The sequence below is a fragment of the Bidens hawaiensis genome, unplaced genomic scaffold, assembly GCF_021521415.1.
Source record: "Bidens hawaiensis isolate Kalapana, Puna unplaced genomic scaffold, B.hawaiensis_p1.1 tig00030361_1, whole genome shotgun sequence".
NCBI lineage: Eukaryota > Viridiplantae > Streptophyta > Magnoliopsida > Asterales > Asteraceae > Bidens > Bidens hawaiensis.
Genome location: NW_027495062.1, coordinates 126,126 through 244,104, shown reverse-complemented (window position 1 = coordinate 244,104; position 117,979 = coordinate 126,126). Strand labels below are relative to the sequence as shown.

General features: G+C 39.5%; 4 protein-coding genes and 5 pseudogenes across 6 annotated transcripts; 3 read left to right on the top strand and 6 right to left on the bottom strand.

Annotated features, from left to right (window-relative positions):
• Positions 1-3,071: 3,071 nt before the first annotated feature.
• LOC143580358 (adenylate isopentenyltransferase 3, chloroplastic pseudogene) lies at positions 3,072-4,313 on the top strand (annotated as a pseudogene).
• Positions 4,314-13,061: 8,748 nt separating this feature from the next.
• LOC143580357 (putative glutathione peroxidase 4) lies at positions 13,062-25,058 on the bottom strand. Its single transcript, XM_077063405.1, has 7 exons — positions 25,002-25,058; positions 24,829-24,905; positions 24,479-24,540; positions 23,684-23,764; positions 14,115-14,155; positions 13,860-14,027; positions 13,062-13,112 (listed from the first exon to the last, which is right to left on the bottom strand). The coding sequence occupies exons 1-7, from the start codon at positions 25,056-25,058 to the stop codon at positions 13,062-13,064; spliced, it is 537 nt and encodes a 178-aa protein (XP_076919520.1).
• Positions 25,059-26,201: 1,143 nt separating this feature from the next.
• LOC143580348 (protein HUA2-LIKE 3-like) lies at positions 26,202-39,583 on the top strand (annotated as a pseudogene). Its single transcript, XR_013143629.1, has 11 exons — positions 26,202-26,631; positions 28,624-28,701; positions 31,768-33,426; positions 33,791-34,631; positions 34,733-34,841; positions 35,210-35,322; positions 35,406-35,593; positions 35,687-36,224; positions 37,026-37,365; positions 37,483-37,659; positions 39,276-39,583. The product of XR_013143629.1 is annotated as a protein HUA2-LIKE 3-like (transcript).
• Positions 39,584-40,647: 1,064 nt separating this feature from the next.
• Positions 40,648-42,043, bottom strand: LOC143580356 (putative sarcosine oxidase pseudogene; annotated as a pseudogene).
• A 2,934-nt stretch (positions 42,044-44,977) lies between these two features.
• LOC143580350 (EID1-like F-box protein 3 pseudogene) lies at positions 44,978-46,172 on the bottom strand (annotated as a pseudogene). The gene is made up of 2 exons (XR_013143631.1): positions 46,072-46,172; positions 44,978-46,029 (listed from the first exon to the last, which is right to left on the bottom strand). The product of XR_013143631.1 is annotated as an EID1-like F-box protein 3 pseudogene (transcript).
• Positions 46,173-61,047: 14,875 nt separating this feature from the next.
• LOC143580346 (mediator of RNA polymerase II transcription subunit 33A-like) lies at positions 61,048-69,053 on the bottom strand. The gene is made up of 12 exons (XM_077063401.1): positions 68,704-69,053; positions 67,208-67,318; positions 66,777-67,124; positions 66,359-66,675; positions 66,186-66,277; positions 65,212-65,572; positions 64,526-64,736; positions 64,165-64,279; positions 63,848-64,009; positions 62,752-63,391; positions 62,471-62,677; positions 61,048-62,392 (listed from the first exon to the last, which is right to left on the bottom strand). The coding sequence occupies exons 1-12, from the start codon at positions 68,982-68,984 to the stop codon at positions 61,272-61,274; spliced, it is 3,966 nt and encodes a 1,321-aa protein (XP_076919516.1). The 5' UTR covers positions 68,985-69,053; the 3' UTR covers positions 61,048-61,271.
• Positions 69,054-71,491: 2,438 nt separating this feature from the next.
• On the top strand, positions 71,492-76,857 carry LOC143580355 (E3 ubiquitin-protein ligase SP1-like). Its single transcript, XM_077063404.1, has 9 exons — positions 71,492-71,612; positions 71,710-71,762; positions 72,777-72,883; positions 72,961-73,056; positions 73,714-73,830; positions 74,532-74,597; positions 75,674-75,786; positions 75,937-76,029; positions 76,729-76,857. The coding sequence occupies exons 1-9, from the start codon at positions 71,536-71,538 to the stop codon at positions 76,778-76,780; spliced, it is 774 nt and encodes a 257-aa protein (XP_076919519.1). The 5' UTR covers positions 71,492-71,535; the 3' UTR covers positions 76,781-76,857.
• A 17,704-nt stretch (positions 76,858-94,561) lies between these two features.
• Positions 94,562-100,536, bottom strand: LOC143580349 (sugar transporter ERD6-like 7). Its single transcript, XM_077063402.1, has 13 exons — positions 100,411-100,536; positions 100,262-100,324; positions 100,096-100,185; positions 99,314-99,373; positions 99,097-99,228; positions 97,795-97,929; positions 96,799-96,879; positions 96,654-96,717; positions 95,819-95,925; positions 95,665-95,724; positions 95,494-95,547; positions 94,778-94,837; positions 94,562-94,696 (listed from the first exon to the last, which is right to left on the bottom strand). The coding sequence occupies exons 1-13, from the start codon at positions 100,534-100,536 to the stop codon at positions 94,562-94,564; spliced, it is 1,167 nt and encodes a 388-aa protein (XP_076919517.1).
• Positions 100,537-103,636: 3,100 nt separating this feature from the next.
• Positions 103,637-105,870, bottom strand: LOC143580345 (putative LRR receptor-like serine/threonine-protein kinase RKF3 pseudogene; annotated as a pseudogene).
• Positions 105,871-117,979: the final 12,109 nt, after the last annotated feature.

Below are 117,979 nucleotides of genomic sequence, written 5' to 3'. Positions count from 1 at the left end.
GATTAATCGGTGCTTAGTCGGATTTATGCAACACTGGGTGTGAGCATAATGTACGGCCAATTTTTTTTTAATAGGGCCTCCAACTTTTTTTAATAGTGTTTTTTAACGGTGCGGCCAAGTTTTAAACAGGGTGTCTACGTACACGCGTATACTAGCTGCCATATTTTTAGGTTTTAAATGCGCGATATCTTAATGCAATATTTCATGAACCCGTTGATCAGCAAGATAGAATAAATATATCCGTGGTTGGCCTTATAATTAAAGTTGCAAACAAAATAATAGTCTCGAACGTTATACACAGGGATGGCTTTAGGTAGAGTAAACTAAAGCAAGGGCTTTAGACCCTTACTTGGATGAGGTCTCCAGTTTAAACCAAAGTTAGGCAAAAAATATACTAAATAATGAAAATAACCGTTAAGTTATTTGACAAGACAAACATATTCGTGGACTGTGGTTCTTGTTTAGATTTGTAACAATAAAGTTCGAAAAATAACAAATTCTTGTTTCGTTTTAGGCCACCGACCATGATTATACGTACACCAAGATACAAAAATGAATGCACCACGAGTCTCTATATATATGACCACCTTCTTATATGGAAATAATTTAATTTCAAGCTAAGCACTAAGGTATCAAAAGTTGTATAAAGATATATAATAATGGGTTACAAATGAAACTAGGATCTAATATATATTATTAGAGTGCAATTAAGATAACTTTTTCAAAGAATACATGGAGAAACCTCCATTACATAAAGTTGTGAAGCACAAGCACACTCTCAAAACTAAAAGAAACTAAGCTTTATGATGTTCCTAATAGGACCATTCATCCACTTGGGAGTTGACTATACCATCGTGCAAATGCCATCTCTACTTTACAATGTAATTATGTTTGTATGATTGTATATATATGACATGAGTAATCATGACTACACAAAGGTAATCATTGCTACATGAGAAAACTTAACAAGTCTTTTCCTAAATTAAAAACGTCTACAATACACAAACGCCAAAACTTCCAAAAACTTAGCGTGGTCATATGAACTATCACACAAACTTTTCTCAAACAATTTCTTCATCTCAAAAACCTTCTAACATTTTCATATCATCGTTTACTTTTGTATTTAAATTAACCCATTTTCGATGGTTTGTTATAATTAATAGGAATTTGGTTTTTATTGGTCCTAACTATTGTCTTTTGGTCATTGTCGGTCCCAACTAACGAATTGGTCACTGATGGTCCCAAATTTTAATGTATTTGTTCCTAACGGTCCGCGGCTAACAGAATCCTAACGCCGTTAGTTTCAGGTCGCCGGAAAAACGTTTTTGACCGGGAAAGTCAATTTCTTTGCCGGAAAAACGCTTTTAGTAGAGAAAGGTAAAGATACGATACAAAGTTACCATGATGTTTAGGACAAAATTGTTGAGTTTTCGGGGGGAAATGTGTGTTTTCCGACCAAAAGCGTTTTTTCGGCGACCCGAAACTAACGACGTTAGAATTCTGTTAGTCACGGACCGTTAGAAACAAATACGTTAAAAGTTGGAACCGTTAGCAGTTAATTCGTTAGTTGGGCTGGGCAGTGACCAAAAGACGATAGTTGAGACTAATAAAACCAATTTTCCTAATTAAAAAGAAACCAGATTTGTTTCAGTTTGATTATGCTCAAACTATGGGGTTCTTTAGAAGATTTATTTATTTAAATCTAATAATGACTTAATTACACGTTGAGTGACCATTTACTTATTTATTAGGCCTAGATAAAGGTTAAAAAAGTCTAAATTTAGAAAGACAATAAGCTAAACACTACATAATTATAAGCTTTACAATGAATTAAGTATTAAATCCAATTATTACTTAATTAATACAAAAAAATAATCTTGGCCACAAAGAATTATAACGCGTAGGTTGGGGTTCGATTCTTGCAGGGTGCAAGTTGTGGTTTATTTTTATTCAACACAAACTAGGAATTCTTGTTCAAAGAAAAAAAAACTTTCTAATTGCCGGTGGATTGATTCGTTCATCCCAAACACACACACACATATTTGACGTGTGTGTGTGTATATATATATATGTGTGTGTATGTCAAAGATAACACTTGTAAACCACACATAATTTAAACCATGCAACATCAGCACGACAAATTTAACAAAAAAAAAATATTTGGGGTATCATTCTTTCTCATGCATCAAAAGGGGGCAAACACTTGTAAATGTAACATAGAGTGGGTTGTCGCCAATAAGAACAATGATTTGAGATCACACTGAGTAGTCACCAATTGAAATGACAACCTCTCCATCTTTTAACATAGATACATGTGACACTGATTGAGCGAGAATGAAAATTGTTAATGTCACCTTACTATCAGCTAGGCAACGAACCAGCCCACATACGTGCCCTTATACTCTTTTATCAGCTAAATTCAAGGAGGTTTTCAACAATCAATGCACTAATTTCATGAAGGTTACCAAAATTTGATGATGGTCAAATTTTGGCCTTCGACGCTTGGCCTACAATTATTATAGAAATGCTTGGCCTTCAACATGAATTCGGTTATGTTCGTTACGATATCGGAACTAAAACAATACAAAATCATAAAAGTTGATGCGACCAACTGTGTGGTACCACTTGGACCAATAGATGGTCAAGCGGCACCAAACTTTACAATTATTATAGTAATAATAATTATGTTAGAAGCGTCTTAGTTTCTTATACATATTCTACTAACCAAAGGACCCTGAATTCTGCTATGGAAAACTAAATAAATACCCTAACTTAAATTCTCGATAATGTTCTAATGAAAGTCTTGTCAATCTGATTTTACACTTCATTAGAGCTTAAAGTATTTTAAAATTCTTTAGCATTTTAAATTCTTTAATAACGATGAATGGTCAATTCAAGTTCAACTTTCCAATCACTATAAATACCATACATAAGTTCGTGTGTTCCATATTGCACACTTGACACTTGTAGAGTCTCATATTGTCAACTCTCTCAACTCAACTAACAAGTTGCCGCATAAAATTTATTCATTGAGCAATATTATTATTATTATTATTATTCACTTGTGAAACAAAATTTTATTCACTTGTGAACCGGTAAGTTTCACTATGATGAAGATGACTATGATGTTATGCCCACATGTTCAACCCTCTTTACTTCACATGCCCACCCGCGGTACGAACTTACCGATGCTCGATTGCCGGCCAGAGAAGGATAAGGTAGTCGTGGTACTTGGCGCAACAGGAGCTGGGAAATCGAGACTCTCCGTGGACCTCGGGAGGCTATACTCGGCCGAGATTATTAATTCGGATAAGATACAAATGTATGAAGGATTAAAAATTACTACAAATAAAATAAAAGAGTGCAGGGGTGTCCCACACCACCTCCTCGGGATAGTGGACCCCGACGCAGATTTCACTGCAAGAAACTTTGTTTCCACTGCCTCGATAACGATGGAGTCGATTGTCGGAAGAGGTAAGCTTCCGATAATCGCTGGGGGGTCGAATTCGTTTATTGAGGCATTGATTGATGATCAAAAGTGCGAGTTCCGATCGCGCTACGACGTTTGTTTTTTGTGGGTTGACGTAGCAATGCATGAATTGCATGGGTTTTGTTCGGATCGCGTTGACAGGATGGTGGCCGCCGGTATGGTAGACGAAGTTAGGACTATGTTTAACCCTAATGTGGATTACTCGAGAGGTATTCGACGAGCAATTGGCGTCCCGGAGTTTGATGCGTATTTTCGTGCTGAATTATCATCCTCCGTTGATAATAAAACGCGCGCTAAATTATTAGAGGACGCGATTAAGGAAACGAAGGTAAACACGGCCAAACTCGCTTGCCGGCAGCTCGAGAAAATTAAACGGTTACGGAACACGAAAGGATGGAAACTTCACCAACTCGACGCCACCTCGGTTTTCCAAAAGACGGGCCGGGAGGCCGAGGAGTCATGGGCGGAAACAGTGGTGAAACCGGGGTCAATGATTGTAAACCAGTTCTTGTTTAATATTAGTCAGTCGCAGAGCTTTGTGTCTGCGACTGACGATAGTAGGAGAGTGACTAAAAGAGCAGCGGAGCTGGTCGCCGCCGCAATCTAGTACATAAGAAACAATATTTTGTGACCAAAATTGACGGAACATGAAAAGATGACAGAGTTTTTTCGTGAATAACGAAAAAGGTTACGAAAGTAACAATTGTGCGCGGGGTATGTTGTGGTGTTCTATTGGAACAAATCCACACATATAGTCATGAACTATAATGCGAAAAAATAGGGTCATGTATAGAGGACATTTGAGATTTATTGTTATATTTACCATACAATAAATAATAAGTGTTCACATGATTTTTGGGTAAAATCTAGTGAATACCTTTGGTATTTTTGTATTTTCTACTAGATTGAAAATAATAATATTGCTTATTGTTTTTTATGGTTGAATCGAACTCAACTTGTCTCATCCATTTAAAATTGTCTTTTTAACAGCAAAAATATGACTAAATATATAGAACGCTGGTTAGAAAAAGCTAACCAATAACCATACCTAAAAAAACAAAATTATATGAATAGCAATGGGTTTTGAAATGATTCTGTCCGAGCTACTTTAACTTTATTATTTCCTATAACAATTTAAATAAATAAGAAATGCAGTATGTAATAAAAAATTAACTCCGCTTCAAATTGTTGGCTTTAGATATAACTTTGTTTATAGCATATAACGAGCAAAACCTCGTCTTGTGTTGCTAATGCGCCTAAAACCATCCAAATGACCCATCAAGTAATAAACATAATTCCTTTGGTAACTTTTTCTTCTAAATTAATTCACAAACCACCCTTGAGGTGTTTTTTTTATATAAAATAATAAAATAAAATGTTTTTTTTTTTTGTTTTTTGTTATTAAAATATAATAAATATATACATCTTTTTTTTATTGGATGGCTAGAATTTGCTTACACTGTATTATTTTAAAGAAGGGTGCTACTAATCATTGGAAATCATTGACCTAGGTAGTCAAAACTTATTCTTTAGGCTTTTTTTTTCTTTTTTCTTCTTTTATTGAACATCACTTGTTTAATAGGTTTTTAAAGGGGAAAATCATTTGTACATTTTAGAAAACTAATATCCACATTCTTTATAGAATCATAATTAACACCCTCTAATTTACCCATATATCTACATATTTGTTCATAAAAAAACTATAAAACAATTTACCATTTAAGAAAGACTATCATTATGTACACACCTTAACACATGTTATGTTCTTCTATAGCTTGAAATATCTCCAAAAACCATCATTTATATCTTGAAAAAAATAACATATATTTATATTGTCATATCAAAGCTAGTATGATAGTTTTTTGTTAATAATAAGAATCCGTACTAAAACTCCCGAGACTCACAAATACGTTGCTAATCAATGAGAAGCGTAACCCACGGTTGCGATGTACATGTGACCTTAAATGTATTAAAACAGAAAACTAGTACATGCTGGATTTAACCACAAGATATTACTAGAGAGACTTTAATTCTTACCTTAAAGGTTACTGCAATTTTTTGTTTATATAAAAAAGCAAAAAAAAAAAAATGATACTTCTTAACATTAAACTAAAAGGAGTGTTATAAATCAGTTTTAGAAGTGTATAAATTATTTTAGAAATAAAGTTAAGAGCCACTATAAAAGTTGTGTAATCTTTATATACTTTATTATTACTAATAAGATATTTTAAAGGACATTTGGAATTTATTTGGCATTTAAAACTCTATAGATATGTGACTAGTGTTTAAATTCATTAGACTATAAGGTGTGGGAACCATTATACCGATAGAAATGTTGATGTGGCAGGTGGTGCTGGCGGTGAACACCACCCCGCTCAATTAAGCACCGCCGGTGGTGAAGTTTTGGAAGTAAATTTGCCGTTGAAAATGCCGTTGAGATGTGAAAATTACAAAAGAAAATAATAGTTATTTATTCCAATCACAGTTTAAAGTGCAATAAAAAGAGGTAGAAGATGAAGCTTGAGGGAAGATGCAGAAAAATGATATTTGCATATGAAGCTTGATGAGGAAGATGGGTAAAAGGAAGATGGGGTCATGGGTGATAATAATATTATTTTATATGTATTAATATTATGTTTTATTCTTTTATCATTTTAATTATATTAATAATATTATGTTTTGTATTTAATATTTTACATAATTTGAATTGTTTATTTATTAAATGTAATGTAATCTTTAGAATCAATTCTATGTATATATTTTTGTTATATTATTAACGTAGAAAAATAAAAATTTGGTTGAATTATATTAAATTAATTTTAGTTATATAATAACTATTATTTTATTTAAAATAGAAGGAAGTGGTGAATTAGTAATCATTTCATTAATATTGTAAAAGAGAGTAGAGTAAAGTGGGGTGTGATGTGACGCTAACATGACAATGTAAAGTGGTATCCACACCTTATAGTCAAATAAATAGCCAATGGACCAACTTGTATCACACTACTAAAAAGGAACATGACATTATTTTACAAATGTATAAACAAGTCACTTTACATGAGAATATTAATTTAATAAAGCTTTGTTGTTAACAAAACATATATTCAATTAGCTTGCAGATGATAAGACTTTTGAAAACGTTGAGAGGATGATGATGAGAAAATAAAAAATACGAAAAATAAAATAAAATTTAAACATGATTTTTATATGATACTCTTTATATTTTAATAAGCTTTGTAGAAAAATATATTTAGTTAGTGAGTTATACATATATGTAACTCGTAGGCTGCGTATATTTTTTTATTCATTAATTTTACTTTTGTGACATTTTCGTAATTAAATTAGCATGTGATATATATGCTAACGAGTATAAGTATATGCTGATCAACACATTATTTGTTTACACATGGTGTAGTCATTGATGAATTCACCGTATATCGTGAATGCACTTGGGTTTCTTGCATTCATGACTCACGAGTATATACATTGGTGTTTACTTGTATTCATCACTGAATGTTGCGCGTTAAATATTAATAATGTCAAACCTTTTCTAATCTAACGACTAAAATTTAGTTTTTTTTTTCTTTATATAATTTTTAAACCTGTAGTGATTCTCATTTTAACCTAGAAATATATATGCCAAGAATTAATTTATAATACCAGGCATAGAAATTTGTTGCATAAATATTTAACAGGAGTCATTCATTCATTTTGATGCTCATACATAATACATAGTATCATATTCATTCCATGTTTCATTTGTTACTTTATTTCATTGGTCACATCTAAGAATAACATAAATGAATTATGCCGTGTCATTACACTAAACAAATCATGTCAAAAATGCCTCGACAAGTGATCGAAAACAAGCAAACAAAAGGTACGCTTGCGAAATTCATATGGTACGATTGTTTGATTGCATAAATTCCAACACCACCTATGTTTGAGTGAACGAGAGCATTTATCCTTCGATCTCTGACCCTGACATCCACTCTTTAGGTCTCGCATAATAATCCCCCCCCCCCCCCACAAAGAATCATCGTTCACAACTTCACATTGTTATCATGTTTGATCAGACTGACCTCATATTGATACGTTATAAATAGAATAATACAAGGGTGTTAGTGTAACATTCACCAATGAGTCGATGACTTAACTAAATCATGTTTAGTTGTTTGACTTGTTATAGATAAAACACGCCCCAAATCAACAATGAAATCACATTCTTATAATATTACAAAGTAACAAAAAAATTGTCTCGTTAAAGATAAAACACGCCCCAAATCAACATTGACTTGAGACTGACACATCTAAAGACTCTAAAATAACTTTTGTTTATACATAGATTACAAAGTAACACAAAAGGAATCCAACCTTTTTTGTGGAATGATAAGTAGGCACACCAAAGATTATTTTTTTATCAGTTTCCAGCATATTTAACGAGTATCGTCCCAACTTATATACCGAGAAGCGATTCTAGCAACAATGTAGACAGATATATCAAAAGGACACTAGCTGTAAGCATAAATATAGAAATTAGATTCCAAAAAACCTTTTCCTCTATAGAAAGGGTGAAAGACAAACATGGTTGGTATTTAATGTAAAACTTGATACTAAATTATATTGTTAACAACCCTACAATACAAGTAAGACAAATGTAGAAAAGACCGAACAAGCGAACAATCTGACTTGAATAAAACTATAAAAAGCTAACATGTTCACTCTCGGTTGGCCCGTATCACATATTAAAAACTAAAAAGAAAAACGTGAAGATAAGCATAGAATAATCGTCTTGATCAATCAATCTGTATCTCAGGCATCCACTTTTGTCATTGTTGTATAGAACAAGTCTAAGATACAAAAAGCTACACACTTTGAATCTATTCTATTCTAGTCATTCATGTGTTAAATCTACTTATAATGCAATGCTACATACAATAGCATGATAAACCATAAAGAACAAAAACCATAGGTTAAAATGTCACATAATTAAATGAAAAATATTGATGCAAATATAATTTTAATGAGATGTAAGCATAATAATTGTAACTTTTATATAGAAATTAATTAGTTCCTTATTCGACTTCCACACGAATATGTTATGTTGCAAGCTTTACCGACTATAACCGAGTATTTATGAACAGGTCTAGCAAGAAAAGGGGGCATACGAACTAGAAGCTCGCAAACACATTGATCGTCAACTTGAGACAACCATTTACAACATTGTTCTTCCACGGGCGTGTGTCTATGCCTATGATGATGATGGTGATGATGTTTTTGTTGTTTATGCCCATGACCACCACGCTTATGGTCATGACCATGGTCACGCTCACGCTCATGGTCACGGTCATGATCATGATCATTGTCGTCGCCATTCTCATTATCATCGCCATTGTCATTGTCATTTTCATCATCTTCGTTGTGTAAGTGTCTCTGAGCATGTTTGTGTCTGTGTTCAGGGTCAGGTGTGTCCTCATCGTCAGAAGGTGGTGCCGGTGGGCCAAATGGGGCCCGGGGTGCTGGTGGAGGGACTTGTACGAATGGAAGATACGCACACGCTTGATTAGCAAGGGCCATTTGGTAATTACAAAGTGGGCGAGGGGCAAAAGGGGTTATTGGTACTATCGGGACTACCTGGCCCTCAGTGTAGGGATGAAGAAAGAGAACGAACATGAAGAGAAGGATTTTAAGAATAGTGAAACTAACCATAGTGTCTAACTTTGTGTATAAGTATTATGAAGGTTTTATTTCTTATGATATGTGTCCACGATATATATGCGAATGCATACGTTTATATACATGTAAAGGCATAAACTTTGTGTGTTCTTGATAGTTTTCTTGTGGGTATAGGGGATTAAACATGGTTAAGAGTGAGGTTAAATTTGTTATTGTGTTTTGTTTATGTAACTTCATTTTCTTTGCATGATGTTCGGTTAGATATTGTTTGTTGAAGCATTGTTAACTTCCTACATGCCCAACTTATTCCTACCATATTTAAAAGCTGCAGAATTTGCACCCATAAGTTAGGTAGTAGGAAAAAAGAGGCCTCAAAACTGTAATTTGAATCCATTTGCATATAGTTATTTTTTTTTAATTTAAATAATAATAATAAAAAGAAGGTTTATTGGATTTTAATAATCCCTATTGAATGATATTGACCGATAATAATCCTTACTCATTTTATCGCCACTGCTGGTCCCAAATTTAATAAAGTTGGCCGCCAATGCCCCCCGTTAAATAGGACTTAATGGCGTTATATTTTTTTTTCGAATTTCAAACTAATGTCTTAGGGCTTCTGATCGGAAGAAGGATACATGCCGATTGATATAAAACTTTGTTCAAAACGGTGCTCCAAAACGACAAAATAATGCTTCAATTCGAGTGTTCAAACTTACGATTAACAAAAATCAAGTTGTTTGGATCACCACTTCAAGCTATGTTTTACGTCAATCGATTTGTATCCTCCTTCCGATCAAAACCCTAAAACATTGGTTTGAAATTCGGAAAAAAGTATAATGCCGTTAAGTCCTTTTTAACGGAAGACCATTGGGGCCAACTTTTTTAAATTTGGGACCGCCAGTGATGATAAAACGAACAAGGATTATTATCGGTCAACATTGTTCAATAGGGATTATTAAAATCCAATAAACCTAATAATAATAATAATAATAATAATAATAATAATAACAACAACTACTACTACTGTAAACAAAGAAAAAGACTCTTTACACTCATCTGCCAAATTACTTATCTTGATACAACTACATTTTGTTTCATCAAAAACCACATGTGCATAACGCGTTTAGTATATTATAACTGATGATGTATATATGCCCGGACCGGGGATTTATATTTGGGCTTACGTTAGGCCCGGCCCACATGTTCTCTTATAATCTATATTAGGTTAACCCATGTACTACACGTGGTTGGGTACAAAAATGTTGAACTTAAAAACATTAATTATGTTTAGCGTACATTGATAAAAGCACATAATCAAATGACAAGATCGAATAATACATAACTAAAAGTTATGATAGATATATGAATAAAAACCGTTTTATAACGTGGACCAAAAAATTCTCATGGTCCAATTCATCATATGCTACTTATTCCCTCTATAACATCCAAACACCTATTTAATTTACAATTGCATATTTACATATTAATATCACTTGAGTAGAGTCCAAACCATCTTTCCTCGAGTTGTCGAAATAAGCACGTTGAGTAAGAGTTCAAAACAGTTAAACATAAGTCGGAAACTGAAGTTAAGTCTAACATGTGTTACTTGATATGAACTTAAGTCTTAAAATGCTGGATACACACAGCCCCTTGTAATCTATCATATTCGTAAAGAAAAGGCATAATTGCACCGATAAGCACAAAGATTTCTCCGCTCGTGTTCTTTATAAGAAACTGACGACACCAACCCAAAGACAAAATTAGGCCAACAGTTAGTTTAACCATAATAAGGGATGCAAAAATGGAATGAGGAGGATTCGAACATTCATTCACAATCCGATGCAGCGTACGAATAGTAAACGAAGGCAAATCACGTTGATTCTTTGAATACCCGTGATGATCCTTCCCTTAACCCCCAAATTCGACCCAAAAGGCTAGAATTCGAAAAGACAATTCGTTTTTATTATAATCTGATCAATGATCAGTCACAAGTAACTTAACATATTAATAAAACATCCAAAATGGGCTTGGGCCAACAAAAAAAACCATAGGGCCAACAATAACCCAAAAGAAAACCCAAAAACTAGACAAAAAACATAAAAGTTGCCCAAAAGTGTATCTAAAAGGCTTATTTTGGAAAAATAAACGGGATAACCGCCTACGGCCGGTTACCAAAACGTGGCCCACGTTCCAACGGTCGGTTTGATTGGTAGCACGCTTGAAACGAATGCACGTAGCCCAAGTTATGCCCATTTTAGTGCAGCACCTCTGGAAGCGCGATCCTGGGCCTCTAGTAACATTATGGCCCGATCTTCTACACTTGGGCCCACATGACAATCCAAATAAAAAATAAAGCCACTAACCACAACAATTTACAGTAAACATGACAAAATGTATTAATTTGAATATTTGATGGAACATTGATCTGAATTATGTTTATGTTTATGTTGTCAATAGTATACATAAAACTGGGGATGTTAAATGATGATATATAAGTCACCTTTAGCAACAAATGGCATGTTTCATATAACCACACTCAACAACATACAGTAAATGATGGTGTGCTGCTTCTAGCATAAATATATGTGTGTGTTTATGACCTCATCTAATGGTTTTTCTTTATGTTGCGGATCCATTTTAAACTCGAAGAGACATTTGTTACGGACTGAAACCATTGCAAGGTATAAGACATGTCCCATATCAGACTAGTCTTTTGGGTTAAGTCCTTATGTTTGGCTTGTAACAACATTCGAGCTTCTTCACTAATTTCGATAACAAATGTCAATCTAACAAACTTAGGACGAACCGCGTGTTCAGTGAACTGTTCGTGAATCGTTTGAAGGGAAGTTCGCTTATGTTCGTTTATGTTTGTTCATATGTTCATTTATGTTTCCTTGTGTTCATTTAAGTAGGTTCGTTTATGTTCGTGAACTGTTCGCTTGGATTAAATAAACGAGCACGGACATGTTCATTTGTTAAATAAACGAACATGAACACCAAATATTTTTTATGACTCGGACTCTCAACTATACATAGTTACAAGCACTATATGGAATTGCCTAAAAATAATAATGATGATGCTTCATGTTTAAAATGATTGTGTATTAATAAAACCAAATATCAATGCTGCAGTAGCTGCATACCTGAATTCTACATGAACACAACCACGACTGATTCAAATTAGACGAATTAGATGCCGAAAATTGGTGGGTCGGGTTAATGATTTTCTAAAAACCGACAATAGTGAGTTGGTTATCGTCGAAAAAAATTTCATACTCGTCAAAAGCGAACCGATTATGTATATTACTATATATATAAAAATGTGTAATAACAATTTATCCCATTGACAACTCAAAGGCAACCATGGACTCCACAACAAATGGGTCAAGATATTTTGCTGATGATGTTGAAGATAATAATAATTTTATTTAATACAGTAAATCTATATCACATAATAAATATTAGTTATTTATATATAAGATAAAGTACCTAAATGGCTAAATGTTATATTTATTTTTTTTAGAATTGTAAAAATGTTTAATAAATAATAAACGGGCCCAGTTCGAACTTAGACAAGCTCACTAGCTCAGGCTCAGCTCGGTTACACTGTCATTTCCAAACTCTTGAATATTATATCTACTTATATTTTAGTAAATAAATAAATCAGTTTGTTTTACTACTTGATAAACAAATAGGAAAGACTGTAGTTCATATTACCATACTACTAGTTCATATTATCGGGTTTGGTAGAAAAGAATGGTTTCTGAACTATTTGTTGTATTTTAAACAAGTACATGGACTTTAATATACAGTCAAATGAACTTTTCGAGTAAAATAAGAATACATATTGAACTTTTGTGCCTTGTGTTCTCATATAACAATTTCAGTCTTATCATTCCTCTTGGTTTTCATAAGGCTCTTCTAACGCCTTCTCTATATCAGCCTGCATTACAAAACCACAACAAATTAACCCCTCTTGAACAGGGCCGTCTCCGAGGGTCGCTAAAAATTTTTGGGTCAAAGACAAGTATAAATTTAGGCCTTAAGTAGATTATAGGCTTTAAATGGGCCAGTTATGATTTGGGCAATTAGGCTGTAGATTATAGACTTTGGTTATGAAAACAGCTTCTACATGTGTTTATATCTAAAAACTCTAAAAAGATTATTTAAAAATGTGTTTTTGAAATGTAAAAATGAATTATTTATTATTTTTTACAAGTAAAATACACGGTTCCTAGTTTCCCACTATTTTGTGGTTCCCTTTTGAACCATATATATATATATATATAGAGGAATGCTAATGTACAAATGAAATTAACGTGCTAAACGTGAGAATCAAGTAGAGTAATTATATATACAAGTAGAGTAATTATGTAATTACATCTTAGAGTAATTACATAATTACTCTACTTGTATATATAATTACTCTAATTGATTCTCACGTTTAGCATGTTAATTTCATTTGTATTTGATCTAACCCCTATATATATATATACAATTTTTGTTTAAAGATTTCCGGGCCCACCGATAGTTGGGCCTGTGGCCGTCGACCACTCTGCCCTGGCTCATAGCCGGGCCTGCTCTTGAATCATAATCGAAGATTGAAACTATTACTGTAATAATAATTAACGCATTATTCACTTATAAATAACTTAAATGTTAAGCAAACTAATTGAAGTCGAAATACTACCTCAATAGCAGACGGTTCAGTCCTTGCTCCGAACCGACGTATTACTAATCCTTTCTTGCTAATTAAAAACTTTGTGAAGTTCCATTTGATTGCAGTGCCCATAAGTCCACCTCCATTTGCTTTCAAGTACTTGTATAACGGTGCGCTTTGACTACCGTTGACTTTGACCTGATTCCATTAAAAAACATACATATTACATATAGGGGTGTGTAAAAATAGGCCGAACCGGTTTATATCAGTTTAGTGATATTTTACTTTTGCGAATATTGGATATTCGGCCTTGAACCTCTCACACACTGAAGAGGTAGGTCCCATCAGAGCCCAGTTGGACCCGCAAGACTCACCTTGAACAGGGACGTCTGCGCAGAAACCAACTGGATCCGCAGGACCAACCATGCTCAGAGACGTGACGTCCTTACGCGCAGTACGCAAGCTGTTCCCGCAGGAAATGCCTCCCAATGGTGAAGGACTCCGCCTGTCCCCGCAGCCTCGGATACAAGCCATTAGGGAAGGCCACCCGCGCAGCAAGGCTACACGCACAAGGCACTTAGCTCTCGATCATTCAGTGTCACCTGAAGGAATGAGCAAAGCCGGGAACAATCCCGCACAGTGGCGGGAGGGGGAATACTCCCGCCCAAATAAGCCAGTCCGTACAACCCAGGAAGATCTTCTGTACTGTACCTGACGAGGTATGGGCAAAAGATCTGACTAAAGATACGACAGCTTATTGACAACAGTATGGCGAGCAGCATGCTCCTGCACTGTATGTCACTATTAGCCGCTGCCTACTCACCAACTCTTGTCATACCACGTGCATAGCCGGCAGTTGGTGGAAAAGGAATAGTCTACAACAGGCCTGGTCGCTATCAGCCGCTACCTACCCACCAACTACCAGCAGGGCATGTGCGTAGGCTACTGTTGGTGGAACAGGAATACTGTTGCAGCCGGCCACACCTCCTTGGAAACCTACCTTCGGCTATAAATACCACAGATGGTATGACCATCTCATCTTATCTTATATCTTAATAATATACCTGATATCTGCTCTAGCAATCTCTTAATATACATTTATATTTAAAGAGCAATCTAGTCTGATTCTCACGCCGGAGGGTGGTCACAAGGAGGAACCCCCCCTTCTCAGTGACAAGCTCACGGTGTCTGTTTTGCAGGTTATCAGAAGAACCATCTTCTCTGGGTCCAACCCCTCGTGGGAAACAGCTATCTAACCCCCAGGTTACTCGTAATCTGTCCGGGGTCCGGTTAGTGTTTCTTCATTGGCGCCATCCGTGCATAAAGCTAGAACTACATTTTTCTCCAGTTTTTTCAAACTTCTACAAAGATGGTTAGAGAAATTCCGGTAACCACAACCCCAGCTACTGGGGGGAATACCGGCAACACAGTTTTTACAAACACTACCCCGGTTACCCAAGCCGGGGCAAGTGAAGTAAATTTTACGAACACTACCCCAGTTACTCAAGCTGGGGCAAGTGCAGTAAATGATCGCCTACTGGGATCCACCGATACCCAGTTTGAGAAACGAAGACTCCCCCGCCAAACTCTCGATGAAGTTAAGGCATGGGCGGAGGCACGACAAAAGGAATTCCAGGCTGAGTTGGACGAACGCTTGCGTTCCGAACAACAGGCCGACGAATTCGAATACTTGGAGGATGACTCGGAGGAATCCGACTCCGACGCGAACCCTCGCCATAGGGCAAAAGGGAAGCGTAAGGAAACGGAATCCCAACCGAAAAGGCATTTTGGACAAGCCTTCAAACCAAAAAGCACAGGTGGAAGTCCACGAGACTTCTCCAAAACGTTCAGACCAAACGTTGCAAATGCGGGAACGTCCAAATTTGCAAGGGACATTGCGGAAGCAATCGCCCCAAAAAGTGCCAAACAAATGTCAAGCATAGGCACATATGATGGTATATCTGACCCCGATGATCATTTGAACAGATTCATAGCGGGGGCAACCGTCAGTAGTTGGACGGAACCTACGTGGTGTTACATGTTCCAAATGACACTGGTTGGGGCTGCTAGAGCGTGGTTCGATCGTTTACCGGTCAACCACATCTACGACTGGGCAGACTTCCAACAGAAGTTTAGCCAGCACTTCAGCCAGCAAAGAAAGTATACAGAGGAGCAATGGACAATCCTCAAATGCGTTCGAGAGACAGATGAATCTTTGCTGGACTTCATCACTCGCTTCAACTCGAAGAAGCTAAGTCTGGGTAACATTAGCGAAGATCTTGTTCGCGCTGCTTTCATACAGGGCGCGAACGACCCAGAGCTCATCCGCACCTTAACAGGTAAAGATGGCATGCCATCCACATGGGATGCCATCATGACAGCAGCTAAACGCTTTGCGGAAACGGAGAAGCAACTGGGTAGAGATCTCCCACAGAGCACAAACCTCTACACCCAGAAAACAAGAGAGGACAACGTTCTCACCGCCCGATTAAACAAAAAGCGGAAGCTAGGCATTTGGCAGTCAAGGGTAAACTTTGACACCTCATCCGGCTTGCAGCATCGGTTAGGCGGAAGGGATAACGTACAGTCCAACAAGAACTCCAGATGGACGCTGCTCACCAAAAGCGTCACCGAGATATTCGCCACCGAGGAGCTCCCATGGCCAAAGCCTCAAATAATCCGACATCGTCACAATGTTGATCGGAGCAAGTACTGTGACTTTCACAGGACAAAAGGCCACACCACCGAAGAATGCATAGACGTGAAGGACATGGTCCAAGCATTCGTCAGAGATGGGACGCTCGCGCACCTCGTGGCGCAATGAACGCTGAGCAGGCTGATGCGTGTAGAACCCCAGCTGGGGGAAACACGAATAAAATTCCAGCTTCAAGGTGGAGACTACATGCTGCGTAAAGAACGAGATCCCGAACCAGGTGCGTATCGGCTCGATGGCACTCCCATCCCAACAACATGGAAGGGAGCTCATTTACACAGTTTGCATGTAAATCAATTCCAAATTTGTAAAGAAAAGGCCAAGAGCCACTTCTAATGGAAATGATTCTCCTTAAAACATTGACGCTGATGATTTTACATTTACATTTTTATGAACTATCAACACTAATATGCCGGTTTTCACCGCATAATTACGTGAAAAGTCGTTGCATGGGGAAGGCGGCAAAACCCGCATAAACCCAAAAAAAAAAAACGACAAACCTTCACGCAGGTCAGTTGAAGGGGAAAAGTTCAGACATCCCATTAAATGAAAGTGCTGGTCTATCCGCATGAATCATGAAAGGAAACTGAACACTAACCTATCAACAACCGCGCGTCGAACGGATTAATTTATTCAACACTAATATGCCGGTTTTCACCGCATAATTACGTGAAAAGACGTTGGCTGGGGAAGGCGGCAAAACCCGCATAAACCCAAAAAACGGCAAACCTTCACGCAGGTCAGTTGAAGGGGAAAAGTTCAGTTATCCCATTAAATGAAAGTGCTGGTCTATCCGCATGAATCATGAAAGGAAACTGAACACTAACCTATTGACAACCGCGCGTGGAACGGTTCAAAACAAAATTCCTAAAGGATGAGGAAAACCTACACGCAGGTCAGATATGGGTAAAGTTTAGCCATCCTACTAAGTGCAAGTGACGGTTCTACCCGCACAATCATGAAAGAGGAAGCAAAACTTCACACCTATTATCTACCACGTTCAAAGGTTAACTTATCCTCAAAAGATGAGGAAAACCTACACGCAGGTCAGATATGGGTAAAGTTTAGCCATCCTACTAAGTGCAAGTGACGGTCCTACCCGCACAATCACGAAAGAGGAAGCAAAACTTCACACCTATTATCTACCACGTTCAAAGGTTAACTTATCCTCAAAAGATGAGGAAAACCTACACGCAGGTTAGATATGGGTAAAGTTTAGCCATCCTACTAAGTGCAAGTGACGGCCCTACCCGCACAATCACGAAAGAGGAAGCAAAACTTCACACCTATTATCTACCACGTTCAAAGGTTAACTTATCCTCAAAAGATGAGGAAACCCTACACGCAGGTCAGATATGGGTAAAGTTTAGCCATCCTACTAAGTGCAAGTGACGGTCCTGCCCGCACAATCACGAAAGAGGAAGCAAAACTTCACACCTATTATCTACCACGTTCAAAGGTTAACTTATTCTAAACACTTAGAAAATTGCTAATTTAAACTAAAGTATGCAAGTCATATAACGTTTATAGAGCAAGGAATCCAATAAAAGAAACGGTCTTACCCGCACAAAAGATTTATATTTCATAAATATTCATTACAAGAATGGCCGGGTAACTACCCGCCTACAAGAAAATAAATCTATACAAGCTAAATCTATCCTAGCAGTGGGAAGGGATCTTCAGGATCAGGCTTCAGGGCCACTTCCACTTGGACCAGCCCCATCAGTAGAGCGTGGCAGTTCAAGGAAAGCTTTGAGGATAGCTAGCCCATCATCAGCAGCAGCAACTTCATTCACCTTCTCCACCACCGGATGCGGGAAGGCGGCGTATTGATTTACTGCTTGGTCGTATACAGCTTCGGTATCTACATCGAATAAAGGGAAGTTGGAAGGCGGGATGCATTTCTCAACGAACCCTAGACCAAGCAGGAAGCCAGCCTTTTCCCCATCCTCGTGAGAAGCGTTGAGGGCTGCGCTCATAGCATCGTCGTAAGATGTCTCTGAGAAGACCCGATGCACAACCTACAAAAGAAAATATACAAGTGTCAAACCTTTTCTATTTACAAAGAAGAGCGTGAAGACATGAAAACATACCTGAGACAACGCTTCTCGAAGAAGCCATTCCTTGGCAACCAGAGCTTCTTGGAGGGCAGCTTGAGCTTCGTTACGGGCGCGTTCGGCTTCACTCTTGTTGAGGTTGGCAAGCAACACCTCTTTAGCCGCAGCCTCTTCGACGCCCTTTAGCTTACGCTCGGTATGGTCAAGCACCCCCCTCTGGTCCAGGATTTCTTGAAGCTTCTTAGCGTCCTCCATCGCCAAGGCATCATGAGCCTGCTGGAGAGCCTCTAATTTGGCTTTAAGCTCTTCATTCTCCACGCGTAGAGGCTCAGCAACAGCTTCAGCCTTTGTGGCCCTCTCGGTTGCGTTCCTCGCAGTTTCCTTAGCCAGCCGAAGCTGTTCATTAACAGCTTGGGCAGCCTTGGAACGGGCCTCGAGTCGAGCCTGAACTTCAACCTCAAGGGCCTTGAAGGCCTTCTCCTTCTCCGCAGCCGCTGCGGAAAGTTTTTGGTTCTCCTCCCGGATAGCCCGCGCCTGAGCTACTTCTTTAGCGCGAGCTGCTTTTAACTTGTCGTTTTCACGACAAAGCAGCTCGACGCGCGGCTGCATCCGGGCCAGGAGAACCCGAAGCTCATTGCTTAGCCTACCCTCCTGGTAGCTAGCCATGGCTTCCCCCAACGCACCACTGGGAGCAGCGTGACGAGCCCATTCCACGCACTCCACAGGGGTGCGAAGGGTTGTTCCTCGGCGTATGTTCCATCGTGGAACATACACTTCATTGGAATCCGACACTGCAGAAAACAAAAAGGCAGTTAGGAAAAGATGATAAAAAATATATATAAATAAAAAAGGGCCAAAGGAACCCTACGCACCTGTAGGGTCAATAACAGGCCGATAGCCGCCGAACCCATCACCTGAACCCAAAGGAAATCCATCCAAGAGGTCAGGCAGATGGGAAGGTGGCAAAGATTGGCGAGAAGCCCCATGCGTACATGATGGACCGGCCGTCGTTGCCGGTGGCGGGGGCTTGGTAGCAGCCGCCGCGGTCGCTGCCGCAGAATCCGCAGCAATAGTAACCGCCGGCTCGGTGAAGGATGCTGTAAAAATCGCACTCACGGCCGGCGGGTGACGTCATCTCGGCTGGAACAGTCGGCTCAAAGGAGTGAGCAACTGAACCAGCGGGCGCAGGCGCAGCCGCCTGGGTCGTCGCCTCAGGTAGGCTGACCGGGCCTACCGTCATTGGCGGAGAGGTACTCCTCTGCGCTCCACCCTGGAATGCGTCAACATCCACACATGCGTAAAGAAGATAAGTGTTAAAAGGATATTAAGCTATGAAGATAAAAGCTAAAGGAAGTTGTACTTACGGGTTTTCTTGAGCCTGAAAGTACGGACGGGCGGGGATGAACCCGATGGAGCCGGCCTCTTCACGCCGGTCACCGTCGTCATCCTGGGCTCTTCGGTGACAGTTGTCACAGCCTCCAGAATGGTGATCTTATCGACACCGGGATTCCCCGCCACCTCTTCGCTCTCAGTCTCCGAGTCAGACAGAGGCACCGGATCGGCAGTGGAGGCCACCTTCTCCTTTCCCTTCCCGCCGGCAGCCTTCTTCTTCCGCACCAACGGAGGACCATCTGCGGATTCCTCATCAGAACGACGATTAGAGGAATTCCAGCAGAGGTTTCAACATTGAGGGGTCGAGGGTTGAAGAGCGCCTTACCTGGCCGCCTGGCGCTAAGGATCTCATGGCCTAGCGGATAGACCTCCACGAACCGATCCGCAGTTTGTTCGAGGATGGGCAACTCGTTCTCGTCCAGAGCGCGAGTACCCATCCGTGCGGGACCGTCAGCCTCCCGCGGGTTAAGGAGCGACTGCAGGTCGTTCCCCTCTGAAATAAACAGAAAAAGTTAGAAGAAATTCAAAATCAACAAAAGGAAAGAAAGCATACCGTAAGGAACAGAGTTCGAACCGTATTCGAGGACGATCGGAACCTTTTGCGCGTCCGCCGCCTTCCACACCCGGCTCATCCCCAACATGACCATCCCGGATTCCGCAAACCGGTAAACCGGAGATTGGACCCGAGATATCTTAGAGAACCATTCCGCCTCCTGGTAGTTGGAGGCGTGAAGGCTTGGGAGAGCTTGCCCATTCTTAAACTTCATGGCAAGGGGAATGGCGCGAGCGGAGATAAAGAAGAACTCCCGCTTCCACGCGCGAAGACTGCGCTTGGTCGCGCAAATCTTCAAACCCTTGATACGGGTTGTCAGGGTATACCACCCCTGGATGCACCTCCAAGTGTAGAAGGTCATCAGGCGGTCAACATGGGGCTCGATGCCCAAAATCCGGCACACCCACTCGAAGTGGCGAATCTTGGCGATCGCCATGGGGTGCAACTCGGTCAAATGAACACCGTGCCTCTCAAGGACACGGTAAACAAACTTTGTCAATGGGAACCTAAGATTCCCATAGACAAAGAATGCTGCATAAACCCCGATCTTGCCTCTGGGGGCATCGTACACGGTCTGATGGGGTTCAGGAAACTCAGGCTCGAGAGGATCGAGCATGAACTTCCTGACAACATACCGGTACAGATCGCCGGGAAGAGCACACTGGCACTCGCCAGCAGTACTCTTGTCATCGGCTGTAGACTCGAGATCACGTGAAGACATCTTGCAGAAAGAAGAAAACGATTTCGGGAAAATGCTTGCCTGAAAAGGTGAGTATTCGCCGGAAATCGCTAAGAAGATGAAGAGAAGGGTGAAAGTGTGGATTACAAAGAGCCCTCTCCCCCTTTATATACTAATCGCAATTAATGCGATGAATTTAATGCGGAGGAGAGAGAAATCGAAGGTGCAATGAAACTATGGCACGTGGCAAAAAGCAAGCTGGCAACAACTGTTGACAGGACGCGTACCATTAACTTCGCGGCCACGCGCCCGAAAAATCGCGCCCACGCGCCTGAAAAAGCGTCTGGAATGACCATGTACTGTCACGTCACCATAACTTCCTGCACGTCCTGACACAGTCAGAAGAAACCGTCGCACGACGTTTCAGAGGTTTGGACTGTTCTTATCTTTCCACCAACCTTTCGAATTTCAAAATTCAAAATTTAAAAATATTAAAAAGTAAGCGGGAAAATACCCCTTACCTTGGCAAACAAGTAACCGTAAGACGGATGCGGGTACAGTGTAAAGGCAAAACCCTTCACATACCTAGCACTCGCAGGGAATTGAAGCCAAGTAAACCTTGGCAAACAAGTAACCGTAAGACGGATGCGGGTACAGTGTTAAGGCAAAACCCTTCACATACCTAGCACCCGCAGGAAATTGAGGCCAAGTATACCTTGGCGAACAAGTAACCGTAAGACGGATGCGGGTACAGTGTAAAGGCAAAACCCTTCACATACCTAGCACCCGCAGGGAATTGAAGCCAAATAAACCTTGGCGAACAAGTAACCGTAAGACGGATGCGGTTACAGTGTTAAGGCAAAACCCTTCACATACCTAGCACCCGCAGGGAATTGAAGCCATATATTCCTCGGCAACCAAGTAACTATAAGACGGGTGCGGGTACAGTGTAAAGGCAAAACCCTTCACATACCTAGCACCCGCAGGGAATTGACGCCAGGAATACCTTGGAAGTAAAGTAACCGTAAGACGAGCGCTGGTACAGTGTTAAGGCAAAACCCTTCACATACCTAGCGCTCCGCTGGGAATTGAAACCAAGAAGGATCTTCTGGGCAATGCTTGCGGAAACGGAAATAACATCCCCGCATAGCGGGAACGTCGAGAACTACGTTGTTTGAAGCTCCAGGATGGAATTGGTGGTTTTAACATAATTGATCACTATGTTCAAAACTACCAAAACCTCATGGAGAATCCACACAAGTGGGACTCAACGCTCCTGACTTGCGAGGAGGTTACAGACCTACCCGCATCATACCCAAAGACCAAGCAGGAAACTCGGGAATTTCTGCAAGTGACAAGGACTTCCGCGGGAAGAATCCCCATGGAAAACCTTAATAAACCCTTTTCAAAAACCCTTTGCTCAAGTCCAAAAGTTCACCTCACTTTATTAAACACGCATGAGAAGAACATTGGACTGGGGGAACTTGAAGAGGTAGGTCCCAGCAGAGCCCAGTTGGACCCGCAAGACTCACCTTGAACAGAGACGTCTGCGCAGAAACCAACTGGATCCGCAGGACCAACCATGCTCAGAGACGTGACGTCCTTACGCGCAGTACGCAAGCTGTTCCCGCAGGAAATGCCTCCCAATGGTGAAGGACTCCGCCTGTCCCCGCAGCCTCGGATACAAGCCATTAGGGAAGGCCACCCGCGCAGCAAGGCTACACGCACAAGGCACTTAGCTCTCGATCATTCAGTGTCACCTGAAGGAATGAGCAAAGCCGGGAACAATCCCGCACAGTGGCGGGGGGGGGGGGGGGGGAATACTCCCGCCCAAATAAGCCAGTCCGTACAACCCAGGAAGATCTTCTGTACTGTACCTGACGAGGTATGGGCAAAAGATCTGACTAAAGATACGACAGCTTATTGACAACAGTATGGCGAGCAGCATGCTCCTGCACTGTATGTCACTATTAGCCGCTGCCTACTCACCAACTCTTGTCATACCACGTGCGTAGCCGGCAGTTGGTGGAAAAGGAATAGTGTACAACAGGCCTGGTCGCTATCAGCCGCTACCTACCCACCAACTACCAGCAGGGCATGTGCGTAGGCTACTGTTGGTGGAACAGGAATACTGTTGCAGCCGGCCACACCTCCTTGGAAACCTACCTTCGGCTATAAATACCACAAATGGTATGACCATCTCATCTTATCTTATATCTTAATAATATACCTGATATCTGCTCTAGCAATCTCTTAATATACATTTATATTTAAAGAGCGATTCTCACGCCGGAGGGTGGTCACAAGGAGGAACCCCCCTTATCTGTGACAAGCTCACGGTGTCTGTTTTGCAGGTTATCAGAAGAACCATCTTCTCTGGGTCCAACCCCTCGTGGGAAACAGCTATCTAACCCCCAGGTTACTCGTAATCTGTCCGGGGTCCGGTTAGTGTTTCTTCACACACGAACTGAACAGTCTCTTCTATCGGCCCGGGTTCTTGTTGCAAGAATTGGTTGCATGGGAATGCTAGTATCACAAAACCTGGATCAAGAATCAAAATCAGATGATACGCGTATCGTTTTTTAGATTAATGTAAAAAATGGTTGGATCACAAGTTGATACAATGATGAATATAGTATATGTATATATGGGTAGTAAGCATATAAATATTTTGAAAATGGCTTATTCAAGATTCACTGTTGTAATTTTAGAATGCAAGTTATGTTTATCATAAAGTAAAATACATAAAAATAATCATAGGGTATAATACAAAAAAATATGATAAGGAAATTAAAAAAATACCAGAAAAGGTGATATTATTTAAGATTTTAGTATAACATAAAACATAACAAATTATAAAATAAAACATAGCAAATACAGTATATGTATCTTGACACAAGTTTTAGATTTTAGCATAACATAAAACATAATAAATTATAAAATTAACAAGTCAGCTCGCAAGCTTGCCGGATTCACCTAACACTGGCATGTTTAGTTAAACGTCAAAACTCCCGAATCCGTTTAGGCTAGACCTAATTTGTGTCAGGTTTGTGTCGTGTCAGAAACAGATATTTGCTCGAAATGTATGTTTTCACATTTAGGTCCAATTTACTACCTCAAGAACATTACCATGAATCCATAATATGAGAAAATTTATATAAAAATATGTTCAAAAATTATCACCTTTGTGAATATTTCACAAAAGAAATATGTTGGAAAATTATGCTAAGAATTGATACTTTGATAGTTTCATACCTTTATCCTTGTATTTCCTGTAAATCTCTGTAAGTTGCGTGTAATTAGAATTCGTTAATCCACTGTTGCATCATAACAAGCAACTATTAATCCCGATCGAATCCAATTTCAACAACCAAACAAAAATAATGTAACCACACACGAACACGTTATTAAAACTTTTCTTTAGTTTATTTTTTACGTTTTTTTACCATTACGGCACCATTATTATTTTCTACGATAATGTTTCACGTTTTGGTCTAAAGTTTGTGATCTCACATTTTAACGTTCCACCATTAACATGGTTCATCGTTTTGACGTATGTTTTTTTTACAATTTACAAGATCAAAGATAACAATAAAAAGATGAACCATTTGGAAGCAACATTAACAATGAGCAAAACTTTCCCTTTATAAATGCTAAGATTCACATCCTTTCCCATGCTATCCTGCGCCTCGCAAATAAAAGCTTTCGGAATGAATTGAAGATCAAAACATTGGATGAATAATAATAATAATAATAATAATAATAATAATAATAATACCTGGACTGTGAAATCATGAACTGATGATTGTTCTGGGACAGATGCAGAAGCACCCATGCTTGCATTGGATAATTTAGAATGATTGTTGAACAAGAAGAAAAACATATAGAAATGGATGATAATTGATCATTTTAGAAAATAGATTACAACCAATTCCATATTTGGAATGAAGATCAATAACAATTTCATATTCACTTAATAATTTTTTTTTGAAAACTACCAAAATGTTCATTTGACACGTTAAAATTAAGAAAATACCCATTTATACCAAAATTTTCCAAATATGTCAACGCAAGATCCTGTCGGATCATCGACATTTTAGTTATTAGATGACCCTATTTTAAGCCAACCAGATGTTGCCACATGTCATTATAGTATTAGGTTGACGGTTTTTTAATCTCGTCGAATGCTAAATAAATTATTTGTCGAACGACATATCGTCGGACGCTAAAATAATCTTGTCGGATGTCAAAATAAACTTGTCAAACGGAAAAATAATCGAATTTTATTGGCTAAATTCTTATCGACTAATGATTAAAAAGGTTAGTCATTCGGACATTTTCTTAATTTTGACCAGTCAAATAGGCAATTTTTTATTTGTCATTTTTCCTTATTAACCCTTGTCACCTTGTCATGCCACTTTATCTAACACATTAGTACTACTACTACAAGTTAAAAGTGATTTGATTTCACTTAAGCACTTATGTATTTAAAGTAAAGAAAAAATGACAAAACTCGTCCTTTATGTTTTACGTTTTTTCAGTGGTTGTCATTTAGCAAATTTAATGATAGAAAACATCCTTTGTGTTAAAAAAAACCTTGCACGGTTCGCCCTTTTTACTAACGAGGGTTAGTTTTTCTCGTTAAATCCAACCATGTGCACCTCATGTGAGGGCAATTTAGTCTTTTTACCCCCCTCGGGGGTTATTTGTGTAATTGACTTAAAATTTTGCTAAATTGAATCAGTTTGAGTCAAACTGGTTTTGATCATGCAAAACCCAACCCGATTCGATTTGAAAAAAAAAACGATTTTGAGCATGCAAAACCCATACCACTCTACAAAAGCCTATCACAACCAGCCCAATAATAATACCCTCAGGCCCCCTTACTTTATCATCTTCATAATCAGCAGCCCATAATCATTTCTAATGACGACTGACGGCCACGTGCTCCTTACACCCATATCCATACACACTCCTGTACACCACCTAAACCTACGCACCCCGCGCACACTAGAGCCAGTCAACCCCTTAAACTCCACACCAAATTCATATCTATTATTATTCTCTCCACTGAAACCCATACACAAACCCCCAATTCATAATATTATTATTAGGGTTTCACTTCAAATTAGCCTTTAATTCATTCAATTAAACACTTACACGTCATCAATATCTTATTAATTTAGCTAATTGAATACATATTAAGTGTTAATTTGTTATTATTCAATGCGTTTATACTGTTTAGTTATCTGGTTGTTAGTAAACCCTAGGTAGTGGTTTGGTATATGGCGCCCAGCCGGAGAAGAGGCGCCGGTAAAGCGGCGGCGACGGCGGCGGCGTGCCGGAAGTGGAAGGTCGGCGATCTGGTTCTGGCCAAGGTCAAAGGCTTTCCGGCATGGCCTGCTACGGTATGTAGAGTTGATTTCATTTGTGTTTAGTTAGGGTTTTGACTGACTGATTGATTGATCTATAAGGTGTTGAATGGATTTAGTAGTAAAGTTTGAGGCTTTTTAATGGTTTTAATTTATTTGTTGCTGCTAATTTGATTTTTTTTTATTTTATTTAGTATTTTCTTGTAATTCTTGAAATCATTTTAATTTTATTTTTTTCAATTTATTTATTTAGTATTATCTTAAAATTCTTGAAAACATTTTAACTTTGGATCTAGCAATAATTGCAGTAGTGTTAGCTTGACATTGATATCACACATCAGCAATGAATCCCTTATGTTGTTGTAGTGTACTAGTGGTTGGGGTTTTGACTGACTGACACATAAGTTGTTGAATAGATTCTTTAGTACTAAAGGTTAAGGCTTTTTGTTGCTTTTGTTGATTTGTGTTTAGTTAGGGTTTTGACTGATTGTTTGATTGATCTGTAAGGTGAATAGATTTAGTGCTAAAGGTTAAGGTTTTTTAATGGTTTTGGTTTATTTGTTGCTGTTAGTTAATCCAATGAGTTGTTGATAATAATATATCTGTAAAATCATATGCTTGGTGTCTTGTAATTTAGCTTTTTTTTTTTTTTTTTGGGGGGGGGGGGGCTTTAAGCATATGAAAAAGTATTAAACTTGCACTTATTTTGTGAATTTGGTAGAGCTGAAGTGTATTGATTTGTGGTTACTACTTTACTTTGGGTTTTGACTGACTGATCTATAAGTTATTGAAGAGATTTAGCAACAAATTTTAAGGCTTTTTAATGTCTTTGGTTTTTGTGTTGCTGTTAATTGATTGAGTTGTTGATAATGTCTTTGATCAGAGCTTTGGAGTTGGTACATTCTTGTACTTCTTTCTTGAATTCATTATAATTTTGGATGTCAAGGAACTGTTTTTAGATTCAACAAAAATTGTTATGGTTGTATTGGTATGAAAGGAAGTATTATGTTAAGCATGGTTTGTATATTTATCATGTATCTGTAAATAGATATGCTTGTGTCTTGTAATATCCTGTTTTTAATTTACTTGGACTTAAGCGTATGAAATTTGTGCTTATTTTGGGAATTTTGTTGAGTCGAAGTCTATTGGTTTGTGTTTACTTAGGGTTTTGACTGACTGATGTTTTTGAATAGATAGATTTGGCACTATATCAAGTCTTTTTTAATGTCTTTGAATTTTGTGTTACTGCTAGTCTAATGAGTTGTTGATAATGCTTTTTTATTGGTCCTTTGGAATTGGTTTTTTTTTGTTCTTCTTTCTTGAAATCATTTTAATTTTTGATGTCAAAGAATTGTTTTGATTCAACAGAAAATTGCTATTGTTGTATTGATATATAAGGGATTATTATATAGCATGGTTTTTAGATTTTATCTGTAGATCGATATGCTTGGTGTCTTGCAAATTGCAATATCTTGTTTTTAGTTTTTTGGACTTTTAAAAGTATGAAACTTGTGGTTATTGCTATATCTTGTTTTATTTTTCCGACTAAGAATATGAAACGTGTGGTTATTATAATTGTTCACTATAAACGTTTTCCGGTTTCTTTGTTTGGGAATCTTGTAGTGTTAGTGTTTGTTGATTTGCATTTACTTAGGGTTTTTACTGACTGATTCATAAGTCGTTGACTAGATTCAGCACTAAAGTTTATGACTTTTTATTGCTTTTGATTTTTTTTGTTACTGTTATTCAAATTAGTTGTTGATAATGCATTTAATTGTTATTTTGGGCGCAAAGAACTGTTTTAGGTTCAACAAAAAAATTGCAGTAGTGTTAGCTGACATAAGCAATCAACCCTTTCTGTTGTTGTATTGGCATAAAAGGCGGTCTTTATATCATGGTTTGTAGATTTATCTGTAATTCGATATGTTTGGTGTTTTGTATTTTCTTTTCTTCTTTAAAAAAAATTCTTTTCGGACTTTTAAGAATATGAAACACGTGGTTATTGTAATTCTGCATGTTTGGTTGCAGGTAAGTGAGCCAGAAAAGTGGGGGGTACTCTAATGACTGGAAGAAAGTTCTAGTCTTCTTCTTTGGAACACAACAAATGTGAGTATACCTTTGCAACGTTTCTTACAAGTTTTTATTGTTCACTAAAAGTCATCAGTCAGATATACTGCTTCTTTGGGTTTATAACTTGAGGAAGCAGTGTCAGACAGTTTGCTTTTATAAATAAAGTGAAATTAATATTTTTATGATGCTTTGCTGCGACAATAGTAGACCATAAAGTTAATAGGCTGGGTGGGGACTGGAGAGATATAATATTATTATACTCACTAAAAGTTATTGAATGATATCCTTGCTAACCTCATTTTTAGGGGATTTGAGTGGACCAGTTAGCTTATCATTGATATGTTGTTAACTTATCATTTATTTTTTTGCTGTTATTTGACAAAGATGCTATCATTATAAAGAAATTTACGAAATGAGATTGAGTTACTATATTACATGATACTTATGTTCAATTTTATATATACATCTCGTTTTTTATTACTAGCATGCCATTGAGATAGTTGCACAAAACATGTGATACGACTTAGGTCATTCGGAGACAAGTATTAACAGTTAATGATGTTTTATCTGGCTTGTCTTAAATATCCTTTCATTTGTTATCAGGTAGCTTTCTTTATAAGAAATATGTTCTATTTTAGATAAAGATTAGGGATTAGAGTTGCATTAGGACAGATATACTCTTCAACCTATGCATAGTTTGATCAGCGATTTTGATATCATTAGAGAGTGCTACCTCGTGAAAGTAAACTGTGGCAGAGTTGTTCAACCTCTCAAGCTTTGATTAATATTTTCTTTTTATTTGTTCATTTTATTTTGCTTTATTTACAATCTATTAATTTGGTTCTTATGAACATCAGAACATGATGTTGATAATTTCGTTGTATTTTTCATTTTTGATAATCAATTTAATGTTTAGTATTCAATTACCACTGTTATGATAACTGTAGTTAACTGTAGTAAATAAGAAGCAACCACTTAGGCCTACGGTTCTTGTTAGAAATTCAGAGGCACGCACACGCAACCACAAACTGCAGAAACGTAAAGAACACAAGAATTAGCATGGTTCGGTGTAACCGACCTACATCCATGGGTGGAAACCAGGGTTATTCTTTATTGAGTGAAAATTTTGATTACAGGTACATAGCTTATATATATAGACTAATCTAGGGTTAATAACTTCATGAAGAAATCACTTTATTGGCTGGGCTTAGGGCCGGCTGCCTCTGCGCCCCGCTTCTCTTCTGCGCACCACATGTGGTGGCCCGAAAGTAGGCTAGGCCTTAACAGTTCTAACTCACATTAGTGAGCCTAAATTTGGTTATTACTCATAATTTTATTGAAGTTTCTGGGAATAACACGTGGACAAAACTGGTACTCTGGTAGGACACTAACCTATAGATGTAGTTTGCAACATAGTTTGTTAGTTTTGTGGGCTTCGCTTCCCACAAGATCAGTTTTCAAACGTGTAGAATTAAATAGTTAATATGGCATACAACTACACACGACGTTCTGTTAGATTTTTTTGATCTTCACATTTTAGCTGTGAATGATATTAGGTTTTTGTTTATATTTAGAGACTAGTATTATTTTTTTTAACCAACACATACATTTTTACTTTCTATTATTATTACGCCTTTCTATATCATGCCATTTGTGCCTTGTGATAAAAGGATGGATGAAATGACAATATAAGTTGTAATAAAATGACCAAAAAAGACGTTCTTGTGCTGAAAATTAGAAGTCTTTTAGTTATGTTAAAGGGATGGGTAATTTGGTGGTATTAGGTAATCTCATTCTTGGTTTGAAAAGGGTGGCTCGTAAGGCATGATGCGATATTGTGAGAACATCAAACTGGTTATCCAAAGTTGCTATATTGACCACTAAGTCATCATACACTCAGTAGCAGAATCTGTTCATCCAAACACTAAAGACTGGTATTGTTGCCACATGTCATAGTTAGCAGAAGCTGTACATATGGCTAGGCTTTGTACCATATAGTCATCTACCACACTTGTTAACATGTGCAGTTTTTTGGCCTATTGTGTATTATGAATGTGAAGCTGTTCTATGAGTCTGGTGTAGGGTTTTTATAGCTTCATGTAAGCACTGTTGATTTGTCATTTTCATCTTGTTGAGAGGTGGCAGTTTGTCCTGTTTTCTTTTGAATTGGTCTCCCAAATGTATTTATAATGCTTAAAATTTCCAACATCACTTTATTCAAGAAGTCAAATTATTATTAAATAGTATTTTTTTTCGCTATCATACTTTTCACCAACTATTTATCAAATATTTTATAGTTTTGGACAAAGTGTGTTTCTGGGAACCTTTTTTATTTTATTTTACTTTTATTGGAAATGGGTAAGGTTGAAAGATAGTGCTTACATGGGGGTGCCTTCTTGAAACATTTAATCAGACGGGGTTGTTGGTGACATCTCCCTCACCTCTCTAGTTTTTATTTTTTCTTTTCATTTATATTCATTTCGCATTAAACCTAGTTGTTTCTCTGTTAGTATGCAACAAAATTTTGAAAAATCTAAACATACAGATTTGATTATTTTATTTTGTATGTCAACGTTTGGATATAAGTTTACTGAAAACCGTGTTGCATTCGAAATAAACATATTATTTGATACTGCGAGACTAAAAGTCACATTTTTTGGATACAACTCGGTTTTCAATAAAATTACTATCGAAACAGACAAAAAAGACAAAACTGAATGTCTAGATTTTTAAAAAGTATTAAATATTACATGTTATTAGAGAAAACTAAATTAAGTATTTGTGTGGTGGAGCGGAAAAAAGAAATAGAAAAATGGAATTTAAAAGGTGGGGCAGAAGTCCCAAAGGCGAGAACCCCATCTGTGTAGATTTTAAGGTGGTACCCCTGAGTAATCACTTTCTTTTACTCTTGTTGGTTAAAAAAATCGTGTTTTGGGTCTGCCAGATTTGTATGCTTTCGACCTGATTTCATTGTGAACCGTGTCTCAACCCGCTCGATATGCCACATTTATCTTGTTTGCCCCTGGATTGGTATTGTTTGCATTTTGTGGGTCCCTCTGGTATGTTGATGTGTCAGTATATAACTACTATCTCTCTTCGCAGAGCTTTTTGCAATCCAGCTGATGTGGAGGCTTTTACTGAAGAGAAAAAGGAATCTATCTTGAATAAACGTCACGGTAAAGGTGCTGATTTTCTTCGTGCTGTAAGGGAAATTGTTGATAGTTATGAGGAATTAAAAAAACAAGAGCAAGCTAATAACATTAATAATATAATTGATCAAACTGCTTCAACAAACGAGGAATGTGTCGCCAGCTCAGCATCAAAGGGTGAGGCTGTCACTCCTGCTGTTGTCCCGTGCTCAAAACCTTCAGATTTTTTAGGTCCTAATGGTGAAAATGCTGCTTTGCTGGCGCAAGATGACAAAATGGCATCTGAGTGGCAAAATGGTAATTTGGCGGTCAAGAAAGCACCTTTACCGACAACATACTCCAGAAAGAAACATTCTGGTTCTCGCGTAGTTTCTACTCGAAGGTCAAGAAGTTCGGTAAGAGAAGATGTGTTGCGAGACGGGCCACAAAAGAGGACGAAACGGGTTAGGACATCGTCGACTTCATCTGATGGATCAGGTTCGAATGCGAGTCCGGAAGAAAATGGGTCTGAAATTGTGACCGTTGACTCCGATACCAAAAAGTTAAACGAGGGAAACTGTGTACAATCTGGTTATCAGAAGGTTATTGAAGTTGAGTATGATATGCAGCTGAATCAGACCCTTGAATTTCAAAACAAACCCGTGATTAATAAGAAGAAAAGAAAGCCAAGCAGAAAACGTGAATTCCATGATAATACCGAACCCGCTCAGAACTCTGATATTGAAAAAACTATTGAAAAGTATTCTAAAGAAGACGGTGATGAGCACCTGCCTTTAGTGAAACGGGCCAGGGTTCGAATGGGTCAAACCGCGGAGCCCGTGAGTGGAGCAGAAGATACGGGTCGGGAAGGATTAAACCACGGTCTTACATTGCACAAATGTAGTGTTAATAAACCTCCCGTCTGGGAAGCTAATAATAATAGTAATAAACATTTTGTTGATGATGAAGCTGCTTTACCACCGTCCAAACGACTGCATCGGGCTCTTGAAGCCATGTCTGCTTACGTGGCGGAAGATAAGCAAGATTCTCATAGCGGGCCATCTGCCATGAAGACAATTATTAATGGCAGTTTGGAGAATAATAGCAATGTATCTTCGCCCGTTGAGCAGGATGAAATGGTAGAAAAGATTGACGCATCCAATCAAATTTCTATAACTATTAGCCCGGAGCAAAAGCCGGTTGAAATGTCTCATAGCGGGCAATCTGCGATGAAGACGATTATAAATGGTACTTTGGAGAATAACAGTAATGTATCTTCACCAGTTGAGAAGAATGAAATGGCTGATGAGATGCACACGTGCAATCAACCTTCTAGAACTAGTAGCCCGGAGCAAAATCCAGTTGAAATCGCTGACTGTAAAGATGATGCTATGCTGGATTCTTTACCTGAAGCGGTTGAAACAGTAACGGTCCCAGAAAGTCCGAAACCTACAACAGAAGTTGTTGAGATGAAGGAGTCTACTCCTGAAAAAAAAGATCCATCTGATGTTTCTTTATTATATGATAATGGAGTTGTCTTGCATGGTGATGTCACTTTGGTGCAGTCTTCTCCCCAAAAAAGCTGCAATATTGTAGACCATTCGATTCAAGACGATACCAATGATAATGCAATGTAAGTTAATAGTTAATACACATCAAAGTCATATGTTTGTTGAGGTGTCAAAATAGTTCAACGGGTCAAAACAGGTCTAATAAGCTAACATATTTCTTAGTTTTGTAAAAAAAAATTATTAAATATGATTTTAAAATCATATATTAAGAGACCTGTTCATTGACTTCAACACATTTATATGAAAACATGTCATAACGGGTTTGGGTCTTGAACTGAAAACTAAAAAACTGAAAATATCATAGTTTTGTTTGAACAGAAATGATTTTAGGAAACCTATTTGATCAATATGACCTTCTATTTTTAGTATATATATTTTAATTATCCCTGTTTGACTCTTTGTTACTGGAACCATTTTTTGTTTTAGAGTTGAAGATGTTGAAGAAACCAAGAAGTCAATAACGGAAGTAGATGAACCTCCATCTCTTACTGTTATGAAAGAGGTGACCGTTGACCTGGGTCCCGAACCTCTTCTTTCAACTCATATCTCTGAAGGTGACACGGGCCACAAAAGCGCGTCACGCACCGGGACACCCTCTTTTCCGACGGACCCATTAGACTCAGCTGATGTGTCACAGTCCTCGCCACTCAATAATACCTCAATTTGCCACCCTGTATCTACATCATATAATGGCAGTTTACCTGAAAACATTGACCCGGGTCCCGAACCTTCTCTTTCAACTCATATCTCTGAAGTTGAAACGGACCATAAAAGCGTGTCAGGTATAGTGGCACCCTCTCTTTCGACTGACCCGTTAAACTCAACAGACATGTCACGAGCCTTGCTGCCTAATAAATCCACATCACTTGAAAACAGTGACCCGGGTCCTGAACCGCCTCTTTCAATTCGTATTTCTGAAGATGACACGAGCCACAATAGTGTGTCAGGTACCGGGACACCCTCTCTTGTAACCAGCCCGTTAGACTCAACAGATGTGTCACGGGCCTCGCCTCTCAGTAATATTTCAATTTCCCATCCTGTATCCACGTCATATAATGGTAATCTACTTGAAAACAGTGGCTTGACTAGTCCCAATGTGCATGAAAAAATGAAACAAACTGGCAACACACGGAACACTATCTCAGAAGCAAATGCAGCTTTGACTTCATTTGAGGCGAGTCTTGGGACTCTAACACGGACCAAAAAAAGCATTGACCGGGCTACCCGTATTGCCATTGACTGTGCTAAATTCGGCATTGCTGTCAAGGTAATTTACTTCAGTATTTTTGTTTATTTTTACCAAAATTTGTTTTTTTGTTAAGATTTTGATTGTTATTGGTAATTTACAAGCAATTGTTTTGAATGTAGGTTGTGGAGACTATTGCTCGCAGTTTGGAATCTGAATCAAGTTTGCATAAACGGGTGGACTTGTTCTTTCTGGTGGATTCTATTGCGCAATGTTCTCGAGGGCTTAAAGGTAATTTAGTTACCCTTGTTGGTTTGTTAGTGTGACAGATTTAACATTCATTGACTTCATTATTGGTAAATTTGCACAAATAAAAAAATCACTTTTTCGTGATCTTAGCAACCAACTTACAGTTTATTACTGATTTTACCAACCGCCTTCAAACCTATTTGCAATTTATTACTGATTTTAGCAACCACCCTCATTTTAACTGATTTTACCTGATGCTGCACTGGTTATGTTAAAATCGATAATAAATGTAAGTTGGTTAAATTTAGAAAAAATGTGAAGATGTTTTTATTTCATGCATTTCCCTCTTTCTTTTTGTTATGTTTTCTTGCACTTTCTTATATAAGTGATGCTATAATTTGTTGTTTCAGGTGATGCGGGCGGTTTGTATCCTTCAGCTATCCAAGCGGTGCTACCACGGTTATTGTTAGCTGCTGCTCCTCCAGGAAGTAGTGGTCTTGAAAACCGCAGGCAATGCTTAAAGGCAAGTTTTCCTTCTAAGATATTGTACTCCCAAAATGGCCAGTACTACAGAACTTACTAATTTATATCTGTATTGTTGGATAGGTTTTGAAGCTGTGGCAAGAAAGAAAGATTCTTCCGGAACCAATGATCCGTCACCATATTCGTGAGCTTGATTCCCTTAACAACTTGTCTTCTAGGATCAGTAATTCCCGTCGGCCCTTCAGGAATGAACGGGCCTTTGATGACCCCGTTAGGGAAGTTGAGGGTATGCTAGTTGATGAGTACGGAAGGTATTAAATTAAATTATTTTATTATAACTATTTTTCTAAGTAGTTACTTAAATCGAATACATAATGATTTTGTTTTGTTTAAATGGAATTTAGCAACTCGAGCATACAGTTATCTGATTTTTGTATGCCAACAATGTTAAAAGATGAAAAAGAAGAAAGCGATTCCGATGAGGAGGGTTTTGAGGCGGTAACTCCTGAACGGGATCCCGAGATTTGTGACGAAGGTGACAAGATTCTTACGCTTACGCCTTCAGCTGAGAAGCATACACATGTATTGGAGGATGTTGATGGCGAGCTTGAAATGGAAGATGTAGCCCCTACTTGTGAAGGTGGATTTACAGTTACTGCTGATGTGGCAAAAGTTGCTCATTTGCCGCCATTACCAAGTGATTTGCCGCCTTCGTCACCGCGTTTGCCGAATTCTCCTCCACCTCATGCCGCCCTTCCACCACCACTACCACCTCCCGCCACCCTTCCTCCACCACCGCCGCCCCTGGTTACCCTTCCTTCGCCACCACCGCCGCCAGTTTCATTTACTCTACCACCTCCAGCCACCCTTCCTCTGCCTCCTTCAGCCGCACTTCCTCCACCTCTTCTATTACCTGATGCCAGTGTTTATGTAGGTAGCCAGGTAAGTTTGATATATATATTTTTAATATTGCTTGAAACTATGGATATGGGTGAACAATCGGGTATAACTTGAACCAACCCGGAACCACTAAATCAATTAGTTCCATGCCTGAGACCACACCAAGATTTGATTATTGGATCTTGCTCTTATCGGGTTCGGGCTTTCCGGCTTAGATTTGAGACAAAACTGACTCGATATCAGTTTGAGTTCTATATATTGAGTGATAAAAGTTGATCCGTTAGTAGAATGGAAATATGAAATTTAAATTGATAATGGATGGTTTTTTTTGAATCTAAATTTTGAGCCCGAACCTGACAAGACAGACCCAATACTCATATTTTGGTCTGGTTTTGGGTATGTAATATAAAGGTTTGCTGGTTCAGGGTCGGTCTGGGTTGTACTCAGTTGCTGACCCCAACTTGTGGATTAGCTGCTTAGCGATATGTATATTAGCTAGGAGTCAACAAAATGTGTTTAAAATGAAACTAGACAAAAAGTGGGTTTAACTTGACTTTATCTGTTATAACCGGTACCCAAAGTTAACTGTCTTGACCTGTTTCTCAACCGTCAAGTCTACCGTTTTGTCAGAATTGATACGTGGATGGGTTAAGGCAGGTGATTTTTGGGTTAATTCTAAAGTGTTTATAAGGCATAGAACCTTCTAAATCATTTCATTCTAAAATATAATACTTCGATTATATATTTGTTATCATATTTAACACACAAGTATATCGAAAAGCTGGAGATTGTTGACTAGGTGGTTGTGTTTTTAACATCTATATGTGGCACCTGGCATTGCAGAACGGTAATGATGATTCACATCAATCAACAGCTGCCATGTCAGTTCATTACCATCCTTCTGAAGTACCGGAATCATCAAAATCATGCTCGTTCAGCGCCCCTCGTCCACCTGTTCAAGCCACCAGTAACGTTCACCTAAGGCCGCCACACCCCGCCCCTTCATCTCAGTTCTCATATTTTCAATCTGACCAATCGTGTCGGGATGTTCCACCACCTTCATATCCTGGTAGATTCCATTTTGTCAATAATACAGATAGTGGTAATTTTCACAGTGATCATGACAGAATGCATGCGCATCCACAGGATGACAGCTGGCGATACCCGCCCCCTCCATTCTCGGGTAAATTTATCTTGATTTTACATACTTCAAATTTTCAATTACTGTTTTTAGAATTATTATTATTATTATTATTATTATTATTATTTGTTGAGAAAATTTTCTTGTGTGTGATAACAGGTCCTTGTCATCCTGACGGGCCGAGAGGAATGTATCTTCCGAATATGTACGCGGGCCCACATTGTGAGCCTCCAATGCCCAATAACACTTGGCATTATCCAGTAAGACCTCCAAATCATAGAGATATGGCACCCCATAGACCATACCCCGAAGCATCTGTTCATATGGCTAATAGAGGTTTGCTCGTTTTCTTTACTTTTAAATTGTTATAATGTTTAAAGTGCGTTTGAAAACTGACTAAGTGTAAACATTGATAAATCTGTGGTGAATAAGCTGTTATCATAAAACGTTTACAAAATTAACAACTAATTATAAAATTTAGCACAAGCTGTTTATAAATGCTTACAAACTCTTTTAGCTGCTTTATAATATAATTTTCACAACTATATTGTCAAAATGCACACAAATGAAACAGACTTTAAAAAGTTTTTTATTTTACGTAATCAAGTTTTTTGTTCTGTTTTTTTCGTTTTCCCATTTTTTTAACATTTATTCTTCCTTATATCTTTTAAACACTAAATTACAATTTTTGTGTCTTGAGGTGTATTGAAAGTTGCACCTTTTGTTTCCAACTTTTTTACCATTCTTTTTTATACTTTATTTTCTTTACTTTTTTTTGTGAAGAGAAGAAAAAGAAATAAAAAAAAGGTAAACTGTAAGGGGGTGTTTGGTACAGAGAAAAAGAATGGGAAGAAATGGAAATAGAAATGGGAGAGAAATGGAATTGGAGAGAAATAGAAATGGGTGGAGAATTGACAATCATTTCCTTTGTTTGGTACAATAGAGAAATGGGTGGAGAAACGGGAGCAGAGACGTGATTAGGGTTCCGCCTCGGCATCATCATGGTGGAGAAATGGTGGCTCAGAGACGCGTCGCAACACCGCGAACGGAGTAGAGCGTCATCATCATCGCCGCGCAACATCAACACCGCGATTTAGGGTTCCGCCTCGCAACACCGCCTCGCGATTTAGGGTTTCGTTTTGGCTCAGAGACGCGAACGGACGTGGCTGCGGCGTCGGCCGCCGTGCCGGACGTCGGCATCATCATCACCATCGCCGGTCGGAGCATCATCATCATCATACGCGAACGGAGTAGAGCAGAGGCGCGATTTAGAAGCAGAGAGAATTCCATTTCTCTTCCAAATGGAGAGAATTGGATTTCTCTACTTTTTGCCTACACCCAATTCTCCGCCCAATTCTCCCAAACAAGAGAAACCTAATTCTCCACCCTCAAATCTCTCTACCAAACACCCCCTAAAATCTGCACATTCCCTTGCTAATCACAAGGGTAAAATAGTCATTTTTACAAAAAGTCAACGTAAATATTAACGGCAGTTAGTTGAAAGGACAAAGTATGTAACTAACCATAAAGGTAAAGGCAAACGATTATTAAGCAATGAAAGATAATATAACCCAAGGTTGCAAAAGTCGCTAGGCGGCCGACTGGGGAATTGGGTGTGATAAATATAAAGAAAATTAACTTTTGGATATTATATATATATACATGTCAAACATCATAAGTTTACTAATATTTATAACAAAATATGTGAATATCAATATAAATAAGATAAATACATTTTTAAATACTAAATTAGTCTAAAATTTACTAATCATTGGTTAAAAAAGCGATTCTTTTTTTTAATATTATAAAAATATGAATTATGTTTTATTTTGTAAGTCAAAATCTGCTCAAATTGGCCAACTGGATGTGATTCTGGCTGAGGTTGATCACCTTTATAATAACCCGTGCATATGTAATCATATGTTTTTTTAACTTTATTTTTTTTATTGCAGGTCCTAACTATTGGAGACCAAGGTGACACATAAGGGACAAGCCATATAATACTATTTGGAAAAAACAAACACCTTCCAATATTATAAACAACCCAAATATTCACTTGAAATCAACAACAGGCTTATTACAACAAAATACCCCTTGTACAATCTTCTAGAAGAACACAACCTATTGCATGCATCAAACAACAGTCTTAACAGTTTTCATGAAATCAAGATGCATAAATTCCTTTGTAAATGCATAATACAGTTCAGGGTGCAGTCAAAGATACTGTAACATCATGTGGTTCTTTTGTCATTTTTTGTAAGGTTTATTATCATATGCTGTCTGTCTGTCTGTCTGTCTGTCATTTATGTGTTAGCCAAATTGTTGGATGTTTTTTTATTAGTCAATTGTTGGGAATTGTGGTTACTTGAAACTTTGATATTGCCTGTACATGTTGGTTATGTTTGTTGGTTGTTAAGTGAAGTGTATTTATTATATCTTTTTTCATAGTTATTTTGATGCTACATGTTGAAAACTACTAGTTGTGCACAAATTGAGATTTTTTAATACCCGGTTCTTGGTATGGAACGGGTATGACCGATATTGAAAATCAGGTATTGGCAAAGTATGGGTCGGGTTTGGGTATAGAACCGTGTATTCTAAAACCGGGTATTTGAATACCTTATTTACGGGTAGAAAAAACCCTCTTCTAGTTTTTATTTGAATACTCTATTCTTGGGTATTGAAAAAATCGAATTGAGAAACCTAATCTATACCGAAAAAAAAGCCCTAAAAAATCGATTTTTTCAATACCCAAGAATAGAGTATTGAAAAAATCAATTTTTTAGGGCTTTTTTTTTGTATAGATTGGGTTTCTCAATTAATTGCACTTTTTTTTAGGTATTTTTTGGGTATTTTTCGGGTATAGATTGAGTATTTCGGGTATTGGGAAAACCGGTTTTGGGTATAAATAAAACTAGTTTCGTGATATTATGGTATGGTTCAGGGTTTGGGTTTTTTGTGCACTTCTAACCACCAGTACCGGTATGGGTCTGAGTTTTGACCCTTTTATCAAATTGTTCGGGTTAGGACTCATCGGGCTAGTTGTGAATGATGGCTTTTTGACCTATTGACCAACGGCCGAAGCATACACTCAACAAGATTGGTTAGTGTAGTACTACGAGTGAGCGGGGTGGAGTTCTTATGGCACCGCGAGGTTGTATTAAACGCGTTACATGCTTTAACTACAATAAAGCTAATTTTTTTTACAAAGAAACAAAATTTTATACAAAACAAATACAGAAATAAAAAATTATTACAATACAATAAAGATAAATCCATCAAATCAAAGAACATTGTAAATAAATATTTTCTTTAATTTTTTAAATTAATTAATTCCAATGCAAATATAGAAAAACTAGATAGGTACCTCCTTAGGGTGGACAGCATCGATTAATGAGGTATCGACACTGTTCACCCTAACCTACCGTAGGCGAACTTGGTCTTCAAAACCTTTAACATTCCCTCTAGGATTCCCTTCAAACCTCCCAATCTTAAAATACTTAAACCCTTCATCGCCATAAACCGCACTCGCCTTCCCTTCGATAGCCAAATCCACCAACGCCCCGCCCCACCACCGGAGCCATCTTGAACCCGTGACCCGAAAACCCACCCGCAACCACCACATCCTCCCCAAACTCACCACCCAAAAAATCAATAATATAATCCTCATCCGGTGTCATCGAATACAAACACGACAGACTCATCACCGGCCCGCCTTCCCAATCAACCCGGTCCCCAAACGTGAACCCGATCCATTTCTTCAAACGCTCAATAACCGTCGTAACCGTCATACCCGAACCCCCCCCCCCCCCCCATGTCCTATTATCCGGATCACATTCTCGCCACCATGAACCGCTATTTTAATCAAACCCGGGTACTCCAACACCGGCGTCCCATATATATACGGCTCACCATAACTCGCAAACGATGGAAAACCGGACTCAATATTAAAACCTTCATTAACCCTCCAATAAAAAACATTTGTCTCAACTGCCTTTATAGGCAAAATCACACCCGCATTCGTAACCGCTTTAACTAACTTACTAACCCACGCACCCGCGGTAACAATACACTTTTTACCCCAAAACTTTACCCCTAATTTACTACTAACCAAAACCCCCCCTCTAATATTATCATTATCAATACCTATCACTTCCATATTATCCTTAAGCAAAGCCCCATACTTAACCGCAAGCGTTTGAAACATCGCAACCGCCTTTGTAGGCTTCAAAACGCCTCCTAGCTCGGTCACAACCGCAACCCACTCTTCCGGGATATTAACCCCAAAATTATTTTTCGCCTCGTGACAATTTAAAACCTTGTAAAAAATATTATTATTAACTTTACAAGTGTTTATGACCGACACGAGGGACGAGTCATCAGCTGGACTTAAGTCAAGTTGTTGTGACTTGAAATACACGTTATACCCGATTTCTGACTCCGCTAGTTTCCATAACCGTTCGGTCGCTATGACCATTGGCGGGTAGTAGGATTCGGGGTAAGTGGCACGAATTGTTCTGGATTCACCGTGGGATGACCCGCGGTGGTGTAGGAAGTCGAATTGTTCGAGGAGTAAAGTTTTGTGGCCGCGTTTGGCGGATTGGTAGGCGGTGGAGCTACCCATTACGCCGGCTCCGATTATTATTACATCGAATTGGGTTGGATTATTTTCCATGTTGTGTACAAGATTTATTAAGGTCTAAGGAGTGAAATGGAACACTTGTGATAAGTTGTGACTTGTTGGTTTAGTTGAAGTTGAATATAGAATATAGAATATAGTGAGGGGTAGATTTGGCATTTTTGAAGGGGACAATAGATTTTTATCGTTACTGATGTTGTGATGACTAGGATCTGATGAAGTGTAACTAGTGGTGCTAATGTGCACGTTGTTCATGTACTATATTTTATCCCATATATTAATTTACAACTTCTCAACAACAGCTTTAAAGTTGTGCATCCTGTTCTTATTATTGTACAAATGGGGTTTTGTGAAACATTTGATGGATGACTTTTTTTTTTTTTTCTTGAAGTTTTAATATATGATCTTCCTTCAGTATTAGCCTCATTAGATGCCCTATATGCTTACTGAGATGTTCACCATCATATTACTATTGAGATTATCATAAGCCAAAACTATGATTAGATATATGACTTTTGTTGGTATGGCTGTTTACAGTGTTGCTCTGTTATGACTTTTTACCAATTCATCTTCAATTTCTCTTGCTCTGTTGTGACTTTGAATGTATTTCATTATCATTCAACTATAATATAATTTCTTGAACAGTTTGAAGGAGTTGACTTTGGCCCGACAATGATGTTTATCTGAGCCTGTGTTGTCTTGGATTGGCAACTGAGATGGCTTGGTTGTCGATAGAAGGGAAGTCCGCCTCAAATCTAATGGCTTTCATTTATAGTTGTGATGATAATTCGGTCATAGGCATGGCAACTTATGTTGCAGCCATGGTGCAGAGCTGAACCTATTGTGATTCTGCTTCTCAAACCGGTATCGGTTTTTGGCGTCGCAATCTATGTTGCAGCCGTGATGAGCCTCGAGTTGACTTCACGTTTATTTTTAATTACGTCATCATATTTGTTTATGGTTGTCACTTGAATCATTAGAAGGATTGACTTGATTTTGATTGGACTTTCATAAGTATAATGGTTTATGTATTTGATTTTGTCTCTTTAGATCAATTTATGGCAATGATGATGTTCGGTTTTTGGTATAGTAATGTATGTTGCAGCTGTGATAACAACCTCAGCCTAATCCTAGATTCTTTTACTTAGTCACATACCCGGAAACGTTTACGTAATCTTTAATCCATGTTTTCACCCATCTTGCATTCTTATTATTTCTAACCAAGTTTATTTTAGTTCATTATGGAAAGTTAATTTTGTGTTTTCTTTTTCAGGTGTCACCACAACCCAGCACATCTCAGTTCGTAGCAAACCAAGTATTTTAGGTTTAGATGGGTTCAAGTCACTCTTTCATTGAATCATTTTCTAGAAGTGGCCCACATATGTTATCCACTTTTCAAAACATGACTTCGTTGGTCAACACTATATAAGAGAAAAAGGGCTGCATCTTCGTCTGTAAAGTTTCTTATGTGGTACGCGTTTGAGTAGAGAAACACTATATTCTTATTCTTTACCTTAAACGGGCCAAACTTTGTTATACAAATTGATACCCTTCCGGCTCATTTCTTTTATTTAGATTGGTTTTCCTTTTCCTGCTATGGTTGTAATATTTTTTTTTGTTTTATGTGTGCTAAATTAGATTTTTAGATTGTATATTGGTGAAGTTGAAGGCGTAGGAATAAGGGTTTTAGATATTGTTTTCTTGGTGCACACCATCTGGAATGGATTAAAATTAGAGATTAGGTTTCTTATATTTCTAGATGTTTAATTCAATTGTTTGCTTTATATATGGCACTAATTTTCATTTGCTCTGAATACCTATTATGAGTTTTTAAAGGTTTGTACAGTATGCTTTGTTTGTGATTATTTGCATTTCCTTAAAAGTTGATTATGAGTTTTTAACAGAATTATAGAATGTTGCTTTAGGTAAGTGGTTTACTGTTGCTTGCAGCCTGATCGTTCTAGAAGATTATGGATGTAATACAAGTGTTTGGCATACTAGGGTGATAGTTGCACTTTTATACTTAGTACGGTGTGCTAATGTATGTGGATCTAATGGGCCAACATTTTGGGCTAAGGGGGCCGAATCTATTCACTATAAAATAGTCATGCAAATAAATACGTTTAAAAAATAAATGGTTAAGGCTGTCTATAAATAATATTTTAAATTAGAATTAATCATGGATAATATATAAATAAATGCGTTCAAAGTTAAGATTGTCTATAAACAAATTTATAAATAATTTTTATACTAGAATTAATCCCGGCTAATATATGATAGTTTGAATTACTAAATTCAATTATCTTATTACTTTTACCATATGTCATATTGGAAGCCACAACATAAGCAAAAAAGAAATTAAAAAACAAGAGACAACAACACATAATAAAAGTCAACAACACATAATAAAAGTCAAATGATACAAATGGAATAAGTGTTTGATGCATTACAATCCCCGGTCTCAACCTCAATACCTCATAGTAACACAACCAACACTCAAAATGAAATCAACTACAACTGAATCTGACTAAATTTATCTTGTACGGTACAACAAAATAACACAACCTAGGCAAACCAACAGGGATGAGATTTGTACCGAATAGTTACCGGAACCAAAAGTACAAATAGTAATTTATGAAAAAATAGATACCGAATACCGTATCAAATCTATCGGTAAATACCGGTACCCATTACAAAATTTTCATCTTTATATGGTATCAGTATTTCTGGTACCTCTCTATATGGTATCCATATTTAGATACCATATCTGTATTATATGGTCAATTCAATATCGTACTGATACTAAAAATATTAATACCATCTTTATATTAAATATTTTAATGGCTACTTTTGGATAGAATAGATATTTGGTATCCACTTTTTTCAGACGATACTGGTACCCGAAAATACCATTACCGAAATTAACAAAAGTTCATACCGAATAAAGTATGATATGGGTACCAGTAACTCATCCCTGCTCACGGATCAAGTGTTATGCCCATTCGATCCATTATTTCAAAAACCATTTTCACCCGTCGGACCATCAAAAAACTCATCCGAGCTATTCCCCGTCCCATCATCACCACCACCGTTCCCTCCCACCTCACCCCTCCCAGTCCCTTCATCCGACGACAACTGCGCAAGCCAACAAGTGCCATGTAAGTGCCCATTCACACAAACAAAATACTCCAACGCGCCGTCATCAGACCCAAGCCTCTTCGCCGCGTTCCTCGGGACCAACCCCGCCGACGTCATACTCCAAACACGCGCCCCACAATACGGACACCTCTCACTCTCTTCCAACGCCACTTGTCTCGCTATCAAACACGCACGTGTCATCGACTCACGAAATCCCCGAAATACCCCTCGAAAAACCCCCAAATCATCCTCTAAATCACTTAACCGATGCTCACACGGATCACTAACAAACAATAAGTCACTACGACACCGTTTCATTAAAAAACTTCGACCAGATGTTTTCGAGAACCGGGACTCGGTCACAAAGTGACCCGGTTTAGACCGGCTCATGACAAAATTCCGGGTCGAGTCACACCCGCCACAGTAAAATAATAATTTGGCTAAAGCCGGCCAGCCGCCGGACATGCGGCTGCTGTGCACGCCGTTGGATAACGCCTCGGTTATCCGCGGCGCGCGGAATAAGCAAAGTTCGCGCCATAATAAGCGTTTTGCCATGGCGCGAAGTCTGCGGCAGACGGAGGCGGTACGGCAAAGGACTTTTACGTCCCATTTTATTGATTCCATAACCAATAGTAACACTCGTTCGTTGAAGAAGTCCGGTTCGTGTGAACCGGAGCCACCGCCGGTTGATGAGTTTAAGCGTACTCGTTGATTCTGATTCGCACTCATTTGTACCGGTTCTGTTGTTGTTTCGGATCTCCGGTGAAATTGACGATCAATTTGTACGGATTTTGTAGTTAAACCTGATCTCCGGCGAAATTGAGCTTCAATTTGAACGGATTTTGTTGATTTTTCAAATCTCCGGCGAAATTGACGATCAAATTGAACGGATTCTGTTATTTTCCGGTGAAATTGAAGATCAATTTGAGCTGAATCTGTTGTTTCCGGTGAAATTGAAGATCAATTTGAACTGATTTTGTTATTTTCCGGCGAAATTGAGAATCAATTTGAGCTGAATCTATTGATTTCACAGATTTCCGGCGAAATTGAGGTTCAATTTGATCAGATTCTGTTGTTTTTTCCGGTCAACGGCAAGGTCAACAGCGAAATTGAGGATGTATTTGAACCAACTGTTGTTTTTTCGGTGAAATTGAGTATCAAATTGAACTGATTCTATTGAATTCTCCGGTCAACGGCGAAATTGAGGCTCAATTTGAATTGACTGTTATTTCTCCGGCGAAATTGAGAACCAAATTGAACTGATTCTATTAACTTCTCAAATCTCCGGCGAAGTTGAGTATCAATTTGAGCTGAAACTGTGTGTTTTCAGCGGTCAACGGCGAAAATTGAGGCTCAATTTGAACTGACTGTTGTATTGCCGGCGAAATTGAGAATCAATTTGAACTGATTCTATTAACTTCTCAAATCTCCGACGACTCTCCGGCGAAATTGAGTATCAATTTGAACGGATTCTGTTATTTTTCCGGCGAAATTAGGGTTATAAATATCTATATTGCATACGTGTCAGGTGGATGAATAATATTGAACTGATTCAGTTAATTTTCCGGCGAGTAAGGGTACCAATCCTATATATATAGGTACACGAACCTTATAGTGGGGTTATGTACGTGTCAGGTGATAATTAGACAACCGATTAGTTAACCCGATTCCGTTACAGATACATAACAACGTGGAGTGATACATATACATTATACACATACACGTGGAGTTTAAATAAGTGGATGAGCCACGTGTCCCATAATATGTGTAGAAAAGTTGGTTGCTCGAAAAGATTTGTAGGGGTTAACGTGGAGGGTTTTGAGGGTTTATGAGATTAGATATTTTGTGGTGTGGGACACGTGGTGGTGTGAGGTGGTGGACACGTGGTGGGAGTGACTTGGGATGGAAAAGGTGAGTGAGAGAATATTATTTTATTATTGTTTTGATTGGGATATTGTGATTGTTAGATATTTGTGAGAATGAAATTAGGTTGGTGGTGTGGTGGTTTGTGTTTGGATGTTTGAGATATTTGTTGAATTGTTGTTGTACCTTGGTCTGACATGTTTCATTGTTTGTAGGTTGGTGTGTTGTTATTATTTACTTGATATAAATGATGGTGGTGATAATGTAGCATTGAATATTAGACTGGGTGTAGTTGGGCGTTTTGTCCATTCAAAAAGTCTCAAACGTCTGAGAACACCATCCTCTGTGGGTGTTCTAGAAGGAGAGTGTTTCCCACAAATCGTTGGAAGGGGGGAAGAGGTAGAAGGTGATTGGTGGTTTATTTATTTATTTATTTTTATAAAAATAATAATAAAATAATAATGTGATAATGATTTGAAGAGACTTCATCTACTTCACCAATTTGTTGTAAAACGCCCCTATAGTAACATGACGCAAAACACCACCATAGAGGCTCAATACACAACATATGGTCTTATAGGAATTTTTTTAGGTGAAAGTTCAAAACATGGTTGGTACAGTTACAGCAAATGTATGATTTGCCTAGGGTGGTACAACTATAGAGTTAAAGTTGGTATAATGGGTGATTCTTTGCTCACCCAACTTTTTCGCTTAGTGGTGTAATTTTTCCGGAAAAAATCAAAAAAAAAGTTTATATATATTGAGTCTGGCTCATCCAAATTATTGTTCAAAATCATGCAGTTCACCCATATTATGTCTTCAAGGTCCACCGTTGATTGGTATAAAACCTAGTGTTTACGGATCTGATTTTAAAGAGACTGGTATTTTAAATGGTTTTATCTATAACTAAGCTTTGGTTCCAACTTATAAGACAATACAATGGGAACTATAGAAATTGTTGATATGTCTACTTGAGTTACCTTTAATTACTATCCAATACTGAATATTGAGATTATTGACAATAGGAGAATTATATTTATTTGATTGTAGTTTTTAGAAGAATATATTTTTTATTAATATATTATGAACATTATTTCTCTCTCACTAAAAAAAAGAGTCCAAAACCATCATAATGATGATAACTTCATTTGCCATTTTAAAATATTGATTATATTAATGTATTATGAATGACATGTAATCACTATTTAAAAATCCCAAAACTAGGATGCTTTTAATGGTGGTTTTTAGAGTCGACCATAGAAAATAGAATAGTTAGATACACCTAACTTTTCACAACCAAAATCTTAGCCTTGGGTACCAACATAATGATAATCGATTGAAAAGGTACGTCTGCGCAAAGACCAACTGGTTCCGCTAGACCCACCATGCTCCGAGAGATGAAGACCTTACACGCAGTAAGCCAGCTGTTCCAGCAGGAAAGCCTCCCTTGGTACAGTACCCTACCTGTTCCTGCAGCTGTGGGTACATACCAAGAAGGAAGGCTACCCGCACTAACGGTAAGGCTACACGCATAAGGCACTAACTCTTACACTTCAGCAATGTCACCTGAGGAAGGAATGAGCAAGGCGGGAATACTCCCACCCAAATGAGCCAGTCCGTACGCTTCTGGAAGATCTTTTGTACTATACCTGCCAAGGTATGGACAAAATAGACAAGATCTGACCAAAGCAGCCCATGAACCAATCACAGGGTGACAGCTCACCGACAATAGTACGAGGAGGAGCATGCTCCAGTACAAAATGTCACTATCAGCCGCTGCCTACCCACCAACCACCAGCATGGCACGTACATAGCCCACAGTTGGTGGAAAAGGAATATTATACAGCTGGTTGTACCTGCTTGGAAACCTACCTTCGGCTATAAATACTCCAACACCTTGGAACGGTATCATCATCATATATCATCTGATATTATCTTATCGTCTCTAGTTATTTCTCTTAATATACACTTATATTCAGAGCAATCTAGTCTGATTCTCACGCCGGAGGGTGGTCACAAGGAGGAACCCCCCCCCCCCTTCTCAGTGACGAGCTCACGGTGTCTGTTTTGCAGGTTGAGAAGAATAACCATCTTTGCCGGACCTAACCCTCGTGGGGAACATCTACTTAACCCTAAGATTATCCTTAATCTGCCGGGGTCACTTAGTGTTTCTTCATTGGCGCCATCCGTGGGACAAAAGCTAGAACTAATTCTTTTTCAGTTTTTTCAAATCCTCTGGAAAGATGGTTAAGGTTACTCCGATGCCAAGGCCAACGAGTGACCAAGAAACTCCGGTAACCACAACCCCAGCTACTGGGGGAACACCGGCGAGTACACAATTTTTACGAACACTACCCCGGTTACCCAAGCCGGGGCAAGTGCAGTAAACAATCCTTCACTGGGATTCACCGATACCCAGTTGGAGAGACAACAGACGAGGCTACCCCGCCAAACACTTGATCAAGTTAAAGCGTGGGCGGAAGCACGTCAGAAGGAATTCCAAGCTGAGTTGGATGAACGCTTACGTTCACTCCAACAAGCTGACGAATTCGGAAGCACTCGACAACAGCTCAACATGAGCAATGAGTGCGAGTACTTGGACGATGATTGGGAGGAGTCCGACAGTGACGCAAACCCTCGTCATAGGGCGAAAGGGAAGCGCAAGGAAACAGACTTCCAACCAAGAAGGAATTTTGGAGAAACCTTCAAACCAAGGAACGCGGGGGGAAACCCACGTGACTTCTCCAAAACCTTTAGACCAACTGTTGCAAATGCGGGAACGTCCAAGTTTGCAAGGGACATTGCGGAAGCAATCACCCCGAAGAGTGCCAAACAGATGTCCAACATCGGCACTTATGATGGTATATCCGACCCAGACGATCACTTGAACAGATTCATAGCGGGGGCAACCGTCAGCAACTGGACGGAACCCACGTGGTGTTATATGTTTCAGATGACGCTGGTTGGAGAGGCCAGGGCGTGGTTTGATCGTTTACCGGTCCACCACATCTATGATTGGGCGGATTTCCAACACAAGTTCAGCCAGCACTTCAGTCAACAGAGGAAATATACTGAAGAGCAGTGGACGATCCTCAACTGCGTTAGAGAGGAGGATGAATCTTTAAGAGACTTCATCACCCGCTTCAACTCGAAGAAGCTGAGTCTGGGCACCATAAGCGAAGATCTTGTTCGCGCCGCTTTCATCCAGGGCGCCGAATACCCAGAGCTTATCCGCACATTGACGGGTAAAGAAGGCATGCCATCCACGTGGGATGCCATCATGACGGCGGCCAAGCGCTTTGCCGAAACGGATAAGCAACTGGGTAGGAATCTTCCCCAGAATACAAACCTCTACACGCAGAGGACTAGAGAAAACAACGTCCGGACCGCCCGGCAAAACAAAAAGAGGAAGCTAGGTATTTGGCAGTCAAGGGTAAACTTTGACACCTCATCCAGCTCTCGCCCTCTAGTAGGCGGAAGGGATAACACGCACCCATCAAGCCGAAAACCCCGGTGGACGCCACTCACCAAAAGCGTCACGGAGATATTTGCCACCGAAAAACTCCCATGGCCAAAAGCTCCAATGATCCGGCAGCGACATAACGCGGATCAGAGAAAATCCTATGACTTCCACGGGACAAAGGGTCACACCACTGAGGAGTGTACATCCTTGAAGGATATTGTTGAAACATTCGTCAAGGATGGAAAACTTACACACCTTGTGGCATCAATCAAGAATGGAGGGAGGAATGATAACCGATACAAAGGCAACGGACGAAAGCCCGTTGACATCAGTATCCACATGGTTCATAGTAACGTCAGAGGAAGAAAAAGACGAACGACAGAACCATGCGCGTGGAAGGAAGCTGAGGTGCGTTTCCCGCGAGTGCCAGGAGGACCCAGCAAAGAAGGCCCTATCGTCATCAAAAGCCAGCTGGGGCACTACATCACTTCCCGCACTCTTACTGACAACGGCGCCTCGTCAACGGTTATGTACAGGCAGTTCTTCGACAAGCTAGGCGACGAAGACAAGGAACGCCTGGAAACGGTCTACGCCTCAATGGAAGGGTTCGATGGCAGCACAAACACCCCCCTGGGTATCCTATCTTTCCCCGTCATTCTCACGGACGGGAAACACTCCCGCACAGAAGACGTGGACTTTGTCGTAATGAGGAAGCCACACCACACATACGACATTCTCTTCGGGAGAGACGGGATGGCAAGATTCAATGCCGTGGTATCTTCAGTCCACGGCATGATGGGATGGCCAACAGCTGAGGGTGTAGCGATGATCACCGGTATTCCCCAGGTATGCATCGCATCTGTCTCATCTGAACCCAAACCAAAGATGGCTAAACCAACCATCACCGAAACAGAAGAATGGGCCTTCAATGGCAAATACCCTGACCAGGCTGTTACCATTGGCCCAACAGTCACTGATCCTACGCGCACCTTACTCAAACGCTTACTACAGAAAAACGCTGACATCTTCGCGTGGACACCAGCTGACATGACTGGTGTACCTCGAAGTAAGGCAGAGCATAAGCTCAAGTGTGACCCGGCTTTTACGCCAGTCATACAAATGCGCAGAGTAATGGGGGCGGAACAAGCTAACGCGTGTAGAACCCAAGTCAAGGAACTCCTTGACGCGGGCATCGTACGTGTTAGCAGATATCAAACATGGGTTGCAAATCCCGTCATGGTACCGAAATCTAACAAACAATGGCGCATGTGCATAGATTTCAAAGACTTAAACAAAGCATGCCCCAAAGATTGTTACCCGTTACCCGAAATTGACCTTAAGGTAGATTCGTTAGCACCGTTTCGCCTTAAATGCTTCCTTGATGCGTATAAGGGGTACCATCAAATCCACATGGCCGTTGACGATCAGGACAAAACCGCATTTCGGACGCCCGATGGCACATTTTGTTATCAAATGATGCCATTCGGACTTAAGAATGCCGGGTCCACATACCAACGCCTGATGGACAAAGAGTTTCATGCCCAAATTGGGAGGAACTTGGAAGTCTACATGGTTGACTTGGTCATCAAAAGCCCTGAGCCAGAAGCGATGTTGAAAGACATCGAAGAAACTTTCAACACGCTCAGAAAGATAAACATGAAGCTCAATCCGAGCAAGTGTTCCTTTGGGATGGAAGAAGGGAAGTTCTTAGGAGTCATTGTTACTAAAGATGGCTTCAGAGCGAACCCTGAAAAGGTCGAAGCCATTATCAAAATGGAATCACCTACTGCCATCAAGCAAGCTCAGACACTGAATGGACGACTAGTCGCACTTAACCGCTTTTTGGCAAACCATGCGGATAGGTCGTTCCCATTCGTGTCAACATTGAGAAACTGTTTAAAGAAAACGCACTTCCGCTGGACACCAGAAGCGGAAGCAGCTTTTCAGGAAATTCGGTCACGCTTGATCGAACTCCCAACGCTCACAGCACCAGAAACGGGGGAGGAATTAATCCTATACCTTTCCGCCACAGATAGAGCAACCGGGACAGTCCTGCTAGTAGAGCGAAAAGGCATCCAGATGCCAATCTACTATGTTAGTCGTGTCTTAACAGACGTAAAAACCCGGTACTCTACCCTGGAAAAATTAGTCTTAGCACTTGTACAGGCTTCACGCAGGCTAAGACGATATTTCCAAGGTCACCCAATCACCATTCTCACCAACTTCAAACTTGCAAACGTTCTAGGCAAACCCGAATTGCCAGGACGCCTAGCCAAATGGGCAATAGAATTGGGAGAATACGCGATAAAGTACAAGCCATGACCAGCCATAAAAGGCCAGGTCTTGGCCGACTTTATTGCAGAAGTCCCCGCTTCGCGGGAGAAAGAGTGCCAGGAGGAGGCCCAACCCTCTCCAGTACGGGACATCGATGATGTCTGGCGACTCTACACTGATGGAGCAGCCAACAACGAGGGTTCAGGCGCAGGGTTGAAACTAACAAACCCAGCAGGCCAAGAATACACTTACGCTATTCGACTGGATTTTCCAAGTACGAATAACGAAGCGGAGTATGAAGCATTCTTGGCCGGGCTGAGAATTGCGCGTAAGATGGGAGTGAAAAACTTGGAAGCCCACGTGGATTCCATGTTAGTAGCCAACCAAATAAACGGGACGTACACGGCCATGAACGACACAATGGCCCTGTACCTCGCACAAGCAAAAACCCTTATGCGCGATTTTAACGATTGTAAAGTCATACACGTCAAGCGTAGCGAAAACAAATCTGCGGATGCGTTAAGCAAGCTTGCATCATTAGCCTTCACCCATTTGGGAAAGGACTTCCGCATTGAACTCCTTGGAGCACCATCAGTCCCGCACAAGGAAATCTGTGTCATCCAAACCGGCACAGAAACTTGGATGACACCAATAATAAATTACCTTGCGGCGGGTATACTACCAGAGTCAAAAACACAGGCAAGAAAAATACGCTGTAAAGCACTGAACTATCAACTCATCGATGACATCCTTTACAGACGTAATTTTCTTGGCCCACTCATAAGATGCGTGGACAACCAAGATGCTGGCTACCTCCTAAGGGAAGTGCACGAGGGCATCTGTGGAGTACACGCAGGTCCACGCGCTGTTGTAGCTAAGCTAAACAACGGGGGATACTTTTGGCCGGGGATGCATACGGATGCGCTGGCATACATCAGAAAGTGTAGGTCTTGCCAACTCTACGCACCCAACACGCATCGCCCGAAGAATGAACTTGTTCCAGTCACCTCTTCATGGCCATTTCAGAAGTGGGCCATCGATGTGACAGGCCCATTTCCCACAGCAGCAGGGAACGTTCAGTTTCTAGTGGTAGCCATCGACTACTTCACCAAGTGGATAGAAGCAAAACCCTTAGCCCAAACAACCGCAAAACATATCAAAAAATTTATTTGGGAATTTATTATTTGTCGTTTTGGACTTCCACAGAATTTGGTGAGCGATAACGGCACCAACTTTGCTGACAAGAAGCTACAAAAGTGGCTGGAAGAACTTCAAATCACCCACACCTTTACCTCAGTGGCGCACCCGCAGGGTAATGGTGAGGTGGAAAGAGCAAATAAGAGCATCGTCGACGGCATAAAGAAAAGACTCTTGGAACACAGATCCGGCTGGGTGGACGAAGTTCCACACGTCCTTTGGGCAAACAGAACGCTGAAAAAGGCAAGTACGGGAGAAACCCCGTTCAGCCTCACTTATGGCACTGAAGCCATGGTCCCGGTCGAAATTGGTCTACCCTCACCAAGGGTCTTGACTCAGCCAGAAGACAATGATGCAGAAAGACGGTTAGACCTTATGCTAACCGAAGAACGCAGAGACTTAGCCGCAGCGCGTGAAGAGAATTACAAGCGACAAATGCAAAAATACTACAACACGCGGGTAAAACTCTGCAACTTCAATGTAGGAGACTACATATTGCGTAACAACGAGGCTTCGAACCAAGAGCGCCCAGGAAAGCTGGCCCCGGTCTGGGAAGGACCATACATAATCAAAGAAGTTTTGGGAAAGGGCGCATACCGGCTCGAAAGGCTCGATGGCACCCCCATCCCAAGAACATGGAATGGAGCTCAATTACGCAAATTTAACATGTAGATCAATTCCAAACTTGTAAAGAAAAGGCCTAGAGCCACTTCTAATGGAAATGATTCTCCTTTATCACATTGTGTTGATAGCCTTACCTTTATACTTATGAACTTTCCACACTGATATGCCGGTATTCACCGCATAAATAAGTGTGAAAAGAAGTAAGTCGTTGCGTGTGAAAGGCGGCAAAACCCACAAGCATAAAAACGGTAAAAATTTCTAAGGAAAAGATGAGGAAAACCTTCACGCAGGTCAGATATAAGTAAAGTTTAGCCATCCTACTAAGTGAAAGTGACGGTCTTACCCGCACAATCACGAAAGAGGAAGCAAAACTTTAACCTATTATCTGCCACGTTGAAAGGTTAACTTATCCAAAGTACTCAAGAAATTGCTAAGTTAAACCAAAATATGCGTGAAACAAAACATATAAGGTTTACAAGGCAAGGCATTAACAAATAATTTATATTCCATCAAAATTCAAATATTACAAGAATTGCTGGGCATATACCCGCATACAAAAATATAAATCTATTCTAACAGTGGGAAGGGATCTAAAGGGTCAAGCTTCAGGACCACTCCCGCTTGAACCCGCACCATCAGTTGAGTGTGGCGGTTCAAGGAAAGCCTTGAGAATAGTTAGCCCATCATCAGCAGCAGCAATTTCGTTCACCTTCTCCACCACCGGATGCGGGAAGGCAGCATACTGGTTCACTGCTTGGTCGTAAGCAGCTTCAGTGTCTACGTCATAAAGAGGGAAGTTGGAAGGCGGGATGCCCTTCTCAACAAACCCCAGACCAAGCAGGAAACCAGCCTTTTCCCATCCTCATGGGAAGCGTTGAGGGCTGCGCTCATGGCATCGTCATAAGATGTGTTCGTGAAGATCCGATGCACAACCTACAAAAAAAAATATATGTATCAAAAACTTTTCTAAGTATAAAGAAAAGCGTAAAGATATTATGAAGCTAAGCAAACCTGCGACAACGCTTCTCGTAGAAGCCATTCCTTGGTGATCAGAGCTTATTGGAGGGCAGCTTGAGCTTGGTCACGGGCGCGTTCGGCTTCATTTTTGTTAAGGTTGGCAAGCAACACTTCCTTAGCAGCAGCCTCTTCAACGCCCTTCAGCTTACGCTCAGTGCGGTCAAGCATACCCTTCTGGTCCAGGAGCTCTTGGAGTTTCTTGGCATCTTCTAAAGCCAAAGCATCATGAGCCTGCTGAAGCCTCTCTAGTTTGGCTTTAAGCTCCTCATTCTCGGCGTGCAGAGGCTCAGCAATGGCTTCAGCTTTGGTGGCCCTCTCGGTCGCGTTCCGCGCAGTTTCCTTAGCCAACCTAAGCTGTTCGTTAACAGCTTGGGTAGCTTTGGAACGGGCCTCGAGCCGGGCTTGAACTTCAACCTCGAGGGCCTTGAAGGCCTTTTCCTTCTCCGCAGAAATGGCGGCAAGTCTCCTGTTCTCCTCCCGAATAGCCCGCGCCTGAGCCACTTCCTGGCTACGCGCCGTCTTTAACTTGTCGTTTTCACGACAAAGCAACTCGACGCGCGGCTGCATCCGGACAAGGAGAATCCGAAGCTCATTCGTCAGCCTACCCTCCTGGTAGCTAGACATGGCTTCCCCCAACGCACCACTTGGGGCGGCGTGGCGTGCCCATTCGACACAATCCGCAGCAGTCCGGAGGGTCGTTCCCTGGCGGATACTCCACCGAGGAGCGTACACCTCGTTGGAATCACGAACTGCAATAAAAAAAAAAAAGATGATAAAAGGGATAAGGCCAAAATATCCCCACGCACCTGTAGGGTCGAAAACAGGTCGATAGGCACCAAACCCATCACCTGAACCCAAAGGATATCCATCCAAAAGGTCAAGGAGATGGGAATGAGGCAAAGATGGGTTAGAAGCCCCAACCCTGAACGTACCTGAGGGACCGGCCGTAGTCGCCGGCGCCGGAGGAGGCATTGTAGAGGCCCATGCGGTAGAAACCAACGGAGGTGAACTCACTAGAGGTGAACTCACAACCGTGGCCGTCGCTGCGGAAGAACCCGCAGGAAAAACCACCGCCGGCTCAGTGAAGGATTCCGTGAAGATGGCACTGACAGCCGGCGGAGATGATGTTACAGTTGGAACAGTTGCCTCAACGGGGTGAGCAACTGAACCAATGCTGCAAACAGGCGCAGCTGCCTGGGTCATTGCCTCGGGTAGGTTGACCAAACCTACCGTCATGGGTCCAGAGATGCTCCTTCCCGCTCCACTCTGGAATGCGGTTGCATCCACGCCTGCACGAAGACAAGATATATAAGTATGATGACGGAAAGATATGCAGTTAAGCTGAATATAATTTATACTTACGAGTTTTCTTGAGCTTGAAGGTTCTGACAGGCGGGGACGAACCCGATGGAACTGGCCTCTTCACGCCAGTCACCGTCGTAGAACTTGGTTGCTCGGAGGTGACAGCTGTCTCAACCTCCGAGACAATTGTCTCACCACCACCAGGGTTCCCCGCCGTCTCCTCGCTTTCAGTCTCGGAGTCAGACTGATTTCCTAGGTCGACGGCGGAGGTAACCTTCGCCTTGCCCTTCACGGCGGCAGCTTTCTTCTTCCTCACGAAGAAAGGCCCATCTGCGGATTCCTCATCAGAAGATGACAAAATTAGAGGAATTCCAGCAGAGGTTTGAGCATGGAGAGGGCGGGGGTTAAAGAAACCCTTACCTGACCGCGTAGACCTCCACAAACCGATCCCTCGTTTGCTCCAGGATGGGCAACTCGTTCTCATCAAGAGCACGAGTACCCAGCCGAGCGGGACCACCGCTCTCACGCGGTTGCAGAAGCGACTGCAAGTTGTTTCCCTCTGAGAATAAAAAAGAAAGAAATTGTTAGAGCAAAAACCCTAAATTAGCAAATAATATGAAGCATACCGTAAGGGATAGAGTTCAAACCGTATTCGAGGATGATGGGTACTTGCGGAGTCTCAGAACCGGCATCCTTCCATACCCGGCTCATCCCAAGCATCACCATCCCAGACTCCGCAAAGCGGTAAACCGGAGTCTGGATCTGGGAGATCTTGGCGAACCATTCCGCCTCTTGGTAATTGGAGGCGTGAAGGCTAGAGAGCGCCCTCCCGTTCTTGAACGTCATCGCAATGGGGACGACGCGAGCGGAGATGTAGAAAAACTCCCGCTTCCAAGACCGAAGACTGCGCTCGGTAGCGCAGATCTTCAAACCCTTGATCCGAGTGACCAAGGTATACCAGCCCTGGATGCACCTCCAGGAGTAGAAGGTCATCAGGCGGTCGACGCGGGGCTCAACGCCCAGAATGTGGCACACCCATTCAAAGTGGCGAACCTTAGCGATCGCCATCGGGTGCACCTCCGTCAAATGTACACCGTGTTTCTCTAGAACACGGTATACGAACTTCGTTAATGGGAATCTGAGATTCCCATATATGAAGAATGAGGCATAAACCCCTATTTTGCCCTTAGGGGCATCATACACCGTCTGGTGAGGCTCTGGAAACTCAGGCTCGTAGGGCTCGAGCATGAACTTCTTGACGATGTAGTGATACAAGTCAACAGAAAGAGTACACTGGCACTCGCCAGCAGTACTCTTATCGTCCTTATCAGACGTGGACGACGGATTCTCGAGGTATACATCGGACTCCTCGGCAATAACCTCGGGATCATGAGTAGAAGACATTTTTGAGGTATGAAAGAGAACGATTTCAGGAGAATGCTCGACGGAAAAGTTAGAGTATTCGCCGGAAATCGTTTAAAAGAAGAAGAGTGAAGTGAAGGTGTGAATTAAGATGCACCCTCTCCCCCTTTATATACTCATCGCAATGAATGCGATGAATTTAATGCGGAGGAGAGAGAAAGCGCAGGTGCAATGAAACTATGACACGTGGAAAACAGCTGTTGAAAGGACGCGTGCCGTAAAATTCGCGCCCACGCGCCCGAAAACTCGCGCCCACGCGCCTGGAAAAGCGTCTGGAATGACCATATACTGTCACGTCGCCATAACTTCCTGCACGTCCTGAAACCGTCAGGAGACGCCAACGTCACTTCACTCGTTTGGACTGTTCTTATCCTTTCACCAACTCTTCGAATTTCAAAAAGATTCAAAAAGATTCAAAGATTCAAAAATATGAGTGAATATACCCCCTTACCTTGGAAAGCGAGAAACCATAAGATGAGTGCGGGTACAGTGTCAAGGCGAAACCCTTCACATACTTAACACTTGCAGGGAATCGAAGCTAACAAGATACCTTGGGAAACAAGAAACCGTAAGACAAGTGCGGGTACAGTGTCAAGACGAAACCTTTCACATACTTAGCACTTGCAGGGAATTGAAGCCAAGAAGGATCTTATGGACCATGCTTGCGGAAAGAGAAATAACACCTCCGCGTGACGGGAACGTTGAGAATTAGATTATTTGAAGCTTCAAGATGGAATTGGTAGTTTAACATAACTGATCAATATGTCCAAAACTACCAAAACCTCGTGAAGAATCTATGCAAGTGAAACTCAACGCTCCCGACGTGCGAAGGGATTAAACACCTACCCGCATCATAACCAATGATCAGGCAGAAAAGTCGGGAATTTCTGCAAGTGACATTAGGAAAACTGCGGGAAGAATCCCCACGGAAAACCTTAAAAAACAAAAACCCTCTTTAAAACCCCTTGCTTAAAGTCCAAAAGTTCACCTCACTTATTAACAACTCATGAGAAGAACAATGGACTGGGGGGACTTGAAGAGGTAGGTCCCAGCAAAGTCCAGTTGGACCCGCAAGACACACCTTGAAAAGGTACGTCTGCGCAATGACCAACTGGTTCCGCAGGACTCACCATGCTCAGAGAGATGAAGACACGCAGTAAGTCAGCTATTCCAGCAGGAAAGCCTCCCTTGGTACAGTACCCTACCTGTTCCCGCAGCTGTGGGTACATACCAAGAAGGAAGGCTACCCGCACTAACGGTAAAGCTACACGCATAAGGCACTAACTCTTACACTTCAGCAATGTCACCTGAGGAAGGAATGAGCAAGGCGGGAATACTCCCGCCCAAATGAGCCAGTCCGTACGCTTCTGGAAGATCTTTTGTACTATACCTGCCAAGGTATGGACAAAATAGACAAGATCTGACCAAAGCAGCCCATGAACCAATCACAGGGTGACAGCTCACCGACAATAGTACGAGGAGGAGCATGCTCCAGTACAAAATGTCACTATCAGCCGCTGCCTACCCACCAACCACCAGCATGGCACGTACATAGCCCACAGTTGGTGGAAAAGGAATATTATACAGCTGGCTGTACCTGCTTGGAAACCTACCTTCGGCTATAAATACTCCAACACCTTGGAACGGTATCATCATCATATATCATCTGATATTATCTTATCGTCTCTAGTTATTTCTCTTAATATACACTTATATTCAGAGCAATCTAGTCTGATTCTCACGCCGGAGGGTGGTCACAAGGAGGAACCCCCCCCCCCCTTCTCAGTGACGAGCTCACGGTGTCTGTTTTGCAGGTTGAGAAGAATAACCATCTTTGCCGGACCTAACCCTCGTGGGGAACATCTACTTAACCCTAAGATTATCCTTAATCTGCCGGGGTCACTTAGTGTTTCTTCAGCTCGCAACATATATTTCTACGATGATACTGGAAAATTGCAATTTGTGCTGCGTAAATAACCTTTTAAAATATATAAAAAAATAATATAAGCAATATTCAAACATTACATCTTTATTAAAGAAGAACATGTGCTTACCCCATGTAGAGTCCTTAAAAGTTACCCGTGACATTTTTTCCACCTTCGGTTATCGAGATGGGTGTGTGGCTAAGCTCAAATAGCTCATGATTCATTTATCGGCCTACGTAAGCTAACTCGTTCAGATTAACATAATTGAAGCCAATTTGACTCACGCTCGGGAGGCACACAAAATAACTGATTTTAGACCCGACCAAAAACCAGTTCCTACCGTACCCGACCCACGGGTATGACTTGGTATGAATTTCTCCCTGGAGCCGTACCGGACTACCCGGAACTGGAACCGACCCAAACCCACTGGAACCAAAACCGGAAATACCCCGACAAAGCCCGGCCCGACCCTACCCGAAATCCGGAAAAAAACCAGAAAACCGGTCAAGACTCGGTCAAATAGCTGACTATATCCAGAACATGTCCTACCGACCCATATTTGACTTTTGTTGACCACGCTCCTAGTTCCGGTTTTTAAAAATATCCAGTTTGTACACATCTACGCTCGGCAATTTGTATCAATGTCTGAGTTGAGTTCAAGCCAAAGGTAGCTTTTTTGTATAAAAGCTCGAATTGAGTTAACTCGAGTAGCTCGCTCATTGACTCATAACCCAACTTATTTTCTTGCGTGTATTATTATTTTACACTACAATGACTATGATATCGTTATCTTGTAATTTGATTTTAATAATAAAAAAAAACATACAAAACCTACAGAACTATCAACACAAGCTACTAGTCAAGCAACATCCTGGCTCGAGTAGTATACACGCAACATACGAGTTTAGTTTCTAGTTCGGTTTAGAAACTAGGTTAAAAACATGTCGATGTTACTGTTTGTAATAAATTTAACTAACGATCTGTTCGGTGTGTTGTCATATTGACTGCAAATATCTGGAAACAGAAAGCCGAAGCCCGCTTATATGTACACATATTAAACCTACCTCACGAATCACTGATTAACTTATATAAGAACACTATAACCCGAAGATTCAATAATCATTTCAGCGACCAAACCCATCGCATTCACTCCCGAGATCTCAAGAAGCGTCAAAGCCAATTCCTCCTCGTCCCACTTCCTTAAACCCTTGCTTAACCTCTTCAAAACCGTCACGTCAACCTCCGTGGCCCACTTTGGCGCACACGTCACCATCAAGCTCACAAAACCCGACACATAAGCCCTCCACGTGGCTCTATTACACCCGAGTGAAATCTTCCCGTCAAGTGCACTCGCCATGAACTCCAAGTGGGCCCCAAGAATAGCGGGCCGTTTTTTACAACACAAAGAAACGGGCTCCACGCCCCAACCAAACGCCCCGGAAAGGACCGCGAAATACGCCAACGCGTAACCCATTAGCATCCCGATCATCCCGCCCGAATCACCTTTACTTTGATCCGATTTATGACCCGATATGAACCACGAGGGTAGTGTTTCTTTAATTAAAGATTGTATTAAGTTTAACCGGCCCGTTATCCAAACTAACGACGCCCCAAGTGAAGCTGCTAGTTTGATACGACCCATGGCTGCAGATAAAGAAACCTCACCGTATCTCATCACGAGCCCGTTCGACTTTTTAAGTTTTTCAACCGGTACATCGGTTGACACGATATCTTTAACCGTATGCATTAACAGTGACACGATTTCTTCAGTCATGAACATGACATCTCCAACACTACGATGGACCCGTAAGTAGAGAATACCAGGGGCCACAGGAGACATCCCGCCTGAGCTGTTGGACCCGAACCCATGACCAAGAAGACCACCGACACAACCTCCTGAAAAAGAGGGCGGTTGAGTGATGGCTGATTTAAAACACATCCTAAGAAGCTGGACCACCGCATTATTGTTGTGGTGGAAGACGGTTCGTGATGCAGAGAAAACAAGGTAATCAGTCCAACGTTTGGCTTTTTGGGCCCACAGTGAGGAAATGATGGCCATGCAGGGCCACGGGCAGTTCGCACCTAGGGTGTTTAGGGCTGGGGCGGCTAGGTTTAGAACAGATTCGGAGACTCGGTCAACTTTGTAGGTGATTGTGAGGCTTACTAGGGCAGCTAGGGGCAACGGAAGAGTTGGAGTGGTCCCCCCTGCAAAAATAATATCAAAAACTATAAACTCTGAAAAGAGTCAAAAGACAAAAAAGGTGATTTTGTAAAAAGCCATACCTGCAGAAAGACTTGGAACATCGACTCCAGTGGCAGATAATATTTTATTTATGTTATTCTCGACCATGGCTAAATTGGCTGCGGGACTTGGCCAATCGGTCCCGTTCATAGATGCTGGTTTCCAGAGACCACGTGTTGTTTCGGCTGAAAGGTAACTAACAATAGTTGCCATTGATGCAGGTAGAAAAATAGCAAGTTCTCTGAGTCCTGATATTATTATTCACAGCAATAAAATAATTAGATGTTTACACGTTTACGGTGTAGAATATGAAGATACAAACCTGTAATAAGTTCAGGGGGAGACAGTTTTCCATGTGCACAAGCGGTCAACGCAGCATCAAGCACAAAAGGAACAGCTTCTAGAATCTCCCAAGCGGGAAGATTAAGTCGATTAGCACAATCCTCGGGTATGGACCCACACGAACCGCTACTTCCGGAAGCAGAATGACTCAACGACGGACCGACTTTATTAATATTTCTAAACATCATACTCAAAAGCGCATCAAAAATCTGGTACACGGAAGTACCAGGTTTGAGATCAGATAAAGTTGAAGCCATACACACTTGGTGCTGTCGGTGCCAAAATGTTAACTTTGGGAAGGAATCCAGGAATATTGGTTCTGAGGATGACAAACTACTGAAATGTCCTCTTCGGGTTTTTTGGTTGTTGAGTGGATTGTTGCGTGCTAGTAAGAGGAATTCGGGGTTTAGTTGAGATCCTACGGGGGTGACATCACCCATCATATTTTCAAGAGGTGGCTGGTGAAATCTCCATAGTTTTAAAAGGAGAATAAACGCGTTTGAGAATACAGAAAGAGGAGACAAACGTTCCCCGTTTGGGAGAGTCCAAGAAACGAAGGTGGGTGAACATGAGCCAAACACCTCACATATGGGCATTAATACCCCAGCAAGATGTGGAGCCTGTAAAAATAGCGTATGCATTAGATAGCTTACTTTGAAATTTTGAGTTATGATTTTTGTATTGTTTTTTTTTTTTGAATTTTTTAGGGGTTTTTAATTTTAACAAAAACCCTCAAAAAAATCATAACTCAAAATATAAAACAAAAAAAGTAAAAAAACTAAAACGTTTCGTCCATTGTCTTCGTAAAAAAAACGACCCGAAACCCGTTTTGACCCATTCCGACCCAGACCCGTTTTGACCCGAACCTGTTGACCCTAACCCGTTCCGACCCGAACCAAAACAACCCTTTTTGTAATTGACCCATTCCGACCCTAACCCGTTCCGACCCTAACCCATTCCGACCCATGACCCGTTTCGACCCAACCCAACCCATTTGCCACCCCTACTTTCAATATACTATAAAAAGCAAATAAGTGCAAGAATAATGAGCACAGGAATAACAAAAGTTTACTAACCAATCCATGTAAGGAAAAGATCTGAACACAGTCGATAGATGATATTCCCATAAGAAGAACGTTTAATAGAGGAGCATAAACGATCAAATGGCTCTCATTGCCTGAATAATCCACAGGAGTTGGAGGTGATAACAGCTTAATAATGAAAAATCCAGTATGTTCCTGTAAACATTTTCAACAAAAGGGTTTAAATTTCAAAAAGTAAGGGCTCAAGAAATACAGGTAGCAAAATAAGCAAGTCGAGCAGATGGTGTAAACTACTAAAATGTACAGGTGGCAAAGGTGTGAACAAAAAACCATGAGTAAGAAATAATCACCTGTATATTCCACCCGCGAGTTAAAGATGCTCCACATAGGACAGTTGCAGCAAAAATCTTCTCTTCTTCTGAGCCATTGATTGCAATTCCGTATATTTTCTCAATTTCTGCTAAGCTTCCATTCAATCCAAATGCTAAAATTCAGTAGCTAACCACAACTTAAAAATAATAACATTACACAAGCCTAAATGTTCAGTTATTTACATGGTAGTCAATAGTCATGCATACCGTCTGCTGACAAGCAACAAATAGTATAATAACAAGTAACAGATCTAACAGAACTATTGATCTCGTTCATAAGTTAAAATCACATAGGGTTAAAACATATAATCAATACTTTCAATACAAAGGGTGAGCATACCTTGAAGCTGGTGTAGAAACCAAAACATGCATCATTTGAGAAGTTAAAGGAGACCCCTTCATCAATGTTGACCAGCCTGGTGTTTGCCCAGAAATGGTACGAGGTATTTGGTTACTGTGGCCCTTGACATACCCGGGCCATAAATATGTTGATGTGTCTAACAGATTCCTTGCGATACAAGCTTCTACGATAAGATGCCTCATGTTTACGGCTGCAAATAAAAGAAGTATTTGACTTACTTATGTTACTGATATCAATCCTTAAACGACTAATATTAATCCATAACTATATAATAATAATATAACTAATTATATGAGTTCTAACAAAACTACATATAAAATCTATGCGGCCTTTTGATCGATTTCCTTTTAAACTATCTTTTTAACCCTTTGACTAATTAGTAAAAACATAACCAAAATTAACCCATTTATAAGTAAATCGGCCACCTTTAATCTTGATGCAAGATAAAGATAGAAGACCTCGATACGTGTAATTTTTAATTGAAATGACTTACAAGGTTTCATGAGTTATAGATTTCGGCATGTTTCCTTTTAGACTAATATTTATATTACCTATTTGACTCGTTAGGAAAAAAATAATAAATTAATTAAAAAACTCTGGGATTGACCCATTCATAAGTAACTGGATGGAAATTGCTACCAATATACTGATGAAAGATTACTCACCACAAGTGTTTGGCATATCATTTAAGGTGACACCATCAAGAAAACCACTTCCAACAGATATACCGGAGGCAACCAAAATAGCTTTTGCAGCTGCTTGGTTTGCTATGGAAATAACTGATGGTGGTGGAGTCAATAAACCTTCAAAATCACCCAATTGTTGTAAACTAGCAACTAGACTTTTGCGACAGTTTCCAAGAACCTGTGTCTCATTCCCATGATGCATATGTTTATGATCGTTTTCCTCAAGCAAAGCGTTCTCCTCTTCATCAATAATATTACCAACTGCAAGAGTTGTTGTGCATAATAGCAGGCATAAACATGTATCAAGGCGAGGTACTGGACCCTCAGCAGCTTCTCCTTCCTAAAATACCATTTTAAAAAAAAAAAGGAAAAGAAACAACGCATGTGAGGCATCTAAATAAGTTGAGCTGGCAATGAGAAACTACACATTTTGATGTCTAACAAAATTATTAGAATGACTTCATGACTTGAACTAATTAATTGGTCATGTTAAAAAGCACATAATAAATAAACTAGTTTAATTTGTAAGATGCTTTTAACACCTGTGTCATTCAGACATTCAGTACACAAGAGCATCCCTTTTCTAAAAAGTCAAATCTCAATATAAAGTTTACAATTATGTTATATGTGTGTATACAGTACGTAAATGTGTGTGTGCATATAGATACAAAGAAATGTATATAGACTTAGAATCCAGTGAGAAAAAAAACAAATATTTACAGAACATGAAAAAATAAAAACTGATTCACTAATTATTTAACTTTAATTTGCAAACGTATATATTTGAAATTCGTAAAAACTTTTGAATCAATGTTAAAATAGTAAATCAGTTTGCTCCTCACGAATATTTTGTTACTCCTTTGATTCATACATCACACACGTCCACGCATATTATATACATATATCTTATTTATCTATTTATAAATATATTATGTACTGTTATGCATTTTTACCCTTTGTACAAGCCGCAAAGCTGCAATCCATAAGCCAAGAAAAGTGTCCTGCCAGGAGGCCTGAGTAATTGCCTGGTGAGCTTTCAGGAGATCTGAAATACAAATCCACTTGTTTAAATAACATTTCAAATTATAAAATTTATATATGTGAAACTTCAAATAAAATTTTGTACCGGTAAGAGTTTCAGCTGCACTGGTAGTAGCCACTACATATCCATCCATAGTGTCCTCAAGAAATAAATCGAGTGGAAGCAAACGGCTAGCACCATAACTTTGCCCTGGCCCTGCAGATGATATAAGTGATCCAGAAGCCATTACTGCATGAAACTGTTGCAAAGATGATGCTTTACATTCCTTAGACATTAGTACACGGTTATCTGATGTTAACTGCAAAAGAGCCTCAGGAGAAATATCTTTTGAATTTCTTAAAGCTGTCGAGTTTCCTACAAGCAGCCTCAAATGATGCATAAAAGATTCCCAATGTGCAGGCCTAGAAGTATAGATTAGAGGTGATTCAAGTTAACCATATAATCAAGAAAAGAGCCACGCACTAACGGAATATAGTAACATATTTTGGCACTTGTTCCTTACATATTCCGACGTGCCAATTGCAGAATTCTGGAAGTTACTTTATCACGGAAAATTTCTCCAATGATCTCAATGGCTGTTATGGTATTCATCGTGTACAGCCCTTGGTGATAATCAACTTTATGCTCTCCATAATTATTATGATCATCGATATCCATGTCCACTGATTTGGTTGGCCATGGAGATTTCTTTTCAGGCACTAGTTCCAGCAAGTTTTCATCATCGAGTGAGGCGTAAAGTAGCTCCCACACCACTGAAAATATAAATTCAACCAAAACAAGCCCAGGTTCACTGGATTCAAAACCAAATATCTTGTTGAGGTGAAGAGTGTCATCTATAGATTCCATGATCCTGCAATTACATAAAAGAATGACATTCTTATTATGTTCAAGTTATTTCCAAGCTCCCTAACCAAATAGAAACAAGAACCTTACTTGTGATAGTTTGGACCGTTAATTTCAGAAGCCAAAGGAAAAATGTGTCTTTTAAGGAGCTCCAAATAAAGCCTGTAGGCAGCGGGATGGCGTCTTCGACTTGGGATTACTCTATGATAACCAAAAACATTTGAATCAAGAAATAATATCTAACAATAAATAAACTGTACAAAAACCTTTTACTACAAATTATGCAGTGTAAACAGACCATTACAAATACCACCAATTATGAAACTATACCTCTTAACTGGTAGTAAGCCATACTTCTAGAAAGTAAGATGACATTTCAACTTAACTATCTGGTAATCTATTGAGTAACCTACTTTTGCGTTCTGTTTATGCATCAATAACCAATTTCATATCAGCTTAATAATGAACATAGTAGAAAAATTTATATACACTTGTTGTACACGGGAGCCTAGTGCAGTAGGCACACCCTTTTAGAATTTGCTATACGCTCACCATCACCAAAAGTGATTATTCCAACATCAAGCATCAATAACACATCCAAAAACAAATTCAAAAAACCCTTTGTTGTCAAATGCCCTTCCGGCGTACGCCTAGACCCTCTGGTGAGAGGTGAGGTGTAGAGAAGGCACCTCGCTGCCATCTATTATTCCAGGCGATCAAACCTACAAGCGAGATTTTGGTCTCCGCTAAGATCCCGACCAAATCCTGAAAATTCTAGCAAAATTTTAAAACTCCAGGCAAAAGGGTATGGAACATCCAAAAATGGCCTTGAATCAGCCTAAAACACGTCTAAAACCAAAAATAAGCCTAAAATATGTCTATAACCCCCGGAACTTTTACACCGTGGCACCGTGCGCCTTGCATATTTTGGGCCTTCCCTTTTTAAGTGAATTGCGCCTTTGACAACTATGCATGCACCTAGTTTTATTCCAAAACATTACCTAACTAATCAGCATCATCATCATACTCAGTAAATCCCACCAATAGCAAAACTATGGTAGGGTTTGAGGAGGGTAAGATGTAGACAACCTTACCTCTACCACATAGGACTAGAGAGGCTGCTTCCGGTGAGACCCCCCGGCTCAATAGTAGTTTTGCATCAAGCCTTCGACATAAGGCATATAACACTCAACCATTGGGACACTGGCTGATTGGTGCATGTACCCTAGTCTTTCAGCTATCAACGCCACCACACGATGCCTGATTAACCTTCCGCCACTTTTAACGTTATTTTCACGAGATTAGTAAAATGACGTCAAAATTAGTGCAATTTCACTTTAGCCCACCCGAGGAGGGTTCACACAAACATTACCGAACTAAATACCTAAAAAAATCACTTTTAAATCTCACATACAAATTTACAAATTTCAAAATACTAAATTGTCTACTTGTCCTTGTAGTATTAATACACTCAAAATACTAATATCACAATCTCAACTATTACACAGCTCCAATAGTGTAACAATAACACCAAAATTAATCAACAATTACAAAATCAATTGAATCAGTATAAACACAATCAAAACCTGTTCGACAACAACGCGAGAACGAGCATAGGCGGAACAACTCTAATCGACAACGCCTTCTCCAAAAACTTCCACGCAATCGGCACATTATTCGCCCAACAGATATGCTCCACCAGCAATTCAGCCACCGTAGTTGACGGCATGGACACTCCAGCTGACCACAAGCTCGACGAGAGCTCAACGGCCCACATCAACGGATCGGCGTTCTTAATATGAGCTGATTTCGTCATTTCCATCACTCCGGCGTACAGAGTCGTGGTCGCCGGTACCGTAACCGCCATGGTTTGCTCGGTACCAGAGCTAGGGTTTGTAGGTAGTTTGGATGAGGAGTTTTAAAACGATGAGTAATCGCAGAGAGATGAATGAGTGAATGAAGGTCGTTGGAGTGTGAGAGGGGTAATAATAATAATAATAATCAGAATAATAATCAGAATAAGAAGAAAATTAAATACACAGTGTGGTCACCGGTACGGAGGCGGGCCGGGTGATATGGGGTGAGTAATTAATTATATGAAAAGATGGGTACAATCGTTGTTACGTGTACTTTTTTGCTTGAAATAAAAATAAGAAGAGTCGAGAGAATGGAAAAGACCAGGTAATGTAAGAATTTTATTGACATGTTTGATTATCATGTAGGTATGAAATATATTATTAGTTTTTATTTTTAGATAAGCTGAAAAACGTCGGAATAAAATAAAATTGGTACCGAGTGACGGTGGGATGGTGGTGGTGGGCGGCGAGCAGTAATGGTGGTGGTGGGTGTGAAAGTGGTGGGCGGGAGCCGGAAGCGACTGTTGGTGGTGGTGATAGTGGGTGGTAGTGGCGGTGGAGATGGTAAGCAACGAGTGGCGGGCGGTGGTGATGATGGTAGGTTGATGGTGGCGGTAGGGCCGGCCTAAGGGGTGAGGCAGGATAGTCGACGGCCATAAGCCCGACACCCCGCTAGGGCCGAATTTTTTTTTTAAAGAAAATTATATGTATTTTTATGAAACAAAAATATGTATAATCAATGTTTCAACATATTTATATAACCACTAGCTTAGTCTAATGGCAAAGAGGTATGACCTCTAACAAAAGGTTGTGGGTTCTAGTCTCATCTAAGACATTTTGAAGTTTATTTTAATACAAAACTTTTTTGCACAACTCAAATCATAACCAAGTAAGTTCACTTAAAATTAAATTGTTTAAACTAACAAAATGTTTTTTTACTTGAGGCCCAAAATTTTTTTTGCCTTTGGCCCAAAAAAAAAATTCGACTTCTCAGTGCCGTCACTGGGTGGCGGTAGTGGGCGGGCTAGTAGGTGGTTGGTGGCAGGCGGCGAAGGCGGGTGATAGTGGTGGCAGGCGGCGGAGGCGGGTGATGGTGGTGGCTGGCGCCGGAGGCGGCAGTGGGTTGGTGGTGGTAGGTGGTGGTGATAGTGGGTGGTGGTGGCGATGGTATGCGACTGGTGGCGAGCGTGGTGATGATGGTGGCAGTAGTGGCGGCGTTGGTAGGTGGTGTGGGTGCTTGGTGGCAGGCGGCGAAGGCGGGCGATGGTGGTGGCAGGCGGTAGAGGCGGGTGGTGGTGGCAGGCGACGGAGACGGGTGGTGGTGGTGGCTAGCGGCAGAGGCGGTGGTGGTGAGAGGGCAATGGGTAGTGGTGGTGGGAGGGTGGTGGAGGTGATATAATGTGAAAGATGGATGTAATGAAAAAAAACAAGGGGTTGATGGAATGAATTTGAGGTGTTTTAGGGGGAATTGAATGAGCATGGTAATGGGTGATTTCATTCCATCGACCAACCAAAAACATATTTTTTCATTCTATTGTAATGGTTCATTCCATTCCGCATCTTATTCATGCATAACAAACGCTACCTAAGTAGTTGATGTTTAATAGTTGTATTCTAATGTCACGGGTTTTAAAATACGAAAAGAGGATTAGTAAGTAAGTAGGTGATGTTTACTAGTTGGATTCTTTGACCGAAGAGTTTCACCTTACCGTTATGTTGTGCCTTTGGGGTGAGTGATCACGGGCGCTGGCCTTAGGAGAGAGTTTTTCATGGATCAAAAGACGAGTTTATCCTAATATAATGAATTTAGTCAATAGCTCGTTTGGAGGATTCGTTGGCGTTCAAAAAAAAAATCTAAGGCTATGCGTAGTGGAGGGGCTACAAATTGGGGCGTTTTGCGCCGTGTGACGCCAGTCAGCAAGGGGTGAGAATTTGTTTTTGGGGTATAACGGTGTAGGGGCTACAATAGTAATATAAAAATAAGATATATATAGGGTTTTTATCAAATACAAATGAAATTAACGTCCTAAACGTGAGAATCAAGTAGAGTAATTATATATACAAGTAGAGTAATTATGTAATTACATAATTACACACATATTAATAAAATAATAATAATTTTCTTCTTCTTCCGGGGCGATAAGATCCTACCGCCCCGCCCTTTTTCGCCCCAATATTGCCGCAGGGGGGGCGGTGTTCCTCCTCCTTGTCGCCCCATTTCGCCCAAATACTCGTCCCACTACGTTTAGTCTAAGGGAAGTAAATGAGTCGAGCTTGAGTTTGTTTTTAACATGAACCACTATTTTAGCATCCTTTTCTTCCCATCAAATTAAAGACATGGAATAACATTTAGCCAATCAAATTTATTGTCCTTTTCCTTGCTCTCCAAGGCAAGGCATGGAATAACTTATCGTTGTCATTATTATTAATATTAATTATTTAAGTGCAAACTCCCAATGAAACACACTTCCATTTCCTTAGTTGAGAAGCTTCATTTCCTTAGTACAAAACATATTTATTTTGTTGTTACATGAAACTTATTTAACTTAACATAGGTTTGCAATGGCTGGTCTTGTGGGTGGAATTAGTTGTTGTTTAGGTGCTGCTGCTTTATATTTACTTGGCAGAAATAATGAAAAGTAATATTATTATTATTAATTGTTACATTTTATAATTTATTTAGTTCTAAAATGTATGTGTAGTTTGTTATTGTTATTGTTTGATTTATGTGTTTAGGGCTGTAGAGGCTCTCGAATCGATAACCCGAGTGGAAAGATTGAGAGATTTGGGTTAGTCATTCGATTCCGCTTCTAGTTTTGTGCAAAATGTTAATCGGATTAAAGTAGGGTTGTTCACGAGCTGAAAGTTTGAGCTTGGGCTTGGGTTGGATTTAAAATTGAGCTGAAAGTTTGAGTTCGGGTTTGGCTTGGCTCGGTTTTAAAACCAAGCTGAAAGTTTGAGCTCGAGCTCGTCTTGGTTTTAAACCGAGCTGGCTCGAGATTGGCTTGGTTTTAATCCAAGTTGAAAGTTTGAGCTCGAGCTTTCGGCTTGGTTTTAAACCAAGTTGGCTCGGCTCGGTTTTAAAATCGAGCTGAATGTTTAGTTCAAGCATCGAGCTGACTCGCCTCTGTAGATCTGGCTCAGTTTTTTTAATGGTATTAACTATTTAACTTCAACCAAATACAAAATTAGTTCATAACGCGTTCAAGCGAATACAAAATACATAACAAGTTCAACTGAATACAAAATAAGTTAAAAACAATATATAATCTTACAAAACAGATTAAAAAATAAGATCATTAGCATCCGAACCAACCTGTGATTTGAGCCGGATTTTGGAGGGATATATTATATGTATATAAAAATAAAATACATCAAAAGTAACATAATCCGAACCAAACCGAGCCAGTGCGACTCGTTACGAACTGAGCCGAGCTAAGCTCTCTTTCTAATCGAGCTAAGCCGGCTCGACTCCGTCTCAAATCGAGCTAGCTTTTTCCAAGCTAAATCTAAGCGAGCTTTTTAAACAACCCTAGATAAAAGTACAAATATGTTAGACAATTTAATTTTTCTTTCACTTTTGTGTTGATTAACTTTTTTATTAGTATTATTTGATAACACTTCCCATGCATTGTAGACCAATAAGCCAATGTACACAATTTTATTTTATTTTATTTTATTTTTTAATATTTGAAAATGACAAACTAGTTACACAAAACTGTATGCTTGTAAACATTATAAGAGAGTGAAAAAACTGTGGTATATATATATGATTGATCAAAAGTGTATTCTTTTCATTTTAGCAAACAAAGTGTTGCCTTCTGTCGTTGCGATATCTGGTAAAGTCGGTTCAGACACTCCGATTAACTGCAAATATCGCGATTTGCAAGGAGTAATTGTGCAGGAAGAGGTAAAGAGTGTGTTAATATTATTATTTGTTATTTTACCTTTGTTATTATTGTCATTGACATCTATTACCATTTGTAGGTAAAACAACTTATTTTGGAAAAAAACGAAGAACGTTCGTGGGATAAAAACTATACCGGCGTGTTATCAACGCGTAAAACAGTCCCTTGGTACTTGGTGAGCAATGCTTCATCTGCAAAAATTGTTTTTCTTTCATCATCATTTAATTATGATAACACTAAGTTTTTGTTTCTTTTCAAAATATGACAAAAAAATATGATAACACAACCTTTTGCTTAAACTGGTCATCAGTTGTGTTTCACGATTGGTTTTTCTCTTTTAACTTTAGGTTTCAATTTTCAATGGTTAGTTTCAATAACAAAAAATCATTATAAACGGTTTTGCTCACATGTTTAACTTAAAAACCGTCAAAACCAGGCCGTGAACACCCATATGTAACATGTTATTTTTTTAATTGAAAAAAACTACAACAATACCATACTCAAATTAAAGAGAATAAAATGCTTGTTTTTATTAACAACTTTTTTTAAAAAACAATATTAACGTATGAAAAAGTTATGGTCATTTAAAAACCGTGAAGAGAAGCTGGTTTAAAATTAAAATAAAAAATAATATACGGGGAAACTTGTAACTATTCTTTAATTTAACAAAAGTTACTTAAAAAGTTGTAAATATTTAAAATGCATTAAAAGTTCACATGTGATTTTATTCTTCGAAGACCATACTGTTTTCTTCAACATGCATTGTAGGTTGTACCATGTGTTACATATATTATAAATTACTTAAAACTAAAACGTCTTAATTTTGTATTAGGATGATGGAATCGCGCGTGTAAAAGTCGTCGGAGCTAGTGGCGTTGCCGGATTATTATTAGATGTTGGAAGTTCAGTGTACGAGGATTCAGGAAGATCACATGATTCAGGCCTCCAAGTAAGGATGGTTGATTTATAATGGGTGGCAATTGTGACCCACTGGATTGAATGAGTTGTATTAAAATGGATATAACGGGTCAAACTAAAAAAAGAAAATGATTGAAACGGGTCAAAACGGGTTGAAGTTTCTCGAGTTTTTTTTTATTTTTTTTAATGTTTATTGGAACAAGAAAAACGGAGGAACATTTTTAGTACTTTTACTTTTTTAGTTTCTGATTTATATTTCGAGTTATGATTTTTTTTAATTATTTTTTTTGAATTATAATATAAGGGGTTTTTGAAATGGGTCAAAATGGGTTGAGCTTTCAAAAAGCCATTTTGACTCATTTCAAAAACCCCTCATTGAAAAATTCAAAAAAAACAATTAAAAAATCATAACAAGAAATATAAATTAAATACTAAAAAAGTAAAGATACTAATAAGTTTTCTCCGTTTTTCTTGTTCCAATAAAAAAATTGAAAAAAAAACTCGAGAAATGTCAACCCGTTTCAATCATTTTTCTTTTTTTACTTTGACCTATTCTGACCCATTATATACATTTTAATACAACTCATTCAACCCAATGGGTCATATGTGACACTAATGATTTGTTAACATTCATATTACAATAAGCATATGCTAATTGTATTTGCTTAATAATTAATTCATGGTTTTAGTTATCGCTTATGTAATTTTATTTTTATTTTTATTGTTATGAAGATTCTTGGAGTTAAGCGAGTTGAATTTGTTCTACCGATAGGCACTCGATTAACTGTTGTTTGTGAGGTATGTTTTTTTTGTACTTGTGAGAAACTCTTCTTTTTTCGGTTTGTTTGTACATTATATTCTTGACGAGAATCTCGAATGCATCAAGTTTGAACGCCCATAGACGTGTCACGTCAGTTGTCACGTTAGATTTCTACTAATTCTTCAAACGCTCCATTTTCTCTCCAATGCTATGCCCACTTTCAGGCACCCCTTTCTTTTTAAAAAAATAACATAGTATATTATTACTACTGCTACTACTACTATTATTGTTATTATTATATACGCTAGCCATAAAAATTAATTAAAAAAGAAAACCTTTTTGTTATTGTTTGTTTGACCTTATATGTAAGCGTGTCATTCGTGTCGGGATAGACGGTTGAAATGTGCAACCCGAACGCGACCCAGATTATTATTTGTGTCAAAGATTTCGACCCTGACCCGTACACACATAAATTCCGGTCGACCCAAACACGACTCGTTTACTGATCAAAATTAAAAAAATATTGATATAATTTAGAGTCAGTAGAGTAAATGAGTAAAATGAATACTTTTCTTAATATTATTAAAATCATGAAAATGAATTGGAAATTATAGGTGTCTTCTAGAAAAATGAAAAAAGGAAAAAACATAAATACAAATATAATTATAAAAGTTCTAGCCAACCCGTTTTTATATGGGTCAACCCAAGCACACCTCGTTTTTTACACGAGTCCTGTTAATCGACCCAAAACCTTTTTTTTCGTGTCGGGTTCGGGTCGTGTCAACAATTTCCGCCCCTAATTTTATGTATAGTGATAAAAGTTATATAAAAAACAATTTAAAAATATTCAATAACCCAAACAAGACATAATACCTCATCAATAAACTCATTGGTGTAATAAACCCAAAAAAAAAAAAGTCAACAAAATTGGTCATAAACTAGTGACAGCGCTCTACTGCACCTTTAATATTGTTAATAATATTTGTAACTGTTTCTTAAATTTTTTTTTTATGAGATTTCATGTCAATAATTTTGGTTGTGTTCTATGTCTAAAACTTCATTTATTATTATTATTATTATTATTATTATTATTATTATTTCTCTCAAAATGCAGGCTTTTAGAGATGAAACTGGAGATGTTTGGATCCAGACACCAGCCAAAGGCCCGTTTTATATCGCTCATGAAACCATCGATAAACTCATTGCAGATCAAGGGGAACAGACTATGTAATAATTCTTTAAACTGCATTTAATCTGTTCACAATACTAGTTTACATACTGCATTATAAATAATATGCTTGAACTCAAACCATATGAAGTTGTTTTCATATTTTTTTTTAACCGTGTCTCTTTTTACCGACTCGTTGCTCTTTTCAGGTGGTTAAAGTATGCTTCAATGGGTCTTGCTACATTTGGTTTTTGTTTGATTGCTTTTCAAGTCATAAATCCTCACTGGGATGTTAATATAAGGTAGCTTACTATAATGTGAATTGTTCAAAGTCAGGGCTGTAATTGAGTCGAGCCAGGGTGAGTTCGGGCTTGAGCTAGAACTTAAACGAGCTGGCTCGAGCTCGGCTTGTTTACTTTGTCGTGCTGAAAAATCAAGCTTTAACTCAGCTCGTTTAAAGCTCGAGCCTGTTAATTTTTATTTTTAACATATTGTGATGTATAAAAGACAGAAATATAATTTTTAACATCATTTTATATAAAAATTTTAAACTAGAGAATTTATAACTTTTTTTCTAATGTTTTTAACTTTTAAGATCGTGTGGCATAATATATGTATTTATTTTTATTTTTTCTTATTTTGGTATGCTATTGTTATTTTTATATTAATATTCAGCTTTTAATCAAGCTATTTTCAAACGTGCCACGAGTCATGAACTTTTTAAATAACCCGAGTTCAAATAAACTTACATGGTTGTAAAAAAGCTTTATGTTGTATAGGGGAATGTAATAATTGTGAGTTGACACTACTTTTCTATATTAATTAAATTCTTTTTACAATAAAAAAAAATTGTTGGTATGTTTGTGCTTATTGGCATCCTAGTGTTTGGCTACTGCCACGTGGCATTGTGACAACTATGCATGCAATATGCATATAATGATGTTCATATTTTGTTCATTTTTTTTCATTGAATTGAAACCAATATTGTTTTTGGTATGCAGGGTTCTTGATGCTGATGCTCCAGCCCAAAGAACAACTCCAGACAATGCTTGATATGTAACGTGGCAAGATGAACGGGTTGGGTTATAATGGGTTTAGGTTATGATGGGCTATTTAAATAAAAGGCTAGAATGAGTTTAGGTCAAGATGGGGTAACGTAGCCTTTTCTTTTGAGTGACGGCTAACTTATATGTGTATTATAAAACATATATGTGATTAACTTATGTAATTTATTAGTTATAAGTTAGAACAAGGACTTGCAAATGAGACGAGCCGGGCAAGTTCGAATTAGGGGTGTCAAAATGGGTTTGGGTCATAACGGGTTGATTCAAAAAAGGGTTATTTTGGTTCGTGTCCCGGTCGGAACGGCCTGAATTAAAACAGTTGCACAAAATTTATAACAATATATTTAAAAAAAAATTTGTGTCCGATGATGCACGCACCAGCACCGGTTACATGTGAAATGGGTATTGACACAAGTTGTGTGTTTGATTTTGCTTACGCATGTATCAACATAGGTTACACGTCCAATATCATTTCCGTGTGTATAGTTAGATATTTTAATGTTTTAACGTAATTGGATTGGCTTATTGACCAATGTTTATATTTATCTAATTTAAAAAATATCAAACTAATTTTTTTCGTATAAAATTTTATCTTGTAAAGTTTACGTACACATTACATGTCAAGGTTATATTCATAAACGAATATATCAAACTAACTTTTTAGTATATGTTTTACTTTTTACCGATTATATATAAACAAACAATCAAACCAATTTAATCATATAACTATTTTATTATAAGTTTTTAAATATATATACAACTAATACTTACTACTAGAATAACATAATATTATAATATTATAGTATTATAATATGTCATATCATAAACCAGGGATGGTATCTTTAACCGAATGCCTACTGAATCGGTACCAACCAAACATAATCGGTCTTTATATCAGCATTTGTTTCTCATGTTTCCAGCCTTTGTAGCGAACCAAAACAGTCGTTATAACATTCGTTATATGGTTTTACTCATTTTGTATATTGGTATGATGACATTCTCACCCATGTCGCAGTGTTCACATTCACAACTTGACCTTTAACAATAATAAAAAAAAAAAATTTATTTCACCCACATACAGGAGCATGATTTAGAAGGATGAGAATGATTTGTAGCTACATAAAAAAACCTCTAAAAATAATAAAAAAATATAACTCAAAATTTAATAAAAAAACGAAAAAAAGTAAAAACGCAAAAATGTTTCCACCGTCTTTCTCGTTCTAAAAAAAAACACAATGGTGAGTGAAGAAAGTCGTTGTGTCTTTTTGTTTATCATTGTGTTTTGTGTTTATTTTCATCGTGGATTGTGTCTTTTTCCCTTCCCTTAACATTGTGTACTTTTTCATTTATATTGTGTTATATTTTATTCGATATTGTGTTATATTTTGCGATATATTGTGTCTTTTTTTAGTTATAACTATAACTATAACTGTGTCTTTTGTTCATTTTCGTCATTGTGTCTTTGATCTCGGGATTGTGCATTTTCGTCACTTTTTTAACGAGAATGATGACGGAAACATTTTAGTTTTTAAATATTTTCGTTTTTTATTTATAGTTTTTTTGAGTTATAATTTGTTTTTAAATTTATTTTTAAGTGATTGTTTATGTAGTCACATATTCTTCTCATTTTACCTCGTTGTATATTTTAACCTTACCCTTCAAACTCAATCGCAAACTTTGTGATAGATAAAAGTGAGAAGTACACGTGATAAAACTAGTTTTGAAGATACCTGCCGTAAGCCATTGTACATACGTTATCCCAATAAACAAACAAACAAACATACGTCATTATTAATAATAATAATAATAATAATAATAATAATAATAATAATATTTCATGCCCTGCATTCATTCGATAATCTCCATCCATCATCACTCCCTCACCTCAAATCTTCTTCCACACACACTTTCCTCTTTCTGAAACCCTAAATAATAAATTGAAAGCTTACGTGTCATGTCCTCCATCATCCAGGTTTGATTAATAATTGATAGATAGATAGATAGATACAGTACTGATGGTACCTTGGGGTGGAGTCACTTGTTGTTTGAGTGCTGCTGCTCTTTATATACTCGGCCGCAGCAGCGGAAAGTAAGTAATATAATATAATATCATAGGATCAATCAATCAATCTATCCTTATTATTATTAATTAATCAATTATAATTACATGCTGCTAGCTTATAATAATATCTGTCTAGCTATCTATCTGACTGACTGACTGACTATTTGTTTCGTTGTTATATTTGAAGAAACACTAAGTGACCCTGTACAGATTATAGATAATCTGGGGGTTAAGTAATGTTTCCCACGGATGAGGTCTAGTTGAGAAGGCTGTTCTCCAGGAGACCTGCAAAACAAACACCGTAAGCTCGTCACTGAGAAGGGGGGGGGGGGGGTTCCTCCTTGTGACCACCCTCCGGCGTGAGAATCAGACTAGGTTGCTCTGAATATAAGTGTATATTAAGAGATTGCTAGATAACTGGATAGCAGATGATCTTACCATTCCAAGATATTGGAGTATTTATAGCCGAAGTTAGGTTTCCTAGAAGGTACAGCCGGCTGAATAGTATTCCTGTTCAACCAACAGTGGACTATGCACGGGCCATACTGGTTGGTGGGTAGGTTACGGCCAACAGTAACAAAGTCGGCTGCACTATTCCACCAACTGTAGATTATGCACGTCCTACTTACTGTGGATTGTACGCAGGCCATGCTGGTTGGTGAATAGGTTACGGCCAACAGTAACACTATTCCACCAACTGTAGGCCGCGCATGCTCCTCAGTAAGGGTTGGTGAGTAGGCAGCGGCTAATAGTGACAAACAGTACTAGAGGGTGCTCCTCCTCGCCCTGTTGTCGATGAGCTGTCACCCTGTGATTGGCTCATGGGCTGTTCTGGTCAGATCGTCTGTCCTATCCATACCTTGGTAGGTATGGTACAAAAGATCTTTCAGAATCAGACTGGCTCATTTAGGCGGGATTGTTCCCGCCTTGCTCATTCCTTCATGTGACTACTGAAGTAGCTAGTGTCTCGTGCGTGTAGCCCTGCTGTCTGCGGGTAGCCTTTCCTGATGGCTTGTATCCGCAACTGCGGGAACAGGCGGGGTACTTCACCATTGGGAGGCTTTCCCTGCGTGTTCAGCTTGTGTACTGCGCGTAAGATCCTATGAGCATGGTGGGTCCTGCGAGAGCAGATGGCCTTTGCGCAGACGTCCCTATTCAAGGTGAGTCTTGCGGGACCAACTGGTCTCTGCTGGGACCTACCTCTTCAAGTCCCCCCAGTCCAATGTTCTTCTCATGAATGTTTAATAAAGTGAGGTGAACTTTTGGACTTTGAGCAAGGGGTTTTGAAAAGGGTTCCTAGTTTTAAGGTTCTCCGTGGGGATTCTTCCCGCGGGTTTCCTAATGTCACTTGCAAAAATTCCCGATTTTTTTGCTTGATCTTTGGGTATGATGCGGGTAGGTATGTAACCTTCTCGCAAGTCAGGAACGTTGAGTCTCACTTGTGTGGATTCTCCTTGAGGTTTTAGTGGTTTTGAACATAGTGATCAATTATGTTTAAACCACCAATTCCATCCTGGAGCCTCAAACAATGTAGTTCTCGACGTTCCCGCTATGCGGGGATGTTATTTCCCTTTCCACAAGCATTGCCCAGAAGATCCTTCCTGGTTTCAATTCCCTGCCGAGCGCTAGGTATGTGAAGGGTTTTGCCTTAACACTGTACCCACGCTCGTCTTACGGTTACTTTACTTTCAAGGTACTCCTGGCGTCAATTCCCTGCGGGTGCTAGGTACGTGAAGGGTTTTGCCTTAACACTGTATCCGCACCCGTCTTATAGTTACTTTGTTGCCGGGGTATTCTTGGCTTCAACTCCCTGCGGGTGCTAGGTATGTGGAAGGTTTTGCCTTAACACTGTACCCGCATCCGTCTTATGGTTACTTGGTTGCCAAGGTAAGGGGTATTTTCCCGCTTACTTTTGAATCTTTTTGAATTTTGAATTTTGAAATTCGAAAGGTTGGTGAGGATAAGAACAATCCAAACATCTGAAACGTCGTGTGACGGTTTCTTCTGACTGTGTCAGGACGTGCAGGAAGTTATGGTGACGTGACAGAACATGGTCATTCCAGTCGCTTTTTCAGGCGCGTGGGCATGATTTTTCCGGCGCGTGGCCGCGAAATTACTGGCACACGTCTTTTCAACAGCTGTTGCCAGCTTGCTTGTTGCCACGTGTCATAGTTTCATTGCACCTTTGATTTCTCTCTCCTCCGCATTAAATTCACCGCATTAATTGCGATTACTATATAAAGGGGGAGAGGGTTATTTGCAATTCACACTTTTCACTCTTCTTCTTCTTCTTAGTGATTTCCGGCAAATACTCCCCTTTTTCAGGCAAGCATTTTCCCGAAATCACTCTTCTTCTGCAAAAATGTCTTCTCGTGATGCTGAAGCTATAGCTGACGACAGGGGTACTGCTGGTGAGTGCCAGTGTGCTCTGCCCGGCGATCAGTACCGGTATGTTGTCAGGAAGTTCATGCTCGATCATCTCGAGCCTGAGTTTCCTGAATCCCACCAGACCGTGTACGATGCCCCCAGTGGCAAGATCGGGGTTTATGCTGCATTTTTTGTCTATGGGAATCTTAGATTCCCATTGACAAAATTTGTTTACCGTGTCCTTGAGAGGCACGGTGTCCATTTGACCGAGCTGCACCCCATGGCGATCGCCAAGATTCGCCATTTTGAGTGGGTGTGCCGGATTTTGGGCATCGAGCCCCATGTGGACCGCCTGATGACCTTCTATACCTGGAGGTGCATCCAAGGGTGGTACACCCTGACGACCCGTATTAAGGGTCTGAAGATTTGCGACACCGAGCGCAGTCTTCGCGCGTGGAAGCAGGAATTCTTCTACATTTCTGCCCGCGCCATCCCCCTTGCCATGAAGTTTAAAAATGGCCAAGCGATACCGAGCCTTCACGCCCCCAACTACCAGGAGGCGGAATGGTTTTCGAAGATATCCCGGATCCAATCTCCGGTTTACCGGTTTGCGGAGTCCGGGATGGTCATGTTAGGGATGAGCCGGGTGTGGAAAGATGCGTCTCTGGTTCCCATCCTCCTCGAATACGGTTTGAACTCTATTCCCTATGGTATGTCTTGTTTTTCTTTTTTGATACAAGTTTGTCTTCTAACTGTTTCTTTTCTTTCAGAGGGAAATGATTTGGAGTCGCTTCTGTTTCCGCGGGAAGCCGACGGTCCCGCGCGGATGGGTACTCGTGCTTTGGACGAGGGCGAGTTGCCCATCCTGGAGCAAACAGCGGATCGGTTTGTGGAGGTCTATCCGCTGGGCCACGAGATCCTGAGCCACCGGCGGCCAGGTAAGGCGATATTCTTTCCTCAACCCCTTAACGTTGTACCCGCTGTTGGAATTCTTGACCTGTCTTCTTCTGAGGAATCCTCAGATGCTCCTCCATTGGTGCGGAAGAAGAAAGCTGCTGCCGGCGGGAAAGGGAAGGAGAAGGCCTCCACGGCTGGTCCGGTGGTTCTATCTGACTCGGAGTCAGATAGTGAAGAGGTGGCGGGGAAGCCCGGTTGTGAGAAGACCACTGTTCCGGAGGCTACGACCGTTACCTCCGGGGAACCAACGAAGACGACGGTGACCGGTACCAAGAGGCCGGCTCCATCGGGTTCCTCCCCGCCCGTCCGTACGTTCAGGGTCAAGAGAACCCGTAAGTGCAATCATAATGTCTTTGCAGATTTATTACTTAAATTTCTCACTTTCTTCTTTGTGCAGGCGTGGATGTTGACGCATTCCGGGGTGAAGCACAGGGGAGTACCTCCCCGCCAATGACGGTAGGCTCGGTCAGCCTTCCTGAGGCGTCGACCCAGGCGCCTGCGCCTGCATCCGCTGGTCCAGTTGCTCGTTCCTTTGAGCCAACTGTTCCGGCCGAGATGACGTCACCGCCGGCCGTGAGTGCGATTTTTACAGCATCCTTCACGGAGCCGGCGGTTACTGCTGCTGCTGAGGAGGCGGTGACCGCGGCGGCGACCACAACGGCGACCACGGCGGCTGCCACCATGCCCGCGCCACCGGGACCTACGGCCGGACCATCAGGTACGCGCAGGGCTTCCCGCCGATCTTTGCCCCCTTCCCGTCTGCCTGACCTGTTGGATGGATTTCCTTTAGGTTCAGGTGATGGGTTTGGCGGCTATCGGCCTGTCATTGACCCTACAGGTGCGTAGGGTTCCTTTCTTTTTCCCTTATGTTTTTTATCATCTTTTCCTTACTGCCTTTGTTTCTTTTGCAGTGTCGGATTCCAATGAAGTGTATGTTCCGCGATGGAACATACGCCGAGGAACAACCCTTCGTACCCCTGTGGAGTGCGTGGACTGGGCTCGCCACGCTGCTCCTCATGGTGCGTTGGGGGAAGCCATGGCTAGCTACCAGGAGGGTAGGCTAACCAATGAGCTTCGGGTTCTCCAAGCCCGGATGCAGCCGCGCGTCGAGCTGCTTTGTCGTGAAAACGACAAGTTGAAAGCAGCTCGCGCCAAGGACGTATCTGAGGCGCGTGCTCTCCGGGAGGAGAACCAACAGCTGGCGGCAGCTGCCGCCGACAAGGAGAAGGCCTTCAAGGCCCTCGAGGTTGAAGTTCAGGCGCGACTCGAGGCCCGCTCCAAGGCTGCCCAAGCTGTGAATGAACAGCTTCGGCTAGCCAGGGAGACTGCGCGAAACGCAACCGAGAGGGCTGCCAAGGCTGAAGCCATTGCTGAGCCTTTGCGTGTGGAGAATGAGGAGCTCAAGGCCAAATTAGAGGCTCTCCAACGCGCTCATGATGCCTTGGCAATGGAGGATGCCAAGAAACTCCAGGAAATCTTGGACCAAAGAGGGGTGCTTGACCACACCGAGCGGAAGCTTAAGGGCGTCGAAGAGGCTGCCGCAAAGGAAGTTTTACTTGCCAACCTTAACAAGAGCGAAGCCGAACGCGCCCATAACGAAGCTCAAGCTGCCCTCCAATGGCTTCTTCGAGAAGCGTTGCCTCAGGTATGTTTAGCTTTATCTTCTCGCTTTTCTTTTGTAAGAAAAGGTTTTAATACTTGTATTTTTTTTTCTTTGTAGGTTGTGCGTCGGGTCTTTTCAGAGACCACTTACGATGATGCTATGACCGCAGCCCTCAACGCTTCTCATGAGGATGGGGAAAAGGCCGGCTTCCTGCTGGGTCTAGGGTTTGTTGAGAAAGGCGTCCCGCCTTCCAACTTCCCTTTGTTCAATGTGGATACCGAAGCCATTTACGACCAAGCATTGAACCAATACGCCGCCTTCCCGCATCCAGTGGTGGAAAAGGTGGACGAAGTAGCTGTTGCTGATGATGGGTTAGCTGTCCTCAAAGCTTTCCTCGAACCACCCCGTTCTTCTGACGGAGCGGGTCCAAGTGGAAGCGGCCCTGAAGCTTGACCCTGAAGATCCCTTTCCATTGCTAAGATAGACTTGTATAGATTTACTCTTTCAGGCGGGTAGTAACCCGGCCATTCTTGTAATATATCATTGAAATATAAATCTTTTTGCGGATAAGATTGTTATTTCCTTCTTTGGATTCCTTGCTTTATAAGCTCATGACTTAGTTTAAGTTAGCAATTTTTCAAGTTTTTTAGAATAAGTTAACCTGTCGGACGTGGTTGATGATGGGTTAAAGCTTCGCTTCCTCCTTCGTGATTGTGCGGGTAGAACCGTCACTTGCACTTGGTAGGATGGCTAAACTTTAACCTTCATCTGACCTGCGTGTAGGTTTTCCTCATTTTTCCTCGAAATTTCTAAGTATTTAGGATAAGTTAACCTTTGAACGTGGTTGATAGTGGGTTAAAGTTTTGTTTCCTCTTTCGTGATTGTGCGGGTTGAACCGTCACTTACACTTGGTAGGATGGCTAAACTTTACCCATACCTGACCTGCGTGTAGGTTTTCCTTATCCTTATTTCTAAGTATTATTTTTTTTTTTTTTTTTTTTTTTTTTTTTTTTAGGATAACCTTTGAACGTGGTAGATGATAGTTTGAAGTTTTGCTTCCTTATTTGTGATTGTGCGGATAAGACCGTCACTTGCACTTACAAAGATGGCTAAACTTTACTTACATCATACCTGCGTGTAGGTTTCCCTTATTTTTAACGTTGTGTTTATGCGGGTTTTGCCGTCTTCCACACGCAATGACTTACTTCTCCTCATTTATGCGGTAAATACCGGCACCAGTGGGGAGTTCATAAGGATAAAGGTAAACACATTATGAAAGGAGAATCATTTCCATTAGAAGTGGCTCTTGGCCTTTTCTTTACAAGTTTTGGAATTGATCTACATATAACATTTGCGTAATTGAGCTCCATTCCATGTTCTTGGGATGGGAGTGCCATCGAGCCTTTCGAGCCGGTATGCGCCCTTTCCCAGAACCTGTTTGATAACGTATGGCCCTTCCCAGATCGGGGCCAACTTTCCTGGGCGTTCTTGGTTTGAAGCCTCGTTGTTACGCAGTATGTAGTCTCCTTCCTTGAAGTTGCAGAGTTTTACCCGCGTGTTGTAGTACTTTTGCATTTGTCGTTTGTAGTTCTCTTCACGCACTGCGGCTAAGTCTCTGCGTTCCTCGGTTAGCATAAGATCCAACCGTCTTTCCGCATCATTGTCTTCTGGCTGACTCAAGACCCTTGGTGAGGGTAGACCAATTTCGACCGGGACCATAGCTTCAGTGCCATAAGTGAGGCTGAACGGGGTTTCTCCCGTACTGGCCTTCTTCAACGTTCTGTTTGCCCAAAGGACGTGCGGAAGCTCGTCCACCCAGCCGGATCTGTGTTTCAAGAGTCTTTTCTTTATGCCTTCGACGATGCTTTTATTTGCTCTTTCCACCTCACCATTTCCTTGCGGGTGTGCCACTGAGGTAAAGGTGTGGGTGATTTGAAGTTCTTTTAGCCACTGTTGTAGCTTTTTGTCAGCAAAGTTGGTGCCGTTATCGCTCACCAAATTCTGTGGAAGTCCAAAACGACAAATTATAAATTCCCAAATAAATTTTTTGATATGCTTTGCGGTTGTTTGGGCTAAAGGTTTTGCTTCTATCCACTTGGTGAAGTAGTCGATGGCTACCACTAGGAACTGAACATTTCCTGCTGCTGTAGGAAATGGGCCTGTCACATCGATGGCCCATTTCTGAAATGGCCACGAAGAAGTGACTGGAACCAGTTCGTTTTTCGGGCGATGCGTGTTAGGTGCGTAAAGCTGGCAAGATCTGCATTTTCTGATGTATGCCAGTGCATCCGTATGCATCCCTGGCCAAAAATATCCCGCGTTGTTTAGCTTGGCTACAACAGCGCGGGGACCTGCGTGTACCCCACAGATGCCTTCGTGTACTTCCCTTAGGAGGTAGTTGGCATCTTGGTTGTCCACGCATCTCAAGAGTGGGCCAAGAAAGTTACGTCTGTAAAGGATGTTATTGACGAGTTGATAATTCAGTGCTTTACAGCGTAGTTTTCTTGCCTGTGTTTTTGACTCTGGTAGTATTCCTGCTGCAAGGTAATTTATTATTGGTGTCATCCACGTTTCTGTACTGGTTTGGATGACACAAATTTCCTTGTGCGGGACTGATGGCGCTTCGAGGAGTTCAATGCGGATGTCCTTTCCCAGGTGGGTGAAGGCTAGTGATGCAAGCTTGCTTAACGCATCCGCAGATTTGTTTTCGCTGCGCTTGACATGTATGACTTTACAATCATTAAAATCACGCATAAGGGTTTTTGCCTGGGCGAGGTATAGGGCCATGGTGTCGTTCACAGCCGTGTATGTTCCATTTATTTGGTTGGCCACCAGCATGGAATCCACATGGGCTTCCAAGTTTTTCACCCCCATCTTACGCGCAATTCTCAAACCGGCTAAGAATGCTTCATATTCGGCTTCGTTATTCGTACTTGGAAAGTCCAGCCGAATAGCGTAAGTATATTCTTGGCCCGCTGGGTTGGTTAATTTTAACCCTGCGCCTGAACCCTCGTTACTGGCTGCTCCATCAGTATAGAGTCGCCAGACATCATTGACGTCCTGTGCTGGGGAGGGTTGAGCCTCCTCCTGGCACTCTTTCACCCGCGAAGCGGGAATTCTGCAATAAAATCGGCCAGGACCTGGCCTTTTATGGCTGGTCTTGGCTTGTACTTAATTGCATATTCTCCCAATTCAATTGCCCATTTGGCTAGACGTCCCGATAATTCGGGTTTGCCTAGAACGTTTGAGAGTTTGAAGTTGGTGAGAATGGTGATTGGGTGGCCCTGGAAATATCGTCTTAACCTGCGTGAAGCATGTATAAGTGCTAAGACTAATTTTTCGAGGGTAGAGTACCGGGTTTCTACGTCTGTTAGTACACGGCTAACATAATAGATTGGCATCTGGATGCCCTTTCGTTCTACTAGCAGGACTGCCCCGGTTGCTCTATCTGTTGCGGAAAGGTATAGGATTAACTCCTCTCCCGCTTGTGGTGCTGTAAGTGTTGGGAGTTCGATCAAGCGTGACCGAATCTCCTGAAAAGCTGCTTCCGCTTCTGGTGTCCAGCGGAAGTGCGTTTTCTTCAAGCAGTTTCTCAATGTTGACACGAAAGGAAACGACTTATCTGCATGGTTTGCCAAGAAGCGATTAAGTGCGACTAGTCGTCCATTCAGCGTCTGAGCCTGTTTGATGGTGGTAGGTGATTCCATTTTAACAATGGCTTCGACCTTTTCAGGGTTCGCTCTAAAGCCATCTTTAGTAACAATGACTCCCAAGAACTTCCCTTCTTCCATCCCAAATGAACACTTGCTCGGGTTGAGCTTCATGTTTATCTTTCGGAGCGTGTTGAAAGTTTCTTCAATGTCTTTCAACATCGCCTCAGGCTCTAGGCTTTTGATGACCAAATCATCCATATAGACTTCCAAGTTTCTCCCGATTTGGGCATGAAACTCTTTGTCCATTAGTCGTTGGTACGTGGACCCTGCATTCTTAAGTCCGAATGGCATCATTTTATAACAAAATGTGCCATCGGGCGTCCGAAATGCGGTTTTGTCCTGGTCATCAATGGCCATGTGGATTTGGTGGTACCCCTTATACGCATCCAAGAAGCATTTAAGGCGGAATGGTGCCAACGAATCCACTTTGAGATCAATTTCTGGTAACGGATAACAATCTTTGGGGCATGCTTTGTTCAAATCTTTGAAATCTATGCACATGCGCCATTGTTTGTCATTCTTCGGTACCATTACGGGATTTGCAACCCATGTTTGATATCTACTAACGCGTACGATGCCTGCGTCAAGGAGTTCCTTGACTTGGGTTCTACACGCGTTAGTTTGTTCAGGCCCCATTACTCTGCGCTTTTGTACGATTGGCGTAACAGCCGGATCGCATTTGAGCTTATGCTCCGCCTTACTTCGGGGTACACCAGTCATGTCAGCTGGTGCCCACGCAAAGATGTCAGCGTTTTTCTGCAGTAAGCGTTTGAGTAAGGTGCGGGTGGGATCAACGATTGTTGGTCCAATGGTAACGGCCTGGTCGGGGTATTTGCCATTGAAGGCCCATTTTTCTGGTTCAGTGATGGTTGGTTTAGCCTTTTTCGGTTTGGGTTTAGATGAAACAGATGCAATGCATACCTGGGGAATGCCAGAGATCATTGCTACACCCTCAGTTGTTGGCCATCCCATCATGCCATGGACTGAAGATACCACGGCGTTGAATCTTGCCATCCCGTCTCTTCCGAATAGGATGTCGTACGTATGATGTGGCTTTTTCATTACGACAAAATTCACGTCTTCTGTGCGTGAATGACTCCCATCAGTAAGAGTAACGGGGAAAGATAGGATACCCAGGGGTGTTTCTGTACTTCCGTCAAACCCTTCCATTGAAGCGTAGACCGTTTCCAAGCGTTCTTTGTCTTCATCATCCAGCTTATCAAAGAACTGTCTGTACATCACTGTCGACGAAGCGCCGTTGTCAGCAAGAGTGCGTGAAGTGATGTAGTGCCCCAGCTGGCTTCTGATGACGATGGGGCCTTCTTTGCTGGGGCCTCCTGGCACTCGCGGGAAGCGCACCTCAGCTTCTTTCCACGCGCATGGTTCTGCCACCCGTCTTTTCCTTCCTCTGACCTTGCCATGAACCATGTTGATGCTGATATCGACTGGCTTTCGTCCGTTACCTCTGTACCGGTTGTCATTCCTTCCTCCCTTCTTGATCGATGCCACAAGATGTGCAAGCCTTCCGTCCTTGACAAATGTCTCAATAATATCCTTCAAGGATGTGCACTCTTCAGTACCATGACCCTTTGTTCCGTGGAAATCACAGGATTTGCTTTGATCCGCATTAGGTTTCTGCCGGATCAATGGGGCTTTAGGCCATGGCAATTTTTCCGTGGCAAATATCTCCGTGACGCTCTTCGTGAGTGGCGTCCACCGGTGTTTTCGGTTTGAAGGGTGTGTGTTGTCCCTTCCGCCAACAAGAGGGCGAGAGCTGGATGAGGTGTCAAAGTTTACCCTTGACTACCAAATACCTAGCCTCCTCTTTTTGTTCTGCCGGGCGATCCGGACATTGTTCTCTCTGGTCCTCTGCGTGTAGAGGTGTGTACTCTGGGGAAGATCTCTTCCCAGTTGCTTTTCCGTCTCGGCAAAGCGCTTTGCCGCCGTCATGATGGCATCCCAAGTTGATGGCATGCCATCCTTACCCGTCAATGTGCGGATAAGTTCTGGGTATTCGGCGCCTTGGATGAAGGCGGCGCGAACTAGATCTTCACTTATGTTGCCGAGACTAAGCTTTTTGGAGTTGAAGCGAGTGATGAAGTCTAGTAGAGATTCATCCTCCTCTCTCACGCAGTTAAGGATCGTCCACTGCTCTTCAGTGTATTTCCTCTGTTGGCTGAAATGCTGGCTGAACTTGTTCTGAAAGTCCGCCCAGTCATATATGTGGTGGATCGGTAAACGATCGAACCATGCCCTGGCCGCTCCGACCAGAGTCATCTGGAACATGTAACACCACGTGGCTTCCGTCCAGTTGCTGACGGTAGCCCCCGCAATGAACCTGTTCAAATGGTCGTCTGGGTCGGATAGACCATCGTAAGTGCCAATGTTGGACATTTGTTTGGCACTTCTCGGGGCGATTGCTTCCGCAATGTCCCTTGCAAACTTTGACTTCCCTGCATTTGTGGCAGTTGGTCTAAAGGTTTTGGAAAAGTCACGCGGGTTTCTCTCCACGATTGGTTTAAAGGCTTCCCCAAAATTCCTTTTTGGTTGGACGTCCGTTTCCTTACGCTTCCCTTTCGCCTTATGGCGAGGGTTCGCGTCGGTGTCGGATTCCAACTCGTCTGAGTACTCGCAGTCACTGCTCATATTGAGGTGTTGGCGAGTACTGGCGAATTCGTCAGCCTGTTGAACTGAACGCAAGCGTTCGTCCAATTCGGCCTGGAATTCTCTTTGCCGTGCTTCGGCCCATGCCTTCACTTGATCTAGTGTTTGGCGAGGAACCTTCGTTCGTTTTTCCAGTTGGGTATCGGAGAACCCCAATGGAATATTTACTCCACTTGCCCCGGCTTGGGTAGTCGGGGTAGTGTTCGTAAGGATTGTATAACCGCCGGTGTTCCCCCCAGTTGCTGGGGTTGTTACCGGGGTTTCTTGGTCGGTTACTGGCCTTTGAACCGGAGTAACGTTAACCATTTCTTCAGAAATTGTGAAAAAACTAAAGTAGTTCTAGCTTTTATACACGGATGGCGCCAATGAAGAAACACTAAGTGACCCTGTACAGATTATAGATAATCTGGGGGTTAAGTAATGTTTCCCACGGATGAGGTCTAGTTGAGAAGGCTGTTCTCCAGGAGACCTGCAAAACAAACACCGTAAGCTCGTCACTGAGAAGGGGGGGGGGTCCTCCTTGTGACCACCCTCCGGCGTGAGAATCAGACTAGGTTGCTCTGAATATAAGTGTATATTAAGAGATTGCTAGATAACTGGATAGCAGATGATCTTACCATTCCAAGATATTGGAGTATTTATAGCCGAAGTTAGGTTTCCTAGAAGGTACAGCCGGCTGAATAGTATTCCTGTTCAACCAACAGTGGACTATGCACGGGCCATACTGGTTGGTGGGTAGGTTACGGCCAACAGTAACAAAGTCGGCTGCACTATTCCACCAACTGTAGATTATGCACGTCCTACTTACTGTGGATTGTACGCAGGCCATGCTGGTTGGTGAATAGGTTACGGCCAACAGTAACACTATTCCACCAACTGTAGGCCGCGCATGCTCCTCAGTAAGGGTTGGTGAGTAGGCAGCGGCTAATAGTGACAAACAGTACTAGAGGGTGCTCCTCCTCGCCCTGTTGTCGATGAGCTGTCACCCTGTGATTGGCTCATGGGCTGTTCTGGTCAGATCGTCTGTCCTATCCATACCTTGGTAGGTATGGTACAAAAGATCTTTCAGAATCAGACTGGCTCATTTAGGCGGGATTGTTCCCGCCTTGCTCATTCCTTCATGTGACTACTGAAGTAGCTAGTGTCTCGTGCGTGTAGCCCTGCTGTCTGCGGGTAGCCTTTCCTGATGGCTTGTATCCGCAACTGCGGGAACAGGCGGGGTACTTCACCATTGGGAGGCTTTCCCTGCGTGTTCAGCTTGTGTACTGCGCGTAAGATCCTATGAGCATGGTGGGTCCTGCGAGAGCAGATGGCCTTTGCGCAGACGTCCCTATTCAAGGTGAGTCTTGCGGGACCAACTGGTCTCTGCTGGGACCTACCTCTTCAATATTATTGCTCTTTCTTGTTGTTTGTTGCCGATCGAATTACTTTCGGCATCTGCTCTTTCAATTGATTTGATAAGCAGATTTTTTATACACTTGAGGAATTAGTTTGTAATCGAGTGAAAATAGGTTTTAGGTTTAATTACAAATTTGCCACCGCGTGAATTTGAAATCGATGCTCAGGAGTGTCGCGTACGTAGTGTGCGATAAGCTATTATAGGATGAGTATTTTTTTAGGAAAATAAGAACTTCAAGTGAATTTTATTAAAAAACATAGATATTACATCAACATAGCAGGTAGGCGAGCAACAAGCTGCGCCGCCACCCCTTTCTGAATTGCAAACCCTAACCTGCTAAAAACATAACCCTGCCCCTTTGGAGTCGACACATTGCTATGCACAACCCGTTGGACCCTAGTTAGGAAACGGATAGCTTCCGGTGCCAAGGAGCCAAAGGTATCAAAAGCCAGAGGGACAAAAACATGTTGGTTCTCTTCGCAGGCTCTTCGTTTCAGCTATTTTCATTGCTTGCCCAGCTACAAACTCATTATCCCTCAAACCAGCTAAAGGAGATACCCTTGTGAGGTCAACACAAGCGTGTTATCCCCCGGCCCAACCAAAGACAAGCAAATCTGCCGGTCGTAGAGTGGATCTCCCTTCCGTGGGGTCTGTAAGGAAGTTTACGGGGGCTTCCTTTTTAGCTGATATCCCAGCTCGCCTTAAGATGTCCCAAAGAACGTCCCGCACCCAATCATGTCGGTATTTGAACCCAGGCATCTCCTTGCAATGAACCGCATGCTCTCCGAATTTATCCAAGCAAGCCTTACGGCAGATCGGACATGTTTCGTCTTCTCGGTACATTGGGACCATCAAACGGTACTTAAGAATGGCCCTATACTCGACCGCAGACATGCTTTGGCCCAAGCCATCAATCGGGATAACGGTCAAAAAATCTTGGGCATGAGGACCTTGTAAGCATTCAATAACCGCCTTCTGTCGGGGGGACAATCCAAAAACTTCTCCCGGGCTCTGAGCGATTTTGCCAAAAAGGGCATTTGCCAAAGTTTTTTTAGGCTTTGGTGGGGCGGCGTCCTTATTAGTGAAACCGCCAATGTCAAAGTATGGGAGAGCGCCATTTAGGCGTTCCAGGGCCTGCACGTAGTCTGAGTCCAGGTCGACAACTCCGCTATTCCTTAAGATGTGATTATGTAGTTTCCAAGACTGAGCCCTCGACGCTACAAAAGTGTAAACCCCAAAATCATGAGCCGAAAGAAGGCCTAAACCCCCCAAGCGCATCGGTAAAGATACAAGTTGCCACTGAAGATCACCAAAGAACGGGCCTCCACATACAACTATGTCTTCGATGGCTTCTCGAAGCCCCTTATCAAAACAGGATACCGCATCATCCATCATATGGGGGTGGCATGTTCGTAACCCAAAAAACAACTTAGCAACCCCCATGCAAGACCTAAGCAGGAGGAGTTCGATCTGGGGATCCCTAAGGCAAGGTAACAGTTTCATAAGATCAACCGCACGAGATGCTCTCCGCCTCGCCAACTCCTTAATAAAGTAGGGATCTCGACTAACAACCCCTCCAAGGAGCTTTACCCCTCTCTCTGGTCTACTAATCCCACTAGGGAAAAGCCCATCTTTAACTTTCACTCCATTACACGCTAGCCAAAAAACCTCGGTTTTCTTAATATTAAGTTGAAGCCCCAATGATGGCCCTTCCGAGCTGATAATGTTTAAGGCTTTAGCGACTTCGTTGGCACCACCAATAATAGTCCCATCATCCAAGTACGAAGCATGAAATGGGAGATTACAGTCATTTTGTACCCAGAGAACAAGATGGTGTAATGCTAAGGCAAAGAGGAGGGGCCCAAGGGGGTCTCCCTGCTGAACCCCAGTAGTAGCCCCTATACAGTCATCACCAACGTACAACCTAGCCGGCTGGGCATAAAGGAACTGGACCCATCGATAGATAGACGGGCAATGATGATGAACCTCCCGGAGAAGGGTTGTGCGGTCGACCATATTGAAGGCGTTGGAGAAGTCCACGGTAAGCATAGCTATAGAACCGTCCGCGTGAAAGGAGTTAAGAAACCGGTTCGCGCTGTGAAGCACCGCCTCTGCCCCATTAGGGGTCCCTACCCCAAACTGAAAGTCCTTTAAATACTGAGTCATTTCCTTCCCAACCATCTTCATAGCCACTTTAGAAACCAACCTACGCCAGATAGCCCCCACAGCAATGGGCCGAATTCCATTATCCGGCTTTAATAAAGGGGTAAGGGGGGCCGAAGCAATAAACTCAGCGAGCACCTTGGGGCACAGACCCCCTAGCCATAAGTTGACGACTTCAGTGATGGCTGAGAGCAGACCCGTGGAAGTTACTGATCCCTCACCACTAAGAGCGTCCAACAAGTGCTGCGCCCGCATCCCATCTCTCCCGCACGAGGTCCCTTTAGGAAATGATCGGATACATCTAAGCACACAGTCCCCATCCATAGAAAGAGTAGGCAGGGCGACAGAGCTAGAAGGTAAGGACGGAGGCAGCACCACTGGGTGTTTATCAATGAGGGCTTTCATGGTTGAATCTCCGAGAGGGGCAACCCCACTTGAGCATAATACCTTGACTGCAGCTGTGAAATGACCATCCCTGACTTTCCTGAGACATTGTTTAATATTGAGGCTGTTTTCAGAACCCTCCTCCCCTCCCACCTCTCTTTTAGAAAAAGTGCTTCCCCCCACGTTATCAAAGAGAGAAAGAACCAAGTCAGCAAAACCAGATCCATCTCCCCACCTCTCTTTATGTTCGTGAACTGTTCGTTTAGATTTTAATCAAACAAACACGAACATGTTAATTTTTTAAATAAATGAACACAAAATATGTGTTCGATTAAGTGTTCGTGTTCGTTTAAAGTTAACTGAACGAACACAAACATACCCTTGTCATGTTCGTTCGGTCCGTTTACAGGCCTAGGTGTAAACAAGCCGAGCTGAGCCCGAGCTTGACTATGCTTTGATTATTTTCCTATAATCTTACCATATGAACTCCAACTCAAGAGAAAGTTGAAAGTGAACGAGACCACCCAAGCACCGAACCAGTTAACCAGAGTTGCGAGGCTTCCAGCCGCTCCTTTTATGTTAATCGGGAACACCTAAATACATAATGCCCATACGATCCGAGTTAAAAACATATTTTTGTTCACTAGATAAACATGATATCGATTTTATATTACCTTGGACATTATAACCCATGGAATCGCTCCCATTCCAGCTGAAAACGAGACTATATACACCTATGTACATGTCACACAACATTTAGTCAGTAGATGATAACACTTTAGTGCTTGTTAATAGCTTATTGTCACGCCTCGCCTAAAAGCTTGTGTGTGACTGTGTATATATATATATATATATATATATATATATATTGAAATTTAAAACTTTGAGAACCATTTTGAAACACAAAAAATATCTTTTAAGAAAAATAAAAAAAATTATAAAACAAAAAAAAACGCGAAAATAAAAAAAGTAAAAAAACCAAAAAATTTTATTTTTCATCCCGGTTTCATAAAAAAATTTTAAAAAAATATCGGTTTAGCAAAATTATGCATATATGTCTAATACGTATTTTTTAATTTTATACAATTTATTATTTATACACATATGTACAATTAAGATAAATGATAATGTACATATGTGTACATTATGTAAATCGAGATTTAATAAATATATACGTATGTATAATTTGATTTTTTTTATGAAACTTGAATGAAAGATAAACTTTTTTGGTTTTTTACTTTTTTAATATTTTCGTTATTTTTTGTTTTATAAATTTTTTAAATTTCTTTTAAAGGTTTTTTTTTTGGCCCAAAATGGTTCTCAAATTTCTCAATTTCAAAAAGTTCTCTTAGAATCCTTATATATATAGATTATATGACTCGAGAATTACCAAAATGCCCGTTATTGCTAATGCGGGTACTGCTGAGAGTCCAATTTCATAAGTCTGACCATAATACAAGATAACATTACGCAATATATATATCACATACATTTAAATTTTAAAAGATGAATAATGAAGTAAAATAAAACATGATATAAATGAATTGGAGTGTTATGTTACCTTCAAGTAGAATGAAAGTGCTGTTGTCAAACATCCTAAAACTAATCCGGTAGCCGAAACCTGAGAAAATATAGTTAAAACATGTAAGTAATAAGTATATGTAACAAAATGTTTTATGTTGTTTAGTGTTGTGTGTTATATGTGTTCTTGTTACCAGTAAAAGTGGCTTTCTACCGGCTTTGTCTAGAAAAAGTGCATTTAACGCGGTAATCACTATTTGTACCAACGCGTAAATTATCGTTCCAAGATCACCAGGAAATCCTGAAAAACACAAAATATAAACCTTGGTACTTTATTTGTAACTTCTGACCTCTCGTACTGATCTATAGGCCATATTATTTGTTTTGTCTACAAGGAGCTCACATTATTATTTTATGTTACTAAGGCAAAAACTTCTCAGTGGGCACTCATCGCAAATTGATCCCACTCGTCACGCTTACTTTTTAATTGAAGAGTTCTCCTAGGGTCAGCTCCAAGAAAGCAAAAAAAAAAAAATTGGGTCGAAGGCGAATTTTTTATCTTGGGCCTTAAGTAAAATGAGCATTTTGTTGTGTTTAAACAATTTAATTTTTATATGAGTTTACTTGGTTATAATTAGGGTTGTGTAAAAAAACATTTGTATAAAAATAAATTAAACATGTCTCATATGAGTTTAGACCAAGCTAGTGGTTATTTAATTGAGTTTAAACATTAAATATACATATTGTATTTAATAAAATACATATAATTAAAAAAAATTCGTGCCTAGCGGGGTGTCAACCATGTGGTCGTTGACCACCCTGTCACCCCCAAGGGCCGGCCCTCCGTTATCCTATCATTCACGGTCAATGTGTACAAAACGCGTTGGTGCTATTTGGGGTCAGTATCTCTCATGTCGTTAGAATGCTACATGGTTTTTCTCTAAGGTGTCACGATATCACTTCATATTGAAGGACATGTTGAACGTGTTAAGTGGTATGTATGTATAACCGCGGACTCAAAAATGCTACTCGTGTAGAAACAAATGCCGTTGATTCCTCCAAATTGTTGACAAACCATTAACCCGACTCCTATCTTCACATCACAAACAAAAAAAAGGAAATGTCATGACGCTTGTTAATAATATTCGCCTATTCGGCAACAATATGTACTTACAATGATGGATCTTGAGTATCTTCTTTGGAAAAGATCCAAAAGTTTGGTTTTCGGAAGCTTCTCTAGCGTTTCTATGTAATCCTGCAAACATTTTATGTAATATATGTGAATATTAAGGTCGATATCTGTCTTCAAGATTTTAGATGCCTCAGCGAGTACTAAAATATCGACGATAAACAAGCCATTTTTTGGGCCCTCTTTGCTAGGGGTGTGTGTGGTGCGATTCGGTGCGGTTTTTGGCTAAAACCAAACCGAAAACAAAAACTTCGGTTTTTGAAGTTTTTGAAACCATTCGGTTTCGGTTTTTCGGATATCGTTTTGGTTTCGATTCGTTCTCGTTTTTTCGGTTTTTGCCATTTGAGCTTGAAAATTTTAGGCCGAAAAAAGTTAACAAAAAATAATGAATTTAGGTATAGATAATTTTGTTAATTGTAAAATAATAGACTATTATACATTGATCAAACATATTTAAGTTACATATTTATTAAATTTTTATAAATTGCTTACAATAAAATATAAAAAAACAAAAATTTAGCAATTCGGTTCGGTTCGGTTTTTTCGGTTTTTTTACATGCAAAACAAAAACCAAACCGTTAGTGCGGTTTTTACAAAAACATAAAGCCAAACCGTCGGTTTTTGTTTCAGTTCAGTTTTGGGTTTGGATTTTTCGATTTATTCAATTTCGAATCGGTTTTTTCGGTTTCTTGCTCACCCCTCTATGGATGTTTTTATGGACTTAAAAATTGTATATTTGAACAATTATTATTGGGTTAAAAAAGTGGGCTTAAAAATTGTATATGTGCTTATTTATTTATTAATGTTTTAAGAAAAAATAGATATGTATTGAAAATTCCGGGGCCCGTCGAGGCCAAGGCTCGCCTTGCCTCCAGGCCGGCCCTGTTAAGGTTGTGTAGAGAAGTTAAATAACACGCTCAAAGTGTCACTAGACGTTGATAGTTATTTGTGAAACAGCTAAACATGAATAGAACTAAGAACCTGGATTTCATCGGCCTCTTCAGATATATCAGCATCTTTCCCTCGTAGTTTCCTTAGCGCAATATGAAACTCTTTTTGATTCCCCGTCTTGGCCTGTGCGTTTGTTATATTATTAGGTACAATAATTTCGAACGTCTAGTTTATGAATGAGTTAAAGGTTACATTTATAAGTGAAATTACATGGAAAATCATCAAATTAACAAGTAGATCTTACCAACCATCTCGGGGACTCTGGTATGAAAAACAATCCGGTCACTAAAATAATGCATGGAACCATTCCTGAAATCACACGACTTCAAATCCATCATTATTCAAGGCTTAAAGACTAAAGAGTAGCTAAATCCTGACCAATGACTTTTATCCTAACTGTTATAACAAGTTCGAACAATGTGTGTCGAGTTGGTTGTTACTAACTATTTATATATTAAAATATGTTTGAATTTGCGTTACATTTTCCATATGGGCGTGCAAAAATAATCAAATCTGAAACTGGACCCGAAATATCCGAAATTTCAAACCCGGAGATTTGGATATCTTTATCATCTGAAATATTTTAACTTTACTGAAATTATAATTTGATTAAAATTATTGATATATTATTATATTTTTTTATAACAAAATTTATATCTTAACTCTATGATTGAATTTTGTTTTGTTACATAGTTTTATAAAATTGTTATTATGTGTGAGGTTTCTCATTAGTTTCTCAAATTTCACAACACGTTAAATAATAACTACTTGACAAGATCTATAATATATTAATAAGTAGTTGGTGTATGTTACACGAGTCTATGAACTAGTTGTATTAATATTTTAGTTTTATATTTTCATAATCAAATATAAGTAATACATTAATAGTTTACAATTTTTTTATAAAAATTACATAAAATATGTGAGGTTATCAGTTCGAATTCTGAGTCCATCCAAGTTTTCGTCCCACCATTTTTCACGCCAGAGAGTTATACTCTTGTGGTGGCACACGACCGACAAGTAGTAGCAGCAGACAAAGAAACGCCCAAGCCAAAACTTTGAAGTCAACGTGAGTCCGTTTAAGACTACATAGTCTAGCCAGAGTGGGGTAATGGGGCAAAGTGCGGTAGCCTAAAAAAAATAGTCGTCGTTCCAAAAAAAATAAAATGTTACCTATCAGTGCCAAGATCCTCCATGATACCATCGTCCCGATCACAAACGAGAATGACACTGCCGCACATATCATAAGCTGCATACACGCGTATTAGCACACACACATTTTACATACGAAATTTTTAACATTTAACACATTTTATGTATATGGACCGCAACCTGATTCGTTGCTGTCAGCCTGCCACGTAGGTTTTTGGGAGCAATTTCCGCTATGAACACGGGTACAACATATGAAAACACCCCCATAGCGTATCCCGTCGCTAATCTTCCCATATCTAACACCACAATCCCCTATTATAAGCGTAAAATATCTTTCGTTAATCCATTAATGACACAAATTAGTTAAAAAAAAACACTTATGACTTAACTTACATACCTTAGCAAGGTAAATTGCTAGCCATCCAGTTAAACAGAAAATACTTGATATTCTCAATGCCTGTTTATGTTATTAGATTCCATGTTACATGTATATATGCTAACACAGGCATATACTTACACTACTTACATGTACATCACATAAATAGATACACTTATAAACAAAGTTATGTTATATCATTATTAATCAAATTTTCCATAAAACAATTTCAATTTTTCTAGGTTTATTGGATTTGAATAATCATTATTAACTGGTATTGGCTGATAATAATTCCAAGTCAGTTTATCGCCACTGCCCACTTGCGATCCCAAATTTAAAAAAGCTGGCCCCAATGGTCCCCTGTTTAAAATAACTTAACGACGTTATGTTTTTTTTTCCTGAATTTCCATCGGAAGAAGGATACGTGTTGATTGATGTAAAACTTAGTTCTAAACGGTGCACCAAAACGCCGAAAGAATGCTTCAATTCAGGTGTTTGAACTTCCAATTAACAAAAATCAAACCTTTTGGATCACTGTTTCGAGCTAAGGTTTACATCAGTCGATTTGTATCCTCCGATCAAAATCCCTAAAACATTAGTTTGAAATTCAAAAATATATATAACGCTGTTAAGTCCTTTTTAATGCGCGGGGGGGGGGGGTGCGTTTGGGACCAACTTTTTTAAATGTGGGACCGTCGGTGGCGATAAAGTGACTTGATATTGGTCAATACCATTTAGTAGGGATTAATAAATCCAATAAACCATAACACCTCTATTACTTCAAATGTAAACCTACAACTTACCCCTTTGCGACCAACAAAATCCGCAATAGGTCCACTTGTGATTGCCCCGATCATAGCACCAAATGTCAAGATCGACCCAAATAACGAATACTACAAAACAACCAATATAGTTTTTCAACTCTACTAGCCTACTATATTCGGATCATGAGTGTACATTTGTACTAACCTCGGCTAGTGACAAATTCAGATCTTGTGTGATGGATGATTGTGTAGGCGATGAGTAGCCCGCCTAGTAAACAAAACATCATTACATCAATAACAATTCGCTCTACGGTTTTAGCATATGTCAATAGTTTTTAATCTTTTATAACATACACATGATCCAAAGGCGAAAGAACCACAAAGAGCAACAAATGTGGTGAGATAAACCATGAAGTTGCTTTCGTGGTTTCCATCGATGGTTTGAGTTACAAGTGGAGTATGCATATCATCTTGAGCCATGATATCGATTTTCGACGTATGAAAGATGTGCAAGTGAAAGATAGTTTTGTTTTAGTGAACTTGAGTTTATATATGAAGGTGAAGCAACATGACACACAGTTTGTTGTTTTATCCTTTGTCATGAATGTAATTGACAGCTAGATAAAACACAACATGACAACATGCTAACTATTTTTAAAGCTTTGATGGTTGAATGTTTTATTATTAATTATTATACACTTGGAATGTTGTTTGGTACTTAAATCTAAGGTTAGGTGGTGATTGTAGACTTTTAGTGATAAATTTTGTCACTTAAATAAATTACAAATTCAAATTTTTTTAGAGATATTTTCTTCATGGACAATTTCATGTAATAATAATCAAGTTTTAAAAGTGTTTTAATTAGGTCACTCAACTTTAAAAAGTGTTTTAATTAAGTCACTTAATTTTCATATTTTATTAAATTAAATGTTTTAAAATGTTTTAGCATTTTTATTTTTTGTTTTACATAAGAAATCTTTTTATCTTTTTTTCTTTTTATGTTGACGTTGAGTGGTGACGTGGATTTTATATTTTATATTGAATTTTAATATAATTAAAGTTTTTCAATTTTTTTTAAATATATATTGCAAATTCCGTCCCCCACATCTTATCCTCCATTTCTTTCTTGACACACAAAAAAATCGGTGAGACTCGATTTGAAAATTTAGTGACCCGATTTGAAAAAAATATGCATGAGTTGACCTAATTTGAACACTTTTGAAAGTTGGTTAATATTCTGTGAGATATTATCTTCGAAGATTTCAGTTCAGATCAAATTCCTTCGAATTTCTATTTCTTTCACAAAATTAAAAAAATCTCCGAATCAAATGCACCCTAAAATAATTTCTATTTGCCGCGGGTTGTGTAGTTTTATTAGTAACTCCAAAATATTTATTTTCGTTATGATTTAATATTATACATTTTGGGTTGCAAGGCACCATATATATTAGTAAAGTTTAACAAATACAAAGTTATAACTATTGAGTTAAAAAGTAAACAAAGTTAATAAATATCTTGGAAAGGAATAATTGGTAATTGCAACTTGCATATAGTTTACTCAATTTCCGGTTGCTTTTTGTTGTCTTTATGTTTGATATCAACTTTTCATCATTTAAAATTATGAAATAACTAATAATAAATTTGCAGAGATTTTTTTTAACTATGTCATTTTTAATATAATTAATACATTTTTAGATCTCAATTTTGCAGCTTAGATTATGTGCATTATATATATAGGGTCGAGATACTGTACAATAATGTATTAACGTACAATAAGTACACGAGATGCTCAAAGGCAAAATACTAAAACGCTAAAAAATGCTCAGCCAAAAAATCTAAAACGCTCAGCCAAAACCTAAAACACTCATAAAACGCTCAAAAACAGGTTTCATGAAAAAAAGTAAAAAATTGATCGATTAACGATCTAAATCTGTTTTTTCCGGTGAATCGATTATTAACTGGGTGTATTTATAATTCCGAAATGTTTAGATGTGATTTTATGGATCAATTTCGTGAATATATGTATTCTTGTACGTTAAGGTACATTAAAGATTATTGTATTGCATCTTTTCTCTATATATATAAACTAAAAGTCGGGATAAGTTATAGATCAACTAGATTATGTGTCAGTAACTAATATGGAAGATTCGTTGACCGTTAAAAAAAACTAAAATTATAAGTCTTAACGACAACTCATGGTTAGGGTTGATCGTCTTACGATGACGTTATTCATATTTAGGCTTGTAAGTTGTCACCATGATTTGTGTTGATAAGTAATAACTAAGGTATGATCATGTTAATAATTAAGATATGATCACATTTCATTCAATATTTTGTATTAACACGAAGCTTAAATGATGCTGGAAATCAGGCATTTGTTTGTATTTATTGAGTCATTTACTTGTACAATATCATTAGCTCCTTGATATTAGCTAGTAATCTAGTATCAATATTATAAGTTGTATCTTGCATCAATAATAAGATAACCTTTTCAATTCTAAATTTTATTCTTATTCCATCATTATAAATTTGTACCCGACTAGCTTTTGTAATCAAGATCCTAATCATATGCAATTCGAAGTTAATTATCGATTAAGGGGCGCACATTTTCCTCCACTCTCACACTCCTATCCTGATGATGCCTTTCAAACCCGTCTCTCTTCCACATCAGTCCAAGAACTCTTACACTTGTCCTAGTTGGAGATGCTTTGAGTTGTTATATAAACGTTTGTATTTTGCACAATATTTTGTTCATATTAGTATTTATATTGTTCAATTGACCAGAAGGTCCAAAACTACATGGATAAGTAATAAGTATGCAATTTTATATTTATCTTTCAATATTATAAAGTATGCATGTAATCTTGATGGTTTAATATTTGCAATGATTTTAATCTTAGTGTAGAGTGTTGTAGATAAACGTTTTGTTTTAAGTGTTAAATCCTCTTATGTTATAGTTTTCTTGAGAGTTGAGACCAATTACTTTTACTTTAAATCAAAAGTTATTTTAACCCAAACCAAAATATCATATTTTTTTTCTAAAACAGCTCATCTTGACACAAACTTGATATAACCCGTCATCCCGCCCGGATCAACCCGCTTGTTTTCTCATGTATGTATCTGCATCACTATCACCCACCTCCTAATACCACATTCTTCACTTCATGCCGAAACATCCGAAAATTGGAACCCTAACTGTCAACGGGGCGATGGTTTTTCATTTATTTCAATTATATTTGGAGTAGATTAATGACTTGTATACGATGTGATATCGTGTTTTAGTGATTTCTATGTTTTAACTTAAAATAACTTTAGTTATAGTAATCCGATAAAATAACAAAAGAAAAAAAACATGTAGCGTCTTATATTTAGAAACATTAATTAATATAGTTTTTAACCCTTAACCTACTCGTCTAGTGGTATACGTCTCTTATTATAAATATGAGTTGGCGAGTTCAAATGTTTGCAACCACATATTACTCACTTTACAAAGGAATTCAAATTTCAAAGTTCAAACCCACCACCAGTAACTCTAATACAAAGAGAAATAAGTCAATTGATAAATCAAAGTGGAAATTTATTGCAAAAAAAACATATAACAGCCAACAAAATCTAACTAACCTCATAATATACAAGTGTAACATTCAACTCAAAATCTTCACATTACTTGAGTGAAGAACCAAATCAGTAAAATATACAACCAAAAAACACGAAACGTGCGTTATCTTCCACCAGAAAGTCGGGCTTTCTCATCTTCGACCTCATCATCTTCCTCTTCCTCCTCCTCCACCACCTCCTCGGTGGCAACAGACCGCCCGTCCATCTCAATTGTATACATTTGATACCCTCTAGGAGTAGACAAATGACCCGACCCGCTTTCACTAATAGATCTCTCAATATCCTCAATACCTGCTGTAAGCGGAATTGGTCTTTCGGGTATTGAAGGAACCGGTAAATCCATATCCAACATTTTCAAAACTTGATCCATCGTTGGTCGGGCGTATAATTGTGGGTGAGAAGAAAGAACCGCCACCAACACATACTTCTCCATGGTCTCGGGTGGCCCAAATTCCACCATCTCATTATCAATAACCTCTAAAGGCGTACCGTTTCGCACCATTGACCAAGCCCAGTCGGCTATAAGAATCGGTTGACCATCTCCACTTTCTATAAGAGCCTTCCTCCCACTCAAAATTTCCAAAAGTACAACTCCAAAGCTATAAACATCACTTCTTTCTGTCAACTGACCGTATAACGCGTACTCTGGGGCCACATACCCCATCGTACCGGCTACCCGGGTACTCAAGTGAGTCGCACCTTCCGGTGCAAACTTAGCCAACCCAAAGTCAGCAACCTTAGCCTCGAAATTCTCATCCAAAAGTATATTACTAGCTTTAATATCCCTATGAATAATCCCAGGCTGCGCACCATGATGCAAATAAGCCAACCCACGCGCCATACCCAACGCGATTTTCCTACGTATCGGCCAACTTAACCTCGCCCGAGCCACTTGACTCCCAAACAAATGATCATACAAACTCCCATTCTTAACCAAATCCGTAACAATAATCCTCTGATAACCCTCAAACTTCGTCGTCGCAATACAATACCCTCGCAACGCCACCAAATTCACATGCCGAACACTCGCAATCACCTCCACCTCGTGCGTGAAACTCGCGTCACCGGCCGCCGAACAGTTCTTAAACCTTTTCAACGCGACCTCCGAGTCGTCAGGTAACACGCCTTTGTACACGTTCCCGTAACCGCCTCTCCCGATTATATTCTCTCTAGCGAAATTCCTAGTCGCCTCCTTAATATCATCTATCGTGTACTTAATCAAAGTCGTACTTTCGGTAATCGCATCCAACACGTTCGCGTTAGCATTATTCGCTTCAGGTATTCTAGATCTACGTTTTCTATTTTTTATTAACTTTCTTCTTCTTCTAAAATAACAAAATCCGATACTAATAATAATAATAACAATAATAGCCGTAATGGTAACAACAAGGATAATAACAGTTTTGTGCTTACTCTTCGATTTAGCTAAATTAATATCTATAGCGAATAAGCACAAAGACGTACCTCTATCAGTAGGACCGAGGTAATTAACAAACGCGGCCGCGTAAATAAACGGATACGCACGGCAGTCCGTTAGGTTTCCGACGGACTCTCCGTTCAAATGCGCCGCTTGTAGATTCGACAACGCGACGGTGCACGACGAGCATGACGAACCGGAGAGTGACTGGTTACAGGCTGTAAGTACTGTATTGAATAACGACCCGTTAACCGTTTGTTCAAACTGTTGACGGTTAGTTATGTTCATGCATCCAGGAACGGCGATCCAGTTCGTTTGGAAGCCGCAGTTACGGCGGATGTTGAAGTTAGGGTAGAAGTCTTCGGTTAGGGTTTGGTATGAGTTCCAGCAGGATTCGGCGGTGGTTGACGGCGGGATGAAGGAGTTTGTACGGCGGAGGTAGTCGGATTCGACTAACCGGAGGCCTTGTTGGACGTAGCGGCAGGCGTTTGGAGCGTCGACGGTAGGGCGGTCGGTGCCGACGAAGCGGCGGATTATGTCGAAGTTTAGTGGACATGAGACGGTGTCGTTTTGGAGGAGACTCCGGTGGTGGTTGGTGGCGGTGGCGGTGGTTACAAGGAGGATGATTAATAATAGGAGGAGGTTCATTGTACAAGTGGTGAAGCGGGATGTACTAGTGGTGAAGCGTGAGTGTAAGGAGTCCGGTGATGAGGGTGTTTTTGACTTTTTATATGATGTAGAGTTTTAAGTAGCCATACAAGGGTGACTTAAATCGGACGATAGGGTGCAAGGCACGTGGCTTTGTTGTTATTTATTGTTATTTTTTTAAGGAAAAAAGACGACTCATAAGCAGTGATGCAAAATACCTTGATTAATCGCTAATCCCCACTTCATTGATTAATTTTGGTTTAACAGTCAAATCCGGCCATAATCGACAGTTTCCAGTGAGATTCAGACCGAAATCAGTTGTTTCCGACGAGATTCCGGCCAAAATCATCTGTTTTCAGTGAGATTCTGACCAAATCAACGGTTTCCGGCGAGATTCCAATAAAAACCAGCGAGATTCCAGTAACTTTTCAGCCAAAGTATGTTTGTATATGTATAAAACTGAAAATTTATATAAAAATGTGTGTGTATAAAATTGAAAAATATACATTAAAGTCTTATCCGATTAATCGCTAGTCCCCACCCCACCACCTGACTACCGAATAACGATTTTTTACAACACTGCTCATACGTCTATGATTGTAGACAACGCTGGGTAATCCAAGCTCGTCATATCTTGTTTCAGAGAAAATCCGTCTCAAAAGACCCACTACGATAAAATCCGGTTATAATCATATTCAAACAGGAGACTTTGTTACCTTCGTATCAATGTCTTTGTTGTTATGGCCCACGTTATGTGTAATTAAGCATTCTCTTGGTTTCTTGTTTTGGTATTATTTAAAAAGTAAATAAAATATTCACACGATTATGCTTTAATAATTGCATGAGGATGTTTAAATATAGTTGGATATGGTTATTATAAATGATAATGTAACTATAACATATAATAATATTTTTGGTCTCTTTTTATCCGTATAACAAGGAAGAATATGGTTCGATTCAGATTGATTATGGGTCAAGATCAAACATGTTGCTTTGGACTATAATAACGTTTGTGTTAGTGAAAACATATTGATTAGTTTGAGTGCTCAAGAGATGGCTCTATTAATTTGGTTACGTGTTGATTTTGATTGTATCTATGACTCTATTCAAGCTTATCTATGTTAGTAGTTTTGATTCGTGAGTAGGGCTGTCACTTTTACCCGAAACCCAACCCGAAAAAACCCGTACCCAAACCGAACTAACCCGACTCGAAGAACCCGAACCCGAGAAAAGACTAACCTGAACCCGAACCGAAGTAATTCGGGTTGGTTCTCGGGTTCGATTTATAAGATTTGGGTCAACCCGAAAAACCCGAATAACTTTTAGTTTTGAAATTAAATATATTTTTATGCATAATATGCTAGTCTTAGTCACTAAAGTTATCAAAATCCGGCTCTAAGCGACTGTTTCATTTTAACTATTATGGATCGATTGCTTATTATTAATTTATGAATTCCGTTTATTACTAATAACAACCGTAATCGAACAACCAAATCACGTCCAATTGAATACGATTATGGTTCGAGTTAGTTTTACTCTTCTTTTGAATTCTAAATTGTTTTATCAAGTTAGGTTAGTTTATTATTCGATTATATGTGTTATAAGTAACGAAGAATATGTTGTTTTAATTTTAGCATTATAGTTTTTTAATTTTTTTTGGTTTTGTGTTTTTTTTCTAGGATACTCGAAACCCGATTAACACAACCCGAAAAAACCCGAACTCGAATTACCCGAACCCGAAAAACCTGTGAGAGATTTGGATTGGGTTTCGGGTCAAGATTTAAAACTTTGAAACCCGAATAACCCGACCCGAACAACCCAAAACCCGAAAAACAAACCCGAAGAACACCCCTATCCGTGAGTAAAGGTGCATCTCACTTGTTTGGATAAAGGTTACCATAACCAATATCAAAGATATATAAGCAAAACAATGAAGTTACCGTAACTACATAGAATAAAGAAATATGTTATTTTTATAAATTAAAGTTTATTCATATGAAACTTATGTTTATATAAATACTAGTTTGAGCCTCTCGTGTTACGGGATTTTATTCAAGTTTTTGTATTAATCATTTTGCTATTTTATGACAATTTATTTTACTTTTTAACGCAGTTTAGTTTTAATTTAATACATATATGTTAGTTTATTATTATAATTTTTAGCGTTTGAGTTTTTTCAATTGATATGTGTAGGTTTTCTAGTTTTTTAACTAACAAACATAAACGGACACGAGCATGTTGTTTTTTAAATGAACAAACATGAACACAAATATTTGTCTAATGAAAAAGGCGGTGTTAATGTAGTTGACAATGGTAGGTAGTATCGGAAGTTAATCGGCGATGAAGATGATAGACCAACAACAGAGAACATGTAAAAGAGATAAATTAAATTAGGGTTTAATGATAGTGTTTACCAATAAATGAGATCTTATAACTCATTTGAGGGCTATTAGGGTTTGGTAAGGCCCATAGCCCGTGTAAATTATTCTTTGATGATTAAGGGGTTATTTCACAAATAAATGAGATATTCTAACCCGTTTAAGAGTTATCCGGGTTTAGTGAGACCCATGACCCGTAAAAATTATTGTTTGATTATGAAAGAGTTTCATAAATATATGAGATGTTATAACCTATTTAAAGACTATCCGGGTTTGGTAAGACTCATACCCGTGAATTCGGGTCAAATGCATGAGAAGCCTCAATTTAGAAATCAAGCAATATGTTGGCTCTACAAAATGAGAGGAACAACCTGAGAGCGACACCTATGATTTTATGGTAGACAATTATATAGATAGTTAGATGTGTTTTTTTCTGGTTTATAAAATAATGATAATTCATAACTACGGTCCTGGTGAATTTTTCTACTGCCAGATATTTTAATAAATACCGGTACCATTGCTCGCGTTCGCGGCTCCTGCCCGGGTATGGGTATGACTGAGGTGGATAGTGTGACACCCGGTAATTTTTCACACTCTAATGTATATATTTGATTTAAATTACGTATTATTTATATAATTTATATGAGGTATAAACCATAGTATACTTGAAATGTGAACGAGAACAGTCGTTATGCCTATAGGATCGTATAAAGAGCCGATGAGAACGGCTATATGATAAAGACAGCCCAGTAATAGTCAGAGGTGACAAACATATCAAGCTAAATATATACCTATGATCCAATATAATGGGTAATGGTAAGACTTTGCCCAATAATGTCCTAATTCCCTAATTAGGACCGAAACGTCAAAAACGTTTAAATAATGGAATATAGTCGCCGAACCGGCCAAATTAATGACACATTATACAGTGAGACGGTCAAGATATGAAACTATGAAGAGTTTAAAGGTATACTAGTCGGAATAATATGAAGATAATAATTTAAACAATCCATGAAAGATTACAATATGGAGCACTATTTAACCGAATATAACTCCGGGCTAAATTTAAATATACATCATACCGGGAACCGAAATAAATACCGGGTTCCATACCATCTATAATACTTTATAGGTGACCAAATAAATTAAGAGAAGCTCATAATACCCAAGTCCAATATAAATTCCATAACTTGTTTACTCGATGATCAACTCGTCCTAACGACTATCCACTTAAGACCCGAACCAAGATTGAACTTAGCACTACATTTGGACAACCAATATATTTATTAAATGACCATAATACCTTCCCTTTTGCAGCCCAAAGCCGAACCCCAACCTCTTCCCATTCAGTTTTAATGTACAAGGAACAAACACCACATTAAATCTTATAAACCATTATCCATGCACCCATATGTATCATGATCATGTATCATCATCATCACCAACATCATCATAATCTTGGTTACTTGCAATGTAACACCCCGACCAAAGGCGGATTATACATCGGGGCGCCACATATTGTTTCATTACTCGTGACACTATTGGGTGTCAATATTTAATAAATACATTCATTCGCGCACACGCAAAGTAGACAGAAGATAACATAAGTCATCATAAATCAATATATTATAAATCATAATATTCGAACAGCAAAAACTTGTCTTGATACATTTTAATCTAGGTCCAAAATAAAGAAAACTTCCTACGTGTCCACAAGCTCCAAAACAGCTACTGCAAACCTGAACATGTGTTAAAATAAAACGTCAAACACTTGCGTGTTGGTGAGAAATCAAGTTACATAGATAACAATAAATCTGCGCGCAACATGTGTATGTCTGGTTTTCAACAGGGGTGTAATCTGATCGGGACCAACTCTAAGATTCATAGACTGCCAGTGCTCACAATTGAGCTCACAAACAAGACAAACTGTGCATGTGTAAACAAAAGAGAAAATCATAAACGATAGTTCTCCCGTGTTCATCTAATGGTACCATGAGAACTGCGGAATAGACCGACAAGACGGTTAATGATCCACACATACAAATAAACAGCCAAGTCTACGTCCTCAACACATGGGATACTGCGCGACTAAAGTTCATAAATAAGTTTAAGACTCTAAGTTTGTATGAACACATGAACATCCCAAAACATTAAAAATAAAAAGGGATTAGGTACGAGATTACTCACTTGATAAACGATGCGGTGTAAGATAAAGCAAGAACCAACTTTAAACAAGCACAAGTTAACCTATAATTAAAGATTATTGTTTTAATGATTTGATTTAAGTCTCGATTATAAGTTAGCATAATTAATAAGTAAATTATTATATATAATATATATATTACCGGAAAAGCAGGGCAGAACAGGGAGGAAGACGGAGGCAGAGAGGAGGACGGCAGAGAGAGCAAGGAGCAAGAGAGAAAAGGAGAGATTAAGTGTTTGTGTGTGATGTGTTAGGAAAATAATATTATTATTTATAGAGAAACCCTAGGGAACACAATCCCTAGAAAAGGGGAAAAGATCTCAAAAAGTAAAAGATTCCAAAAGCAAAAGATATCAAAAGATATGGCAGCTGCAGGGGGCAAAGGAAAAGCTGTCAGGTAACAGTAAATAGGCATAGGTGGGTCAGATAAAGGTACTGGTCAAGCATGGAAAAAAGCAGATCTCAAAAGATAATGTCAGTCACTTTTTCTGCCAACCAATGGGGTTGGTGCGCATGCTGCGCCGAAAGTAACTTTTCAGACATAAGACAGGTTAGGTCAACAGCACAGAAGATAAGACATCATAAAAGCAAACGGCTAGATTAAACAGGAGAAAAGACTCAAGGGTTAAACGCGAGAAGGCACCGAGCGCGAAGGCAAAAGTGCGCGAGCGCGAAGGCAGACAGAATCAACCTTAACGCGTCGCGGGAAGAATTATATTTCTAAGCGCGCCGCGGGAAGAACTTCAATTCTAAGCGCGTCGCGAGAAGAACTATATTCCTTAGCGCGTCGCGGGAAGAACAGTATCCATAGCGCGCCGCGGGAAGAACTAAAATCCTTAGCGCGCTGCGGGGACAGTTCGTCTCGCGTATCGCAGTAACAGGTGGTTTTCACGCAGGCTTCCTTGTAAAGAGTCTGGCGCGTGGAGCTGCGCAGACAACTTTAGGCGGGAAGGAACAAAGGACACAAAAATAAGAGAAGGGGTTCAAGGCTTAAGGGCGGGACGGCGACAAGAGAAAAGGAAGGCGGAAAGAAAAGAGGAAGAAGGAAGAGGGACGGGACGGCGGGAAGGAAAAGAGAGAAAGAGGCAGGAAGGAAAATATATATTATTATTAAAAGTAAAATATAAGTAAAAATAAATATTAAATCATAAAAGAAAGAGATCGGATCAGAGAAACGGGTACCTGGGTCGGGTCGGATCGGGGCAGATGTCACATGCAAGATCAACCAAAGTCCCTAAAAGCCTTCACAAAATCTGCCCACATTATAATATTACAAAGACCATACCTTTGACCATTTCACTTGACAATATCTTGAGGAGTTAGCAAGATTTCAATCCCTAAACTTAAGGGATGATGTCCCCTACACTATTATTAATATACACCATCAGATCTTCAGCTGAAATTCACCACAAACATTCAAGAACACAATCCAAATCTCCCTTGTTCCTCTCTCGGCCGAAGAACAGCAGCAGGCCACCAAACAGCCGCCTCTTTGCAACCCGTTTTCTCTATAATGCTGCTCTGAACATCTTGAACCCTATATATCGTTGGAAAGCTAGAAAAAATCCTTAAACCGTGGTAGAAAGCCTTGAACGGATCTCTGCCCGGAAGACTCGGTAAGAAGCTTTGAACCTTCAAAGGTCACTACTGGAAACTGCATTTTCCAGCAGTACCCCCCTCTCTTCTTTTGTTCATATCTCACAAACCACTTGGTATTTTTGGGTGATTCTTGTTTAGGAATCCAAGGAAACTCGCAAGGATCACGAACCACCTTTTGAACATCCATTTCCGGCTTCATTTCAGCATTAGGTAAGCCGAAAACTCGAGTTGTAACAATTTATGGTGGCTGGAAAAACACAGATTCTGTCCAGCCACGGTCTCATCATTTTACTTGACCCTAATCCACCTATTTCATGTTATTTGAACATAATGTAGACTCTTAACATCGTGGTTAACGTCAAGGAACTTGGATCTCGTCTTAAATCGCTCAAAAACCGACATTCCCAAGGTACTAATGCCATAAAATGTTTAGTAGAAAAACATGGACTAAGCCTAAGATGCGTATACATAATGAGGTGATTAGACATAAACATAAACTTGAAGTGTGTTGAAATGACATATAATTAAGGATAAATCATGTTAAGTAAAAGATATAAAGGATTTAAAGGGTGTTTAAGGAAGGTTAAGGTTAATAGAACACCTAGTTAAGGTAAAAATGATCTTGAGTAGTAAAACCCACTTTTAAATAAACAAGATGATATAAATGTAAAGATGGAATTTTGGTTATGTTAAACTTTAAAAAGGGTATAACTAACGTATTAAAAACCGTATCGAGTTTGTCATAAAAGTAAAAATAATAATAGTAATAATAATAATAATAATAATAATAATAATAATAATAATAATAAAAATAGGAACACTAGTAATAAAAAAATGAAAGTATAAATGAAAGTGAACCTTAAACATAAAGTGCAACCCTTGCACCAAAACATGGAAATAAATATAACGACAATGGTACGGGTAAAAATCCAAGATACACGTATATTCCTATATACGCAAATGAAAATACCCATGTATAATGTTATAAAAACAAAGGATGTGTATAAGAGTTATAAAAGTAAAAGATAACTATATGTTACGAAGACGAAAATACTAATAATACTTATCATATACATGAAGAAATGATATATACAATTAATACACATATATTCCTATATATGTGCCACAAGTATAAATATAAAATACGGGTTTTTGTGATGGACATTGCGAGTAACTGGAAGGGTGGAGGTGCCGGTAGTCGGGACGTCCTGTCTAGGCTGGTAACTGAATATATCATAGATGGGCCCGTTACCTACCTGGGGACTAACGATGAGAGCTCCAAAACCTATTAGGCTAAAGCATGTCACGAACGTCAAGATTACCGACGAATAATTTGTATCGAGCATTCCCTAATGCTCGGAGGATATATATATAAAGAGGATGTAACGGATATACATAACAAGTATAAGACGTTGTCTAACGTCCGTATCGCTAATGTATAAAAAGTATACATATATACCGTCACCTCATAAGTATGTATCGGGCTAAGTATTAATAGTTATATATTATGTACTGAAGTGCATACGTATACGATATAATACAGGAAACTCGCCAAGTATAACGGAGCATTATTCCTCATTTAAGGTGAGTCTCACAGCCCCTATTTTCACTATTTTCACTATGTTTTAAACTGTTTTCGGGGCGAGGGACACGTGTTTAAATATGTTTTATCATGGTGTATATCTTGATTTACAATGTGCGTGTACATGAGATATTTGGCGCGCTCATGGTACATAAAGTCCCCGGTATATATTGTAACCATAAACTATAGGCAACTATAGCCGAGGAACTCTACGGGTAGTACTACTGGTCTGACCAACCCACTCGTAAGTGGTCGCGCCACTTTATAAGACGGGTGCTTAGTTTTCCGATTTATTTATTCCCTCGTGGACTCGTGGGATGTTATGTGGGGCTTTATGGTGTATATATATAGTCAAGGAATGGTTACGAACTCATGTATTCACGTTACACTGCAAGTCATGGATACTGCATTCATGACGTTATGAGAATCATATTATAAAGCATTTTATCGAGTCACAAAACTTGTGAACTCACTCAGTTTATACTGATTAAATTATTTTACGTGTCTTTCAGGTATTTAGCTACGTGGAGAGGTCACGGTGTCTCACTACGGTTTTATGTTTAACTATGGAAATTTCATGTATGAGGATTTTATATTTTGGAGTTTTCACGGTTATATCTCCCTTCGGCAGGACATAACTGTGAAATCTCAATATGTTATATGTAAACCTTTTTATGGATATTTTTGTAAAACTTATATTATGAATGAAATCCTCATGTATTTTATCATATAGTTGTTGCTTAACCGCGCTCTCGAAAACCTTTCATGAGTCGCACACCGGTTGTTTCCGCCTATGGACCGGGTGTGACAGATAGCGACAACGGTGTTGGTGATAGGTGACGGCGACGATGGTGGTCGGTGGTTGGGGTGATGCAAGGTAAAAGAAAGAATGGAATGGGAAAAAACAATAGGTATTTTTGGTACTTTAGAGGGAATAGAACGGAGAGGTAACATGTAATTTTATTTCATTAACCAATAGAACACTTCATTTTTTTTATTCCGTCACACTTATCCATTTCATTCATCTCACATTTTTGCATATCAAAAACTACCCTGATTATTTTTGACAAGTATGAAATTATAGTAAAACATTGTATTATTCTTTAGAAACGTGTAACTCTTGTGTCTTGTCTGCTTTTATCTTAAGTCAAGACATGTCTATACATATCTGTATGAAGCAGTAATTTCAAAATTCATTCACACATAGAGGAATATATTTGTCACCATCAAACTATATATTATATCATGACAAATATAAGATATTTGTAGTATATGAATCAAAAGATACCAATAGCTTAGAATGTACAATTAAAGGTTAGAAAAGCAAACAAAAATATTTTGTTTGTTTTTGAGTAAATAATTTAGCAATTTATATTTATTCATATAGATACATGTGCTGAGCATCACATTGGGTTGGAAGAACGTCCAAGACAACCTTATGTTGACATATTCCCTTGTGATTGGTCAGTTTTTGTAAATTAATAATCCAAGTTTCTATTGTTTTTCATACTATATATATACCACATTCCTTTGTTATTGTTATTTTCTACAAACATGGGGAGGGTTATTTTGAAAACCATTGTGAGTTTTAAGAACTTTAAGAACTCAATTTTAAACCACACATTTAATTAAATGATATGAAATATGCGGCTTAAATAAAATTTAATTAAAAAATGAAGCAGAAGAGAGAATAAGTATTTTTGATAATTACACAAGTTTAAACGTTAGTTACACATGTGTAAACAGTCGATTCGGTGTGTAAAAAAATACCGTAATTTTTTTACATCACTTACACTTACGTATTACACACGTGTAAAAAAAATTTTGAAAAAAAAATTGTTACGTTGAGTTCTTTCGAGTTCTTAAAACTCAAAGTAGTTCTCAAAAGAAATCAATCCCTACAAACATTGTGTCAACTTGTTGGAACTTTAAAGCATATGGGTCATTTTTTAAAAGCCATATGTTCTTCTTTGTCTCAAATGTTTTCATAAGGTTACCAACTATTAAACCTGTCATCTTACCAAGATCATACTAGTTTCTAAACCAAATAAGATCATAAATAATACTATATAATTAAAAAGTGAACAATTTTATCTTTTTATATAGTTTTACAATATTAATAAAGTATATCATTTCTATTTGAAGTGTGAACCTATTTCAGCCCACGACACCAAGCAAAAATATTATTTCACCTCACTTCAATCCAATGCATGCAAAACGATTTGAACATGGGCCACATGGCCACGAAATTAAAGAGAGAGAGAAAGAAAAAGGAAAGAAGACAAATTGTTATTAAAAAAGGAAAAAACGAAAAAGAAAAATTCTTATTAATCCGATTGACGGATACAAAGAAATATATCATTCTTTCTTGATACATGACATTGAGCTATAGTTGATCAACATACTTGCCCCGAGTTCCACTACTCCTACTTGCTCGCTTCCTATACTCTAACGTACCACCTGGACGGTGTGTGACAGGGTACTCGCATGCGCACATGGGAGGCGAGTTGAGTGCCCCACCCAAATGCTTTAGATTTCTCTTTTACTTTTACATTACAGCTAATGTTTTTATGTATGATACTACTATAGATGAGCTAAGCTACTTTGGACAGTGGTTGACTCGAGCCCTAGCATGAGCTTCATCAAGTTTGCGAGCAGAAACGAGCTTACACATATATAATAACGTTATTTATTGTAATGAATATGTATTACCTGATAACTACAATAATATGCATAATTATAAAAAAATAACTATATATAATTAAATATGTGCGTAAATAAAATGATTAAATAACTAATAAATACAAATGAGTTCTCGAATTTGAAAATTGAAAATGATCTTACAAGTTAAACTCTAGTTTTAAATATAGAACTTGAAATAAGTCAACCTCGAGCTCTCTTAAATTAAATCAACTGAGCTTGAGATTTACTCATTACACTTTTACCTTTTCCATGATATCGATTGCCAGTTATCTCATGGGTCAGGTTAAACGTACCCCCTAACAATTTTAACAATTTTAATTGACAAGTTGCATCCCCTCCCCTACACTTTCACTTCCTTTAACAATTTTAATTGACAAATTGCATCCCTCTAACATTTTTTAATATTAAATCAAAAAATATAAAGTTTTTATTTTTATGTAAAAATATAAAAATGTTCTTAAAAACTAAATAAAAAAAATTATGTACAAGAAAAATGTTATTTAAAAAAATTAAAAATCATTTTAATTATATTTCTCTAGCTAGTTTATTCATGTTTTATAAAATATAATTAAAGTATAATGGTGTAATGTCTTTAAAAAAACGATACAAAATGTATTGTATATTTTTATATTTTTTATTATCAAATGTCTTTCCCCACATAAAAAAAAATCAAAACAATCTGAATTTTTTTTCGTTAGGTTGGTGACATTAGATTAATGACACTTAAGAATAAAACCAAACTTGTTGATCAAGTTATATATTATTTAATCCTTTTTATTTATTAAAAACGATTTTAGTTGTTTTAAAATAATAAAAAAAACGTTTTATAATATATATAAAAAAATATTTAAAAACGGTTTATTAAACTAATGATGGTAAAATATAACAAAGTGAAAAAAAAGGATTTAAATCATATTAATGTGAAACTTGAAAGAGTGAGTATACTTAGTAAAAATAGAAGGAGAGGAGGTACGTTTAGCAGCACCCTTATCTCATTCATAAAATAACCAAACATTCAAAACTATATTTGTTCACTATTATATTAAAAAAATACAAAAGCAATTATAGTGTATATGTTCATTCATTTCATGTAGTACAAAGAAAAATACTTATCAAATAATAACATGAACAGTATTACCAATGATTATTGATAAGTATAAAGAGTACAATACCGTTACGTCATTTATCTCATTATCTAACCATCTTCATCAAAAAAGGCAATAGGCAATTAATAAAACTCTTTAAGATACTTTTCCCTTCTTCTTTTATTGAAACTGATTAGGTAAAGTTCAATTTTTAACTTTAAATTCAAATTTGAAAGATGAGTTTTTTGTCACGAAGCTGGAATGGAGATATTTCACGGTTAGATTTTATCAATTAACACATAACTTTAAGTCATGTTTTTTAATAAACTGTAAAACAAAATATAACTTAATAAAAAGTTTATATAAAAATGAAAAAAATTCAGTCAATAGTAATGAAGTTCAAATAAAAGTTGAAGAAAGAGGTATAATGATAAAATAAAAATTAATAGCAAATAAAAATTATAATTGTTCAACTTAAGTATATATGAAATCATGCACAAATAATCATTAAATAGTAATCAAAATTCATATAATGTCTTTATTTTCATTTTAACATTTTTCAGAAAACTAAATAACATTGAAAAACATTAAAAGCCAAGCAGTTTTTTCATAAAAATATATCGAAGGACTTTAATAAAACACGAAAAAAAAATGTTGAATAGTATCAACGTGTATGTCTAAACCCTATCA

Bases quoted from the DNA above. Each gene is read 5' to 3' on its own strand.
- LOC143580357 (XM_077063405.1), bottom strand. From the start codon at position 25,058: ATGGGTGCTTCTGCATCTGTCCCAGAACAATCATCAGTTCATGATTTC. The intron at 24,906-25,001 runs GTATTATTATTA...TGCGAGGCGCAG, and splicing joins TTCATGATTTCACAGTCCAG to GATAGCATGGGAAAGGATGT. The intron at 14,028-14,114 runs GTAAAATATCAC...TAATGGAATCAG, and splicing joins AATATCCAATATTCGCAAAA to GTCAAAGTCAACGGTAGTCA.
- LOC143580346 (XM_077063401.1), bottom strand. From the start codon at position 68,984: ATGGCGGTTACGGTACCGGCGACCACGACTCTGTACGCCGGAGTGATG. The intron at 67,319-68,703 runs GTTTTGATTGTG...TGGTTATCATAG, and splicing joins CTCGCGTTGTTGTCGAACAG to AGTAATCCCAAGTCGAAGAC. The intron at 64,737-65,211 runs GTGAGTAATCTT...TTTTATTTGCAG, and splicing joins TGATATGCCAAACACTTGTG to CCGTAAACATGAGGCATCTT.
- LOC143580355 (XM_077063404.1), top strand. From the start codon at position 71,536: ATGGCTGGTCTTGTGGGTGGAATTAGTTGTTGTTTAGGTGCTGCTGCT. The intron at 74,598-75,673 runs GTATGTTTTTTT...CTCAAAATGCAG, and splicing joins GATTAACTGTTGTTTGTGAG to GCTTTTAGAGATGAAACTGG. The intron at 76,030-76,728 runs GTAGCTTACTAT...TTTGGTATGCAG, and splicing joins CACTGGGATGTTAATATAAG to GGTTCTTGATGCTGATGCTC.
- LOC143580349 (XM_077063402.1), bottom strand. From the start codon at position 100,536: ATGGCTCAAGATGATATGCATACTCCACTTGTAACTCAAACCATCGAT. The intron at 100,186-100,261 runs GTTAGTACAAAT...GTTGTTTTGTAG, and splicing joins TGAATTTGTCACTAGCCGAG to TATTCGTTATTTGGGTCGAT. The intron at 95,926-96,653 runs GTAGCATTTTTG...TGTGTTTTTCAG, and splicing joins CGGCATTTGTTTCTACACGA to GATTTCCTGGTGATCTTGGA.